Here is a 144179-nt window from a genome sequence, read left to right as displayed (position 1 = left end):
GCACCCATGAGTGCGGCCTCAACCGGGACCTGGGATTCATGTCACATTACATTCATCCCCCACCATCTGGCCTGCAAAATCCTACCAACTGTCCTGGCTTGAGACAATTCACACCTCTTTAACCTGGGGTTACCCCATCTCTGGATCTGTAAAGATTTAATCACCTGCTAATGCTCACATTCCAAGCATTGTCTGGCATCTTTGAATCTGTCTATATATATGTTCCTGGAACATACCTCTTCATTCACCTGAGGAAGGAGCAGCGCTCCGAAAGCTAGTGACATCGAAACAAACCTGTTGGACTTTAACCTGGTGTTGTAAGACTTCTTACTGTGCTCACCCCAGTCCAACGCCGGAATCTCCACATCATGTTGGAGGTAGCTAGGAGTTATGCAGAGGATGGGGACCCAGCGAAGCTGGAAAAGAGGAAGGAACTACAGGCGAGCTTTGACCGACTATCTACCAGGAAGGCGGTGCGCCAACTGAGACGAGCAAGGGGTGCAGTTTACGAACATGGAGATAAATATGTTAGCAGGTCAGTTCTGGAGGGAAGCAGCGGCAAGGGAAATTGTTCAGGTGCGGGATAGGGCAGGAAAGTTGGTGGTGGCTCTGGATCTGATTTACAAGGTTTTTGAGGAATTGTATGAGAGGTTGTACAGGTCAGAGCCACCTGGGCGAGACCGTGAGATGCAGGAATTTCTAGATGGGTTGGAGTACCTGAGGTTAGGGGAGGGTGACAGGGTACATTAGAAGGAGCGATAGTGGAGCAGGAGATAAAGGATGCGATTGGGATGATGCAGTCGGGGAAGGTGGCAGGGCCGGATGGGTTTCCGGTGGAATATTATAAAAAATTCAAGGATAAGCTGATGATGGGGATGTTTGAAGAGGCGATAGGGAAGGGGGTGTTGCCACAAACTTTGGGGCAGGCATCGATTTCCCTGTTGCTAAAAAAAGATAAGGATCCAACGGAGTGTGGGTTGTATAGGCCCATATCACTTCTGAATGTGGACGCAAAAGTATTGGCGAAGATACTGGCAGGTAGGCTGGAGGAGTGCCTCCCGAAGGTGATAGATGAAGATCAGACGGGGTTCGTGAGAGGCAGGCAGTTCTTTTCAAACGTTAGAAGGGTATTGAACGTGGTTATGGCACCGGCAGAGGGGAAGGAAACAGAGGTGGTTGTGGCATTGGACGCTGAGAAGGTGTTTGACCGGGTAGAATGGGGGTACTTGATGGCAGTTCTGGAGCGGTTTGGGATTGGACCAAGATTTGTGAACTGGGTAAAGCTACTATATAAGGAGCCGAGGACGAGTGTCGGCACAAACAACATCAGCTCGAGATACTTTTCTCTCCACCGTGGGGCGAAGCAGGGATGTCCTATGTCCCCCCTGCTGTTTGCACTCGCGATTGAGCCATTGGTCATCGCATTAAGAAGTTCGGGGGTATGGAAAGGAATAGTGCGGAGGGGGGATAGAGCATAGGGTATCCTTATATGCTGATGACTTGCTGTTATATGTGTCGGAACCGAGTGTGTCGAAAGGGGGAATATTGGAGCTGCTTCGAGTGTTTGGGTCTTTCTCGGGGTACAAACTAAATCTAGATAAGAGTGAGTCTCGGCCGGGGGTGGGGGCAGGGGTGGGGGGGGGGCTGCCATTCCGTAGGGCAGGGACTCACATTAGATACCTGGGGTTGCCCAGATGTTGGTGGGGGGGGGGGGGGGGGGGGGCTCCGCAGGTACAACATTTCTAGTTTGGTGGGGAGAGTGAAAGCTGATCTGGCAAGGTGGGATGGTCTCCCTCTGTGCTGCTACAGGGGGGAAGGCAGGCAGGGGGTTTGGGTCTTCCGAACCTGATGTATTACTACTGGGCGGCGAATGTGGAGAAGGTGCGGAGCTGGGTAAGAGGAGTTGATTCCCAGTGGGTCAGAATGGAGGAGAGTTTGTGCAGGGGGTCGGGATTGAAAGCACTAGCAACAGCGCCGCTCCCGATAGCTCCGGGGAAATACTCAGGGAGTCCGATAATAATAGCTTCATTGAGAATTTGGAGGCAGTTTCACCAACACTTCGGGTTGGGGGCAGGGTCAAGGGAAATGCCGATTCGGGGGAACCACAGATTTGAGCCAGGGAGGTGGGATGGAAATTTTCGGAAATGGGAGGAGAAGGGGATTAAGACACTGAAAGATTTGTTTCTTAGGGGTCGGTTTGCAGGATTGAAGGAGCTGGAAGTGAAGTATGGGCTGGAGCAAGGGGAAATGTTTAGATACATGCAGGTTCGAGATTTTGCCAGAAAGGAGATACAGAGCTTCCCGGAGGAGCCGGCCTCCACATTGCTGGAGGAGGTGCTGACAACAGGGGGACTGGAGAAGGGGGTAGTGTCAGCGGTTTACAGAGCTATTTTGGAAGAGGAGAAAGCACCACTGGAAGGGATCAAAGCAAAGTTCAGGTAGGTGGTTTGAAGTGTGTCTACTTCAATGCCAGGAGTATACGAAATAAGGTAGGGGAACTGGCAGCATGGGTTGGTACCTGGGACTTCGATGTTGTGGCCATTTTGGAGACATGGTAGAGCAGGGACAGGAATGGTTGTTGCAGGTTCCGGGGTTTAGGTGTTTTAGTAAGCTCAGAGAAGGAGGCAAAAGAGGGGGAGGTGTGGCGCTGCTGGTCAAGAACAGTATTACGGTGGTGGAGAGGATGCTAGATGGGGACTCTTCTTCTGAGGTAGTATGGGCTGAGGTTAGAAACAGGAAAGGAGAGGTCACCCTGTTGGGAGTTTTCTATAGGCCTCCAAATAGTTCTAGGGATGTAGAGGAAAGGATGGCGAAGATGATTCTGGATAAGAGCGAAAGTAACAGGGTAGTTATTATGGGAGACTTTAACTTTCCAAATATTGACTGGAAAAGATATAGTTCGAGTACATTAGATGGGTCGTTTTTTGTACAATGTGTGCAGGAGGGTTTCCTGACACAATATGTTGACAGGCCAACAAGGGGCGAGGCCACATTGGATTTGGTTTTGGGTAATGAACCAGGCCAGGTGTTAGATTTGGAGGTAGGTAAGCACTTTGAGGACAGTGACCACAATTCGGTGACATTTACGTTAGTGATGGAAAGGGATAAGTATACCCCGCAGGGCAAGAGTTATAGCTGGGGGAAGGGCAATTATGATGCCATTAGACATGACTTGGGAGGGGTAGGTTGGAGAAGTAGGCTGCAAGTGTTGGGCACACTGGATATGTGGAGCTTGTTCAAGGAACTGCTACTGCGTGTTCTTGATAAGTACGTACCGGTCAGGCAGGGAGGAAGGCGTCGAGCGAGGGAACCGTGGTTTACCAAAGAAGTGGAATCTCTTGTTAAGAGGAAGAAGGAGGCCTATGTGAAGATGAGGTGTGAAGTTTCAGTTGGGGCGCTTGATAGTTACAAGGTAGTGAGGAAGGATCTAAAGAGAGAGCTAAGACGAGCAAGGAGGGGACATGAGAAGTATTTGGCAGGTAGGATCAAGGAAAACCCAAAAGCTTTCTATAGGTATGTCAGGAATAAAAGAATGACTAGGGTAAGGGATGGGCATATGACAAGGACAGGGATTGGAAGTTGTGTGTGGAGTCTGAAGAGATAGGCGAGATACTAAATGAATATTTTTCGTCAGTATTCACTCAGGAAAAAGAGAATGTTGTGGAGGAGAATGCTGAGACCCAGGCTATTAGAATAGATGGCATTGAGGTACGGAGGGAAGAGGTGTTGGCAATTCTGGACAGGCTGAAAATAGATAAGTCCCCGGGGCCCGATGGGATTTATCCTAGGATTCTCTGGGAAGCCAGGGAAGAGATTGCTGAGCCTTTGGCTTTGATTTTTATTTCATCATTGGCTACAGGAATAGTGCCAGAGGACTGGAGGACAGCAAATGTGGTCCCTTTGTTCAAGAAGGGGAGTAGAGACAACCCCGGCAGCTATAGACCGGTGAGCCTCACATCTGTTGTGGGTAAAGTCTTGGAGGGGATTATAAGAGACAAGATTTATAATCATCTAGATAGGAATAATATGATTAGGGATAGTCAGCATGGCTTTGTGAAGGGTAGGGCATGCCTCACAAACCTTATCGAGTTCTTTGAGAAGGTGACTGAACAGGTAGACGAGGGTAGAGCAGTTGATGTGGTGTATATGGATTTCAGCAAAGCGTTTGATAAGGTTCCCCATGGTAGGCTATTGCAGAAAATACGGAGGCTGGGGATTGAGGGTGATTTAGAGATATGGATCAGAAATTGGCTAGCTGAAAGAAGACAGAGGGTGGTGGTTGATGGGAAATGTTCAGAATGGAGTTCAGTTACAAGTGGCATACCACAAGGATCTGTTCTGGGGCCGTTGCTGTTTGTCATTTTTATAAATGACCTAGAGGAGGGCGCAGAAGGGTGGGTGAGTAAATTTGCAGACGACACTAAAGTCGGTGGTGTTGTCGACAGTGCGGAAGGATGTTGCAGGTTACAGAGGGACATAGATAAGCTGCAGAGCTGGGCTGAGAGGTGGCAAATGGAGTTTAATGTAGAGAAGTGTGAGGTGATTCACTTTGGAAGGAATAACAGGAATGCGGAATATTTGGCTAATGGTAAAATTCTTGGAAGTGTGGATGAGCAGAGGGATCTCGGTGTCCATGTACATAGATCCCTGAAAGTTGCCACCCAGGTTGATAGGGTTGTGAAGAAGGCGTATGGAGTATTGGCCTTTATTGGTAGAGGGATTGAGTTCCGGAGTCATGAGGTCATGTTGCAGCTGTACAAAACACTGGTACGGCCGCATTTGGAGTATTGCGTACAGTTCTGGTCACCTCATTGTAGGAAGAACGTGGAAGCTTTGGAACGGGTGCAGAGGAGATTTATCAGGATGTTGCCTGGTATGGAGGGAAAATCTTATGAGGAAAGACTGATGGACTTGAGGTTGTTTTCGTTAGAGAGAAGAAGGTTAAGAGGAGACTCAATAGAGGCATACAAAATGATCAGGGGGTTAGATAGGGTGGACAGTAAGAGCCTTCTCCCGCGGATGGAAATGGCGAGCACGAGGGGACATAGCTTTAAACTGAGGGGTAATAGATATAGGACAGAGGTCAGAGGTAGGTTCTTTACGCAAAGAGTGGTGAGGCCGTGGAATGCCCTACCTGCAACAGTAGTGAACTCGCCAACATTGAGGGCATTTAAAAGTTTATTGGATAAGCATATGGATGATAATGGCATAGTGTAGGTTAGATGGCTCTTGTTTTTTGACTTCCCATGTCGGTGCAACATCGTGGGTCGAAGGGCCTGTACTGCACTGTATCGTTCTATGTTCTATGTTCTAAAGTGGGAGGAAGAGTTGGGAGAGGATATGGAGGAGGGGGTTCTGGTGTGAGGTGCTCCGGAGAGTGAATTCCTCCACCTCGTGCGCGAGGTTGGGGCTGATACAGAGCACACCTCACGAGGGCGAGCATGAGCCGATTCTTTGAAGGAGTAGAAGATGTGTGTGAACGTTGCGGAGGGGGCCCCGCTAATCATGTTCATATATTTTGGTCTTGTCCAAAGCTAGAGGATTACTGGAAGGAGGTTTTTAGGGTAATTTCTGAAGTGCTCCACATGAAACTGGACCCGGGCCCTCGGGAGGCCATATTCGGGGTGTCGGACCAGCGAGGGTTGGAAACGGGTGTGGAGGCAGATGTTGCAGCCTTAGCCTCATTGATCGCCCGAAGGTGGATTCTGATGGGTTGGAGAGCAGCCTCTCCACCCTGTGCCCTGGCGTGGCGGGGGGACCTGCTGGAATTCTTAACTCTTGAGAAGGTTAAGTTTTAACTGAGGGGAAGGATGGAGGGGTTCTACAATTCATGGGCATTATTCATTATGCACGTTCAAGAACTGGATAACATCGAACATTAGTTGGGGGGGGGGGCGGGTGGGAGGGTTGGGGGAAGGGGAACTGTGTGTGTTATTGGCGACTATGGGTGATTCCTGATTCCTTTTTGTCATTTGTTTGTGTGAAAATGCGGGCTAATGTTTGGGGTTTGGTGGGACGATGGGATCGTTGTTATTGATATGTGGATCGAAATATTTGTTACTGATTATTGTTTATTGTTGGTGGGTGTAAATTTGGGTGAAAATGTGAAAAAGGAGGAGAATAAAAAAATATATATTTTTTAAAAATACCGCTTTAATACATCAGGGAGGATCCGGGCCGAGCGGGGGGGAGAGGTCCCTGAATTTTTAACCTGGTTGTGGAAACTGGCAGAATGTTGTGAATTTGGCACATCCCTGACCGAGATGTTGCGAGACAGATTGGTGTGCGGAATAAACAATGTCACAACTCCAAAAAAATGACCAGTAGAGCCCAGTCAGGATCTATCTCTGGAGAACACAGAAAATGGGGCCCAGGAGATATAGAGAATACCTGATAGTAATGTCTTCTGGTTAGGTACAGAAGTCTGAAGACCCGCACATCCAGACATAGAAACAGCTTCTTCCCCACAGGTACAAGACCTCTCAACGACCCCCCTCTCGGACTGATCTGTTCCCTGTAAGAACACTATTCGCGACGCCCTATGCTGCTCTTGCTCATGTATTTGCTTTGTTTGGCCCCTTGTTCCGCACTGTAACCAATCACTGTTTGTCGATGTACCATTTGTCAATGTTCTCTGTTGATTATTCTTTTTGTCTACTGTGTACGTACTGTGTACGTTCCCTCTGCCGCAGAAAAATACTTTTCACTGTACTTTGGTACATGTGACAATAAATCAAATCAAATCAGGGGAGGAGCCGATTCCTCAGTTGAAGGTGCCTATGTGAATCGTCCATCACCAAATCGGAGTTGGTGTCCCCATGCAGTCTAGGAAATTTTATGACAATCCGAAGGATGCCAGTAAATCCGCTCTGGAAGATTGCAGATGCCAGATGATTTAAGCACTGTAAAAGGGCACAACTAAGGCAAGGTTATAGAAATCATCAATACTCGTGCTATTCAGGGAAGAAGCCAAGGCCAGACCAGGCTCGCACCATGCAGGTCTGCCCACTCCAAAACAAAGAGACAATGCAATTAAAACTGCATCATCATGACCAAGGTCGCCCCAATAATGATAAAGCTACTAGTAAATGGTCATCAATTGGAGCTGGAAGTGGACATGGGACTGCTGTCTCCGTCATTGGGGAACAGACATTTGATCACCTCCAAACTGGTCTCCAATCCTCGGGTTTGGAACACACCAGAGCCAGATTAGCTACCTACGTGGGGGAACCTTTATGGATTAAAAGGTACTACAATGCCCCCAGTGACTTACAGGCAGCAGTCTTCCCAGTCTCCACTCATCGACGGGAACCAAGTCTTATGGAGAGTGATTAGCTCCAGCGAATCATGCTGGATTGGCTAGAGATTTTCAGACTGGCCGTTGGAGGACTGTATGAAGTTATCAGCAAACACCCTGAAGTCTTCCAAGAGGGCTTGAGCCTAAATATTTCACTGCAACACCGGTTCGTTATTCCCTGTTGAAGAAGGTGGAGGCCAAACGTGGGTACCTGGAAAGTCTAGGTATAATAAGACCTGTGCAATTCCCAGAGTGGGCAGCACCTATTGTCCCCGTCCTTAAACTGGACAAAATTATAAGCTTACGGTCAATTGGGTTTCCAAATCAGATAGGGTATCCCATGCCATGAATAGAAAACCTATATGCCAAACTAGCAGGTCGTCAGATGTTCATTAAGTTAGATATAAGTCACACCTATCTTCACTTTGAATTAGATGAGCCTTCTCGCAAATCGATTACGATCAACATTTATAAGGATCTATATGAGTATACCCGGGGTCTCGTCAGCGTGCGCCATATTCCAACGGGTCATGGAGAATATAATCCAAGGGTTACCCAAAGTGGCGGTGTACTTGGACAACGTTCCGATCACAGGGACTTCAGAACAAGAGCATCTGGAAAACCTGGAGGAGATCATGATTTGCTAAAGCAGGGGTACCTCTCAAAAGGGAAAGGTATGTTTTCCAAGCAAGAAAAGTGACCTATTTGGGCTAACGGGTGGATAAAAAAGGGTTTCATCCATTGGAGGTCAGGTTCAAGGCCATTAAGGAAGCTCCAACTCCAAGAAACACACGGAATTGAAATACTTCCTGGGATAGTTAATTATTGTGGAAAGTTTATCTCGAACTTGACCTGCTTGCTGTCTCCGCTACACATAGCACTGCAAAAGTACCAGAAATGGTCTTGGGAGGAGCCACAGGTGGAGGCCTTTGAAAAAGTAAAACGGCAGCTGCCGTCGTCCAATCTACTGGCCAATTCCGGTCCCAAGAAGGAACACATCCTGACAGGTGATGCTTCTCCTCATGGGATTGGAGGGTTACTCTCACCCCGCTAGAACGATGGAATAGAAAGACCCATTGCCGAGCATCCTGGACTCTCTCGGATACCGAGCAGAGGTATTCTCAAATCGCGAAGGATGACTTGCCGGTTGTGTTTGGCGTAAAAGAAATCCACCTGTACGTCTATGGTAGGAGGTTTGTGATAGTGACCAACCACAAGCCCCTTATTGGGACTGTTTAAGGAGGATAAAGCAATCCCTTCTATTGCTTCTGGCCGGATACAGCGTGGGCCATGTTTCCTGCAGCTGATTAATATCTCAGAGCACTGCCCTGGAACCTGAATAGCTACCGCTGATGCCTCGAGTTGCCTGCCGTTGCCCGGCTAACTTGCCGGCATTGGAAGGGGTCACGATGACCCTGAATGTTTTAGAGACGTTGCCAGTGACCGCAAAGCAAATCAAACCTGGACACACAAGGATCCAACACTGTTTAAATTGAAGCATGATTGCGAGGACAACACTGCGATGACACAAAACCTTAACTGACCAAGAAAGATTAACTTAGTGTTGAGGGCGGTGTCATTCTTTGGAGTCCCATGTAGTAGTACCCCACCCTGGGCGACGCCCAGTCCTGAAAATGCTCACCAGGAGTTACGTCTGGTATCAACTCAGATTGCACGGACATGCCAGGAGAATCAGAAACTCCTTCCTCCAGCTTCCCATGGTAATGGCCAGGGAGGCCGTGGGCATGAGCGCACATGGGCTTTGTCGAGCCTCTTCTGGGTTCTATGTTTTTTGATCCTGGTAGATGCACACTCTAAATGGTTCAAGATACACCACATGGGCTCCACAACCTCCCACGTTACGGTGGAGAAACTACAACAGAGTTTTTGCACACGTGCATACCAAACCCCTGGTTTCTGGCAATGGCACTGCCTTAGTCTGGAGTTCCAGGCCTTTTTTAAAAAAAAAAATTTTGAGTACCCAATTCATTTTTTCCAATAAGGGGCAATTTAGTGTGTTCAGTCTACCTACCCTGTACATCTTTGGGCTGTGGGGGCAAAACCCACGCAAACACGGGGAGAATGTGCTAACTCCACACGGACAGTGACCGAGAGCCGGGATCGAACCTGGGACCTCGGCGCCGTGAGACTGCAGTGCTACTCACTGCACCACCGTGCTGCCCGAGTTCCAGGCCTTCTTGATGTCAAATGACATCAGGCACATTAGAGCAACACCGTATCACCTGTTGTCCAATGGACTATCAGAACGGGCAGTACGGATCTTCAAAACTGTCGCGAAAAAGCAAACGGCAGCGTTCACGAAGACTAAGTTGGCACGGTTTTTATTTGTTTGCAGGACCACTGCTCATACTACAACAGGTATCGCCCCAGCAGGACCGTTAATGGGATGGCATGCTTTGCACAAGATTAAGATTCCCAAACCTGGCAGAGAGGGTGGAATCCCAGCAAAAGAACCAGAAAAGAAACTATGATTCTGTGAGAATGGAAAGAGTATTCAAGACAGACGAGCTAGTTTATATGCAAGGAACATCGGAGATGGGTCCATTGGACCCCCGAAGTCATACTTGAGAAAACAGGAGTCGTATCCTACAAAGTAAAGGTCCAGGATAAGGGCCAGGATTCTCCCCTACCCGGCGGGGCGGGGGGTCCCGGCGGGATGGAGTGGCGGGAACCACTCCGGCGCCGGGCCGCCCCAAAGCTGCGGATTTCACCGCACCTTTAGGGGCCAAGTCCTCACCTTGAGGGGCTAGGCCCGCGTCGGAGCGATTGGCGCGCCGCCAGCCGGCGGGAAAGGCCTTTGGTGCCACCCCAGCCGCGGCCGAAGGGATTCCGCCGGCCGGCGGATGTCTGCGCATGCACGGGAGCGTCAGCGGCTGCTGACGTCATCCCCGCGCATGCGCGGGGGGGGGGGGGTCACTTCCGCATCGGCCATCGCGGAGGCTATGGCCGAGGCGGAAGGAAAAGAGTGCCCCCATGGCACAGGCCCACCTGCGGATTGGTGGGCCCTGATCGCCGGCCAGGCCACCGTGGGGGCACCCCCCGGGGCCAGATCGCCCCGCGCCCCCCCCCCGGAATCCGGAGCCTGCCCGCGCCACCAGTCCCGCCGGTAAGAGAGGTGGTTTGATTCATGCCGGCGGGACTGGCATTCCAGCAGAGGGACTTTGGTCCATTGCGGGAAGTGTGCCTGCTGACCGGCGCGGTTCGATTCCCACCCCGGCCAAATTTTCGGTGCCGGATAATTCGGCGGCCGGCAGGGGGCGGGATTCACGCCGGCCCCCGGCGATTCTCCGACTCGGCGGGGCGTCGGAGAATCCCGCCCAAGATCTTGAGGATACACCTGGACCACCTGAAAAGTAGAGAGTCCGTCCACATATTGGCCTCAATACCGTCCGCCTGTAAAGAACCCTGTGTCCATCTCCCCGATGATGTGGACTGCGATTCCGAGATGGAAGTAGAGATATCAGGTGTTGCGTCGGTAGAAAACACCGAGGGGGGATCTGCACCAATAACCCTTCGGCATTCCCTCCGGAAGCGATCACCAATCCGGTTCACACACCTCCAGATCCCGTTCCACACTCATTGGACTTCAGGCCAACTGCAAAGAGAAAATAATCTGGACTAGCCATAGTAATACTGTGGCTACCAGGGCAGGTCAAAGGCTAGGAATCCTACGACGAGTAACTCACCTCCTGACCCCCCAAAGCCTGTCAACCATCTACAAGGCACAAGTCAGGAGTGTAATGGAGTACTATCCACTTGTCTGGATGAGTGCCATTCCAACAACACTCAAGCAGCTCAACACCATCCAGGACAAATAGCCCACTTGATTGCTCCCCCTTCCACAAACATTCAAACCCTCCATCACTGACGAACAGTGGCAGCCGTGTGTACCATCCACACTGCACTGCACTGCAATAACTCACCAAGGTTCCTCAGGCAGCACCTTCCAAACCCACGACCACTCCCATCTAGAAGGACAAGAGCAGCAGAAACCTGGGAACCCCACCACCTGGAGGTTCCCCTCCAAGTCACTCACCAGGACTTTGAAATATATCGGCGTTCCTTCACTGTCGCTGGGGCAATATACTGGAACTCCCTCCCTAACAGCACAGTGGATGTACCTACACCTCAGGGACTGCAGCGGGTTCAAGAAGGCAACTCACCACCACCTTCTGAAGGGCAACTAGGGATGGGCAATAAATGCTGGGCCCAACCAGCGACGCCCACATCCTATAAATGAATTCTTTAAAAATGATCTCTTTGCCGTGGGAGTACTGAGGGAGAAATTGACTTGAGGGCGGAACAGGCTCGAGCGGCTGAATTGCCTACTCCTGCTCCTAGTTGAGAGGGATTGGAAAGACTCATTGTGACTGTTCTGAATATCAAGTTGCTGCTGAAGTAATTGGTAACTATCAATGTTAAGCATTGAAATCAATGAGTGAGGGTTATCTGACCCAAATCACTGTCAATGTACAGGAAAATGCACACAACAATTATAATGGGCACCATCGATGTCAAGATGGATTATCTTGCTGGAAAATTATTGAAGAATTAAATACTTTACCACAAGGAATGGTTGAGCAGGAGGACATTGCCTCCTTGAAGAGAAAAGTGCTGCAGAGGACGAGGACCATTGGAAAGATGCTGGAGAGTTGGATACGTTTTGCTTGGCTCGAGCTGTCAGAGACATGACTGCCCGAGCAATCCCCTTTTGTAAGGTTCTATGGTCTATAATTGTTTCACGGCTGCTCATTAAGTTACAAGACATTTGACACAGGAATGCAGGTGAAGGTGTACTTTAGATTTCGAGCTGCCATTTGATTCCAGAGGAAAGGAATGTGAATGAAGTAAAAGGAAGTATTTCTTTTTCGCTGCTTCTGGAAACAGACCCAGTACAGGAGAGGCGAAGAGGAGAGAAACTGTGCATAAAAGTTTGTATAAATAGAAAAGAGACCATTTTAAGAAGCTGTCTCTGGTTTCACTCCACAGGGTGCTGATATATCAGTTATTTACAGTGTTAATTTCCCAATCTCAGCCTTACTGCTTCAAAAGGCCCAGGTAGCAAACAAGGAAGAGGAATCGGGAACTTCATTTAAATACATCATCACCTCATTAGCGGGATTCCCTGTGGTATCGTTCTCCCACAGTTGGATTTCCCCACTGGCCGGGTTTGCAACAGTTCTGGAGCAAACCAGGCGAAGAGACCGTGCCTGGAGCACACGATTAAGTAAAGCTCCCAGGTGGGAACGGGACATGGCCGGGGGAAGTGCCAAAGGGCAGTGCCTAGGGGGCGGGGAGATCCTCTGGGAAACTGCTATTGGGAGTGGGGGTGGGGTGTTCCTGTGTACATGGGGGTCATGACCAGTGTACATGAGGGAGTATCCCCATGGTGGTGGTAGTGGTGGGGTTCCCATGTACGTGCGTGCAGGGGGAGGTCTCCATGTCTGAGGGCGAGGCGGATCTTCATTGTCTTACCCAGTGATCGGATCGCCCCGTAAAAACGGTGCCCCGATCTCTGGAAACTCGACGTTGCCGGCCTTTCCAGGCTCTGCCCCGCCAGCGTGGCAGCACAGCGCACGCATCCAGGAATCTTTCTTCTAAATGCTGGACACTATGGTGAGAGAGGCCGGCTGTGCTGCACACCATTTTTCCCAGCTCGTCCGACACTTAAAAGAAAAAAAAGCGTAAAATTCTGTCGAACCTTTCTAATGGGTATTATTCCCAGGGACACAGCAATATTTCTCCTGCGCATCCTCCAGTTGCTGTATCAGAGGTGACATTGACTGATGCCTATGGAGGACTTCTTGCACATGGCCCAAGAAAAGCAGGAATTTAGAGACACCCTAAAGCTCAAATGCAAAATAAATCCAAATGTGTGTTGCCGTGTTGTTGGCTATTAAGTATATATTTCATTAAAGATTGTGGAAAATCAGTTATAATTAGAGAAGGCATGCACTGTATGAAACAAAACATACCACTCTATTTATAGCAACATACAAACACACTTTCATCCATATGGATCAGTGGTATACTGCTGGAACACTGCCCAGAATGTTGTGGGACAGCTGCTGAAGACAAGAGTCTTTTGTGAATTGTGATTTCAAACAGTGGTAATATTGTCTGTGTTATTCTTACACGTCCCACTAGAAGGGATAGCGAGCAGTGAAGTGGAGATGGGACTGCTAATACATGGGAGGGATAAAGGGAAAAGTTGTATTTTTATTGGCAAGGATGTAGACTGCAGATTCAGGAGTGGTTACATCAGAAACATTTGGCTCGTACATCATCCCCTATAACACGTTCCCTTTACAAATATAGGGAGAAAGGGTGACCTCACTGCTGCGCACACCCCCTCACACAGACCTTGGTTCCTCTCATTATCATCACAAGAGGCCGATTGCTACTGCTTGCAAAACTATTAACACATAAGCAACAAAAGCAAAGAATATAAGCCCACAATGTGGATTGTGTCGCATTTGGTTTTTTTTTTTCAAATGCCAGACATTAGCCTTATCCTCCAATGCAGCAAATAAGAAAGTACATGTTTATCACAAGTAATATATTTTTTAAAACCACAAGTACTGCATTGGCTATAGAACCTCTTTGTGTTAGGATGCTGGACAAGGACACCAAGCAATTCTTTTTAATTTGCAACATTGTGAGAAAAGATATTTCACCCCAGGGGCGATGGACTCTGACCAATAGATATCTTTTATGTTAAAACAAACTTTAATTTAAACACAGAATTAACCACATCAACATCAAAGAAAATAGCTTTACAATGGTCAATTAGACAGTTCTTAAACACAAGGAAAAACTTAAACTTACAATCTATACTTGCTACTAATTAAGCAACCAAATATGGTTCAAATGGCACTTATAAATAAAGTTAACAAACAGATTACTGTTACTAGCTTACCTGAACAGGTGCCGGAATGTGGCGACGAGGGGCTTTTCACAGTAACTTCATACTTGTGACAATAAAAGGTTATTATTATTATTACGACATCCTGGGCAAGTGCGCGGTCAATTCCAGCCCCACTGGTCCCGGAGTCACAGCACAAGTGAATTAACCAATAATTCTTATAAAAATGCCTGAAGTCTTTGGCCCTTGGCTGCCCAATAATTATAGTCACCAGGTTTAAACACTATTACTGTTTATTTATAACAATAAAGATAATGAAACATGCAGCAAATATAAATGGTTAACTATTAATTAATACCTAATTCAAACTTTAACTTGCCCCACCTTCTACACACCCTCTACACACACATACACGGCAGACAAATACAGAGGGGTGGAAAGGGGTAAACACCTTAAGTGTAAGGAAAAAGAGTCTTTGTTTCAGATGATGTTTTATCTTCACAGCAAGCTTGCAGGTTAAAGTCTCTGTTTTCAGCCTGTACCGGTCCTCCCTGTAGAATAATTCATTCATTCAGGTTCTCTGTAGTTTAGAAATGCAGTGCTGGTAACTTTTCTGGAGAGACACCTTACTTCTCTTCAAACCTTGCTGTTGGTTCGTGGTTTGTATTCAGGCCTCTGTAGCTTCAGGAATACAGCACTCACAACAGGGTTTCTAGAGAGAGAGATAGCACTCACCGCAGCTTTTCTGGGGAGAGTTCACAGGTTCTTTCCCCTGGGCTGGCAGAATCAAAACTGAAAAGCCTTGAAACTCAGAAAAGCATTCCACTGGGGGATACTCCAATTGCCATCTGTTACCAGGCAGAGTAAGACCTTTTGGGCCAATTCATTGGCCACCAGCCAATCAATCAAACTGAGTCCTAACCCATCTCTCTCACTGATTCCGACAAGTCTGTGGTCTCCTGATCAAACCAGCACAGAAGAACAAAGCGATCTCTCTTGTAACTTCTGGATTCTTCTGCTTGAATTAAAGATACAGGTTGCTTGCCTTAAAGATACATGTCCATTAATCATCCATGGATCAAAATAAGAATAGCAAAATAAAAGAGAGGGGAAATGAGGGAATAAACAGGAAGGACCCTTACAGTACTTGTTTAGTTGTATAGATACTTTGGGAGAGAGAGACCCTTTCAGGAGCAGAATCAGTACACTTCTACTCAACTGAGCAGCATTTGGCAAAACTGCTGTTCACTTAAATTCCTTCTGTCTTGTCAGACTCAAATCCCATAGCAAACTGCAAAACTACAGACCTGATACCTCCCATTAATATATAATCTGTAACCCACTAAGTTCCATGGCCTGCTTAGCTAGGACTAAACACCACCCAAAAATTACCTACTCTCCAGGGAATCTCCAACAATCATAACTATGTTCCATTAGCCCTTTATATGTAAACAAGTAAATGGTTAAAATCAATCATGACCTCACCTTTTACGACTTCTTAATTACAACTTTAATAGAAACACAGTCTGGATACTGCAACAAATATATATCGCAGCCCAAACTTTTAAACCCATTACTGCAACAGATATCAAATGCAATATATACACAGTCTTTACATTCATCACATTTGGAACATTCTGAGATTGCTATATAAATTCAAGTCTCCCTTTCTTTATGAACCAGGAGTATAAGTATGCGACCAGCCTTCTTGATGCCAGGCTGGCATATGTGGACTAAGCAATAGCACTTAAAATCTTTTTCTTATGAGTCTGAATATGAATTCTGTTGCCCGTAATCCTGCTTGCATCATCTAATCCTGTCAACAATGGGCAGGAGTCTGAACTTTAATATTCAAATGAGGTGTGAGAGTCCACATCTCTCAAGGTTGCCGTCCACTTCTCCGGACCTACACCTTCACGCAGCGATTCTGCCTTGAGTTAAAATTGAGGTGAGTGTCAGGAGGCTATTTGATCGGAGGGCATGGTAAATCCAAACCTGCCACAGTCCTAACCTGAAGCCTCTTGCTGTACCCTTTGCCATTGGGTTGAGTAGACTGCAATCGGAAGCAAATTAGCTAAACCCTCCCAATATCCACTGGTAGGGTCGCCAACTCTGGTTGGATGGATTCCTGGTAACCTCCTCAGGAAGATTAAACTGTCATTCCTGGAGACTCCAGAGTAATCCTGGAGGGTTGGTAACACTACAATAATAATCTTTATTGTCACAAGTAGGCTTACATTAACACTGCAATGAAGTTACTGTGAAAATCCCCGCGTCGCCACACTCCGACGCCTGTTCGGGTACACAGAGGGAGAATTCAGAATGTCCAATTCACCTAACAGCACGTCTTTTTGGACTGTGGGAGGAAACCGGAGAGCCCGGAGGAAATCCACGCAGACGCAGGGGGAGAACGTGCAGACTCTGCACAGACAGTGACCCAAGCCGGGATTCGAACCTGGGACCCTGGCGCTGTGAAGCAACAATGCTAACCCCTGTGCTACCGTGTCACTATCCATGGGTGTAGGAGTGTACCTTATTTTTCTTTGTGCTATTTCAGCTAAGATAAGGTTGGTTCAGCATCAGGCGAAGGGGTCAAACCGAACACCTTCCTGACCTAGACTGTTGTCGCTCCAGGTAAAGCTGAGGTCGTTGAGAAGCTATTGTGAATCTTTGCACCAGGAGTGTTCCAGAGAGTTCATTAATTCAGAGCTCGTGCACTCACCACCTTTGGGATGATGAACAAACACTTCATGGAACTCAAAAACCAACATGTGACATCTTCCTCAAAAATGAAGCCAGATAGTGTCCAAACAGAAGATATTTCATGAGAGATGACATACAATCTAAAAGTACCATAATATCCATGCAGCAGTCAAATTTCTGGGACCAAATTTTTAGGCAGAAGGTTAGAGGTCAATCTTGACATGGGCAATATTTTAAATCGGGTTTACTACACCATAGCCAGCTGATACAACTAACATGGATCTCAAAAGAATCCACAAGGTAATTGGGGGACCAACGTACCCACCAGTCATTTATTCTCTCTCTCACTCCCTCTCTGTTTTTTTTTCTTCTTTCTTTTAAAAATATGTAAATTTAGAGTGCCCAATTCATTTTTTCCAATTAAGGGGCAATTTAGCGTGGCCAATCCACCTAGCCTGCACATAGAACATAGAACATAGGACATAGAGCAGTACAGCGCAGTACAGGCCCTTCGGCCCTCGATGTTGCGCCTACCTGCAAAACCAATCTAAAGCCCATCTACACTATTCCCTTATCGTCCATATGTCTATCCAATGACCAATTGAATACCCTTAGTGTTGGCGAGTCCACTACTGTTGCAGGCAGGGCATTCCACGCCCTTACTACTCTCTGAGTAAAAAACCTACCTCTGACATCTGTCTTATATTTATCTCCCCTCAATTTAAAGTTATGTCTCCTCGTGCTAGACATCACCATCCGAGGAAAAAGACTATCACTGTCCACCATATCTAATTCTCTGATCATCTTGTATGCCTCAATTAAGTCACCTCTTAACCTTCTTCTCTCTAACGAAAACAGCCTCAAGTCCCTCAGCCTTCCCTCATAAGATCTTCCCTCCATACCAGGCAACATTCTGGTAAATTTCCTCTGCACCCTTTCCAATGCTTCTACATCCTTCCTATAATGCGGCGACCAGAATTGCACGCAATACTCCAAATGCGGCCGCACCAGAGTTTTGTACAGCTGCAACATGACCTCATTGCTCCGAAACTCAATCCCTCTACCAATAGAAACTAACACACCGTACGCCTTCTTAACAACCCTCTCAACCTGGGTGGCAACTTTCAGGGATCTATGTACATGGACACCGAGATCTTTCTGCTCATCCACACTGCCAAGAATCTTACCATTAGCCCAGTACTCTGTCTTCCTGTTATTCCTTCCAAAATGAATCACCTCACACTTTTCTGCATTAAACTCCATTTGCCACCTCTGAGCCCAGCGCTGCAGCTTATCTATGTCCCTCTGTAACTTGTAACATCCTTCCGCACTGTCCACACTCCACCGACTTTAGTGTCATCTGCAAATTTACTCACCCATCCTTCTACGTGCTCCTCCAGGTCATTCATAAAAATGACAAACAGCACTGGCCCCAAAATAGATCCTTGTGGTACACCACTAGTAACTGGACTCCAGTCTGAACATTTCCCATCAACCACCACCCTTTGTCTTCTTCCAGCTAGCCAATTTCTGATCCAAACTGCTAAATCACCCTGAATCCCATGCCTCCGTATTTTCTGCAGTAGCCTACTGTGGGGAACCTTATCAAACGCTTTACTGAAATCCATATACACCACATCAACTGCTTTACCCTCATCTACCAGTTTGGTCACTTTCTCAAAGAACTCAATAAGGTTTGTGAGGCACGACCTACCCTTCACAAAACCGTGTTGACTATCTCAAATCAAATTATTCCTTTCCAGATGATTATACATCCTATCTCTTATAAACCTTTCCAAGATTTTGCCCACAACAGAAGTAAGCCTCACTGGTCTATAGTTACCGGAGTTGTCTCTACTCCCCTTCTTGAACAAGGGGACAACATTTGCTATCCTCCAGTCTTCTGGCAATATTCCTGTAGACAAAGATGATTTAAAGATCAAAGCCAAAGGCTCAGCAATCTCCTCCCTAGCTTCCCAGAGAATACTAGGATAAATCCCATCCGGCGCAGGGGACTTATCTATTTTCACACTTTCCAGAATTGCTAACACCTCCTCCTTACGAACCTCAAGCCCTTCTAGTCTAGTAGCCTGAATCTCAGTCCTCAACAACATTGTCTTTTTCCTGTGTGAATACTGACGAAAAATATTCATTTAGCACCTCTCGTATCTCCTCGGACTCCACGCACAACTTCTCACTACTGTCCTTGACTGGCCCTACTCTTACCCTAGTCATTCGTTTATTCCTGACATATCTATAGAAAGCTTTAGGGTTATCCTTGATCCTACCTGCCAAAGACTTCTCATGTCCCCTCCTGGCTCTTCTTAGCTCTCTCTTTAGGTCCTTCCTAGCTAACTTGTAACTCTCGAGCACCCTAACTGAACCTTCATGTCTCATATTTACATAAGCCTCCTTCTTCCTCTTGACAAGTGGTTCGACTGCTTTAGTAAACCACGGTTCCCTTGCTTGACCACTTCCTCCCTTCCTTACAGGTACATACTTATCAAGGACACGCAGTAGCTGTTCCTTGAACAAGCTCCACATTTCCATTGTGCCCATCCCCTGCAGTTTTCCTCTCCATCCGATGCATCCTAAGTCTTGCCTCATCGCATCATAATTGCCTTTCCCCTAGATAGAACTCTTGTCCTGCGGTATATACCTATCCCTTTTCATCACTAAAGTAAACGTAATCGAATTGTGGTCACTATCACCAAAGTGCTCACGTACCTCCAAATCTAACACCTGTCCTGGTTCATTACTCAGTACCAAATCCAATATGGCCTCGCCTCTCGTTGGCCTATCTACATGCCATGTCAGGAAACCCTCCTGCAAACATTGGACAAAAACGGACCCATCTAAAGTACTCGAACTATAGCGTTTCCAGTCAATATTTGGAAAGTTAAAGTCCCCCATAACAACTACCCTGTTGCTTTCGCTCCTATCCAGAATCATCTTTGCAATCCTTTCCTCTGGAACTTTTCGGAGGCCTATAGAAAACTCCCAACAGGGTGATCTCTCCTTTCCTGTTTCTAACCTCAGCCCTTACTACCTCAGTAGACGAGTCCTCATCAAACACCAAGTCTTTGGGTTGTGGGGGCGAAACCCACGCAAACACGGGGAGAATGTGCAAACTCCACACGGACAGTGACCCAGAGCCAGGATTGAACCTGGGACCTCAGCGCCGTGAGGCAACAGGGCTAACCTACTGCGCCACCGTGTTGCCCCCTCTTCGTGCCTCCTCCGCTATTCAATGGCATCATGGCTGAACATGGGCATCATAGAATTAGAATTTACAGTGCAGAAGGAGGCCATTCGGCCCATCGAGTCTGCACCTGCTCTTGGAAAGAGCACCCTACACAAGGTCCACATCTCCACCCTATCCCCATAACCCAGTAACCCCACCCAATATTAAGGGCAATTTTGGACACTAAGGGCAATTAATCATGGCCAATACACCTAACCCGCACATCTTTGGACTGTGTGAGGAAACCGGAGCACCCGGAGGAAACCCACGCACACACGGGGAGGACTCCGCACAGACAGTGACCCAAGCTGGAATCGAACCTGGGACCCATGGAGCTGTGAAGCAATTATGCTATCCACAATGCTACCGTGCTGCCCTCTCCATCAACTCCACCTTCCTGCCCACTCCCCACATCTCTTGATTCCCAGAGGGTCCAAATATCTGTCACCCCTGGCCATATGTGCTCAACGATGGGAACATCCACAACCCCCTCGGGTCGAGAATTCCAAAGGTTCACAACCCTTCCACAGAAGTAATTTCTCCTCACCTCACTCCTAAATGATCAGCCCCTTCCCGACCTCTCCACATTTTAGATTGCCCGATCACTGGAAACAACTTCTCAGTGTCTCCCCTATCAAACTCCTTCAGAATTCTGTATGTTTTAATGGGATCGCCACTCATTCTTCTGCACCGCAGAGAATACTGGGCAATTTACCTCAACCCCTCATTCCCGAGGCCGATCTAGTGAACCTTAGCTGTACCACCTCCAAAGCAAGTATGTCCCCTTCCTCCACCGCACCCCAGGAGAGGAAGCAGTGGCGAAAGCCGTCCCTATAAGTTTCAATGTTGCTTGGTGGCGGGGGAAGGGAAGGTTGGTGATGTTATAAAATGTCAGGCTGATGGCTCCTGACCCTTGACCTAGGCCTTATGCAGACGGGATGCATTGAGTCAGCACTAGCAAGGGCCCAGATTGGCAAAGGCCTGGGCATGCCTTCTCCTCCTCAGGAAGACTGAGGTTGATGGTTGAGGGCATCATTTATTTGATGTTCACTCTGGAAGCCAGCCGCTGCATCCTGGTTCCATGTGTACTGTTTATTTCCCTTCTCCGCTCTATCAATGTCTCCCCCTGCAAAACAATCATAATCGACCCACACCCTTAACTGACTTGTAGGAATTGGAGGAAATGCACTAAATGGAACTCTGTCGAAGGAAATTGAATTGAGGTTTTTGGTGGAGTTGGAGAAATTATCTCTGGTTATTTCTTTCCTCAGAGTTACAAAGCCAATGTGAAAAGTGGACTGGGCGAGCCCTTAGTCCATCTCCCGACTTGCTCCGAAAACCAATTCAAATTCAATCCAATTCATGGTCCCCACTGACCATGCCAAGCTGACAAGAACAGGCATTACTTACCTGATCTCAGACTTGATCCTACACTTGATCAGAGCCAAAAGGCCGAGAAGCGATACTTCGGTTCTGACCCTTGTAAAACTGGGGCCAGCTTTTACATGGTTATATGTAGCACTTATATAGCACTTGAGGCGAATGGGAACAAAGGCTATGGGGAGAAAGCAGGATTAGGCTATTGAGTTGGATGATCAGCCATAAACGTGGCTCGAAGGCCTCTGTGGTAGTCACCACTGTTTGTATGTATGACTTATATGAGAAGTAATATGGTAAGGCTCCTATCTTCTATGGATCTATGTATCTATGTGAAAAATTATGTTTTTGAGGCCAAAAACCATGGGGTTGACTTTCACATGAGACTGACTTTTACACAAGCGCGTGCAGGACGTTAAAATAAATGTATCGGCACTCTTACCACTGTCTCTGTGATACCTGCTTCTCTGTATCTGCAAGATCCTAGTCAGGGACAACCTGTGGCAACAGGTATTTTATGTGGAATTATCTGTCTAGTTACCTCGTGAACTATCACCCAGTGACATCATGAATGGAGGCGGAGCATTACTCACAACCCTCTGTCTCCATTCATGATGTCATTGCCAGGGTGGCAGGGGGTGGGAGGAGGGGGAGGTGGGGGGGGGGGGGGGGGGAATGATAAGGTCATTTTGACTCTTGTTTCTCTTTCCACAGATGCTGAGTACATCCAGCATTTCGGTTTATATTTTCCAGACTGCCAACATTCTCAGGATTTTGTCTTTGGAATTATCCAATATCTGTTTGCCGCTGCCTCCGGCTAACAGATAATCATAACGAGGTGAAGCGTTAAGAGTCAATTAAGATTGCAATTTACTCAGTGTTCCCCATTTAATTCACAACCTCCGAGGGATTTTTGGAGATATTTACTGTGATCCTGTTTTTTTCAGATAATGAAATACGTTGCTTGACCTTTGTCATTGTTGTAATAAAGGAAACACAGTATTAGACAAAGCAAGATCCCCTGAACTAGTAATTTGATAAGAACCAGATAATCAGCTTTTAAGTACTGGTTGAAGTAACAATGTTGGTAAGATCTTAAGATGTAGGAACGTAACTCGCCCACTTGGCCCATCGAGTCTGCTCTGACATTCAATGAGATCACGACATCCAGATTTTCACCAGTCTTTGGGTGAAAAAGCTTTTACCTCAAACCCCCTCTAAATATCCAGCCCCTTACCTGAAATCCATGCCCACTGGTTAGTGCCCTCCCTGCTAAAGGGGGAACGTTTCTTCCGACCAACGTCCCTCATAATTTTATACTCCTCAATCAGGTCCCCTCTTAGCCTTCTCTGCTTCAATGAAAACAACCTCAGCCTCTCCAATCTCTCTTGATAGTTGAAACGCTCCAGCCCAGGCAGCAACCTGGTGACTCTCCTCTCACACCCTCCCCAATACAATCACATCCTTCCGATAGTGTTGTCCCCAAAGAGTATTGGAGTTACAGAATGTGGTACTGGTGATGGCCATTGACAAATTAGCTGCAAATAGGCTCAATGAGCATCTCGAGTTGTTTCGGGGGAAACAAGAGGTTAAAGAATTAATAAGTGGAGTTGACCTGTGAAAGAACCATGAGCACATTTGTTAAAATGCATTTTTACAGTGAGCTGTCTAAAATAAACATGACACAGCTCCCATGGCAACGCCAGGCTAACACATCTGACTGACAGAGAATTCGCTAAGACTGCTGATCAATGTGAAACCACAAATTCTCCGAGGGGGAAAAAGCATGATACTGACCACAGACCGAATCTACCGGTGTTTCCGTATCGATGCCAAATCCTCATTAAAATATTTAGTTTGCTCTTCCGCTGGATATCGACTTTCTTTGTTACTCCATGATTGATAAACTCCCCACTGGATCAGCATGGGAGCACTTTACTGTTATTTCTGAATCAACTTGTCTGCAATACTGCACAAACTGTTGGCTACCATTTCATTTTCATAATATAAATACAGTTAGGAACAGGAAAAAAATGCATTTTAACAAACGTGCTCACCCTTTCTCACAGATCAACCCCACTGTTTAATTCCTGGATCTCTAATCTTTGGTTTCCCCACAAACAGCCTCTTTGCACCTAATGGGGGCAGTTCTCCAACATGGAGCCCAAGTGCCCGCGGCGTTGTGAACGCCGTCGCGTTTTACGATGGCGCGAAACAGGCACGGGGATGACCGATTCTGTCCACCACAGGGGGCCAGCACGGCGCTCGAGCGGTTCACACTGCTCCAGCCTCTTTTCCAGGTGCCAAATGGGCGCCGCGCCAACCCGCGCACGCGCAGTTGGGCCGCGCCAACCTGCGAATGAGCGGGGGACTTCTTTAGCGCGCCGGCCCCGACTCAACAAGGTGTCGGTGTTCTGGGGCCAGCCGCACGGGGGGGGGGAGAGGCCGGCCCGCCGCGGGCCAGACCCCATCGGAGGCCCCCCCCCCCCCGGTGAAGGAGCCCCCCCCCCCGACCGTTTGCGCAGGGTTCCCGCCAGCAGGCAGGACTCTGTTGTGACCGCGCGGCCGGTCGGCCGGAGAATCGCGCGCCGGCGTCGGGGAGTCGTGGCGCAGTTGCGGCGATTCTCCGGCCCGGCCCGGGGCTCAGAGAATCGCCCCCAAGATGTCAATGGTGCCACATTCTGTGACTCCCATTGCTCATTGGGTGCAACAGCCCAAACTGGCATAAATAAAGCTGGTGTAGAAAAATAGAAGTAACCTGATAGTGTTTATTAGGTTGAGCTTCAAGTCCCAACCTGTGCTGAGAATGTTCGCCACTGAGAATGGATTGAAAATGTAGATAATTAATTAGATTAATCGCCTCGAAAAACACTTCAAATCTGACATCTGGTTTCCCAATCTCATTGGTTGGAGAGGATGGCACCTACTGTTCGGAAGAGATTTGCTATATTTACATTCCATGAGGGTCAGTCATCCTCCAGTATCAAAACCTCTTGAGTTTAGATATTGTCAACCATGATAAACATTCACAAATCGGAAGCTGCCTTCCGCTGACATCCACAAACCTGCCCCTCCCGAAGGAAAATCTTGGCTGAGATTCTCCTCGCTAAGCTAAGAAAGGTCAGTTGTAATGTTATCACAACTACCTCAGTAAAGACAGCTAAATAAATAATGAGCAAAAAGGTTAGCGGGTGGATGGATATTGCACTCTGTTATGATGATCTGGAATGCTTTGCCTAAAAGGCATGAGGGAAGCATATTTAACTGCAATTTTCAAAAGGAATTAAGATATGCAGAAGTTCTGGGTTTCAATAACTGGTGACCAGGACCAATAAACTGTTTATTGAAAATATTGAGCAGCTCTTTCATGCTGTGTGTCTGTCCACAGCCAGAACAGAACTCACACACTCCCAACACATGGGGCGGGATTCTCCGCGAACCAGCGGGGAAGGCAACTCCGGCGGGAAGGAGAGGCGTGAACCACTCCGGCATCGGGCCGACCTGAAGGTGCGGAGTCCTCCGCACCTGTAGGGACTAGGCTGGCGCCGGAGGGGTTTGCGCCGCCCCGGCCGGCAGGGAAGGGGCTTGGCGCCACGCCAACCAGCGCCGAAGGGGGTTCATACCAGCGCATGCGCGTAATCCCGCCCATGATCCCTTTTTGTATTTTATAAAAAAATTTAGGGTACCCAATTCATTTTTTCCAATTAAGGGCAATTTTAGCGTGGCCAATCCACCTACCCGGCACATCTTTGGGTTGTGGGGGTGAAACCCGCGCAGGCACGGGGAGAATGTGCAAACTCCACACGGACAGTGACCCAGAGCCGGGATCGAACCTGGGACCTCGGCGCCGTGAGGCAGCAGTGCTAACCCACTGCACCACCATGCTGCCCATGATCCCTTTTGTACCTACATCATCCCAGCGTTCACGTGACCGTCCAGTCTGTATCTTCCCCGTTTAATTTTGGACAACGGGCTGTACTGGGGTGTAACAAGTGTAAGGAGACAGACACAAGGTGTGAACTATTTACAGCACACAAAGTTGAACATACATTAACGGCGTTCAAAAGGCATCTTGACAAACACATGGATAGGATGGGTATAGAGGGATACGGCACAAGGAAGTGCTGAGGGTTTTGGCCAAGGTTGGTATCATGACCGGTACAGGCTTGGAGGGCCGAAGGGCCTGTTCCTGTGCTGTGTTGTTCTTTTATCTTTGTTCTTTGAACAGGACTAACAAAGTATAGCTATTTGCATAGTGCAAAACACTGATTGGGCTGCTGCAGCTTGTGCATAGCCCATCATGTCTCGTCCACTCCCCCCTTTTAAAAAGCAAAGTCCATTTGGAGACTAGTTAATCACATAGTCCTTGAACCTTGTATTTGGTTTATTCAGGCACCCTGAGTGTATGACTGTGCCAGTTGGTTGTGCTGGGGAGGGCCTCATGTTGGCCCCCTCAGTGTGGATGGTATCAGGAGTCCTTGCGATGAACCCAGTGGCCACAGAGCTTGCTGCGTTGGCCTCTGGAGGATCTGCCATTTCCATTGGCCTGGATTGCAGGCATGGGGTACTGCGGTGGTCGACGGTTGAGGTTCAGATACCAGAGTAGACGGTTTCATACATAATGAGCACCGTGCGAGGCAACCACATAACTCTTTGGCTGTGAGGTATGTCTGTAGACCACCGCCAGTTTGTCATGGCCATGTGTGGCCTAGATCCTGACCGTTTGACCAGGTTCTGAAGGGCAGTGTGTGCGAGCATTTGGATCGTAACACCTCTTACCCCTTTGTCGCCCCTTCATGAGGACACCACTCTCGTTGGTTTCAACTTTGGGGGGGGGGGGCAAAAGGGCCTCAGTAATGGAGATCGTGGTTTGAGCACCTGGAGAACATTCGCTGTGCTGACCAGCTCAGACCGTGTCTCAGCACCTTTCACAGGCTGAGGTGCGAAGCACAGAAATCTGGGTGATCTCGGGCACATTTCTCAAGTAGGTGTCTGGCTGAGCATGGTGCCCATTGTGCCAGGTTGTTGGACTGCGAGTACTTGCGAGCATTGTCTGTCATTGTCCCCTGAGGGATGCCGTGCGTGGTGAAGTGTCTTTCTAGCTTGTTTATGACCGCGTTACTCTTCATTTCTGGCAGGTGCTCGATTTTGAACCAACCGGAGTACGAGTCAACCAAGTGGTGTCTACTGTTCCGTTTGAAGATATCGGCCATGTTTGGAGATGACACTGAGGCTGTAGCTCTGTAGCTTTAACATCATGTGCTGTAATCGGGTTTTTAAGTTTCAACACTTACGGTATGACCCTATAGACATTCATGAAATTCCTGACACGTGAAGACGAGGGCAAGGAGTTCTTTCTTGATTTGGGTACAGTACGAAGTCTTACAACACCAGGTTACAGTCCAACAGGTTTGTTTCGATGTCACTTGTTGCCTGTTCGGACTTTAACCTGGTGTTGTAAGACTTCGTACTGTGCTCACCCCAGTCCAACGCCGGCATCTCCACTTCTTGATTTGGGGCATAGCGAGTCTCAGGGTCATTGAGGGCCCTTCATGTGAAGGCTCCAGGTCTGATATTCTGGAACCAAAGAAAAAATGCTGGAAAATCTCAGCAAGTCTGGTAGCAAATTAGGGAGACAAATGTGCTAACGTTTCGAGTCCAGGTGACTCTTTGTCCAAGCTTTGACAAAGAGTCATCTGACTCGAAACGTTAGCTCTTTTCTCTCCCTACAGATGCTGCCAGACCTGCTGAGATTTTCCAGCATTTTCTCTTTGGTTTCAGATTCCAGCATCCACAGTAATTTGGTTTTATCTGACATTCTGGATGCAGACTGCGCCAAGCATGTGCTGGGAGGCATTTGCGGATAGGAGCAGAGGCGCTCCAACGACGTAATACTGTAGCACCGGAGGGATTGAGAGTGGCCGCTTGAGTTTGTTGAACGGAGCTGTATGATGCTCCTGCCAACACCATTCGGCACCTTGGTGGAGGAGCTGACAAAGGTAACCTCACTGTAGCAAGGAAGCGCTGCAAAGTGTACTTGTCCTCGGAATGGACATCTGTCATAGAGCCATTGTTTCATCTGGATTTGGCTTCACACTATCAGCTGTGTGCACATTGCATCTAAGATGCCGAAAACCTTGGCATTGGGCATGTCAGCTATAACCTGTTCAGCCGTCTTCAAAGGGCGATGAGGTGTGAGCAGTGCCTGGTTCAGGTGGACTGGATCAATAAAGATCCTGACCGTGCTGCATCCACCATTGCTGAAACCCACTCTGTGGCCAGGCCTATGGGAGCTCTGACACTCAGTATTGTCATCCGGTCAAGCTCATCATATACTCCCTGCCTCACAGCTACGGGGCTTTTGTCAAACCCCAGCGGATCGATACGGCAAACTCCCTGTGTCATTCTGCCGGCTCCTGACACCATGTGGAAATATTGGGCTGCAATAACTGGTGAGCAGGGACGAACAAGAATGAAGGTTTAGTGATAATACTGAGCAGTTCTTACATGCTGTGCGTGTACCCGCGCGCCCCGGGGAAGGAACTCCCACGTTCCCGACCAGTGGCACCTTTTATACCCACTGTCGTGTTGGGTGTTCTGGTCTACACGGTTGGAGATGGTGTGACTCTATTTTATTAACAACTCAACTGTAATAACATATTGTAAACTTGGGTACGTGCATTACCAGCTTATCTGTGGACCCTGTCCTATCACTATCTAGGTGAGGCACTCAGCACATGGTGAATGTCTGTGTTGCAGGCTGTGAGCTCTGTGCTCTGAGCTGGCTGCTGCTAGAATGAGCGGGAACTCTCCTGTCCCCTGTCTTTATAGTGCATGTGCTCTCACTGGTGATTGGCTGCGATGTTGTGTATGCTGGTTGGTCCGACTGTATGTCCATCAGTGTGTCAGTGTGTGTGTGATTGCACCATGATATGCTGATGTATATCATGACATCCCCCCCTTTTCACAAAGAATATGTGCCTACATGAGAATAAATAAAGTGTAGTGAGTGTGTCTAATCATGTGTGTGCATTATTTACATCAATATGTACATGTGGCTATGCTATATACACGGGAAGGTGCCAGGTGCAGAGGAAAACTATGTTACACCAAGAACGAAACAAATACTATTAATAAACGATGAAAAACTCTTAAACAGTGCGGCAGAACAAGTCAGTGAGTCCAATAGTGCAAGGTTTATAAATCAAGTCTTTGGGGTGGGCGACGAATTCGGGTTGACCGCCTCAAGGGTGGTTCAGGATCCACCGGCTGAGGAATGGGCCGGGCCACGGTCGAGTGAGGAGGAGGCAGGGTATCCGGAAGCTCAACAAAGTCCATGTCAGGGACAACAGGAGGGCGTGGCACCGGTGCAGAATTTTGTAGCGAGCGTGGAGCCAGACGAAGGGCGTGCCGATTGCGGCGGCGAATGGAGCCATCAGGCAGACGAACCAGAAACAAGCGGGGAGCCACCTGTCTAAGAACCTCAGCGGTTGCCGACCAGCCATCCTCTGGAAGATGTATGCGGACATGATCTCCAGGCAACAGGGCAGGAAGATCAGTCGCCCGAGCATCATGAGCCGCCTTGTGTTGCTCACGCTCTTGTTGCATCCGCCGAAGTACCGGAGCATGGTCGAGTCTGGGACGTGAATGGACGGCACAGTGGTCCTGAGGGTGCGACCCATAAGCAACTGGGCCGGCGATAGGCCCGTGGACAGTGGGGCCGAGCGATAGGCCAGCAAGGCGAGGCAGAAGTCACATCCTGCATCAGCAGCCTTGCAGAGGAGCCTTTTTACAATGTGGACGCCCTTCTCTGCTTTGCCATTTGACTGAGGGTGCAGAGGACTGGACGTCACGTGTGCAAAGTTGTATGCACTAGCGAAGGAAGACCATTCCTGACTCGCGAAGCAGGGGACATTGTCTGACATCACGGTGAGCGGAATGCCGTGGCGAGGAAAGGTCTCCTTACAGGCCCAGATAACAGCCGATGACATGGTGACGTGCAGGCGTATGACCTCTGGATAGCTGGAAAAGTAGTCTATGATGATGATGTAGTCCCTGCCGAGCGCATGGAACAGGTCCACGCCCACCTTCGACCAACTCATGGGGCTGAAGGGTCTCCCGTGGTTGTGCCGGCTGGAAGCGCTGACAGGTGGGGCAATTGAGCACAGTGTTGGCAATGTCCTCATTTATTCCCGGCCAGTATACAGCCTCTCGGGCTCTCTGTCGGCACTTCTCAACCCCCGAGATGGCCTTTGTGCAGCTGTTCTAAGACAAGCCGGTGCATGCTGTGTGGGATCACGATGCGGTTCAGCTTCAGGAGGACACGATCCACGACTGCCAAGTTGTCCCGAATGTAGTAAAACTGTGGGCATTGTCCCTTGAGCCACCCGTCCGTCATGTGGCGCATCACACATTGCAGAAGGGGGTCAGCCGCAGTCTCACGGCGAATGTGGGCAAGGCATTCGTCAGTGGCCGGCAGATTGGCAGAAGTGAAGGCTACATGTGCGTCGACTTGGCAAACGAACCGCTCCGAGTCGGACGGAGTGTCGACTTCCCTGGGCAGAGCGTCTGCTATGATCAGGTCCTTACCCGGGCTGTACACAAGTTGGAAGTCGTACCTCCGGAGTTTGAGCAGAATGCGCTGGAGGCGAGGGGTCATGTCATTAAGGTCCTTTTGAATGATGCCAGCCAGCAGGCGATGGTCGGTCTCCACGGTGAACTGGGGAAGGCCATACACATAGTCGTGGAACTTGTCAACACCAGTCAACAGGCCTAGGCACTCCTTCTCAATTTGCGCATAGCGCTGCTCTGTGGGGGTCATGGCACGTGACGGCTAGGCGACAGCGGCCCATGATGAGGCGTCATCTCGTTGCAGGAGGACCGCCCCAAAGGCCGGATTGGCTGGCGTCAGTCGAGACCTTTGTCTCCCTTGCAGGATCGAAGAATGCCAGTACCGGGGCGGTGGTGAGCTTGACCTTGAGTTCCTCCCATTCACGCTGGTGGGTGGGAAGCCACTGGAATTCAGTTGTCTTCCTGACAAGGTGCCGGAGAGCTGTGGTGTGGGAAGCGAGGTTCGGGATGAATTTTCCCAGGAAGTTGACCATTCCTAGAAAGCGTAGCACCGCCTTCTTGTCTGTCGGCTTCTGCATGGCCGTGATGGCTGCCACCTTGTCGGCATCCGTCCGCACACCCAACCGGGAGATGTGGTCTCGCAAGAACTTGAGCTCGGTTTGGCCAAAGGAACATTTGGCTCTGTTAAGGCGCAGGCCCTGATCCCGTATCCGTTGAAAGACGCGTTGGAGGCGACTGATGTGCTCCTGCGGTGTGGTAGACCAAATAATGATATCGTCCACATAGACGCGCACGCCCTCGATGCCCTCCATCATCTGTTCCATGATGCGATGGAAAACTTCAGAGGCCGATATGATTCCAAATGGCATCCTATTGTAGCAGTATCTGCCAAATGGAGTGTTGAAAGTGCACAGCTTCCTGCTGGACTGATCCAATTGAATCTGCCAGAAGCCCTTTGAGGCATCCAGCTTGGTGAATATTTTTGCCCGAGCCATCTTGCACGTGATCTCCTCACGTTTGGGTATAGGGTAATGTTCCCTCATTATATTATGATTTCAGTCTTTCGGGTCAATACAGATCCGGAGCTCGCCGGAAGGCTTCTTGACGCACACCATGGAGCTGACCCATGCAGTTGGCTCCGTGACCCGGGAAAGCACTCCTTGGTCCTGAAGGTCCTGCAGCTGCTGCTTGAGGCGATCCTGAGGGGCGCTGGGACTCTGCGAGGTGCATGAACTACCGGGGTGGCATCCTGTTTGAGCAGGATTTTGTATGTGTAGGGCAGTGAACCCATGCCCTCGAAAGCATCCTGGTTGTGAGAGAGGATTGAGTTTAGTTGCGCCCTAAATTCCGCATCTTGGAAATCAGACGTGCCGTCTGGAGAGAGAGAGTGTACTCGCTGAACGAGGTGGAGGAGTTTGCACGCCTGTGCGCCTAGCAGAGAGTCCTTTGAAGAGCCCACGATCTCGAAGGGTAGGATGGCTTTACGCGAGTTGTGCGTCACTTCGAGTTGGCACGACCCCGTGGCGGGGTTGACGTTGCCATTATAGTCGACCAGTTGACAGATGGATGGAAGAATTGCTGGCTTGACCCTCAGGGTTTGAAGTGCTGACCATGCGAGGAGATTGGCGGAAGCACCAGTGTCCAGGCGGAATGTGATCTGGGATCGGTTGACCGTCAGGGTGGCACACCACTCGTCGTCCGGATCAATGCTGTCCACCAACAGCGGCTGGTGCGTTTGACTCGGGGACAGCTTGTTATTGTTGATGACAGCAATGCGGAAAGGCTCCCTGTCCTCAGTGTCACTGGTCTGTATGATGTCAGGATCGGACTCGGTGAACGTGGGTAGAATTGCCCGAACATTTCTGCGAGGCTGGTTAAACTGTTGCGAGTTGGCAGACTGAGGTGCTCGACAGCAGGCAGCATAGTGGCCAAGCCTGCCACAGCGTAGGCATTGTCGCGCTTTGGCCGGACATTGCCGCTTAAAATGGGCGGAGCCACAGTTGCCGCATGTCATGACGTTAGTGCGTTTGTTGCGCCACCGCGTATGCGCGATGCGGTCTTGCGTAGTGCGTGCCTGCGTATCGTGTTCCTCCGCGTCAACGTCCCCTCTTTTGGCGTGTGCAAGCGCGGGAGGCCTCAGAAAGCGCGCGAAATGGCTGCCCTCCTCCGGGCCGCGGACCGGGAGGTACTCGATCGTCTGGACCCGCTCCGCCTCGTGGGGCCACTGCATCCATTTTAGCCGCCTGGATGTGTGAGTACCGGCTGGTGGAGTTCTCATGCAGGACGCAGGTCTCGATGGCCGTCGCTAGGGTGAGTTGCCTGATTTTAAGGAGCTACTGGCGCAGGGTGTCCGACGTGACCCCAAAAACTATCTGGTCGCGTATCATGGAGTCAGAGGTGGGCCCATAGCCGCAGGACTGCGCGAGGATGCGGAGGTGCGTTAAACAAGACTGGAAGGGCTCGTCCTTGCCCTGCAGGCGCTGCTGAAACAGGTTGTTCTCCATGCTGCAGGATGGCGGATTGCTGATAAGTTGCAGGTGGGTCTCACAGGGGCTGGTAGGCTTCCACTCCTGGAACCATGTCGTGTTGGGTGTTCTGGTCCACAAAGAGGTCAACACGGCTGGAGATGGTGTAACTCTATTTTATTAACAACTCAACTGTAATAACATATTGTAAACTTGGGTACGTGCATTACCAGCTTATCTGTGGACCCTGTCCTATCACTATCTAGGTGAGGCACTCAGCACATGGTGAATGTCTGTGATGCAGGCTGTGAGCTCTGTGCTCTGAGCTGGCTGCTGCTAGAATGAGCGGGAACTCTCCAGTCCCCTGTCTTGAGTGTGCGTGTGCTCTCACTGGTGATTGGCTGCGATGTTGTGTATGCTGGTTGGTCCCACTGCATGTCCATCAGTGTGTCAGTGTGTGTGTGATTGCACCATGATATGCTGATGTATAGCATGACACCCGCGTCACCCCAGCTTCCAAGTGGCCACCCGGTCTACAGGACGGATACCTGAGGATGGAAAGACTTGTAGTTCCTGGGGAAACAGTAGATCACGTCACTTCTGATTGGATATCTCTTTCAGGAAGTGAGCACAGGCACGATGGTCCAAAGCTGTGACTGGTCAGTGATTCCATGCTCTGTCTGATTCCGTTAACCGTGACCTTCCTAATCGGTATGGCTCAGCTCTACATTAGGCAGCACCTTTAATACAACGCCAATTATGAGTGGAAGGAGCGATGGTGGGGAGGGGATGGTGGACAAATAATTAAATGAAAAATAATATAGGTCCATAACTTCCTGTCTCCCAGCGTTGGATTTGGGGGGTACCCCATGTGCTGGGGAATCCCTCTCAGAAGTTCCCAGGTAAGGGTCACCCGGCAATTGCCTCAAAGTGCTAAATTCCTCTGGACAATTGTGCTGGGCTGGGAACCCTCCAAGAGAAACAATTTAAATCACGAACTTCAGATGGTTCTAACTCTCTGGAAGAGTTAGAAGGAAAAAAAAGCACCTCTTACTTCAGAGTAACTATTTTAAACACCCAGACCGAGCCACCCTGTGGGATACCCCCCCCCCCCCCCACACACACACAACCCCCAAGAGAATCCCCCAAATGCCACCTCCACCCCACCCATCACGGAACCAACATGGACCCCCCCCCCCCCCCCCCCCCAGGTCCAACCTTCCTGCCCGATCCGACCCAGGCTGCTGACCTGACACCAGACACCAACCCCCACCCTCGCCGGACACTCCTGGTTGGACACCCCCCCCCCCCCACCCCCCCACCCCCCCCCCCCACACACACATTGTTCAACCCCCCAACCTCCAGTTCGACCCCGCCCCCCCGCATCCGATTCCCCACGCACCGTCCTAGTCAGTGTCTGCCACCCCCAGTCCGATTCTACCCCTGTCTGACTCTGTTCTCCCCTCCCCCCTCCCCAGTTCGATGTCTGAACCCCCCCCCATGTACCTTCGAAACTTACCTTCTCCCTTTGAATAGTTCCTTTAAACGCCTGTTTAGGGCAGTTTGTGTTGCCCTCCATCCTTCCCTGCGCTCCATTTACGCCTTGCTGCTGTATCGGGGGGCGACTCTGTTGTTCCTGTTTCACCCAGCCTGAGTGAGGAATGTCGGGTGAGACGGGGCTTTGCAACTCCTGCGAAGGTAAATCCCTCCGGAGCTGCAATCCGCCGGTGATATCCTGAGGATATTACGGGATAATTTCCCTGGGCTGTTATTTTTCAAGAATGGCAGAGGACTAGGCGAAGGGGACTTTAAAAATGGTTGGTGTCTTTGTTGTTGCAATTTCCTGGCAATTTTATACCTTTGTAAACTTTGTAATACATTTGGCAGACCCCCCCAACACCGGCAGCACAGACACCGGGAGATTTGATGGCTAAATGTAAAATGGGGGTCGCAGGGACTAAATGCAGCGTTTACACTTAATGACTTGTCTAATTAAAAATGGAGCCATTTGACTGCAGAATTCTCTGAAAGTGATACTGAATTTTGAGAAAACAGGATGTGTGTATCACACGCACGAGCCAAAATCTGCTTCTAATTCCAATGTAATGTTTGTGGTTGGACAAATTGCTGACGAACTACATCAGTTTCCAAATCTGCTTTCCTCACAGAGAAACACCTCAGATCACGAGGGCGAATTATTCGCTCTCAGTTCACAACCTCGGCTTCGCTGTATCTTCTTTTAAAATAAATTTAGAATATCCAATTCTTTTTTCCAATTAAGGGGCAATTTAGTGTGGCCAACCCACCTACCCTGCACATTTGGAGACCCACGCAGACACGGGAAGAGCGTGCAAACTCCACACGGACTGTGACCCAGGGCCGGGATCTGAACCCGGGTCCTCGGCGCAGTGAGGCAGCAGTGCTAACCACTGCGCCACCGTGCTGCCCAACTTTGCTGCGTCTTGAATGATTCCAGGCCCATCCAACTCCAAGCCCACAGCAAGTTGGTTCTATCCCTCAATTTGTATTAAATCCATTGAATGAAATCATGCAACTCATACCAGTGAATCTTCAGCAAAGGGTCATGGTGGATATTATAAATTGTGCCGCTCATGTTGAGGGGTGTTCTGGCTCACTGCATGAAGTGCCAAATTAGTTTCAAGAATCGTAGAACCATGTCAGAGAAGGAACACCTTCACATTTGTTAGCTCTTTGAAAAATTTATTCCACTCCCCTCTTTCTCCGTGGTCCTGCAATTTCCTCTTTTCAAGTGAATATCTAATACCCTTTTCAAAAGTTACAATTGAGTCGGCTTCCACCATTGTGATGAACGGTTAATGTATTACTGTACCCTTATCATCATGTAAGGTGATGTCCCCTTTAAGACCGGGCTTGGAACCCTGGGGACTCCGCCTCCGGCTCCGCCCACCTGGGAGTCGTATATAAGGGTCCGCCTTGCAGGCAGCACCCAATAAGCACCCATCTCGGCACCAGGCTAGTTCTTAGCTTATTAAAGCCTTCTTTACCGTTTTACTCTCTAACGTCGTTATTGACGGTACTACAACCATCTTACTGGTACCGCATTCCAGATCGTAACAACTCACCATGTTAAAGAAATATTGCATTTCCCCTCTGGTTCTTCTGCCAATTATCATCAATCTGTGTCCTCTGGTTACTGATCCTCTTGCCAGTAAATTCAGTTTACTCCATCAAAATCCGTCCTCATTTCAAACACTTCTATTTAATCTCCCCTTAACAGCCTGTGCTCCACGAGAACAATCCCAGCTTCTCCCATTTCCGCTTACCCAAGTTCCTAACCCTAATCCGGGTCTGACCATCTTCCTCTATGGCCTCTCTAAGAAGCTGCTGATGTTGGAATTGGTCCCCTAAAGCAGGGTAGAAGATCTCGTACGCAGTGGGGTTAGCCCCCCTGCCTCTGAGACAGACTCTCCCGGGGCGAGCCCCACCCCAGGACTTGATGGCCAAGGAAGGGGCATTCCTAACGCGACCAGGCAGGTTGGGCGTATCAACCCGGAAAATGTTCCAACATGCTAATAGCTGGCGGTAAGAGTGGCAGAGATCGCTGGTCAGCCACGCTTGATGTGGAGCGGCTCCCCTCAAGCTATAAGCCCCTGGCAACAGACTAGCGACCTGTTCCAGGAATTATTTGCTATGAAAACAGACAGAAGGCGGCCTTAGCACATCACTGAAGAGAATTGGAATTGGAAAAGCAGGGATCTGAATCTCAGGTGGGACCCATGCAACACCGTCCAAGATGAATGTGGCTTGGAATGTCTCTCATAGATCATAGAATTTACCGTGCGGAAGGAGGCCATTCGGCTCACCGGGTCTGCACCAACACTTGGAAAGAGCACCCTACTTAAGACACCCTATCCCCGTAACCCCACCTAACCTTTTTGGACACTAAGGGCAATTTAGCATGGCCAATCCACCTAACCTGCACACCTTTGGACTGTGGGAGGAAACCGGAGGAAACCCACGCAGACACGGGGAGAACTTGCAGACTCTACACAGACAGTCACCCAAGCCAGGAATCTCCTTCAATCTCCCACCAGCAGCATGGTCAACCCATGCAGTGTGGTAGCAGAGTCACACATAATCTAGAGGTGGCAGGTTCCATTCCCTGAAAGATGCTAGTGAACCAGTTGGGTTTTTACAACACTTCAGCAGTGTTTTGTTTCTGGCTATTTCATCCAGGGATAGTTCACCAATGTACTGTTTCTTGAATTCAATTTCCCACTTTGTAATGGTGGGATTTGAACCCACAGCTTCAGGATTACTATTTCAGAACCATTGTGGATAGTTTACTGCACCCGTATTCATATCTGGTCACTTTGGTGATGAAACAGAGGACCAGTGGCAAACATCACCAACTTCAGGGAGAAGAGAGTTGAAAATCAAGAAGAAACCTTCTGATTTTGAAGTTTCTTGTGTGTTTGCTGAACATGCGTCAAGCAGACAATCAGCATCTCTTCATGAAAACATGGCCTTACTTTTCAGTCAAAGGATTGAATTGATTGAGCTGATGGAATTCGGCAAAGGAGCCACTTTTCAGAAGTTATACCAGAGTTGCGTCTTCCTTTTCAGGCAGATGGAGAAGTCCGGTGAAGCAGGACAAACACGATGGCCCATATTTATCCTTCACTAAAATGGACAATCAAATATCTTATTGCTGATTGTGGAATCTTGCTTTGTGCAAATTTACTGGAGTACAAATGGTGATGATACGCAGCACGTAATTGGCTGAGATGCACTTTCATACTTTCAGACATTCTGAGGTCGAAATGCACCATTCAAATTCAAGCTTGTTCAATGTGAGCCTTTCACTGTAACATTCCTCAGGGGTGGAAACCTGAGATCTCTGGGGGCCTTCCGCAATTTCTTGCAGAGTTGCAAAGCACCAAGTTTCGACATTAAAATCTGACACCTATAAATAGCACGGCTCTGCCCCGAAATAAGGTGGTGAGGTCGGGGTGACTTCATGGAAAACAAGCGAAATGTTCTGTAACTGAGACAATTCAGAATATTCTCCCTGTCAATGGCTAATACCCCTCCTTCAATTCTGTGGTACAAAAGCCATGAGCAAAATTCTGCTTTGCACTGCAGGCCTTAAACATGGCAGATGCTAAGTGACAGAGTCGAACTGTTAACAGAACCCAGGACAGTTGGGTGAAGTCAAAACCAAGACACAGAACTTTTCTTCACCAAGAGAGTTTATTGACTTTGTTGCGTTTCATATCTTTCCTCTTCCCCAGTGTATCAGCTCTCATATGAACACGTGAAATAGGAGAAGTAGTCCATTCGGCCCCTCGAGCCTGCTCTGCCATTCAATAAGATCACCCTCATAGATCATTATCATAGAATTTACAGTGCAGAAGGAGGCCATTCGGCCCATCAAGTCTGCACCGGCTCTTGGAAAGAGCACCCTGCCCAAGGTCAACACCGCCACCCTATCCCCATAACCCAGTAACCCCACCCAACACTAAGGGCAATTTTGGACACTAAGGGCAATTTATCATGGCCAATCCACCTAACCTGCACATCTTTGGACTGTGGGAGGAAACCGGAGCACCCGGAGGAAACCCACGCAGACACGTGGAGGATGTGCAGACTCTGCACAGACAGTGACCCAAGCCGGAATCGAACCTGGGACCCTGGAGCTGTGAAGCAATTGTGCTATCCACAATGCTACCGTGCTGCCCTGATCTGTGTGTGTTTAGCATCATCATTCCCTTCTACCCCAGATAACCCTGGATTCCCTTGCCGAATAAAAATCTATCTATCTCTCTCAAAAATATCCAATGACCCCCGTCTCTACCCATTCATTCCAGGTATTAGTCTAGTAAACCGCATCTGAACCTCCTCCAGTGCATTTCCGTCTTTCATTAAATAAGGAGACCAGAACTGCACACAGTCCCCTATTTATACCCTTCTGAGCACCGACTTAGCAAATCAACAAATTAACCAATTTAAAATATTGATGAATTTACATAATTTATAAAATGAAAGTGTCATTTTGGAGAGGCTGATGATTCACCCCCGGTCCCTGTGTTGCCCCGTGGTCAGGCAAGGCCTGAGCGTGTCGGTGGACACTGCGTTCTCCCTCTCCACGGGAACCCAGCCACAAACACGATCTCCCGTTTATACGTAATCAAAGTACTTCCTTAAACAATGTCCTCCACCTGCGTATCTTTGCAATATAATTAAGGTATGATTAACATGTGCAACCCACATAAAAATTCCTCAAGAACGGAAATATTGAAACAAGTTGATCTCAGGATATGTTAATTCTTATATCAGGGTTAGACTCTTCAGGCCACTAGATAAGGTCCATCAGATGTAATTCTACATCACTTCTTCCCTTTATATGGCATTACACCGCCTGCTGAAATGTGCACCAACAGTTGCCGGGACTCCTCAGTGTAGCGCGAGAGATCAGGGCGCCATTTTTAAATGTCATCCCAATCTCTGGAGCCCCTGAAATTACCCCCGATCCCCGTCCCAGCCCCAACTCACTATGGGAGGATCCCGTGCACCTCCCCCCACCCCCCCCACCCTCACGCAGGGCACCGCAGACCAGAACGCCACCGCGCAAAACAAATGCCAGCTTGGCACTGCCAACCTGGGCACCTTGGCAGTGCCAGGGTACCACCATGCCCAAATGGCATGCACCTGAGGGTCTCTGATCCCCTGGGAGACCTCCAAGAGTGCCGTTCAATCTGGTCCCCATTTTTGGAGACCAACACTGAAGGGCACTCGACCGGGATTTCTGAGGCCAAGGAGATAGATCCCAATGCCTGGGGTGCCTCGTGAATCTGCATATTAGAGTGAGACTAACTGTCTCGCTTTAATATGCAGGTTTGCTAAACCGTGATCCCGCCCCAAATAGGCGGGTTTTACATCGCACCGTCTCGCGAGATCGCGTTAGACCTCACGAGGTGTCGTAAGCCGGGTAGATCCTGGGAGCAAAGTCTCCCAGCTTCTATCGCCCATGCCGTGCCATGGCAAGCTGCTTTTCGGGCACCGCGAGGAAGCAAAACCGCACACTAGGTGTCGTTCGATAGCGGTGGGGAACTCGCCGGCAGGGCTGGTAGGAAACTCCCTGTAAAGCCTGCCACAAATGAAAAATGTTTCTGCTAAATTCCGCCCTGAATAGCACAATTCCAATGCATGTGCAAGGATCTTCGGAGTTCATGTGCATAGATCTTTGAAGGTGGCAGGACACAGAGAGAGTGGTTAGCAAAACATGGAATCTTGAGCTTCATAAATAGAAATATTGAAAACAAAAGCAGGGAGGTGACATTGAACCATTATAAAGCCGCAATCAGGTTATTGCACCCAGTTCTGGCCACCACACTTTACGCAGGCTGAGATTTACCAAAATTGTTCCAGGAGTGTGGAAATATAGATACAAGGTTAAGTTGCAGAACTTGGGGGAGTTCGCCTTGGAGGAGAGGAGGTTGAGGGGAGATGTGATGTGGTGTACAAGAATACAGGTGTACTGAGGTCTACAAGAATACAGATATATAGATAAGGTAGCTTAAGCCTCCCTTCCACCCATATTGAGGATAAATGGAGGCAAGGTAGGTTATCCCAGACAATCTACATTGAGGATAAATGGAGTTTACAGATCTTTAAAAAAGATTAAAGATCAAGTAGCAAAGTGATACGCAAATGATGCAAACTGTAATCATTTTGCTGATTCATTAAGTTGACAACTATCACAGCAGTACAGATGAGACCTAGTTTAGGTTTAATGCCAGAAGCATGTCTTTCTCGATTAATGAAAACATTTTTTTTAGAGCACCCAATTCTTTTTTTCCCAATTAAGGAGTAATTTAGCATCGCCAATCCGCCTACCCTGCACATCCTTGGGTTGTGGGTGTGAGACTTGCGCAGACACGGGGAGAGTGTGCAAACTCCACACGGACAGTGACTCGGGGCCGGGATCGAACCTGGGACCTCGGTGTCGTGAGGCAGCAGTGCCAACCACTGCGCCACCGTGCCGCCCATGATTGTAATGGTTTGAGCAGGGTAGTCAAGGCAGCAGTGTTAAACCAAAGTGAAAATACTGGAAAATCTCAGCAGGTCTGGCAGCATCAGTAGGGAGAGAAAAGAGCTAACGTTTCGAGTCCAGATGACCTTTTGTCAAAGCTGGATTTATGTAAATTCAAGAGGCAGTTAGATGTTCTGGGAGGAGTTGTCCAGGAGACTGCATTAGTCGCTGAGGTATCGGGTGTTCCTCAGTTCGAGGATGATGTCTAACCGAGGTCGCGTTTCTCTCACTGGGTCTGCATATTGGTCCATGGACACTGGCAGTCACTTCAGCAGGATATTTGTTATTTACCAAATCTCACTCGCTGAAAGATTTCGAAACTCGCTGACTTGAAACAGTCCGCAGGGTTTAAGATACTGGGAGCAGTGGATTTGAAAATTCCACTGCAGCGTAACCTTTCCAAACTGTGAGAAGGGGGGAGATTGAGAGTTTTTTTTTTTTAAATTTAGAGTACCCAATTATTGTTTTTCCATTCAAGGGGCAATTTAGCGCGGCCAATCCACCTACCCAGAACATGTTTGTGTTGTGGGGGCGAGACCCACGCAGACACGGGGAGAATGTGCAAACTGCACGCGGACAGTGACCCGGGGTCAGGATTGAATGCGGGTCCTCGGTGCCGTGAGGCAGCTGTGCTAACCACTGCGCCACCGGGCCGCCCCTAAATTTAAAGAGTTAAGCAGATTTTTAAAAAAAAACAAAAATCACATTGCTCAATTTGCTCAGAAATACAGATGTTACCACTGCTCCGCGAGCTGATTTTGGAGACGGAGAGGGGTGATCCTCATATTTCCCAGCTTGGTTTCTAAGCAATGGGCAATATGGGTTTCTTTGGGATAACCATATGATCTTTAAAAATCTACAATACAATCAATTTAAACCAGAAACGTATCCCTTACAGCTCCTTAAATACCTTAAATATTTTGTGGTTATGTGTAGGACGAAAGCGTTTTCCCTCACCCTTCATGACCATTGAGTTGTAAGAATGACTCTGTGCAGCAGACAAGGGTTGTTGTACATCACAGGTTTTACCAGATACAGCATTCTTTCTAGCAATAGTCCCTCCTGAACAACTATAATGTATTTTTACACACACAAGTGATGCTGTTGGACAGCTAACCTGTTTGTGGCCTGAGGTTTGGTTGATCGGAAACCTTTTTGGGTTCGAGATGATTGCAAGTGGGCATATGTGTTTCTATGGAATCATTGTGGCTGGCGTTTCTTTAGCAGAAGGTCAAATCTGATCTTGTCACCTCTTGAAAAGGAACCTCCTCCCCCGCGTATAGAAGCAGCCACGTAAAAATTGCTCTCACTGAACTTTTCACGTTTCCTGTCCATTTACCCAATGTGAGTTTCCATTGATAAAAATTAGAAGCAACTTGCATTTTCAAAAATTCTTTTGTGAGAGATGGGCAATGCTGACTGGCAGCATTTACTGCCAATCCCCAGTTGCCCTTGAAGGGGCGTTTTAAGAGTCAACCAAGAGTGTGTATCTGGAGTCACAAGTAGGTCAGACCAGGTCAGGACATAAGACCATAAGACACAGGAGCAGAATTAGGCCACTCGGCCCATCGGGTCTGCTCCGCCATTCAATCATGGCTGATATTTTCTCACCCCCATTCTCTTGCCTTCTCCCCTTAACCCCTGATTGATCAAAAACCTATCTATCTCTGTCTTAAAGACACTCAGTGATTTGGCCTCCATAGTCTTCTCAGCAAAGAGTTCCACAGATAACAGATTTCCTTCCCGAAAGACATAGGGAACCAGATGGGTTTTTACCACAATCATTTCATGGTCATCATTAGATTTTTCATTGAGTCATGGCATTGGAGTTGAAACTGCCTTTGAGGCTCTAAGAGAGGTCATTCTCTTAGAGGAATTTAAGAATTCCCTACCTCGAATAATAAGAACACATCCTCATCGTGTGCCAAGCTTAGCCTGATACAATTCAAGGTGGTCCACAGGGCGCATATGACTGTGGCCCGAATGAGCAGGTTCTTTGAAGGGGTGGAGGATAGGTGTGGGCGGTGTGCGGGAGGGCCCGTAAATCATGTCCAAATGTTTTGGGCATGTCCAATGCTTAGGGGATCCTGGCAAGGATTTGTTATGTCCACGGTATTGAAGGTACAGGTGGTGCTGAGTCCAGAGGTGGCGGTTTTGGTTTGTCGGAAGACCTGGGAGACCAGGGGGCGAGAGAGGCTGATGTTTTGGCCTTTGCCTTCCTCGGAGCCCAGAGACGGATCTTATTGGCGTGGAGGGACTCGGAGCCCCTGAAATCAGGGCTAGGGTTAGTGACATGGCCGGGTTTCTCAGGCTTGAGAAGATCAAGTTCGTCCTGAGAGGATCGATGTTAGGGTTCGCCCGGAGTTGGCAGCCGTTTATCAACTCCTTTGGGGAAAATTAAGCTGACAGCAGATACAAAAGGGTGGGGGTAAGGGAGGGAGGGAGGTAAGGGGGGTTTGGTTGAAGCGGGATTAGTTAGTGGGGGAAGAGGACTAGGGAATTGTGGCTGTAAGCCATGTTAGTTGGGTGTGGTTGTTGGTTTGGTGGGTGTTATTTGCTTTGTTGTTAAAAATTTAGAAATGCCTTAATAAAATATATATTTTTTAAATAATGAAAACACGTTGAAATGTTTTTATTGAAGATTTTACATTTTATACACTGGACATTTGGTAAGGATATATGCATCGGTTACAACATACAAGTCATTTTCCTCAGTACCAACCCCCCCCCCCCCCCACCCCCCACCCCGCCCTGGCCTCCACCCCCTCCATTTGTTGGTTCAGGGTCTTTTCCTGGGTTACTTCCTGTACATAGGTATCTGCTATTTACATGTGTGTGGTATCTTTCCCTTCCAACCCCCGTCCCATTTTCAGCATTTTTGGGGGGGTTCCATTTCTTGTGGCCTTGTTCTAGGCCCCCTGATCTCTGTATCGGCCACTTTCCAGCCTCCCCCTCCTTTTCTCTGCCCCCCCCTCGCCCCCCCCCCTCCCCCCCCCCCCCCCCCGCTCCTCCCCTCCCTTCCCTGTCCTCTCCGGTCCCATTGACTCCCGTGAGCACCCTCCCCCCTCTCTATTGGCTGTTGGCCTCGAACAGGTACTGGAACAAGTTGGTGAATGGCCTCCACACTCTGTGGAAACCCTCCTCCCACTCTCGGATAGCAAATTTGATCTCCTCCAGGTGGAGAAATTCCGACAGGTCTGCCAGCCAGTCTACAGCTCTGGGTGGTGCTGCTGATCGCCAGCCGAGCAGGATTCTCCGGCGTGCAATTAGAGAAGCAAAGGCAAGGGTGTCAGCCCCCTTCTCCATGAATAGTTCTGGCTGGCACAATACCCCAAAGACTGCCACTCTCGGGCACGGCTCCACCCTTACCCCTACCACCTTGGACATTGCCTCGACATGCGGTTTACTTGCAGGAGATCTTCAAACTTTGGTTGAATATTCATTGGACAGTCAGAAAAGACTGACTGCATTACACGAGAGACAGAAAGAGTATAGACAGACTTGTAGGGAAACACCAGGGGACACTCTGTTGGCTAGTCATGGTGTGGACGTTAGAAACTCTGAACTGATCAAGCCAAATCCATCTCAGCTAAAATCATGGAAACTAACTCAGCTAAAGACTGAAATACAATGCATGTTGGAATATTGCAGAAACAGGCGAAAACCCGTGGTCCCCAGAATGCCAAGTTGAGTTTGGGAGATTGTGATTTGATGTTTGGGTGTTTGTGATTAATGTCTTGCATACCTCATAATGAAAGGTCTGTGCACTAAAGTTCATTTCTTTTGGTTTGGGGAGTGGGGTGGGGGGGGGGGGGGGGGGGGGGGGGGGGGAGGGGGGGGGGTTATTTAATGGTCCTTCCTGTTTGTTCCTGTGTATTCTTGCATTTTCCATTTCTTTTATTCTTGCTGTTGCATTTTTCATCCATTGATGTTTAATGGACCTGTGACTTTAAGGCATAGCAGCCTGTAAGCAGTCTGTATCTTTGATTCAAACAGAAGGAACCAGAAGGCTGCGCTGTTTTAGGCTGATGATTGCAGACAGGCCAACATCAGTGATGACTTGGTTTGATTGATTTAGCTGGTGGCCAATGAATTGGCCCAAAGGGCTGTGCTCTGCCCAGTATCAAGTGGTGAAGACATCGGATCCCACTGGAACGGTTTTAGAGTCTCGTGGTTCCAGTTTGGTTCAATTTTGATTCTGCAGCCTGGATGGAGGGCTCCAGCAAACTCTCCCCCAAAATGATCCAGCTAAACTCTCTTCAGAAGGCCATCTTGAGGGCTGACTCTCTCGAGCAAGACCGGATGTCATTCTCTTGAGATTGCAAAGGCTTGAAGTCAAACCACGAGTTGGAAGCAAGGTTTGATGTTGAATAAAGTGTCTATACCGAAAGATATAGGCCCGAATGTGAACCTCAAGCTGAAGGTCAAGTTTGATAAGAAAGAAAGCATCTCGCCAGAATGCCTGCTGCAGGTAAGTACTAGATTTTCTAACCGGAATGAATTACTCTGCAAAGAAGACCATTACCAGCTGCAGACCAGAGACTTTAATCAGCGAGTAACTGCGAGAACAATGTGCTAAAGAACCTCCATTGGAAGCAAAGATCTTTTGATCTTCATCCTTATTATTTTCACTCTTTCCCCCCCTTTGTGTTTGTCTGTCTTGTGTGTGTGGGTAGACGGTGCAACAGTTAAAGGGGTCAGTGGGTTAGCTTGTTGTTATTCAGTTGTGTTTACTGCATATTTCATCATTATTCTCGTTATAAATAAATTGTGTTTCAACTTACAAACCTGGTGAATGTACCTAGAGGGCAGCCAAGGGCCAAAGACTTTGGGAATTTTCATATCCAATGACTTTCTTCCTGCCAATGAAGCGAATAGCGTCCAAAATATCTAGACCCTGGAAATGGGCAACAAGGAAACTCCAGGAATAATATGGGAGCCCGTCCATTTCTGAAAATGACCCCAGCCCTGTGATGGCAGCAGGCTCAGATGAAGGAACGGTTGACTCCAGGGACTTTGGGCCCAAAACCTCTTGTGCACCAGCTCCGTTCAGAACAGAACAGAGAGGTCTCGTCAAACATTTGAGGATAGACAAAAGTGCTAACATCACTGTGTTCCATGAAATAATATCGTAAAAACAATAATTAAGCCGTAGATGGTGGCACCTGGCCACAGACACCCCTCAGCGAAGGTTTTTACACCTACAGTAATCACCAAGATTATTTATCATACTTGTGAAGATATATTTAATGTCATTTGAGACCAACCACAATATAAATGCTGAGATAGGTCTGCATTGGTATGGACTGTGCATCAGAACAGAGCAAGTTTACGTGAATCTAGGTTCTCCCACGAACCATATCCGATCAAGGACATTTGAAGTTGCGGAGGTGACATAAGGGAGTGCAAAACTGGGCAGCAACGGATTGGCTGTACATCGATCTTGGGAAACGTCCTGTGGCTACTTTGAACACAGCAAGATCCCACAATGAGATAATGAAAGATCATTGGTTCCAGCGGTCTTCATTGAACAAATAAATCTTGGGCAGGACCCCGGGGAGCCTTTCTCTGCTCTTCTTCAAAGTAACGGCATGAGATCTCCTGTATCCACCCGGGAGGGGGTGGGGGGGGGGGGGTTGCATGCGGGGGGCCTCGGTTTAATGTCTCATCAGTCGCTCCCTCTAGAATGGGAGTTGAATTCGGCAGCCCTGTGATTTAGAGAAGGTAGAACGCTTTCACTCAGCTGAATATGAGGCAGCTGATCCATTGTCAACCATTTCACACCCCCCACAAAGTTAAAATTTAGCCATCGCATCCAAAATGCTTCCTTTCGAAGAGACCCGTATTTTCTGTATTTGGCGGTCCACTACATTCCATTCCAATAACCAAATCGCCAAACTTAATCAACTGCTGTTCAGCAGCTCCACTGTGTGGTGTTAAGTTGAATCACGAAGCTGTAAGAAATATCCCTGGACTCTATTACTGCACAAAACAGCAACATGTTCATTAGTTACCCATTTGGAATCATGTAGATGCTCCAATCGGAAGCTCTACTTTCAAGGAACTCCAATTAAAAATAAAACTTGATATCAAGTTAACTAAAGCACTCTTGAATATTGCTGGAAAGAGACATGTTGCCAAAGCTTTTTTACTTTGAACTTATCAGGACAAATTCAAGAATGTCAAATTTCAAACAATCACAACCATTTATACGACAGGACGAAAAGAAGGTCTTAAAAAATGCAGGGAAAGAGAGATGATTGGTTAATTTTGACAGGGAACTAACGGCTTTTAATGTTTCTTGGCAATTCAAAACAGGCACAAGGTTTGATCATATTCCTTTAATTTGCAGAGACCACCTGCGTACAAATGAATGTATGTTGCTTCCAGCAAACGCAAATTAACATTACAAGCTCAACTGTTGATTGTCACAGCACCGTGGGCTAATGTGCGTTCAGCTCCAGCCCCACTTGACCCGGAGTCATAACACAAGTGAAATTAGATTTTACTTAAAATACCCGAGGTCAGTGGTTGAACCCAATAATCTAGTCACCAGGTTTGTAACTTTAACGCAAGTAACCTTTTATTATGTATCGTACTATAATTAAACAGAGTGTAACTGACTATCTACTGCCTCTTTCCCAACACTCCCTTCTTAACCCGCCGCGAGAGGTTGAGAGCGAGAGAGATCCTTTCAGACTGATCCACAGGGCGGCAAAATGTATACAGGGTCAATTAAATGAAAGACAAAATAACCTTCTCTGTACAACAAAGTAAATTAATGCGGGTAAGAAAAATGTGATGTGTCTATACACAATTGTATATAAATATGAGAAATGGCAATTTAAAGAAAAAAAAAGAGAGATCCTTTCACTTTCAAGATCTGAACTTCTACCAGGTTCTTTCATAAAGCATCACACTGCAGCCAATCACTAACTGTCGTCAGGTAGAACATTGTCCCATGCCAACTCATCAATTGCCAGAAAACCATTCAAACTAACTTCCTCTAAACTGGTTCCTTAGATCCACTTGGTGCAGAGGAGTCTGGTTTCATAGCATCCCTACAGTGCAGGAGACCATTCGACCCATCAAGTATGCATCGACCCCGGGGCGGCACGTGCCTACGGCGTTGAGGACCCGGGTTCGAATCCCGGCCCTGGGTCACTGTCCGTGTGGAGTTTGCACATTCTCCCCGTGTCTGCGTGGATTTCACCCCCACAACCCAAAGATGCGCAGGTTAGGTGGATTGGCCACGCTAAATTGCCTCTTAATTGGAAAAAAAAATAATAATTGGGTACTCTAAATTTGTAAAAAAATAAAAATAAATATAAAAATAAGCATCGATCCTCTGAAAGAGCATCCTACCTAGGCCCACTCCCCTAACCTTGTAACCCCACTTAACCTGCACATCCATGGACAAGGGGCAATTTTAGCATGGCAAGATTCAAGTTCTAGATTTTTACAATATACCTGCTGCAAAATACAATTTATCTGCCATTTATAAAGCATCTTTAACATAATAAATTGTCCCAAAGGATTTTCCCAAGGATGTAATCAAACAAAATTTTGATACGAATGATCTCTGTGGTCAGTAAAAAGTGTCTGATGATTTACTGGGACAAACTAACTCATGAGTCAGCCCATACCTCATGCTTGCTTGTGTGTTGTTCATGAGCAGTTAGGCCACAAATCATTCGCCGTTGCTGGTTTAAAATGCAATTTTCTCGTGCTCAGCAATAACTCGGCAGGACATACGCTAACTGACCTAGAGGACTGTTTGTTCAAGTCTCCATCACCCTGGGAAATCTGACATTCACATATGAAACATTACTACGTGCAGACAAGAGTCAACGAAACCAATGGGTCAAAGAAAGAAGAGTGTCAAGGAGTGAGAAACATCAGTTATGTGGATCGGTTGGAGAAGTTGGGCTTGATTTCCTTGGAGAACACATGAGCAAGAGAAAATTTAATAAAGATGTTCAAACTAATGAGGCAGAGAATCATCACAAAATCCCTGCAGTGCAGGAGGCCACCATTCAGTCCATCAAAGTATGCACCGATCCTCGAAAGGAGCATCCCACCTAGGCTAACTCCGCTGCCTTATCCCCGCAACCCCACCTAACCTTTGGAGACTGAGGGGCAATTTAATCATGCCCAATCCACCTAATCTGTACATCTTTGGACTGTGGGAGGAAACCGGAGCACCCGGAGGAAACCCACATGGACACGGGGAGAATGTGCAAACTCCATTCAGGGCTATGGGCATCAGGGTAGAGTAGATGGGGGAAAAACCCATCTATTGGCAGAAGGATCAAAGACCACCAATTTAAGGTGAACAGCCAAAGAGGAAATGGCGACACGAGAAAGAAATATTCTCCCCCTCGACAATCTGGAATGCACTGCCTGAGTGCATGATGGAGACAGATTCAACTGCGGCTGTTAAATGGAAATTAGACAATTATCTGAAGAAAAAAAAACTGCAAGGCTACGGGGAAAAAGGCAAGTGAGACTAGCCAGGTGGCGCTTTGACAGCCAACAAGGATCTAATGGCCCAAATGGTCTCCTTCGGTGCTGTAAAGATTCTATAAATCTGAGGCTAGAACCTTTTAAACCACCCTGACAACAGAGACGTCGCTGCAGTCTCAAAACACAACTGACCTAACTAATATATAACTGGTGGCTTGCCACTATCTTTGCAAGGGCAATTAGGAATGGACAATAAATGCTGGCCTGGCCTGCGATGCCCATAGCCCAGGAATCACTGCAAGTTTGGTTACTGTTATCGGGCAGCACGGTAGCATAGTGGTTAGCACAATTGCTTCACAGCTCCAGGGTCACAGGTTCGATTCCGGCTTGGGTCACTGTCTGTGCGGAGTCTGCACATCCTCCCCGTGTGTGCGTGGGTTTCTTCCGGGTGCTGAGTTTCCTCCCACAGTCCAAAGATGTGCAGGTTAGGTGAATTGGCAATGATAAATTGCCCTTAGTGTCCAAAATTGCCCTTAGTGTTGGGTGGGGTTACTGGGTTATGGGGATAGGGTGGAGGTGTTGATCTTGGGTAGGGTGCTCTTTCCAAGAGCCGGTGCAGACTCGATGGGCCGAATGGCCTCCTTCTGCACTGTAAATTCTATGATAATCTATGATAATCATGGGAATGAGTTAAAGGCAAAAGCTGGATAAGGTTTGGGTGCTTCAGCCTTCAATGAAAGAAAAACTGACAGTCCCCTTTGAGATGTACCTCTGAGTAGAGTTTAGGAAAGTAAAGGAATACTGCTTCAAATAACATCACTGCAGCAGCGCCATGAGAATAACCAAGTCAGACAACGGCAACTGAAAATTATGTGATCAAATTCTGAGTACACAACGATCAATACTCTTAATAAACTTCCAGGCAATGAAGTGAACATTGCTGGAATAGTAACAAGCATCTGGGGCTCTCACGAGGTAGGATTGTGGAATTTGTCCTCGATAGATCTGTACCTGTTATGCAAACCGGAGATTTATCTTTGACTTCAACAATACCAAGTATGAAGGTGACTCTTTCCATATTCCCACATCTAGAACAGTTGGTCTGGGCTCAGTGGTTGCATTCTCGTTTCGCAGTCAAAAGGTCAGAAGATTGAGCCCTCTTCCAGAGTCTTCTGTACTTGACCCAAGCTGACACACCGCAGCAGAGGGAGTGCTGCACTGTCACGAGGTACCATCCTTTGACGAGACCCTAATCCAAGGCATTACCTACCCTCTCAGGTGAACGTTAGATTCGTAAAACATAGAACAGTACAGGCCCTTCGGCCCACGATGTTGTGCCGACCAATTCCATGGCACTATTTTGATAATGGAGCTCCTGCCATTCTTTTCTTTCTCAAGTTTGCAAGATAAATTAGTTTTTGAAAATAAATTTAGAGTACCCAATTCATTTTTTTCCAAGTAAGGGGCAATTTAGCGTGGCCAATCCACCTACCCTGCACATCTTTGTGTTGTGGAGGTGAAACCCACGCAAACACAGGAAGAATGTGCAAACTCCACACGGACAGTGACCCAGAGCCGGGATCGAACCTGGGACCTCGGCGCCGTGAGGCAGCAGTGCAAACCCCACCGTGCTTAAAACTTGCTGATTTGTCTCAGTTATTCACAGAACCTTACTGTGCACAAAATGGCTACTGCATTTCCCTCCGCTACATTGAAGATACAGCATTCAAGAGCTGTAACAAAGTGAAATTTTAACATAGTCGGGCAGTCCATCTGGAAACTTTTAATCTGCATTTTTCTATTGAAGAAGTCTACATTCCACAAACCCATTGCTGCTTTTAAAATTTAATTGACATGGAGGAATTGTAAGCAGCTCAACCTCACCAACTATAGATTGAGGCAGAACTGGTAGTTGAAGTTGCTTGTTGCTGTAAAGCAGGCACTGTTCTCACACTGGTACCTGCGCTATAATTAGATTGTTAAGTAGGTGTTTCATCAGTGATGGAGCACAAGTGAAGTTTTAAAAAAATAAAAATTTAGAGTACCCAATTCATTTTTTTCCAATTAAGGGGCAATTTAGCGTGGCCAATTCACCTATCCTGCACATCTTTGGGTTGTGGGGGCAAACACGGGGAGAATGTGCAAACTCCACACGGACAGTGACCCAGAGCCGGGATCGAACCTGGGTTTCGGCGCCGTCAGGCAGCAATGATCACCACTGCGCCACCGTGCTGCCCTCAAGTGAAGTTTGAGGTGAGAAAAAAATACATTTAAAAAAAAAATTAATTCAGAGTACCCAATTCTTTTTTTCTCCAAATAAGGCGCAATTTAGAATCATAGAATTTACAGTGCAGAAGGAGGCCATTCGGCCCATCGAGTCTGCACCGGCTCTTTGAAAGAGCACGCTACCCAAGCCCAACCTCCACCCTATCCCCATAACCCAGTAACCCCACCCAACACTAAGGGTAATTTTAGACACTAAGGGCAATTTAGCGCAGCCAATCCACCTAACCTGCGCATCTTTGGACTGTGGGAGGAAACTGGTGCACCCGGAGGAAACCCACGCACACACGGGGAGAATGTGCAGACTCCGCACAGACAGTGGCCCAAGCCGGGAATCGAACCTGGGACCCTGGAGCTGTGAAGCAATTGTGCTAATCACTGTGCTGCCCATTCAGTTTAGCGTGGTCAATCCTCCAACGCTGCACATCTTTGGGTTGTGGGGGCGAGACGGGGACGGAGGGAGGGGGTGGAAACGTGCAAACTCTACATGGACAGCGGGGCTGGAATCAAACCTGGGTCCTCGGTGCCGTGAGGCAGCAGTGCTAGCCACTGTGCTGCCCAAAATGCACACTACTTTTTTCTTTCCTTGTTTGAATTAAGAGAACCCAACTCCCTCTTTTTCTCCTAAAATTCAATAATTAACAGCTTGTGTTAAAATTCAATATCATTCTTGTAATATCTCCAAACCCAGCAGAACTTCATGTTTAATTTAATCTCCGCAGTAAAGTTTTACATCACTTTAGAGAAACCTTGGACAGGTTTTTATCTTTGAGCAATGTTTTTGATTCTTCTTGAACTGAAACCCTGACCGTCAGGGGTTGGGGTGTGATTTGGACTTTCGCTGGTAGCGTTAAATGGCCAATATCGAATTGGTTTTGCTCTTAGTTGCTGCTTCTTTTTCCCTTTCGCTGACTAGTATCCAGGACAATCAGTCAAGGTGCACAGTTGGGCTTGGGTAGGGTGCTCTTTCAAAGAGCCGGTGCAGACTCGATGGGCCGAATGGCCTCCTTCTGCACTGTAAATTCTATGATTCTAAATTACACCTTAATTGGAGAAAAAAAGAATTGGGTACTCTGAATTAATTATTATTTTTTAAAAATGTACTTTTTCTCACCTCAAACTTCACTTGAGGGCAGCACGGTGGCGCAGTGGTGATCATTGCTGCCTCACGGCGCCCATATGGCACAATCATTCCATATTGCACGTTTTACACAATTGTCCAACGATAAAACCATTGCTTTTCTCTGTGTCATTAAGAATGCCGAGAGCGCCGAGGACCAGGTTCGATCCCAGCTCTGGGTCACTGTCCGTGTGGCGTTTGCACATTTTCTCTCCCCCCCCCCCCCCCCCGTGTTTGCGTGGGTCTCACCCCGACAACCCGAAAAAACATTTTAAAAGACCAGCACCCCCCCCCCCCCCGAAACATACTTTTAACAGTTGGCCATTAACCAGATGCCAGTTTGTTTGGCCATATTTACATTTGATTTAACATTACAGACAGGATGCAGGATCTTGTACTGTTGATCATGGCATGTTACTACCATTGTTCTTTCAGCAGACTTCATGACCACAAGGGTCACACAGGTATTTTAGATAAGTGACAATCCACTACTGGCTTGGTTATCCAGTGAGACATTCGGGAGCCGTGGAAATGTTTACAACACTCAATATTTTACAAATGCAGCTTCATACAAAGAACCAACCACAAAATAAAAGGTGTTCACTCATACTGTTGCATTTAATAAGTCTTGCAGTATTGGTCACTGTTCTCACCGGCAGCGTTAAAAACACTTCTAATAAGGGCCGCGCAGTGGTTAGCACTGCTGTCTCTAAATTTATGTTAAAAAAATATAAACGCTAACAAATGACCAAAGAAGATACATTGTAATCATTCCTCAAGTTAATTGATTTTTCCAAATAAACCGGTTCATCACTGTATTTTCACACCACACAGCTCATTGGCAATTGAGGGTTTAAAAAGAGCAGATATTTAAAAAGAGCAGAGATTTAAAAAGTGCGGGAGCCGAGAGACAGCGCAGAGATTTAAAAGGAGCGGAGCAGAGTCAGAGTGGAGATTTAAAACGAGCGGAGATTTAAAAAGAGCGGGAGCCGAGTCAGAACGGAGATTTAAAAAGAGTGGGTGCAGAGAGTCAGAGCCGCAAAAGGCGGTGGAGGCCAAGTCACTTGAGTGCCTTTGACAGAGATAGATAGGTTCTTGGTTAATAAGGGGATCAGGGGAGAAGGCAGGTGAATGGGGATGAGAAATGTATCAGCCATGAGCGAATGGGGGAGGGGGGGGGGGAAGGGGCAACAACCTAATTCTGCTCCTATGTCTTATGGAATCAGCCATTACGTACAACCGGTCAATGCAGATGCTCATTCTCCACATAAGCCTGCAGTCTGCTACAGATTGTTGCAAAATGTAATTACCAGCATCTGCCTTAGACTGCCAATTAGAGATGCAGGTATTTGAACTGTTCTCGTAAAAGCCAGGGTCGAGGCTTACTTCAGCAATGAATGTTCTGATGAATTATAGCTCGGAGGTTTGTTATTTAATAGGTCACCTGGACAAACTCATGGGATTATAGGATGAAGTTTAATGGCCGTGATTATAATTAAGACCAACAATTCCTATGCTGGTCCAAGAAGACCTACTGTAACCAATTCATTGAGGCAAGTACAGTACCAGTTACAGAAACTTTTGAAAACTATATTTATGGCAGTGCGGAACCAGATTTAACTCTTTTGCCCCATTTGCATTAGGCATCTTGTTTGTCTTCCTCTTTACAATATTACAAACTCACCAGTAGGGAGCAGTAATTGCTTATCCTTACAATCTTGAGCGTAGCATGCACTACATAAATGTTGAATCTCTTTACTAATCTTTTCATAAATGTGTGCATTTGAGTAACATAGTTAGTCTTAATAAATCTGCAGATAAACAACCAGTAAGATCACACAATCCCACAATGAGTATTGACTGTGCTTCCTCAGTTGTCACGACCCGAGTAGAGTTCACTCAATCCATCTTCAACTTGCCAGGGTCCACTTCCAATCCTGATGCAAGTTAGTATTTCAGAACAAATTTTAACTTGGCCTCATTACTTAGGATGCTATACTTTTGTGCCCAAGGGCACAGCACAGGTAGAGTGGGCAATTCAGAGTGCTGGGGTTTAAATGAAAGGGAATTATACTTATTTCATCAATAGTTGAGCCACACGAGGCAGAAAGCATCAAAGGAATATACAAGGAATTGCTACAGCAGTGACAAAATCATCATTAGTTCTGAAAAATTCAAAGGATGCGTGCCGCAGTGGGTTAGCACTGCTGCCTCACGGCGCCGAGGTCCCTGCACACCTTTTTGGACTGTAGATCGGAGCACCTGGAGGACCCCACGCAGACACGGGGAGAAAGTGCAAACTCCAGTCGCCCAAGGCGAGAATCGAACCAGCGTCCTTGGCGTCGAGGCAACAGTGCTAACCACTGTGCCGCCCCTTCTGGCCTCTTGAGTGATGAGAAGCATGCTTCTCCTGACATTCACTTACTTGGCTAATTTAAAACAGAAGTAGTCTTCAAAATGCAGCTGAATGGAGTAAAAATGTACACAAATGTTGAATCCAAGTGGCAATAAAAGAGAATGTTGCAACAATTAACCACTCATTTCACATTACGTGAGGGCAGCACGGTGGCACAGTTGTTAGCACTGCAACCTCACGGCGCCGAGGTCCCAGGTTCGATACCGGCTCTGGGTCACTGTCCGTGTGGAGTTTGCATTCTTCCCGGGTTTCACCCCCACAAGATGTGCTGGATAGGTAGATTGGCCACACTAAATTGGAAAAAATGAATTTTAAAAAGAGACCTCTCGAATGCATCCAAAGAAAATCAATTAAACACCAAAACAGGTTACTTTGAAACAACGCTGGCCATTACAGGACTGCTGGTTGTAATTTTAGGCACTTTTATTAAAAATCCTGAAAAAAAAGGATACCAGTGCACAAGACAAAACATAGCGAAAGTAATTGTGGAACTCAAAACAATTTATATTCAGATAGTGCCTTGAATGTAACGAACAGCCCAAGGTGCCTCAGGAGCATTATATAACAGAGCGTGCCCCCACACCACATCAGGTGATAGTCAGATGATCAAAAACTTTGGCAAAGTAGTTTTTGAGGAGTGTCTTAAAAGGAATAGAGATAAAGGAGCTGAGAACGTAAAAATTAGGAGGTGGTCATCGAACCCCAGGATGAGCATATTCAACGATCCCACCCCCACTTCTCCCTGGGAAAGAGAATTCCACAAACACCCCTCAGAAAAAATTTCTTCACATTTGTCTTAAATGAGAGACCACCTCATTTTTTATTTTTTTCCCCCTATAAATTACGAGTACCCAATTCATTTTTTCCAATTAAGGGGCAATTTAGTATTTCCAATCCATCTACCTTGCACATCTATGGTGTTGTGGGGGCGAAACCCACACAAACATGGGGAGAATGTGCAAATTCCACACAGACCGTGATCCAGAGCCGGGATCGAACCTGGGACCTTGGCGTCGTGAGACAGCAGGGTTAACCACTGCGTCACCATGCCACCCTGACCACCTCATTCTTAAGCTGTGTCCCCTAATTCACCCCAAGAGAGCTGGTGGGAGGAAACAATTGGATGTTTTAAGTGATCCATGTCTTTATGCATGGATATTAATCTAACTTTATCCTAAACACATGTATAAAAACAAATAAATTTGATTTCTCTATCATCAAGCACTTGAACTCCAGAAAGGATTCCTATTAAATAATTCTGTGGATTAAAACGTGTAGGGCAAATGCTTGGCACTGAAAATTCTTAATTGCTGCGCATTTACAATGCCAAATCAAATGAATTGTGGTACAAGCAGCTGCCCCACAGCTATTTCTTCAGCCTCACTCCAACACCCAAGTATCTGGGCCAGCTGGTTGCGCAAGTTTATTTCACACCAAGTCACAATATTAAATTGCTACTTCGCTGGTGGGTGCAAAGTTTTAAAAGCTGAAATTTCCTTTCCAGTCTGAGGTGTTTTCATTGTGTTAGGTCTGTAGAAACTACAATGGGGCAGATTGATAAAGGAGAGGATGTTAGGACTAGAATTAAATAGATCCAGTTCTTGCATTCACTTTTCTCTAATCGTACGGTTTCTTTCACATCTTTCCCGATGAACGTTGAATTTGTTGCATTTCATTCTTTTGCTAATTTCTCAATGTTTCTTGATTTTGATCTCTACTTATCATAGAATTTACAGTACAGGAGACCATATGGCGCATCGCGGCAGCACCCGCCCTTGGAAAGAGCACTCTACTTCAGCCCACACCCCCATCCTATCCCTGTAACCCCACCTAACCTTTTGGAAACTACGGGCAATTTAGTATGCCAATCCACCTAACCTACACTTCTTTGGACAGTGGGAGGAAACTGGAGCATACAGAGGAAACCCACGCAGACACGGGGAGAATGCTCAAACACACAGACAGTAACCCGAGGCCAGAATTGAACCTGGGACCCTGGAGCTGAGGCAGCAGTGCTAACCACTGTGCCACCCCTTTATGTGCAGCATAAACACGTCTTCAGTAGTGCCGACAATTAACACAGAAGTTGTTACTCAGCTTTGGCAAGTGAAATGAACAGCTCCTATTTTTATAGCATTTTCACTAATCCATGGCCCTTCATAGAGCATTACCAAACATGATTTGACACCAAGTCACATATGGAGACATTTGGACAGATGATCAAAATTGAGGAGCCTCTAAAAGGATAGAAAGATGGAATGGTTTTGGCAGAGAATTTCAAAGACTTGGGCCGTGGCAGTAGAAGGAATGGTTGTTGGCTGTGATGTGATTAAAACTGGAAACACAAGAGGCCAGAATTGGCGTGCGGCAATCACGGAGGGCGCAGGGCAGCAGAAGATAAAGGCAAGAGCATGGAGGGATTTGAAAACAAGTCAAATGCATTCTGGACCATAGCCCATTTGTTATGTAACGCGTGCTTTTAAGTGACAGGTGTTAATTAGGAAGTTCTAACCTCGCAATTCAGCACCAAGCATAAACAAAAGTATGTACTAATGAAATGGAATTAACAAAATGTAATTCAAACCGCAGGGAGAAAAAAAAATCTTTTAACTAATAAGGTAAATGGGACGATTGCACAAAGTAAACCCCAGCACAAGTTCAATGTACTGAGTAAATTCAGATTGTAAAGTACAAAAATAAAAACAAAACGTCACGTATCTGTTTCAACTTAAGCCTTTAAGTGAAAACAACCTGCTTTAACCCAATGAAGAACACCTGGGTGTGCAAACCCCAAGGACACGCACCTTTTCCTCAACTGCTGAAAATAAAATGCGGCCATGTTTAATAGGCGATTATATTCAGGGGTAGTTAGCAAAATGTCCACATTTCTATATAGTGATATTCCCTCGTATCATCCACTTCTATGAAAAATCAGGGCAAATAGGCTGCTTAGGGTTTCATGTTAATTTAAGGCAATAAAAAGAGTACACAATTCCTTCCTCCGTAAGGCTGCGTCATAAACATTACTCAGCAGACAGCAAATGGATGACCGCGGCGTTGTAGGCTGTATACGCACTCCATCATTCCTGGGTACACTGCCCATTAAAACATAGTTATTTCAATAAATCACTTTTTCAGCTTTAAGTAATGGCTCTACACACCGATATGCATAGCACAAGTGTTAAAATTATATTTGAACCATCCTTTGTGAAAATAGGCTCACAGGAGTACCTACATTTAAACTTACCCGATACTCCCAACAAATGCTTTCATTCACCTAGTGCCAATTAAATGGCATCAGCTACCTTTCAGTCAGCAATTGTCACTCATATGTCCAGTAGCGAAGCCTATATACAATTGAATCACTTTAATTTTGTCCTGGTGCATACATTTTCCTTTCCCTTTTAGCAGGTCACATCCCATTTGTAAGAGGGTTTGCTCTCCTGCAGCCCTGCACGCCAGCAGCCGATGGTAACTAACTGGTACAACACAAAAATTAAGTTGTGCATGGCTGTCACTGACGATCCAGTTCTGTGGAGTGGTTTTCTTAAAGCTACAGCATCCACAATGACAAGATTTTTAATAGGAGCATCCCCTTCATCCAAATGTTCCACTCAGGAAACAGCAGCAACGTACATGTGGAGCACCTTAGAAATAACTGGTTTTCAGGGCAGCACGGTGGCGCAGTGGTTAGCACTGCTGCCTCATGGCACCGAGGCCCCAGGTTTGATCCCGGCTCTGGGTCACTGTTTGTGTGGAGTTTGCACATTCGCCCGGTGTTTGCATGGGTTTCGTCCCCATAATCCAAAAGATGTGCAGAGTAGTTGGATAGGCCACGCTAAATTGCCCCTTAATTGGATAAAATGAATTGGGTACTCTTAAAGTGTGTTACGTTTCTGCCAGACCATGTAGAGTTCTCGATATCCTTTTTTTAAAAAGTTACTTTTCATCCATTTATTTACTTAGGAAAAACAATCATCCCTCCGAACAAGGGATCACACTAATTACTTTTGTTAGAAAGCCTAACTGTTTATATTTCAATTACATAAGGTACCCAAGTCAATAATGGATTGACCCGTGTTGCAGGCTCAAGAACCATTTCTTCCATTATTTCACCCAAAAAACAAGTTGACATTCATCTACAGACACAATGTTTCAATTCTAATGCACATGGGGGACATTACGGTTCTATAATACTCAGTGAAATTAGACCCAATAGTGCATTGTACAAGAGCATTTCAGTTGAAAGCATGCATAAACGGAATCTAGCCACTTTTCACGAACGCCACAAAAGATCATGAAAATGGAATGAAACCATCCTCCTACATTTTGTGTGTTTAGCAAAGTACATGTTGGGACTGTATCCACTTCATAATAGGCAAGTTCATTATCTGAAACTGTGCCAATGCATTCACACACATGAATTATCCGACATAAACTGTGTGGGGTACTAAAGGTTCGTTGCAAATGGGAGAGATTTTGTGGCCACGGGCTCCAAGGAAGCAATGGCTGCCATGGAGCTCAGACTGAATACCAAGAGCGGTGGAGCCCCATTAAATCATTTTCTCCTGTTGGTTGGGGTGGCCAAATTGTGAGGCCTGATCGTTGCTGCAAAACAAAAAAGCCTGTGAAAAGGTAGGCGTTTGTACATTTTATACAATTCCCATCACACTGAACTTCTCCCCTAGTTGCCCCCTCACCCATGCTCAGCAGTTGAAGCTTGCACCCCTCTCCCCATGGGGCCACATAAAGTCGGAGGCAGTGAAATGGAGGTTTGCATGGGGGGGGGGGGGGGGGGGAAGGTTTGGGAAGAACTGTGCAAATCAACATGGGTTGCTGACAGATGCAAAACCTGCTCCACAAGGGTCTCAGAAAGTCCAAGTTCCCTGGCACCTGTATCTTTCTGCAATTGGCATCAGGGGAAAATAGTCCAGATGTTTTTCCAACTAGGTAGACCCGAGGCTTTTTTCTTTTAATTCAAAGGCTTGAGCCAGTAACATTTAGATTACAGAAGGTTGAAATTACATATACTGTTCATTTTCTCTTTCAAAACGTACAGCCAATTATTTCCACTGTGCTTGAAAACCATCGAATTATAGTGAACCATACACAAACTTTAACTTGGGTTGATTTTGTCTCCATTGTTCTACAAGGGCAAAGATAAGAGTCACTCAAATGCCTACTGTTTCAACAAACACAACTTGCATTGTATTTGACTTAATTTTGATATTTAATAGTTTCTGGCAGTGCCACAGGCAGGAGACTATAATGAAATACAGTTGAATTCAACCGTAGGCGTTTGCTATTTCCGGTTTATCTTTCTGGTGCTAGGGAATTTGCATGTCTCAAAATTTCCAAGGGATTAAGTTTTGGGTATTTTCTTGATAATAGTACAGTTCTTCTGGCTTGTTGTCACATGCAAGTAAACGGTTAATTTAAACTTGCACAATAAAAATCAAGGGAGAAAAGGGAATTACCCAAATCATGGAACCCACCTGAAGTTCACCTGTACAGAAGCTCCCTGGAGTGCACTATTACAGCAATTGCATGGTTTCACTTAAACTATAGGAATGAGAAGCATGTCCTTCATCCAGGTCACTATTAAAGGAGTACATTTGGTCTCCTCCAAATCAACATATAATGCCCTTGCTAAAATTCTCACCTCCATGAGAATGTTTCAAAAGTACATTCCCCAATAAGATGGGCAATGATACATTTCTCCAATTGCACTACTTTTTAAGCATGATGCAACTGTTTAGCTGCTCACAATCAATAATATTTCACAACATCCAAGAGCAGAGATTTATTACTGTATTCATCTAAACTGCAAAAGTTCTCTTTAAAAATCTAGTCAACCAAACAGAATATAACGTTGAGTTAACACTAGCACGAGGTTAGAATGAATTTTTTATATTAAAAAAAGTGATAACTGCAACAGCCTCCCCCGTCAGTATGTGTTTTAATTTGCAGAAACGTAGCCCTTGCTGAAAAAAATCATTTCAGAGATCATATGAGGGTGATATTTTGTAATCTGTACCCATGTTAAACACCAAACAGCTCAAAACAGTATTACAGGGATGATATGTATTTAAACTTGGTGATCATCAGACATTCAAACGCAGTGGTTCTCAAACCGGGATCTGTCAACCTTTGGGATCCACACAAAAATGCGGAAGTGCTCACTGGGAGGGCTGACCTCATAGGCGGACACAGTGGCCAGGAGGGTGCAATGGTCAAGAGTAGGTGAACGGGCATCACGGTGGCGCAGTGGGTTAGCCCTGCAGCCTCACGGCGCTGAGGTCCCAGGTTCGATCCTGGCTCTGGGTCTGTGTGGAGTTTGCACATTCTCCCCGTGTTTGCGTGGGTTTCACCCCCACAACCCAAAGATGTGCAGGTTAGGTAGATTGGCCACACTAAATTGCCCCTTAATTGGAAAAAATGAATTGGGTACTCTAAATTTATACTTTAACTTTAAAAAAAAAAAAGAGTAGGTGAACAAGTGGCAGTCAGAGGCCGGTTTTTGTGCAAGCTGGGAGTAGAATCCGGCTGCCACACGTATTACGCAGAACCCCTACCATGGGAACCCCAAAGATAAATTCACAGTTTATTTATTTTGCAAATGCAAACTCCTAAGCCAAGTAATTTATTCCGGTCCTGCTGTGCGGAGAGGCCTCTGCTGAGCCTATGAATTCACAGTAAGAAATAGGCACATCAATCTCACAAATATCTGCAATAAACACCTGTTTGCTCAAAAGCATTGCTGAATTATTCTTTGTGTGTGGCACTTTCGTATTATTTGTTATAATTTAGACTGGGCCCGTGATTACTAATTCACTCAAAAAGATACCCTGCAAACATAAAAAGTTTGAGAACCATTGTTATAGCAAATAGATTTTGAGCATGCATAAAGATTTCTATAAGCTGATGCAAAATACAATTACATTTAGATACACTGCTTGAAGCAAACGAATGTTTCAAAAAAGCTCCCGTTTCCCCAACTCCTCTAGCTAATCCTTTTCGCAACCTCCAAAATAATTGCTCGAAGAAACCATTTTACACCAGCAGACATTTAATGTTCTGTAGCGAAAATAAAAACCAAAGAAATTGAAAGCCCATGTGAATTAGATGTTAACATCATAAGAATTGGCTGTACAAGTTCTTTTCTTTTGTAACTTACAAAGATATGGCTGCTTTAACAAAATGCTGATACAGACAAACAACTGCGCAGTTTTTCAGGATTCAATCACATTCATTTTTAAACATTTCAATCTGCAAAAAAAAAAAAAAAAAAAAAAATACAATTTAGTTCACAAGATCAGACCTGTCGACTCGGGTGATTTTTGGTGGTGGTGGTGTGCAGCTTTTTTTTTTCTGGCTTCTTACAGGGAAGGTCAACTGGCATTGACATATTTGTGATAGCTTCTCAGGATTACATTCATTGCTTACAATGCAATATTGCCCACGTTATGAACTGGTTAGATTTGAACTATAAAAGATGGTGTCCTTTTAGATCCAAAAACGTGTATTTTTATATAAAAAAAATCTAGGCAGACCCATAAAGCTTAAGACACCTTCAAAATACAATATTCAGGTTTCTTAAAAATAATCTTATGACACTAGCTTAGTTGAAAAAGTACCCAAATAAATTGTACAGTTGGGACTAAATAGACAAGGAACTATTCATTTGTGACACTTTGATACTTAGTTATGCTGGAGAGATACAACAGGGGTTCACATTTTCAATTAAAATGGATGGAATAGTCTTAAGACAACTTAAGTTTGATTAACTTGACTGACTCATGATTTGCACGTGAAAAACAATGCTATTGAGACAGATTTTTAGAAAGTTAGATAATGAACTGGGAGAGGTGATAATCAGTTAACATTGTTGGCAGACACTTTTCTTTCAGTCACCAGAAACACTTATTTACTCTGTTAAGGTAAAATGGCCGTAAGCAAAATCTACACCTATTTTTAAAATGAAGCTACATCAAAACTTTTTTGTCGTTTGGCTACATGTATGTACAACACCTACATTTTACAAGGTTGAGATAATTAAGCTGATGTTATATTTACAGGAGTCTTTGATCTTGTTCTCGGTTTCAAAAAAAACTTTGCCGTGAAACATTTCAGATAAAGAAATCCCCAGGAAGGACAGATAATACATTGGAGACAAAGAAAATGATGCGCAGCGTTTTTTTTTGCTAGCGTTCAAAAAAATGAACTATCTGCTTGTTGTATAAATGTACTTGTACATTACAAGTTTGCAACTGGTTTGCCCTTTTGTACACAAGAATTAGATACTGTAAACTTAGGTTTCTTAAATGAAAAGATCAAAAGAGTTTACCTTCATCTGAGTTTTGTGGCAAAACTTTTATGGTGCGGTCAGATTCACAACTTTACTTGATATTGCCATTACAAAAAAAAGAGTTGATTTGACAAAAATACGAGACATCGTGCTGGGCTTACAGTTCCTAATTTTGAAAAGATCAAAGCAACTCCCATAAAATGCCAAGCCAAATTTAAATGATTTGATTCTATTAGTGGTCTGCAGGACACACAAAGGGACAGTCTCTTGAAAAAACATAACAAGTCTTGTGTCTAAACCTTGTGAACCAAGCTGTCAGTGAAGTCATTTTCTATCCCTACTTATATAAAAAAATATCCCCTTGCATTTTTCAGTCATCGCCAGAATTAACTTCTTCCTCTTCCTCCTCTTCCTCATCTTCTTCCTCCTCATCTTCTTCCTCCTCATCTTCTGGCTCTTCCTCATTTGTTTCAGGTGGAGGACTCTTCTCCTTCTTTGACTCTTTCGCAGGGTTTTCAGGTGGCTGCCCCTTTGAAGGTGGTGATGCCTTTGTGGTCGCAACCCGCCCCTTTCCTTTGCCTTTTACCGGACTAGGAGTTGCAGGGGTGACTTGTAAGGAAAAGCACACAAAATAGATAATTATATTTCAATCTACTTCAGAATTGCACCATGCCATTGAAACTAGTAAATTCAGATTCAAACCGTACAAGTAAAAAAGCATGAAATATTTTAAGTACAGCTGTAAAAGGATTACACCACTTAAACATTGCATAATGACAGCATTGGAAATCATGTGGTTTTTTTTTTTTTAAAGAAAATTTTTCAGAAAGCGTGCGACAGGTGAGACACCCCATTAGATATAGTAAGCAGCATACTGAACACAAGTTCATAAATTCAACACCCACATTTGATTGAATAAGCAGTCAAATGGGAGAGAATGAAATTTGAGATTAAATTGCTGATGAATGCAGAGCTCGTTGCAGCAGAGATCATTTACAAAACAGGATGCTTCACTTGTGCTAGGGACAGAGAGAAACATAAGTAGGGACTGAGGTTTATACTTCTACAGTTGAACTACATTCATCGAGGAAGCATAATCAGAATTGCAGTAAATGATTTATTAGAAAACCAACCCCATTTATTAAACCACCAATATGACAACATGTTAAAACGAAGTATGAAGCTCAGCGATACAACGTCAGTTTAGAGCTGGGCAATATAAAATCACTGGTTTGATCCATCAAGAGACTCTGGTCATAGCTCTATAGAACTGCAACACAGAACAAAATGGCACTTCCTTTCTGGGAGGAAGCACATAGTTGAAATAACTATTGCAGCAGGTTCCCCAAGACAGTAAGCTCAAACGTTTAGTATAAACTTTGTAGACAGACTGATTTTAAGCCCAACCCAAACAATGGGTTGGGCTTAAACCCAAATCAATGGCTGCCTGCAACCTACAAATCAGCTGTGATGATCACTTGGCATGAAGATGAATTTTTCCCCTGTGCTAACAGTAACGTGCCTCCAGAATAAGACCAAAATCAGGAATGAAAGAAGACCACATATTTTGCGATAACCCAAAGAAAGTGTCCCCAGGGTTTTCCATTCATCTAGATTGACAGTGCCAATTATTTATATTTAGAAGTTGAAAAAAGAAAAAGCCAACAGCACACAATTATTATTTCATAAAAACATAGCTTTGCTAAAATTTGATGCTTACTAATTTCTTTAAAATGTATAAATATGCACAGCTGAGTAACTTACTCAATGTTGAAAAGAACCAAAAATAGTTCAAGGGAACTTTGTTCAATGTTTTCATAAGCTCATTAAATGTAGTTCAAAAATCATAAGTGATAATTTTTCAAAAATAAGTGTAATAATAGTGTCCCAAATACCAAGGAGCCCTGATAATTCCTGGCCATGCATCAGCACAGTTGCACATTATTGCGTGCAACTATTTTTCCAAGGATTAAATTCTGGAGAAACAGTACCAAGAAAGATTTTAGTATTACCCCTATACTGGTTCGACATATTACTGCAAATCCACCCAAATTTCAATCTAGCAGAATCGAGGAAACGGAAACTTTATAACTGTAAGCTTTTGGACACAAATCAATATATTTCACAAAAGCTTAAAACTATTAAACACACTTGAGCATGCATGGAGTCACATGAGAAATCATCCCAGAATTGATTTTCCTTTCCCAAGTTTAGGTTTTGTAGCTTAACTACCTATTAGTCAAGATATTCTAAAGCTTGGCAGCAGTGCAAACTGCTGAAAATTAATAGGAAGAAATAGAATCAGGAGTAGGTGCACCCCTGGAGTCTGCTTTGCCATTCAACAAGATAATGGCAGATTTTTAAAAAAAAATCTCAACTCTACTTTCCAACTTAACCCAACATTCTTTGATTTCCTGAGTGCCCAGAACTACAGGAATGTAAAAATAACAGAAAATGGAAGCAAAACCAGCAAATCATTTTTGCAACAAGCAGCAAGCTGGCAAATCATGGGAATTCTTCCCCAGCACATCTGAATTAACTTCCAAACAATTCTTGTTCGAACCATACCTTTCCAACTAATCCATGTCGCAAACTATGGCAGTCGGTGCGCTTCACGTCTGGCTCTAAATACACCATCGTATGCATGTAGATTCTACTTCAGCTCAGTTTTCCCCATGAACCTGGAAACAGTGGAATTTCATGCCCCTCCTTTCTTTAACCGTCATTTTTTAAAAAGCTAAGTACTTCATTTCCCGTGTCCCAGTGCTCTCTTCCACACCAATGATTGCAAACAACCCTATGGTCCTTTGCCTTTATAAGCTTGATTTATGAAAAACGAACTTGAGATAATCCCCTGCACAGTAACCTTTCCGTTAACGGAAGTACACAGCTTACCTGTTGCGCTAAGTCTGGGTTTGGGCGTCTTCTTTTCTTTTTTCTCAGGTACTGTTTTAGTCTTCCTTCCCTTTTTGCTTTTCTTCAAAGAGCTCTCGTAGTCACTGTCATCATCATCTTCCACATAAAAGTCTGCATCACTTCCAGAATCCCTTTCTATAATAATATTGAATAATTGTGAAATTCAGCCACACAAGCATCATTTCTTTTCATGTTGGTCCCACTAAACATTATTCAGGATTTAAATAAACCATTTAAATTAAGGATTTTGAAAATATTTTGTCCATCATAAACACCAATATGAAATCGGTGCTGATGCTTATTAAGCAAGCACATACACAGAGGCACAATATATTACATGGTGATGGAGAAGTGAGAGTTCTGGACTGGAAACCACAAATTGTGAATTCAAGGCCCACCATGACAAGTTGCAAAACTGAATTCCAGTAAAATTCTGATCGGGAGAATAATTAACGGGAACCTGCCACAGCTACCTGCTCCAACTACCCACCCGACTGCTGTCAAGGCAAGGAGCAACAGCAACAAATGCCAGCATCACCCACATGACGAGAACAAATAAAGAAGGTGCCTCAGCTGAGAAGCTTCCACTGATTAATACTCCTGGCAAAATCTGGACAAAAATAGAGCGAAAGGTTCCCTATCATTTGTCAATAAACCTGAAAGCCAATTGTCCATGGCATTTAAAATCAAACAGATCCATTGTACAGCTTCCAACTTGAGACATAACAGAACACCCTGGAACCCCTTTACACAAGTCAAATCTCTCAAGAAACATCATCCAAATAAACTTAATTAATCTTAGCCCTGACTTTAAAAGATTTTCCTTCTCAAGTGGCACTTCAAAATTAAAGCTCCTCATTTCTGGTAACATTCCAGTAAATGGATGGTGCAGTCTTCTGTACCGTTTAGAGCTTTCCTGTTAAGGAGTGCTCAAAATGAATGTAATTAAAATAAATGTTTTGCTACTCATCCTTGCATCTTCCATGCAGTCAAGAAGGGATAAACAGGAGAGTGATCACATTCCAAAACAGGACATGCGCTTTCAGCCAGAGGCATTACTTTCAAACTGGAACCTCAGCTGCCAGTGAGCAAATTGAAGATTAAGGCAATCTATGCAAGAGGTTACAAGTCAACGTTTGTTTACAAGCATTTATGGAAAGTAATGTTAGCCATTTTTCTTTTTAAAAAAATTATAAAATCATCATTGTGAAATTTCCTGAATGTTTGCCTTCAAAAGCCAATGGAGTCCAGGTCAAGCCTATTTGGCCAATGCATATGATTCTCAAATGAGAACCAGCTAGATTCATAAAGAAAAAATAATCCACATTTATCTTAGCCACCTCCAAATGCACCATCAGGACTACTTAAATTTACAATAAATGAAGCTGTTTGGACTGCAGATAAAAGGAGGTCCCAAATGTTACCTTTAATATCTTGCAACAAATGTGTACCCTTCTTACAATCAAGTCACAACGGGCCCTCATGTCTTTTAACCATTTCCCGACAGAGAAATAAATGCATACTTGAAACTATCGTGTCTGTCATCCATCAAGTTAAAAACAAAAATCAAGTCACTTTACCACGACAAACGAGATAGAATAAAACACATGTTTTGAAGAACATCTTAAGACTGAAAAACAATACCAATGTAAGGATGTATGCTCACAGGAAAGCGATAATTTTAAACTCAAGCCCTAAATAAGCACATATTAAAACTATCAACTGAACCAGCAACAGTACTTACTTCACCAGCAGCAAACTGCTTTAAAAGGCTCAGCCACCAACGATAGTAGGTCTAGCGTGCAGTTTTCCCCTGGCTGGTTTGCGATAACTTGCCCAGTCATAATGTACAATATTTTTATTCTCCAGGCACCATGGAAACCACTCCTTAAGCAGGACTGGCACTACATGGGAACTCTGGCAGTATCTCAGAACTATTTATTGATATTATTATGCAACCACACAGCATTACTTCCAACCAGAATGATTTTCTGAGAGTTTCTAATGCAGAATATAGGATTACATATGAATAAAACCACAAGGTACGAGTAAAATGCCTCTACCTTAATTACACATAAAGCAATTTTGACTCTTCAACACATTTCATTTAATAGACTTGAGTTTATGTACTGTTCAGGATTTTCATCCCATCTCAAAGCAATGTCCAATTACTGCACATATGCATTTCACTTCATTATATTTACCATGTATATGCTGTACAATTCATTAAATGCAACTTTACCTTTAAAAGAAATGGCTCCAAATTGAACCAAATATATGATCGTGAGATCTATTCATTTCAAATAGGAGTTAATAGAAAACAAAGTAAGCCAGAAGGTCAGGTAATTTAATGGAACTTTTCTCCCCCCTCACGGATCCCAGTTATCGTCCCTTCTGCGTATGTAATAATCCCACTCCTCAGCCAAATGCCCACTCCATGTGAGACACATTTTGCAGCCTATGGATGGAACCAAGGCTAAGCTCAGTCCTACTGTCACTAACACACCAGCTAATCTTTCCACCAAGCACCCAACTGCCATGGTCAGCTAACGGAGACTCTGGACTTCCTGGTCTGAGACAACATCCTCTTCGGATATTATACAGTTGAATATCCTTTTATCCATACATCTGAAAACTGAACCATTTTCATTTTTTTTTTTTTTGAACGGACCCCAATGTGAGCTGACACGAACATTGCCAACCATACCCAACTTAGCAGGGAAAGTCAGTTGCTTTCCTGCAGTTTAGTCATGCACTCATGATTTTTGTGGCAATTTAGTGCTTTCAATCCACTAAGAACAGGTCAAAAAGACACTTCAGATGTCCTTCTAGGTAACAGTGAGAAAAAGAAACGGAAATATCAATTTGTAACTAAAAGCGGAGTTGTTGCAGAAGTTTGACTGTGCTGCGTCTATGAGGTAATTAAGTGAAGAGTACGGATTGATTAATAAAACAATGTAATATTATATCGCAGGTGCAATAATATTAACAAGTGAGAAGTAGAATGAGAATGTTGGCAAATGGAGAAACAATCTATTATTTGTAGACTGTAGATAGGCTTAAGCTAGTGCAATGCAAGTAGGCCTACGACATGAACAATAACTATATCTCATCAGAAAACGGTAAAATCTGATTATCAATACGCAATTGGATACAGGTTTTGGATAAAGAATATTTAATTAGCGGACCTTTCAATTAACCTTTCAAGACCACTAAGATATAGCAGAATTTAAATTTATTTTTTAGAGTACCTAATTCATTTCCCCCCGGCAATTAAGCAGCAATTTAGCATGGCCAATTCATCTACCCTGCACATCTTTTTGGGTTGTGGGAGTGAGACCCATGCAGACACGGGGTGAATGTTGGAGCAGAATTAGGCCACTCAGCCCTTTGAGTCTGCTTCGCCATTCAATTATAATAATCTTTGTCACAAGTAGGCTTACATTAACACGGCAATGAAGTGACTGTGAAAAGCCCCTGGTAGCCACATTCTGATGCCTGCTCGAGCACACGGAGGGAGAATTCAGAATGTCCAAATTACCTAACAGCACGTCTTTCAGGTATCAAACCTGGGACCCTGGTGCTGTGAAGCAACAGTGCTAACCACTGTGCTAGCTGATAGGTACTCATCCCCATTCTCCTGCCCTCTCCCCTTATTAAATCAAGAACCTATCTGTCTTAAAGACACTCCGTGCCTTGCCCTCCACAGCCTTCTACAGCAATGAGTTCCACAGATTCACCACCTTCTGCCTGAAGAAATTCCTCATCTCAGTTTTACAGGACCGTCCCTTCAGTTTGAGGCTGAACGCTTCGGTTCTAGTTTCTCCTACCAGTGGAAACATCTCCACGCCCACTCTTATCTAGGCCACTCAGTATTAAGTTTCAATGAGACCCCCCCATATCCTTATGAACTCCATAGAGTACGTACCCAGAGTCCTCAACCACTCCTATGACAAGCCCTTCATTCCTGGGATCAATCTTGTGAACCTCCTCTGAACTGCCTCCAAGGCCAGCAGACCGTTCCTTAGTTACGGGGCCCAAAACTGCTCACAATACTCCAAATGGGGTCTGACCAGAGCCTTAAACAGCCTCAGCTGTACAGCCCTTTCAAAATGAACACTAACAAAGCATTAGCCTTCCTACCTGCCAATGGAACCTGCTTGTTAACCTTAAAAATCAAGTCCCTTTGCTTTTCAGATTTTCAAAGCCGTTCACTATTTAGAAATTAGTCTATGCCTCTATTTGTCCTTCCAAAATGCATAACCTCACACTTTTCCACATTGTATTCCATCTGCCATTTCTTTGTATTCCATCTGCCACTTCTTTGCCAACTTTCCTAGCCTGTCCAAGTCCTTCTGCAGCCTCCCTGCTTCCTCAACACTACGTGTCCCTCTACATATCTTTGTATCATCTGCAAACTTAGCAACAATGCCCTCAGTTCAGTCCTTCAAGTTGCTAATGTATATAGTGAATAGTTGTTGTCCCAACACGGACCCCCTGCGGAGCACCACTAATCACCGCTGCCACCCTGAAAAAGACCCCTTTATCCCCACTCTCTGCCTTCTGCCAGTCAGCCAATCCTCTACCCATGCCAGTACCTTTTCCCCAACACCATGGGTGTTAGCAGCCTGCTGTACAGCACCATGTCAAAGGTCTTCTGGAACACCAAATAGATCAGGTCCACAGGCTCTCCTTAGTCTAACTCATTACTTCTGCAAAGAATTCAACAGATTTGTCATGCATGATCACCCCTTGATCAAAGCCGTGCTGTCACAGCCCTATTTTACTATGCACTTCCAAGTACTCCACAATTTCATCCTTACTAACGGACTCCAAAATCTTACCAACGACCAACATCAGGCTAACCAGCCTATAATTTTCCGTCTCCTACCTCCCTCCCTTCTTAAACAGGGGTGTTACATTAGCCATTTTTCAGTCCTCTGGGATCCTCACCGACTCGTGATTCCTGAAAGACCACCACCAATGCCTCCACAATCTCCTCAGGTATCTTCCTCAGAGCTCTGGGTGTAGTCCATCCAGTCTGGGTGATTTCTCTACCTTCAGACCTTTCAGCTTCCCCAGCATTTTCTCCTTCATGATGGCAACTACACTCACCTCTGCTCCAACTCTCTTGAAGTTCTGGCCTTTGAAAGGGTCCAGAAGAGGTTCACAAGAATGATCCCTGGGACGAAGAGCTTGTCATATGTGGAGCGGTCGAGGACTCTGTGTCTGTACTCGTTGGAGTTTAGAAGGAAGGATGAGGGGATCTTATTGAAACTTACAGGATATGGAGAAGCCTGGATAGAGTGGACGTGGAGAGGATGTTTCCACTTGTAGGAAAAACTAGAATCGGAGGACACAGCCTCATACTGAAGGGATGATCCTTTAAAACAGAGACGAGGAATTTTGTCAATCAGATGGTGGTGAATCTGTGGAACTCTTTGCCGTAGAAGGCTGTGGAGGCAAAAATCACTTGAGTGTCTTTAAGACAGAGATAGATCGGTTCTTGATTAATATGGGGATCAGGAGTTATGGGGAGAAGGCAGAAGAATGGGGATGAGAGATATATCAGCCATGATTGAGTGACGGAGCAGACTCGATGGACGAATGGCCTAATTCTGCTCTTATGTCTTATGGACACACATCCTTGGATATTTAGATCGCAGCCCTGATCCCCCACGTCTCGGTGGTGCCCACATTGTACCCACCAATTTCAATTTTACTGTGCACAGAATTACTATTGAAGCCGTTGGCACAAATAAAACCACTCACTTTCTTGAACAGCCTCTTCATCATCTTCATGCTCCTCCTCACTTCCTCCATCATCCAGCAGAATCTCTCTCTGTTTGCTTGCAGCTTTAGACGCAGCTTGCCTTTTCTGGCGACCATCTTTTTGGCCTTTTTCGTCTTCACTCTCTTCATCGCCTGCTAATTGATGCAAACAGAAACTGGATTTAATTTTAAAATCACTTAAATCCAGTGCTTGCACATGCACATTATGGACACCTGCGAAGCTTAGCGTGTTTACAGCTTCCAAAATCATGACGGTAATCTCACTCAGATGCTGTGGGGATGGTTGGTGGACGGGATGGGGGGAAAAATTCCACAAATTCAACTGCGAGTGCTACTCTGCCCTATGTATGTGACCCAACTGCAGAATAAAAGGACTGTTCTAGTAGCTACGTTCTACATGACCTGATGTTCACATGGTTGACAAACCTTTACTCGGCAAATGGTGGTGTTGTTTGCATCATGTGATGATTTACACAAGATTATGACACAGCAACAGGCTATTTGGCTGAACCAGTCCAGTCTGGCATTTATGCTTTAAGTTATCAGGGTTTTCAGGTCAGCAAATCTACCACAGTGAGCTCAGAAGCACCAGTTTCCAGTTTGCATTTTCTTTTTCCATAAGGTACCCAACAGCCTCATCACCACAATCCCTTTTGGTGGCAGTGGCCATTAGAATCCTTACATTTTAAACATCACTGGCTACAATAGAGAAAAGCCGTTGGCAGTGAAGTTATTGAGAAATGAAACTGGTCAAAGTGCAAACAATAAATTCACAAATCAGTTTCTCAAGTGGCCGTATCCATCAAATAGCACTGGCGCCCATGATATGCTGACACTCAAGGGGCAAGTGCAAACAAAAATTGATTTTATGAGTGTACTGTTTCTGCGGCCAAAATAAATTTAAGAAATTGATCAGAACAGATTATTTATTTTCAGGATTGTTAAAATTAGCAATATTGATAGACCTTCATCCCGTTTGTTAATCGTGATAATGTTCTAAATTTGACAATCACAAAAAAAGCAGGCAATGAAAACAGGTTCGGTATGATATTGGGCAAAATGTTATTTATTTAATACCCAGAGTAATGATATTTTTTAAAAGTACTTCATATCATTCACTCAAAGGTTCTTTTGTACAGCTTTTTCATGCAACTTAAACAAGAACTGCTAAAGTAAACCAATGCATTGAGTTGTTAGAGGCTGCAGAAAGACTTCATTCCTGATCATCTCTCAATATATTCTCATTTCATTGTTTAATCATGTGTTCCACCATTTAACATTAAACATCAACGGTGTACTACTGTTTTCAGGAAGTGTGGCATATTTTTCGCAGAGGTAAATAGGTTTGGATAACAACCTTAACTTTACAGAGCACTCCTCAAAAGGTAGTACCCAGGTCTTAGCACCAATTTACTCATCTTTTGTATATTGCCCAGTTACAATTTGGTATTTTTCTTCTCAAAAAGACACACAAATCATTTTTCAGAGATAAACAAGCGTTTTGTCGCTAGGTAGTATCACGTTGATCAGTCACGGGAAGGGAAACTATGTTGAATTAAACCAATTTAGATCTTAAATTCTACAAAAGCTGTGTGGCTAAGAGTTCAGTAAAGGCAACCTCACACCTTGTTCGAGCTTCCCAAATGACTTAGAAATGCGTGGCAAACAACACAGGAAATCACTAGGTAACAAAATATTTTGCTGGAAACCAGATAAAACAAAATTTCAAGATTAAGGACATCCAAACCAGATAACGAAAATCAAGAAGTAAAAATATAAGAGGGAGCCAAATTTCTGCAAAGAAGCAATGTTTCAAAAATCAACTGCAGAAAAATCATAAAGGTGAAGAGAGCAAGCCATTAGTGAAGGTTTAAAAAAAATCTTTATTCCTTGAAACAATAATTTACCCATGTCATTGCGATCATACTCTGTACCTCAACCTACCTATGAGCCATGTTTACTTGAAGTGGAGTGGTCTCTAATTTGACATATCCCTTTAATGTCGGCACACAAAGGAGTTTGAAATAAGCAAATAATGTGGTAGATTACAGGCTAATTGCTCAATCGGTTTCTAAAAAGAGGCAGTTCTTTTCAATGCACATCCTCCTTCCTCCCCAGAGTGGAAGCCAAGTAATGGATCTGTTGCGATTCTATCGCAACTCTTAGAAACAGACAACAGAAAATAAATAACGGACATCCTCTAATTTGTGAGGAGATGGCAGCATAGCGGCAATGTAACTGGGTGAGTAACACAGTGGCCTGGGCTAATGCGCTGGGGATGGGGCCTCAAATCCCACCACAGCAACTGATGGAATTTCAGCGCAGTAATAATTGTGCACAAAACAGCACAAATAATTCTGTTTCACTCTGAAAATGAAACCTATCAAGGTCTATCGATACACAGGTCATTATAAAAAGGTATCAGCGCAAGTAAACAAGGCCAATAAAAGTCAAACACATGGACTTCCGGGTGCGGCGATGACCAGCTGAGTCGCACGTTTCGGCAGCTCCCTGTGAAACGGACTTTTGGGCTCTTGATAGGAGCCCCAACGGCAATTTTAACGGCTGAAAACACCGTGCGGTAAACCAGAAGGGTGTTCCCCCTGGACACGGATGGAAAAAGGAGAGGAAAGTGGCCGGATTGCAGCGGATCCTTTGGAACAACGGCAAGGAAGGCAAGCAGAAACCAAGATGGCGTCGGAAGGTGGCAGTTTCATATGGGGCCCTGAACAACAAGAGTTCTTGAAACGCTGCGTGGAGGAGATAAAAAAGGAAATGAAGAAAGAGTTGTTGGCCCCGATATTACAGGCGATTGAAGGGCTGAAAGAGGAACAAAAGACCCAGGAGCAGGAGCTTCGGGTCGTGAAGGCGAAAGCAGCAGAGAATGAAAACGACATACAGGGCCTGGTGGTGAAGTCGGAGATACAGGAGGCACACCAGAAACGATCTGTGGAGAGGTTGGAGGCACTGGAAAATAACGCAAGGAGGAACAACTTGAGGATTCTTGGCCTTCCTGAAGGTGTGGAGGGGGCGGACGTCGGGGCATATGTGAGCACGATGCTGCACTCGTTAATGGGAGTGGAGACCCCGACGGGTCCGTTGGAGGTGGAGGGAGCATACCGAGTTATGGTGCGAGGACCGAGAGCAGGAGAAGCTCCCAGAGCCATAGTGGTGAGATTTCTCCGTTTTAAGGGTAGAGAAATGGTCCTTAGATGGGCGAAGAAAACTCGGTGTAGTAAATGGGAGAACGCGGTGATCCGCGTCTATCAAGATTGGAGTGCGGAGGTGGCGAGAAGGAGGGCGAGCTTTAATCGGGCCAAAGCGGTACTTCACAAAAAAAAGATAAAGTTTGGAATGCTGCAACCGGCAAGACTGTGGGTCACATATCAAGGGAGGCACCACTACTTTGAGACGGCGGATGAAGCGTGGACTTTTATTGTAGAAGAAAAATTGGAATGATTGGACTACGAAAATGAACGTTTGGACAAAGTGGTGGGACGAGTGGGGGGGGGGGGCGAAGAGGGATTGTATGATTAATCCTGCGGTATGGTAACTTTTCTTTCTCCCACAGGTGGTGATGGGGGGAGGTGGGGAGGGAGAGGAGATGGGGCGTTGGCCATGGGAGGCGGGGCCGAGGGAGAGGCGCGGGCTTGGTTCCCGCGCTATGATAATTATGGCGGGAATAGAGAAGCAGGAAGGAGGGGGCGCCGCACGGGGCGAGCCGTGATCACGGGGGGAAGCCGAGGTCAGCCAGAGTTTGCTGACTTCTGGGAGCAACATGGGGGGAGTAATTACGCTAGCGGGGGGTCTAGCGGGGGGAGGGGGGAATTACTGGGTTGCTGCTGCTGGGGAAAGGGGGGAGTGGGTGCGGGAAAGGATGGGCGGGGGGGCACCGTCTGGGAGAAATACAGCCGCGTGGGAACGGGGCGAGAAGCTGGAAAAAGATGATGGCTAACCGGCAAGGGGGGGGGGGGGTGGGAAGCCCCCCAACTCGGCTGATCACGTGGAACGTGAGGGGGCTTAACGGGCCGATAAAGAGGGCACGAGTACTCGCACACCTTAAGAAACTTAAAGCAGATGTGGTCATGTTACAGGAAACGCACCTGAAACTGATAGATCAGGTTGGGTTGCGCAAAGGATGGGTAGGGCAGGTGTTCCATTCGGGGCTGGATGCGAAAAACAGGGGGGTGGCTATATTAGTGGGGAAGCGGGTAATGTTCGAGGCAAAGACTATAGTGGCGGATAACGGGGGCAGATACGTGATGGTGAGTGGCAAATTACAGGGAGAGATGGTGGTGTTGGTAAACGTGTATGCCCCGAATTGGGACGATGCCAATTTTATGAGGCGAATGCTAGGACGCATCCCAGACCTAGAGACCGGAAAGCTGATAATGGGGGGAAACTTTAACACGGTGTTGGAACCAAGGCTGGATAGGTCAAAGTCCAGGACTGGTAGGAGGCCGGCAGCAGCCAAGGTGCTTAAGGATTTTATGGAGCAGATGGGAGGGGTGGACCCGTGGAGATTCAGTAGACCTAGGAGTAAGGAGTTCTCGTTTTTCTCCTATGTCCATAAAGTCTATTCACGCATAGACTTTTTTGTGTTGGGTAGGGCATTGATCCCGAGGGTGAGGGGAACGGAATATACGGCTATAGCCATTTCGGATCATGCCCCACACTGGGTAGACTTGGAGATAGGGGAGGAAACAAGAGGGCGTCCACCCTGGAGAATGGATATGGGACTAATGGCGGATGAGGGGGTGTGCTTAAGGGTGAGGGGATGCATTGAAAAGTACTTGGAACTCAATGACAATGGGGAGGTTCAGGTGGGAGTGGTCTGGGAGGCGTTGAAGGCGGTGGTTAGGGGGGAGCTGATATCAATAAGGACACATAAAGGGAAGCAGGAGAGTAAGGAACGGGAGCGGTTGTTGCAAGAACTTTTGAGGGTGGACAGACAGTATGCGGAAGCACCGGAGGAGGGACTGTATAGGGAAAGGCAAAGGCTGCATGTGGAATTTGACTTGCTGACCACAGGCACTGCAGAGGCACAATGGAGGAAGGCGCAGGGTGTACAGTATGAATATGGAGAGAAGGCGAGCAGGTTGCTGGCACACCAATTGAGGAAAAGGGGAGCAGCGAGGGAAATAGGGGGGGTGAGAGACGAAGATGGAGAGACGGAGCGGGGAGCGGAGAGAGTGAATGAAGTGTTTAAGACATTTTATAAAAAATTGTATGAAGCTCAACCCCCGGATGGGAGGGAGAGAATGATGGAGTTTTTGGATCGGCTGGAAATTCCCAAGGTGGAAGAGCAGGAAAGGATGGGATTGGGAGCACAGATCACGGTAGAAGAAGTGGTGAAAGGAATTAGGAACATGCAGACGGGAAAGGCCCCGGGACCGGACGGATTCCCAGTTGAATTTTACAGAAAATATTTGGACTTGCTCGCCCCGCTACTGACGAGGACCTTCAACGAGGCAAAGGAAAGGGGACAACTGCCCCCGACTATGTCAGAAGCAACGATATCGCTTCTTTTAAAGAAGGAAAAGGATCCGCTACAATGCGGGTCCTACAGACCAATCTCCCTCCTCAATGTAGATGCCAAGGTCTTGGCCAAGGTAATGGCAATGAGAATAGAGGAATGTGTCCCGGGGGTGGTTCATGAGGACCAAACTGGGTTTGTGAAGGGGAGACAGCTGAACACGAACATACGGAGGTTGTTAGGGGTAATGATGATGGCCCCACCAGAGGGTGAAACGGAGATAGTAGTGGCGATGGATGCCGAGAAAGCATTTGATAGAGTGGAGTGGGATTATCTGTGGGAGGTGTTGAGGAGATTTGGGTTCGGAGAGGGGTATGTTAGATGGGTGCAGCTGTTGTATAGGGCCCCAGTGGCGAGTGTGGTCACGAATGGACGGGGATCGGCATATTTTCGGCTCCATAGAGGGACAAGACAGGGATGTCCTCTGTCCCCATTACTGTTTGCACTGGCGATTGAGCCCCTGGCGATAGCGCTGAGAGGTTCCAAGGGATGGAGGGGAATACTTAGGGGAGGAGAAGAACACCGGGTATCTTTATATGCGGATGATCTGCTACTATATGTGGCGGATCCAGCGGAGGGGATGCCAGAAATAATGCGGATACTTGGGGAGTTTGGGGATTTTTCAGGGTATAAATTGAACATGGGAAAGAGTGAGCTGTTTGTGGTGCATCCAGGGGAGCAGAGTAGAGAAATAGAAGACCTACCGTTGAGGAAGGTAACAAGAGACTTTCGTTACCTGGGGATCCAGATAGCTAAGAATTGGGGCACATTGCACAGGCTAAATTTGACGCGGTTGGTGGAACAGATGGAGGAAGATTTCAAGAGATGGGACATGGTAGCATTGTCAATGGCAGGGAGGGTGCAGGCAGTTAAGATGGTGGTCCTCCCGAGATTCCTTTTTGTGTTTCAGTGTCTCCCGGTGGTGATCGCGAAGGCTTTTTTCAAAAGGATAGAAAAGAGTATTATGGGTTTTGTTTGGGCCGGGAAGACTCCGAGAGTGAGGAAGGGATTCTTACAGCGTAGTAGGGATAGGGGGGGGCTGGCACTACCGAGCCTAAGTGAGTATTATTGGGCCGCTAATATTTCAATGGTGAGTAAGTGGATGGGAGTGGAGGAAGGAGCGGCGTGGAAGAGATTAGAGAGGGCGTCCTGTAGGGGGACCAGCCTGCAGGCTATGGTGACAGCCCCATTGCCGTTCTCACCAAGGAACTATACCACGAGTCCGGTGGTGGTAGCTACACTGAAGATTTGGGGACAGTGGAGATGACATAGGGGAAAGACCGGAGCACTGGGGGGGTCCCCGATAAGAAACAACCATAGGTTTGCCCCGGGGGGAATGGATGGGGGATATGGAATGTGGCAAAGAGCAGGTATAACGCAATTGAAAGATCTATTTGTGGATGGGAAGTTTGCAAGTCTGGGAGCGCTGACCGAGAAATATGGGTTGCCCCAAGGGAATGCATTCAGGTACATGCAATTGAGGGCTTTTGCGAGGCAGCAGGCGAGGGAATTCCCGCAGCTCCCGACACAAGAGGTGCAGGACAGAGTCATCTCAAAGAAATGGGTGGGGGACGGTAAGGTGTCGGATATATATAGGGAAATGAGAGACGAAGGGGAGACTATGATGGACGAACTAAAAGGGAAATGGGAAGAAGAGCTAGGGGAGGAGATTGAGGAGGGGATGTGGGCAGATGCCCTAAACAGGGTAAACTCGTCGTCCTCGTGCGCCAGGCTAAGCCTGATTCAGTTTAAGGTATTACACAGGGCACATATGACTGGAACACGGCTCAGTAAATTTTTTGGGGTGGAGGATAGGTGTGCGAGGTGCTCGAGAAGCCCAGCGAATCATACCCATATGTTTTGGTCATGCCCGGCACTACAGGGGTTTTGGATGGGGGTGACAAAGGTGCTTTCGAAAGTAGTAGGAGTCCGGGTCGAACCAAGCTGGGGGTTGGCTATATTTGGGGTTGCACAAGAGCCGGGAGTGCAGGAGGCGAAAGAGGCCGATGTTTTGGCCTTTGCGTCCCTAGTAGCCCGGCGCAGAATATTGCTAATGTGGAAAGAAGCCAAGCCCCCGGGGGTGGAGACCTGGATAAATGATATGGCGGGGTTCATAAAGTTAGAGCGGATTAAGTTCGTCCTAAGGGGGTCGGCTCAAGGGTTTACTAGGCGGTGGCAACCGTTCGTCGAATATCTTGCGGAAAGATAGATAGGGGAGAACAAAGAAGGCAGCAGCAGCAGCCCAGGACTTGGGGTGTGGGGTGGGGGGGGGGGGGGTGGCCTGAGACAAGGCAGTTGCCAATTAGGGCTAGTTTTTATTTTTTGTTATTTAATATTTATTTATTTGTTGTTGTTTTCTTTTGTTCTTGTTTAAATAAAAAAGGTCATTATTATCTGTATTGTTATAATGTTGTGTAAAGGATGCACAATGTACTGTGTTGGTTGACCAAAAATTTTCAATAAAATATTATTTAAAAAAAAAAGTCAAACACATCATGGCAAGACAGTAAATAGAAGGCACATATTCAAAATCACAAAAATACTGAGTTAGAACTTTTGCGATACAGAGGATGGTTTGAATTCTCCAGCTTAACTCAGAACCGAAACAAAGTACTCAAGTTGCCGATAAAGAAAAGCGAAATATTTCTTGAACAATAGAAATTATTAAAATTTCCAGAGACCAAGCAAACAGGGCGATTGGAATAGCATGCTCACATGCTAGTAACAGAAATATCCAAACAAAGGTTTATGTGAAGAAAACATTTGAATAAAAAGCCAAATGAAAACATTCCCCACACAGGCAAGTTTACCAGCCAACAGAAGAAGCTGAGACGAGCGTAGAAAAAAAAAACAGATTTGGGGCCAGATTCACCGTTTCTGAGGTTAGGTGTGGAAGATCTGTGGCTTTTTACATGGGAAAAAAATCAGCGACGTCCCCTCACCGATCCTGCGACTGGTGATGGGCTAGCAGCCGTGCCATGTACAACTTCCTGCCTCCACAAAATAAACGGCCAGAGAATGGCCGGGTCCATGGCGTCGGCCGTGCGCAAACCCGAGCTGCCAAAGTGCCCCTTTGCCCCCCCCCCCCCCCCCCCCCACACCACACCGGCAGCACAGCTCCTGCCCGACTGTGACGGTGCTGGACACAGTCCACAGCCGCCACGCCGGGTTCCCGCACGGCTGAGACCATAAGTGAACCGCGACGTCGGGAACTCAGCCCACTGGGGGAGGGACTTCGGGTGACGCGCTCAGGCCGTCCCAACGGGGTGCGCCGTGATGATGCCGTTTTGGAGGGGGCGGAGCATATGAAACCTGCGGCAAACAGGCGGCGCCCCCAATTTCACCGTCAAACTGGATTCTCCACCCAATCAACGATTACAAAATCGGTGTCAGGGAAGGGAGAATCCTGCCCGCTATTTCATTCTGAATTATGATTGTAAACAGTCTGGTTTAATCTCAGTTTCCAGGGCGAAGGAGGGAGTTATCACTAAGGAACAAAGTTTGGAGCAGGAGACGAAAACAATGGCTTCAGTCTTCCTAACAGTTCATTGAAAAACGTTACTGCTCATGCCAGTGCGGAGTTTATAGAGTTGGGTTTTGCCATTGCATATTTGAAAACAAACAGCTTTCAGATGATGTTGCCAAGGGGCTGCATGTAGGTATGAAAAAGTTGGTGAGCTCCCAGGGACATGTTTCTGCTAACTGCCTATTTTCACTTCTGTAACATTGCACATCTGAAACCCACACTCATACCTTTGTTACCTCTGGACTCCTTGCTGGCCTCAGATTCTAACCCCCCCCCATACTTTTGCTGACCACATCCTAACTAATACCAAGACCCTGTTACAATCCCAGAGGATAGATTCTTATGTGAGGCCAGAGGTACGAGAAGTCGTGCAAATGATCCTTGGCTATAATTAGGCAAGAAAGAGCAGTCTGGACAACAGCAGGAAACTTTGGAAGATGGTGTGATTAAGATTGCAGACAAGTCGAGGAGAGGTAGTTTACCTTCATTGAAATCGCACAGGGTGCCATTTGCACTGTCAAGAACCATTTCAGCACTGTGGCAAAGACAGAAAACAGTGGAGGATTTAAAATAAAATTTCCAGGAAAAATTGACATGGATTTGGAAGGTGGAAACACGTTCAAGGACTTTGGATGGGAAAGGGGGATGGCAGTTTGCAAAGACCCCTCCAGCTGGTCCCGCCATTTAATGAGATCATGGCTGATCTGTGACCTAACTCCACATACCTGCCTTTGATCCATATCCCTTAATATCTTTGCTCAACAAAAATCTCTCTCTCGGGAGCAAGAGGGAAAGTTGTCATCAGCAGTTTAGTGGGATTAGGGTCAAGGGGCCCGAGGTGGGTCTCATAGGCAAGATGATTTCAGAATGGACATATGAGGAGATAGGAGAGAAATTAAGACAGAGATGCAAGTTTAGTCCTAGATAGAGGACTGATCTTCCCACTCATATTAGAAACATTTCAGCCATCGGTCTTTCAAATAAGCAGCATCTGAAGGGTCAGATGACAACAAACTGTATTTTTTATGCTCAATTGATGGGATCCCAAAAATTAATTTACATGTTAATACCCTGTACCCTCTTTGTGCTGAGCAAATATCACCATCAGTGCAGACTCAAAAGGCTTCAACAGCATGTAAACATTTTTAGCAAAAACTAGTTGAACAATAAGGTGCATGATACAGCAAAAGCTATTCTGAAGAAAACTGTTCTGTGAACAAAATTGTCAAAAGGCTAAACAGGGTGGACAGGCAAAACACTTTTAATAGAAGGGTTACATTAAAACATCCATGTGGAGGATATCTGGTTTCCTTTTCTTTCATTATAAGCTAATCGTTTCTAATCTCCATCCTCTAAATCCATCCAACCATAAAGTATGGAATCATCAGTGATTACTTCTTCCCAAGGAAATACAAAGGGAATCTCACTTGCCCTTAAATGTTGAGCAGGAATCATCTGAACCCTAAAAATAACAGTGCACACCACCAAACTTAAATATGCCCCATAAACCAAGCACGTAAAGCCCCTCGCCAACATTATATCTATGTACTTTATATGACTACTTCCAGATTGGTGAGGTGATAAAGTTTCAACACTCACTGATACCAGAGATTTAATTCTCCATATTGGAAGTTTCAGACATCAACCATGTTGAGATTGTTCCGAACATTGATCTTTCAAGACAGTTATGTCTCTTCTAACTTAAGGAAACATTATTCTAAATGAGAGGTGGTGACCATACTAACTGGCATGAGACCATAAGACATAGGAGCGGAAGGCCATTCGGCCCATCGAGTCCACTCCACCATTCAATCATGGCTGATTTCAACTCCATTTACCCGCTCTCTCTCCATAGCCCTTAATTCCTCGAGAAATCAAGAATTTATCAACTTCTGTCTTAAAGACACTCAACGTCCCGGCCTCCACCGACCTCTGAGGCAATGAATTCCACAGACCCACCACTCTCTGGCTGAAGAAATTTCTCCTCATCTCTGTTCTAAAGTGACTTCCTTTTATTCTAAGGCTGTGCCCCCGGGTCCTAGTCTCTCCTGCTAATGGAAACAAATTCCCTACGTCCACCCTATCTAAGCCATTCATTATCTTGTAATTTTCTATTAGATCTTCCCTCAACCTCCTAAACTCCAATGAATATAATCCCAGGATCCTCAGACTTTCATCGTATGTTAGGCCTACCATTCCTGGGATCATCCGTGTGAATCTCCGCTGGACCCGCTCCAGTGCCAGTGTGTCCTTCCCGAGGTGTGGGGCCCAAAATTGCTCACAATATTCTAAATGGGGCCTAACTAATGCTTTATAAAGCTTCAGAAGTACATCCCTGCTTTTATATTCCAAGCCTCTTGAGATAAATGACAACATTGCATTTGCTTTCTTAATTACGGACTCAACCTGCAAGTTTACCGTTAGAGAATCCTGGACTAAGAATCCCATGAGACAGGTTCGTGTGATTTAGTTGTCATGGGGTAAGAAATGCAAACCAAAATTTATCAAGTGACAGTTTTTATACCTTAACACAAAAAGAGACGGATGTTTATTTTAGACACAATAAAGATGAGACAGAAATAAATAACTGCTGCATGGGGAAACAGCAGCTACTTTGAAAAGCAGGGAGAACTGTTTATTTATTTTTTTAAATTTAGAGTTCCTAATTTTCTTCAATTAAGGGGCAATTTAGCGTGGCCAATCCACCTCCCCTGCATATCTTTGGGTTGTGGGGTAAGACCCTCACAAACACGGGGAGAATGTGCAAACTCCACAGTGACCTGGGGCCAGGATTGAACCCGGGTCCTCAGCGCCATGAGGCAGCAGTGCTAACCACTACAACAAGAGGATCACCACAACTTGGGCGAGGGAAAAGGTTGCGCAGACGGGCCTTCATGAACAACCTCGGCCGGTACAGGGACTGAACTCACGCTGTTGGCCTTGCTTCATATCACAAACCAGCTGTCCAACCACCTGAGCTAAATCGGCCCCAAGACCAAGGCCCTATTCAGCTGCAGCAAAACCTCCCCACTTTTACATTCCATTCTTCTTGCAATAAAGGCCAACATTCCATTTGCCTTCCGATCATTTGCTGTACCTGCACACTAACATTTTGCGATACATATACTAGGACACCCAATATATTCCAGAGTTCTGCAATCTTTCTCCATTTAAATGGAATACTGCTTTTCTATTCTTCCTGCCAAAGTGAAGAATTTAATTTACTCACGTTATACTCCATCTCACTTACCCTGTCTATATCCCTTTGCAGACACTGCCTCCGCTTGATAACTTACTTTCCTGTACCATTTTGTTACTTTGATGTGTTGGTTAACTATGTTCATTTTAGCATGTGGAATATTGTCCTCATTCTTTTTCAGTCACTGGGAAATTCATCATTTAAAAAAGTTATTGGCATCAACAGGATCATAACTGGATGCATATGTACACCTCCTAGCTCCTGTTTTACATCACATTCATGGGAGCCCAGGAATGGGTCACCCAGCTACTACTCAGTCACAGCAAACCATAAAGATCAGTAACTAATCTTTTTTTTCTATACAGAGCTTTCACAGCAGCAAAGGCATGGCAGTAAGATGCATATCCCCTGGATTAGGAAAGGGAAAATGTGCCACGTCTCTGCTCCTTAATGTTCTATGTCAATTCTTCCTGGAAGAAACCAAGCCAAGGCAAGTGAGGACAGCATCAGGCACAGTAGCATATCCTCAAGAGTCAGTACCCTGACACCACTCATTAAGACTGACGCACAAATAAAAGATTATTTGAATGCGATTGGCACTTGTGGAGTGGCATCCGTAGAATTTAACCCAGCTAGAAAGCTAATTTAGCAAGAGAAATAAAATTGGAGGAAAATAGTTGAACAACAGACCAGAAAACTCAGGTTCTATTCCCAGCCGGTGCTGAATTAGCTCATCACATCGAATGTAAAAAGTAGCATCTGGGATGAGGAGCAAAGATGGGGGTCATACCAATTATGAAACAGCGACCCCTGTTGGCAGAGGACTGAAGAAAAGGCTTGAACAAACGGAGTTTTTAAAAAAATTAGAGTACCCAATTCATTTTTTCCCAATTAAGGGGCAATTTAGCATGGCCAATCCACCTAGCTTGCATATTTTTGGGTTGTGGGGGCGAAACTCACGCAAACACGGGGAGAATGTGCAAACTCCACATGGACAGTGACCCAGAGCCGGGATCGAACCTGGGACCTCAACGCCTTGAAGCTGCAGTGCTAACCCACTGCGCCACCCTCAAACGGAGTAAATACCTGGTAAAGTGTTAATGCTTCAAAAGGGGAGAGGTGAAAAGGTGATTAGCAGAAAGTGGGAACAGGAGGAAAGAGATACAAGTGTCTGAAGTGAAAACACAACTTTTGTTAAAACTGCGATTTCTAAAGAAAGTGTTAACAATATATCCAGAATGAAAAGTATGTATATAAAAATCGCTCAATACAAGTACATTCCAGCTCATCTGTCCCAAAAACAGCAGCCTCCCTCCTCAAACAGTGTTTCTTAAATATATGTCTGTTTTTTTCTATCTCCACACCTGCCCAGAAGTCCATTCTAAGTGTTGCCCACTGTGTGCTAGGAATTTCCTGATGTTAGTTTTAAATCCCTAAATTAAAAAGCAAGAGCGGAGGTTAAATTTAATTTGAAACAATATCCCAGGTTTACCTGTTCCACATCTTACACTGTCATATAAAGTCCCGAGTCCCTTTCTGTCCGTTCCTTTGAAAATAAAACACAGGTTTTTCCTGGTCTTTCCTCAAAACACAATTCCCCGATGCCAAGAATCAGTCTAAGTAGATGTCCTCCACTACACCAGTACCTAAATGACTCGCCCGTGCTTTGGTGAAGAGATCTAGACATAGCATTGGAAGTCTTGCCAGAGATCTGTACAGTTTGAACAAGCTAATCTCCTGAAACACTGCTCAGACACACAGAAAATCAGAAAGAAGTGTATTTTCTATATTTTATGCATTGCACAACTTTCCTGTTGATTATGTGCCTATTCTTAAATTCCGTAAATATTGAAAAATTCTCCAATTCAAATTGATAGTAGTGAATGTTGTAGGTTTAAAAAAATAGTCGCCGACAAGTGGAGATGGCCTAGTGTTCACTTGAACCAGTCAGTTTGGAAGATTACCACAGGAATCACATTAAACTTCCTTAGGTCCAATGACAAGAGTGTCATAGTGTCAGAGGGCAGCATGTTGGCACAGTGGGTGACACTGCTGCCTCAGTGCCAGAGACCCAGGTTCAATTGCAGCCTTGGGTGACTGTGTGCAGTTTACTCCCCGTGTATGAGTGAGTTTCCTCCAGGTGCTCCGGTTTCCTACAAGTCCAAAGTGCAGGTTAGGTGGATTGCCCATGCTAAATTGCCCCTTAAGAGTCCAAAATGTGTACATTAGGTGGGCTTACGGGGAAGTGGGCCTAGGTAGGGTGCTCTGTCAGAGGGTCGGTGCAGACTCAATAGGCCAAATGGCCTCCTTCTGCACTGTAGGAATTCTATGGAAATGTTCAAAGTGGTATGCTCAGACTAGTCACAATTAATTACTGATCAATGCTAGTTGGCATAATTAACATTTGAAACAGCCATTAGCCAAATCAAATTAACAAAACACAACTCATTGAAAAGAAAATTAACAAAGACTTCTGAATTTGATCCATCAACAACCCAAATCATGTGTCCTACAGATTAATGCCCATTTCTAGCCAAGTGAAATACTCAAATTGAATCTTTTAGAAAAAGCTATGCATATGTACATATAGATATAAAAATGGAATTAATGCTAGGATCTAGTTACTGGATAATAAATACTACCCTGATGATGTCCCAGGTATACAATTTTTGAAAACACTATGGAAATAAAAACACAATTAAAACTCAATTCTGAAGAGCTCCTTCACATGTGGGGTGAAAAGCTGAACCACCACTGCTTCCTGGGGCTGGTTTAGCACGGGGCTAAATCACTGGCTTTTAAAGCAGACCAAGGCAGGCCAGCAGCGCAAGTTCAATTCCCGTACCGGCCTCCCCGAACAGGTGCCGGAATGTGGCGACTAGGGGCTTTTCACTGTAACTTCATTTGAAGCCTACTTGTGACAAGAAGCAATTTTCATTCATTTCTAGCACTGGGTATATTTTCACATGCAGTCAACCAAAAGGAGTGTTTCTACAGTTTTTAAACAGCGTTTCATCATAACGGCTTACAAGTTCCAAAAATAACTTGTAAAATGGAGCCGAGTGCTAGGATGTGAGCGAAAAAGATTCCAGATTTGATCCTTTGTTTGTGGGGAGTTAATTCTCAACCAATAGTAGCACAACAATAAGCTTGGGTTCCAATGGACTTGGAAGTTAATGGAGTCATGGGGGAAAAAATGAAGTCAGAGAGAAACTCCTGTTTGAATCACTATCCAGTAACTATTACAAGAGAGTGCACACATGGACACTGTAGTGAAGCCTGATGCTTAATCAGCCATGTCCTTAATCAACCTGCAATGCTCAGTAACTGAGCAAATGATTTCTCAGCTAACGTATCGGTACCAGCGGAACCGTACCCAGCACAAGCCACCACCTGCAGAACAGGAGAGCAAAAAAGGAGATAAAGTTGAGGGCATTGAGGGACAGTGGGGTAAAATGGAGAGGAGAGAGAACACTGTATAATTGGAAGATACATACCTGGGACACATCTACAGGTAAGTACTTACCATTCAGGAGTACTTACTATAATTACCTTCTTTAAAATAGAAGTTGTTTGGAGACTGGAGTTATCCTTTAAGCAGCAATTCCAGGAACCCAGAAAGAAGAAAAAAATGCCGCATTGCCAAAAATTATTATACACACACAAAGTTGAGTATGAATGATTTTTGTCATTTGTCTAACTTCTTTGAAAATATTATATTTAAATACAATTATACCTGGATACCTGTCCTGAAGGAAACCCCTTATGGTCAGTTTCTAATCGCCACCTTTGGAAAATTGTTTATACCGCCGCTCAACGGTTACAAAACATAGTCTGAACTAGTAATGTAAAGCAAGATGACGATTCAATATAACTCTGGGAAGGATGAACAGTAAGCTGAAATGACAAACTGGGATCCGTCCCAATTACAGCCAACTGTTCCCTGCACGTCTTCATTATTGTTCAATTATTGTGGACTATTAGGAGTTTTGAATAGGTCGCTCTGTGCAGTGGTGCAAACCACAGTAACACTAGTGTGCATAATTTCCAGAGTACACACAGGAACCCTGGTGCATTATCAAATGTAGAACGCAAAGTGTGTGCACGGGTAAGCAATAAAAAGTGTCATCACCAGGCTGTTCTCAAACAGCCCCATCTACCAGTTAAAAGCAGCACTGAGAAAGACAGTCAGAGTACCACTCCAACGGTTATACGTATGTAGCCAAGAAATGAAACAAAAAAGAATTGGACAACGCATCAAATTACAGTCAACAAAAATGTGTGTCCTTTAACAAATCACCTATCCATTTGATAGTCCTTATGACAGCTTAATATAAATGACCGTATATTCATACTACCTTGCATAGTGGAACTCTCCACCATGCTCCCCACCACCTGATAGCTCTAGATTTATCTTAAAGTGTTAGTGAGTCAGAGGTCAGAAAGTTCCAGATGTGGGGTGCGCTGAGGGGCAGCTGACAAAAGTTTGCTGCTCCTAATGATTGTCCAGCGACTCCTGTTAGAACTGCTCGAGTATGGATACAAAGAATGTTAAAACTTTGCTGTGGTGGATCCGCGCAGGCTTTTGACTCCTGCACATAGAAGGGAATGGGTAATTGAGCAAAGGTGAAGAGGAAGAACATAAAATTAATCAGTTTAAAAAAAAATGTAGTTCTTTATTTTCAGGGTTAAATGTACTGCCTCACTGAGCCTTACAGACCATGTAGATCCCAGCTCGGATCCCTTAATCTGCATGGAGTTTAATGACTTTGGCTGGTATCCTAGGACTAGGTATAGAATTTTTTTTAAAAAAAATCAGTGAGAGTTCTGCTCTTGATAACTACACAGTAAGCACTTACTAAAATGTTCATGTCAGGTAAGGGCAGGATTAAGGTTAACAGTCAGGGCAGAGCTTTTACAACAAACAAATCTGAGCCAAGCTTTCAACTAACTTAGCTCTGTATACAAAGTTGGTTGTTTTGTATAGTAGGCCGTTGCCGGTGCAGTATAAAATAAATGCACTATAAATCCAAACATCATGCAAATGCCTCATCTTTCACCAAATGCCTTGCACTCCTTCTTATTCCAGTCTGCACTTCACAATAACCACAACGGATGGACATTCCATAACACAACCCACCTGCTGCCCTTTGAGACGTCCTTTACTCTTTTTGGCTTTAGCTCCCTCCTCATGTTAAGAGTTCTCAGGTACCTTCGCCAATTTCAATCTTATTAGCACTACCTATTTCCACAGCTTAAAACACAAGATGCAACTTACCTTCAGCTGTTTTTCTGGGTTTTTTGGGTGTCCTTTTCTCCTTCTTCTCTGCTTTAGTCTTTTTTCCTTTTTTGCCCTTTTTCTTTGAAGCCTCATAATCGCTGTCACCATGGTCCAAATCTTCCTCACTCCCCATGTCCTCGTCTGAAGGCAAATTACAAAACACTTCTTACGAAAAGGAAACTGGACTGCTGATAATTTCATGAACTGCATTGGCAGATGTCCTATGCTAGTCAGGCAGAGAACACTAAATCAGGTATTCCCAGCACTGAAACTGGGACAATGCTTCAGCCTTTGTTGCTAAATGAGTATGGATCATTTATAATTTTTTGTTGTTTCAGTGGTAGGGAGAGGTGAGGAAGAAGGAACAGCAAAGATTGACAGAACAATCAATCAACAGATGATTTCCAATGGCAGGAGTTAATCATTTCTAAACTAATCAAACTAGAACTGACAATCTGGGCAAGTGGCCTGCATCTATGCGCCAACCTGTTTCTTCTTGGACACAAGGAGGTGAAATACCATTCCCCAGCGATGCTGTCATTCCAACCCAAGCATGGCTGCAGCCTCTGCCCCGAGCTGCCGATTTGGAACCAAGCAGGAAGGGAAATTAAAACCCTGCACATGTTTACTGAGCATTTGTTCATTCCAAGATGTCCTGCTGCCATTTGTTATATCATAATCAAGTTAACCACTCAGGAGTGTGTGCACAACCACAAATTCCACCTCCAGGAGGTTTGAGAAATAGTATGAAAACACACAAAATAATAACAGAGCAAGCATGCAAATATACAATCAATTATCCACAAAGAAAAACCAAGCCACATGCGTATATACGTAAAAGGGGGAAAAATAATCAAGACCGAAAGAGAAATGCAACCACCAGCACAGAAAACTACATGTACCCTATTTGGAGATCTTGGACATGAACATTTATAGTTAATGTCAGCAATTTGCCATTGGTCTTATAACAAACAAATTGCAACAGAACACTTTTAAGCTTTACTTTGTTTAAATTTGAAGTACAGAGAGGGATACGAGTTCAGACATTGCTATAGGCACAAGAAAGCAGTCATCTTAACTTACTATATTTTGGGGTAAAACTTGTTTTTGCTCTCAAGATTTCCAGTGAAAATGCTTCTCTATTGCTAATCTTCTACAAACTAGGTATTACTACCCACTAGACTTCTGTTCTGGTATGATGTAGAGATCAGGAAATTGCGTTGAACAATTGTTTAAAAATGTGGTGCCTCATTTTCTCTCTATTGCCAGCTTTTTAGTAATGTTAATTACTTTGCTTCAAATTCCTTCAGTTTTTCTATTGTAAACCATCAACTAAGGGTGCCAGACTACTCTAGTTGAAAATGTTGTTCCATTGATTGAATACGCGAGTGTCCCATCAGCCAAAGACTTTACCCTACAAAGTCTCATCAGCAGCTAATTAAATTCCTATGTAGGCATGCCACCTCCAGGAATAATGAAAACCTAGAAATGCAGAGCTATGAGACGTACAACTACACTTACATTAGGTTGCTTGCTTCGGTCTGACCTTTAACCTGTACCATACAGTTTAATGTAAACCCACCAGCTGAATGGGGTGCCTCCTTCTTTGACAGGGCAATGGCAGCCTTCAGGTCTTTCTCATACAGCTTGTCGTCTGATTCCTCGCTGCCAAACAAATGAGAACAGATGTCAACACAAGAGATTTATGTACAAATTGCCCTGATAAATGTTAATAGCTGCAATGATTTCCCCCAATTTTGACAACGATGCATTCAGTCAACTAAACAAATGCTTGGTTCTGGTAATGAACCCTTGAAGTTTCAAAAGCCAAAAACTATTACTTGTTTATGACATCTGTCCATTCAACTTGAATATAATCTCTTTTGTGGCCATTAAGGTCAAGAGTGACCAGCTGACATGGCAATCAAGATACTGATTCCTTCATCTGGCTTGCTGGAGGTGAACATAAACTCATGCCTCAGAGCATAAACAATTGCTTACCAACAGCACGACTGCCCCACAACAAGAAACCACAACTCTGGTATAGCGGTAAACCACTTTCTACACCAGAAAATAAATTAAAGTCCGTCTTTTATACCGAACTACTTATGCCCACATAATACAAACCCCCCCACAAACATAACCGAAAAGATAATCCTATGAAACCAAAGTGACAGACACTGAAGGAGTTCTCATAAATGTTACCTTTCATCTCGTGCATTTTTTGCAGACTTTCGTTTGTTTTTTCCTTCCCTGGGAGATGCTCGTGCTCGCTTAGCAGGAGGGGGTGAATCTCGTCCATAAGCTTCATCTGCAAATAGAGATTCTGGTTAATTTTGCTATTTTACCAATTCCCTATAGCCAATATGACAAATAGAACGAAATTTTGGTTGGGAAAGGAGAAAAGCCTGATTCAAAAACATGAGATAACCCCCAACGACAGGTAAGCCTTCACCAAAATTGAGGTTCACATCCAATCAGATGCAACCCAAAAATATTTTATAATTATGCCACAGAAGTAAGCAAATATGGCAAGACAATATATGCATAGAAACGTAGTAATCAGAAAGCGAACTTATCACCACCTCTGGAGATCTTCTCTCCAGTCTCAACCTCAACCTCAACCTCTCTTCAACCTCAGTCGACCAACCCCATACAGCCTATTTCTACCTACTTCCCAAAATCCACAAACAGGGCTGTTGCGGTAGACCCATTGCACCAGCCCGTTACTGCCTCACGGAACTAGTTTCTTCCGATCCTGACTCCATCCTCTTCCCTTGTCCAGTCTCTTTCCACATACATTTGTGACTCTTCTGATTCCCTACGTCACATCAACAATTTTCAATTCCCTGGCCCCAACCACCTCTTCACAATGGATGTCCAATCCCTCTACACCTCCAACCCCACCAGGTTTAGCAGAGGCCAGAAAAATCCCCATCCACCACCACTCCTCCCGCCTGGCTGAACTTATTCTGTCACCAAGTAATTTCTTGGTTAACTTTTCTCACTCCCTGTAAAAAAAGGTGCGTCTATGGGTATCCACATGGGTTCCCGTTATAAAACAAAGAAAATTACAGCACAGGAACAGCCCCTTCGGCCCTCTCAGCCTGCGCCGATCCAGGTCCTTGATCTAAACCTGTCCGTCTTTCTGTGGGTTATGTGGAATACTCTTGTTCAAGTCCTACTCAGGCCTGCTCCCACAACTTCTTTTCCGCTACATTGATGACTGCATTGGTGCTGCTTCACGCTCTCATCTGGATCTGCAAATATTTGATCAATTTAGCTTCCAATTTCCACCCCTCTCTCACCTTCACATACATGGCCCGATCTGACAGTACCCTTCACTCGCTTGACCGTCTCCATTCTCGGTGATAGGCTGACTAACATTCATTACAAACCCACCGACTCCACAGCTGCCTAGACTTCAGCTTCTCATACCCTGCTTCATGGACGAACTCCATCCCATTCTCCCAGTTTTTCCGTTGCATCTGTTCCACTGGTGCCACCTTCGAAAATAGCGCTTTCAATCTGTCAGCCTCTCTTCCCCCCCTCCTCCCTTAACCAAAGGTGTCCACTGCCGCTGCCACCACTTCCCCGTGGTTGACAGGGTACTCAACCAGGTTCGACCAATTTCCCACACCTCTGTCCTCATTCCCAGAACCATATTACCCCCTCGTCTTCAATTTTCACCCCACCAGCGTCCGCATTCAAAGGACCACCCTCCGCCATTTCCTCCAACTCCAACATAGTGCTACCACAAAACACATCTTCCTTCATTCCCATCAACATTTCACAGGAATCGCTCCTTCTGTGATACCCTGGTTCACTCCTCCATCATGCCCAACTCCCCAACCCCTTCCCATGTCACCTTCCCTTGCAATCGCAGAGGTGCAGCACCTTCCCCCATTCAATGTCCCAAACACTCATTTTCAGGTTAAGCAGTGTTTCACTTGGGACTTCAATTTCGTCTAGTCAATTTGCTGCTCGCAACATGATCTCCTCTACATTGTGGAGACTAAACACAGAACGGGTGAACGTTTGATCAGTCCGCAAACAGTACCCAAAACTTCCTGTTGCTTGTCATTTCAACTCAGCACCTTGCTCGTATGTCCGCCATTGGTTTGCTGCATTGCTGCAACGCTCTAGTGAAGCCCAACGTAAGCTGGAGAAACCACATCTCATCTTCCGTTTAGACACATTATAGCCCTCAGGACTCAACATTTTGAGCTCAGCAACTTTACACGTGACCTTTTGAACCCATATTAAACGACCACCTGCTATTTTCTAATATAAATATCCCATACATTTATTGTCTCAATGCAATTACCACCCCGCAGTCATCTGTCTCAAGTGTTCTCAAAGTTGCTATATCTTGTTCAATCTCTCACAGCTAGTTTAATATCATAGAATCAGCAGTGCAAGAGGCCATTTGGCCCATCGAGTCTGCACCGACACTTAGAAAGTACACCCTACTTAAGTCCATGCCTCCACCTATCCCCGTAACCCCACCTAACCTTTTGGACACTAATTTTACAACGTCAATTCACCTACCCTGCACATCTTTGAACTCCAACATATCCAACATCTTCTCTCTCTTTATTTCTGATGAAGAGTCAAACGGACTCATTTTCTCTCCCTAGAGATAATGCCAGACCTGCTGAGTTGTTCCAGCATTCTGTGTTTTTGGTTCAGACTCCAGCACCCATAGTATTTTATTTATTATAGAAAGCAAACATAATCAGGCTGCAGTAATAAGTGGCTATCGTGAGATCGCATGTCACATTGCTTGTTTTCTTTTTCAGTCATTCACTAAAGCGACAGCATCCTGGTGTCTTTAAATTTTAAAGGTGTCTAATGGAGCGTAGAGGTGTTAGCTATTACAAGTCATGGCTCAGTTTTGGAGAAACTGCTGGCTAGAGTTCCATAAAACACTCAGACAAAAAAAAACAAAAGGGGCTGGATTCCGCACCTCAGCGGCGAAATCACATCCGGCGTCAGGACGGAGGATCTAGTTTCACGCAAGTAATCGAGACCGGCGCACCCAACATGTACGCTTCAAAAAGCGCCGTTCGCGGGGAGTACGCCGTGCGCTCCCCACCTGCGGCCATTGTTTGAGGCCCGCCCCACTATTCACCACCCCCGACCGGCCTAAGTCCCGACGGGATATTTCTAATATGGTCCCAGCCGATCAGGAAACTCACGACGCGGCTGCTGATTCAGTCTGTGGCCGCCATGGTCGGGGGCGGGCCGATCGGAGGGCAGGGGGGCCGCATACGGGACTGGGCCTTTATTGTGCGGGCGGTCCGGGTCGGGCGAGCGGCCGCTCGGGGGCACTATTTCAGGGTTCCAGATCCAGTCAGAGCCCGCCATGGAGCACCGTGCGCATGCGCGGCCTCTGACCCGGACGTGCTGGGTCCGTATTGGCAGCTAGAGCCAAGAGCTGCACGACAGCTGCCTGCTAGCCCCCTGCAAGACGGTGAATCTGTGGCCTTTTGACGCCAGTTTTACTGGCGTAAAAGACCACAGTTTAGTCCCTGAAACGGAGAATCCAGCCCAAGGACTATGAATAAGAGGGGATAAAAGCAAATTACTGTGGATGCTGGAATCTGAAGCAAACACTGAAAATGCTGGACAATCCCAGCTGGTCTGACAGCATCCATGGATAGAAGGGAGTTAACCTCGAGTCTGGATGGTCACCTAGACTCGAAACGTTAGCTCCGTTCTCTCTCCACACATACTGTCAGACCGGCTGAGATTGCTTAGTATAAATGTGCGAATAAGAGGGGGGTCAGATATGAAGATAAATTCAGGAGACAGCAGTTGGGACCAGACTGAAATCAGGTCAACAATGATAGGTTGAATCAAACATATCACTGGATTAGTAGAAGCATACATGGGAGTACATTAAACCACAATAAATAGAACTTCAAGGACCGTTTAATCTTTGTGGCCACTTTGCCATTTAATAAAACGATGCTCGAATCTGTACATTGTCCAACCCCCTGGTCAATTAAAAAAAAAAATTCTTCCTTGATAGCAGATTCCTGATCAGGTATGGTTCCATTGCAGAAAGTCCCCTTATAACCTCACCAAGTGACTGTTACTTGATGCAAGAGTCAGGTGGGAGACTATTCAATCACTATATGATACTAAAACCATACATGATCCTGTTCTTACACAACCCACATATACACACTCCCAACAAGGTCAGGATAGCAATCAGAAGCATGGGCCCTGGTCAATTTTACCCTCCTCGCCCATAGACTGGCAGGTAACTGTTGCCCATCAGTACAAATCAAGTAGAGATCAGCTAACATGGCAAAAGAAAAAGCAGGAAACCAAGCAGAGAACTACTTGGCCTATGTCAGCCAATGAGTCATCACTCGCACAAATTTTGCAATGTAAATAATGGTGAGGTGAATGCAGTCACCGTTATTATGGGGTAAATCAAACAGCAACTTCTAGCATTAAATTTTTTAATATATTTTTTTAAATACAGTACCCAATTCATTTTCCCCCCTCAATTAAGGGGCAATTTAGTGTGGCCAATCCACCTACCCTGCACATCTTTGGGTTATGGGGGCGAAACCCTACATGGATAGTGACCCAGAGCCAGGATCGAATCTGGGACCTCGGCTCCGTGAGGCAGCATTGCTAACTACTGCGCCACCGTGCTGTCCATACAACTTCTAGTGTTAACAGAAACTACTGGTAGTACATTCGGAGAGAGAGGCAGTTAACATTTCAGGCTAATGACCCTTCACCAGAAGCAGTTGCAATGAAGGATCATCGATATGAAACATTGACTCCACAGATGCTGCCTGACCTGCTGAGCGTTTTCAACATTTTGCCTCGATTTCAAATTTCCAGCACCTGCAATATTGTGCTTTTGTAACAACTGCTAGAGCCTGCACATATATGGTAAAACTTTAAACTCTGGAAGTTGCTGCCTGGTTTTGCTTCAGAGATTTGGCGCTAAAAACATTCTTAGGGCAGCAGTGGTGCAACGGGCTAGCGCTGTGGCCTCATGACACGAGGTCCCAGGTTCGATCCCGGCTCTGGGTCACTGTCCGTGTGGAGTTTGTACCTTCTCCCAGTGTTTGAGTGGGTTTCAACCACAACCCAAAGATGTGCAGCGTAGGTAGATTGGCCACGCTAAATTGCCCCTTCATTGGGGAGGGGGAAAAAATGAATTGGGTACTAAATTTATTCTTAAAATATTATTTCAGGAGATGAGTGTATCACTGGCAAGTCAGCATTTGTTACCTACCCCTTATTGCCCTTGAACTCAGTAGCATGTCAAGCTATTTCAGAGGGCAGTTAAGTGCCAACCACATTGCAGTGGGTCTGACAGCACATGGGTGGTCAGACTGGATAAGGATGGTAAATGTCCTTCCCCAAAGGACATTAGTGAACCAGGTGAGTTTGTACGACAATCGGCGATAGTGGTCATCGGCCACTTAATTTCCAGGAAGCGTCTGATAAGATGTCACATCGAAGGTTATTGCAGAAAATAAATGCCCATGGTTTAGGGAGTAACATATTACGATGATCGAAGATGGGCAGCACAGTGGTTAGCACTGTTGCTTCACAGCGCCAGGGGGCAAGATCAAATTGCAGCCTTGAGTGAGTCTTGAACTCCACTGTGTGGAGTTTACACATTCTCCCAGTGTCTGCCTGGGCTTCCTCTTGGTGCTCCGGTTTCCTCCCACAATCCAAAGATGTGGATTGACCATGCTAAACTGCTACCTTAGTATCCAAAGATATGTAAGTTAGGTTAAGGAGTAATTGGGATAGGGGTAGTGGGTTTGGAGTGCTCCATCAGGAGGGTTGGTGCACTTGATGGGCCAAATGGCCTCCTTCTGCACTCTAGCGATTTGAAGATTTGCTCGCACCGAGTATAAATGCATAAATGGGCCATTTTCTGAATGGCAGTATGTAACAAGTGAAATGAAATGAAAATCGCTTATTGTCACGAGTAGACTTCAATTAAGTTACTGTGAAAAGCACCTAGTCGCCACATTCCGGCGCCTGTTCGGGGAGGCTGGTACGGGAATTGAACCGTGCTGCTGGCCTGCTTTAAAAGCCAGCGATTTAGCCCAGTGTGCTAAACCAGCCCCAAGTGTAGTCCAACAGGAGTCTCTGAGGGGGCCTCAACTTTTTGCAATTTATATCAATAACTTAGATGTGGAGAGTGAAGGCATGGTATTTACATTTTCAATGGCACAAAGATGGGTCGTTAAATATATTGTAAAGAGGATATAGTTGGGTTGAGTGGACAAAAATCTAGCAGACGCAGGATAACATGGGAAAATATGAGTTGTGCACTTTTGTCAGAAGTACATAGCAGATGGGGGATTGCAGAATTCAGAGGGGCAGAGGGATCTAGATGCTCTACTGCAAAGGTCACAAAAGGTTAGTATGTCGATACAACAATTAAGGCGGCTAATGGTATGTTATCCTCCATTATAAGAGGAATTGAACAGAAAAGTAAGGATGTTATGCTTCAGTTTATAGGGCATTGGTGAGACCATATCTCGAACACTATAGCTTTGGTCTCCTTAATGAAGGCTATAAATGCATTGGAGACAGTTCAGAAGATGTTTACTAGATGGATAATCTGGAATAACTGGGTTGTCTTACAAGGAAGGGTTGGACATACTGGGCTTGTTTACATTGGAGTTCAGAAGAGTGAGGGGTTACTTTATTGAAGTATACAAGGTCCTGAATGGTATCGATAAGGAAGGTGTAGAAATGTGTGGGCGAGTCCAAAATGAGGGGGCACTGTTTTCAAATTAGCGGTCACTCTTTTAGGGCAGACGACAATGAGAATTGTTTTCTCTTAGAGGGTGCTCCGACTTTGGAATTCTGCCTTGGAAGGCAGGGCCATTGAATATTTTTAAGGCGGACGTAAATAGATTCTTGTACGGCAAGGGAATTGAAGATTACACGGTGTAGAATTGGGAACACAAACAAATCAAGCAGAGCAGGCTTGAGGGACAGAATGGTCTACTTCTGCTCCTACGTTGGATGTTCATATTAGGGTGCAAGGCTTTTGGGCATACCCACTACCTACATCAGAAAAGTTAGGGCTGGTACTTTGTGCAAATTATCTTTTAAACAATGCAATTACTGCCAAACAATCTCTGACACTGAAAATTTAAACTTTACAAGTATGCAGTCTCATTCTTCCAGGAGATTTTTTAAAATTTAAATGTGCCACTTAAAAAAAAATACATCTCTATTCTATCTCCACCAATCCACCTTTCTTTCCTTTACATTGTTTTCTGTACATGGCCTGAGTGAAATAAATATTCTCCTGGTCTGTAGGGGGTCGGTGAAGACTCTTCAATTTGATTGGCTGAAGGGACATGCTGTTACTTGCCCTGCTCAAATACTCCACGGATCCCCTGTAGAGAATTGCTGCTCTGGAAAGGAATCTTCAGTAATTTTAAGTCACAACTCAAAAGCCCAACGACAAGTCAGAGGACGGCTGCAAGCGTAATGAATGCCGTTTATTCACCAGATGGCAAAATCTGGGTAGTAATATACTACTGTCGCAAACTACTGGTGCAGCTCAAATTAGAAATTCACACATAATATAAGACAATAGAAATGGTTTAGATGTCAAACCCATCCAATTCCCATGATGTACCACTGTCTTCTATTCAACACTCAATATCACATGAAACTTATAAGAAATTTAGACGCGTGAGCAACACTCAAGCTGTAGTAATAAAAGCAGATCTAAATAAACATGCATGTTTTAAAACAAAAGTTACAACCCAAGACAGCAATATGGATCAATATGACAATTCATTTGACATATGGGTGGCACAGTGGTTAGCACTGCTGCCTCACAGCTCCAGGGTCCCAGGTTCAATTCCAGCCTCGGGTTACCGTCTGTGTGGAGTTTGCACTTCCTTCCCGGGTCTGCATGGGTTTCCTCCGGGTGCTCCTGTTTCCTTCTACAGTCCAAAATGTGCAGGTTAGGTGGATTGGCTATGCTAAATTGCCCCTTAGTTTCCAAAAAGGTTAGGTGGGGTTACTGGTATATGGTCGAGGGGTAGAGTGCTCCTTCCAAGGGCCAGTGCAGACACGGTGGGCCGAATAGCCTCCTTCTGCACTGTAAACTCTAGGCTTCTATGATCCCATAAATACACAACCTCAGCTCAGCTAGCATTAAATTGTTTGAACTCATGACAAATAGGTTCTGCCAATTCTGTTTTGCCAGTACCATTTTGAAACCAGGTTTGCCATTCATTTCCATTCTACTTAGCCTGCTTGTGTTCCCCTGATGTAAACCTCAGTCAAGCAGCATATCTATTATGCAGAGATTGCTTTAGAAACACACATTTGGCAAGATCATGATTGCTATTCATTAACAGGAGGCTCAAAAAATAAGTCATATGATTACCACCAGCCAACGTAGTTCTTAATTTTTTTGATCAGTATATAGTTACTCAGATCCATGGGCGCAGTCTCACCACTATTTTTGTGGAATAAAACCCAGTGACCCGAGCATATAACCTAGCCTGACACTTCAGTACAGTAATGAGGGAGTGCTGCATTGCCACAAATGCTATTTTTCAGTGGAAATGGTAAGCTACCTGTTCGGGCAGTATGTAAATAAAAGCCCATGCCACCCTTAAAAGAGCTGTGGAACTCTTTAGGTATCTGACCAGCATCTATTCCTCAAGAAAGAACACTAAAAACAAGCACTCCTGGCTCTTTGTGGGACCTTGTTGTGCGTTACCAGAGGTTTTGTCAAGTATTTTGAGATATCCAGAGAAGCATTATACAAATTTACAATTGGTTATATGGGAATTGAATGCTGCAGAATTTTAGTCTGTTCTTCACAATGTCACAAGTGAGCGCTTGACAAATATGGACAGATAAACATCTTACCACATCACAAAGATTGTGGGTACATAATTGCTTATTAAAAACTCCAGGGATTCGCAGATTCAAAATCAACCTATCCCTGTATGCCTTTTGTGTTCTTTAACACTCAATTTCTCAACTGAACTGGACCGATCAGCCACGTAAATTATTATTTTTTTAAAAAATATGTTTAAAGAATTTTTAAACAAAATTTTCAACCATACAAACAAACCCCACCCCGCCCGTAACAAAAAGAAAAGAAAGCTTGCATAGTAAAACATACACATGGCAAGTCAATATGATACAGAGCTTTGTACATTGGATTCCTCCCGTACATATCAGTTTTCCGGATCATACATATATTTTCTTGCTCAGATGCCCCCCAGAAAAAAAACCTTCCCCATCCCTCCCTCTCCTCCCCCCCCGCCCCCAAAGATAGACCCCCCCCCCCCCCGGGTTGCTGCTGCTGCTGACCGAACTTCATCTAACGCTCCGCGAGATAGTCTAGGAACGGTTGCCACCGCCTGTAGAACCCCTGCGCAGACCCTCTCAAGGCAAACTTTATCCTCTCCAACTTGACAAACCCTGCCATGTTATTTATCCAGGCTTCCACACTGGGGGGCTTCGCATCCTTCCACACTAACAAGATCCTCCGCCGGGCTACCAGGGACTCAAAGGCCAGAATGCCGGCCTCTTTCGCCTCCTGCACTCCCGGCTCGTCCACTACTCCAAATAGGGCTAGCCCCCAACTTGGCTTGACCTGGACTTTCACCACCTTAGATATAGTTCTCGCAACTCCCCTCCAGAACCCATCCAGTGCCGGGCACGACCAAAACATATGGGCATGGTTCACCAGGCTTCCTGAGCACCTCCCACATCTGTCCTCCACCCCAAAGAACCTACTCAGCCTCGCCCCCGTCATGTGCGCTGTGAACAACCTTAAATTGTATCAGGCTAAGCCTGGCACACGAGGAAAAGGAATTAACCCTACTTAGGGCATCAGCCCACAGACCCTCCTCAATCTCCTCCCCCAGCTCCTCTTCCCATTTACCCTTCAGCTCCTCTACCAAAGCCTCCCCCTCTTCTTTCATCTCCTGGTGTATCGCCGACACCTTGCCCTCTCCGACCCATACGCCCAAAAAAAGCCCGTCTTGAATCCCCTGTGCCGGGAGCAGCGGGAATTCCCTGACCTGCCGCCTCACAAATGCCCTCACTTGCATGTACCTGAAAGCGTTTCCCGGGGGTAGTCCAAACTTCTCCTCCAGCGCCCCTATGCTCGCAAACGTCCCATCGATAAACAGGTCCCCCATTCTTCTAACCCCTGCCCGATGCCAGCTCTGAAACTCCCCGTCCATCCTTCCTGGGACAAACCGATGGTTAGCTCTGATCGGGGACCACACCGAGGCTCCCATCACATCCCTGTGCCGTCTCCACTGCCCCCAGATCTTTAGCGTTGCCGCCACCACCGGACTCGTGGTGTACCTAGTCAGCGAGAGCGGCAGCGGTGCCGTCACCAGCGCCCCCAGGCTCGTTCCTTTGCAGGACGCCATCTCCAACCTCTTCCATGCAGCCCCCTCTCCCTCCATCATCCACTTACGGATCATCGCCACGTTGGCTGCCCAGTAGTAGCCACCCAGATTCGGCAACGCCAGCCCTCCTCTATCTCTACTACGCTCCAGGAACCCCCCCTCCTTACCCTCGGGGTCTTACTCGCCCACACAAAACCCATAATGCTCCTGCCTACCCTCTTAAAAAAGGCCTTGGTGATCACAATTGGAAGGCACTGGAATACAAAAAGAAACCTTGGGAGGACCACCATTTTAATAGCCACGTAAATTATTATGGCTACAGGAACAAGTCAGAGACTGGGAATTGTGTGGTGACGAACTCCTCCCCAACATCTGTCCACCATCTACAAGGCGCAAGTTAGAAGTGTGATGGAATACTCTTCACTTGCCTAAATAGTAGTCTCAATAATATAAGAAGCTCAACACTATCCAGGAAAAAGTAGAGCACTTGACAAGCACCCCTATCTACCTTAAACATTCACCCCCTCCACCACTGGCACACAGTGGCAACTCAGCAAGGCTCCCTCAACAGCATCTTTGAAACCTGTGACCTACATCACCTAGATGCAAGGGCAAGGGTGGGCAGCACGGTGGCACAGTGGGTTAGCCCTTCTGCCTCACGCCACTGAGGTCCCATGTTCAATCCCGGCTCTGGGTCACTGTCCGTGTGGAGTTTGCAGATTCTCCCCACGTTTGCGTGGGTTTCGTCCCCACAACCCAAAAGATGTGCAGGTTAGGTGGATTGACCATGCTAGATTGCCCCTTCATTGGAAAAAATGAATTGGGTACACTAAATTTATATTTTTAAAAAAGGGCAAGGGCAGCATGTGCGGGGGAACATCAACACCTCAAACATCTCCTCCAAGCCACACACGATCATGGTTTGGAACTATATTGTTACTTTGTTGTTATTGGGTCAAAATCCCAGAATTCCCTTCTTAACAGCATTGTGGGCGTACCTACGCTGCATGGACTGCAGTAGTTAGGTCGATTGGACATTCTGAATTCTCCCTCTGTGTACCCGAACAGGCGCCGGAATGTGCGACTCGAGGCTTTTCACAGTAACTTCATAGAAACAGCGCAGTACAGGCCCTCGATGTTGTGCCGACCTGTGAAACCACTCGAAAGCCCATCTACACTATTCCCTTATCATCCATGTCTATCCAATGACCATTTGAATGCCCTTAGTATTGGCGAGTCCACTACTGTTGCAGGCAGGGCATTCCACGCCCTTACTACTCTCTGAGTAAAGAACCTACCTCTGACATCTGTCCTATATCTATCTCCCCTCAATTTAAAGCTATGTCCCCGCGTGCTAGACATCACCATCAGAGGAAAAAGGCTCTCACTGTCCACCTAATCTAATCCTCTGATCATCTTGTATGCCTCAATTAAGTCACCTCTTATCCTTCTTCTCTCTAACAAAAACAGCCTCAAGTCCCTCAGCCTTCCCTCATAAGATCAACCCTCCATACCAGGCAACATTCTGGTAAATCTCCTCTGCACCCTTCCCAATTTAATTGCAGTGTTAACGTAAGCCTACTTGAATAATAAAGATTATTATTAATAGTTCAGGAAGGCAGCTCATCACCACCTTCCCCAGAGCAATTAGTGGTGGGTAATAAGTGTTTGCCAAGCCAGCAAAGGCCAGGTCCCATGAAGAATTTGAAAAACCCAAGAATCCTGCCCTGAAGAGCAGCTAAGCGGACCTAAAGTTTCTGTGCTCAGCTGTAAGACTTCCCATCAAGCTTACTTCGTCCACTAAGCCTTATTCACACTAAAATGCCGACAGCGCAACTTTCCTTTCAGATCCCCCACTTATCATCTATTCCCCCTTCATAGGCACAGTCCTACTGACCTTCAAAAGCTGCCTGCATCACCACTCTCCTCATGAAGCACTCTCAGCTCGTCATTGCAAGTTACCAGCCCATCTTCAAGCTCTTTAAACTTACAAGTCTTTGAGCCTGTTGTTGGTTCCAAAATTCACAATCATCCTTACTGAATCTTCCCAAATCCATTCTTATCCCTCCAGTTGTAGCCAGAGAATCACCTTCTCACTCCTTACCATTGCACCCGGAGTGCTCCCAGAATCTATCCTAGGCCCGATCCCATTGATCACGGATCAGGTTCCACACATAGAATTTACAGTGCAGGAGGAGGCCATTGGGCCCATCAAGTCTGCACTTGGCCATATGCTGACAACATCTACCTCTACCACATGACTACCCTTCTCAACCCTTGCATTACATAGTGTGTCGGACTTCAAGCACTGGATGAGCAGAAATCCAGTGCTTGAAGTCCCAACCAAATATCAGAAAAACCAAAGCTAGTCTTTTGTCCTCACCATAAACCCCATCCCATTCCCACCAATTCTAACCCTGGCCACTTCTTAAAAATTGAGTACCCAATTCTTTTTTTTGTCAACTGAGCAATTTAGCATGGCCAATTCACCATCCTTGCACATCTTTTTGAGTTGTGGGGGCGAGACCCACGCAGGCACAGGGAGAATGTGCAAACTCTAGCCCTGGCCACCTTTGAGGCTGAACCTTGCAACCTTGATGTCATCTTTACCGTGAGATAAGCATCCACTTCAATGCCACCTACTTCCTTCTCCTGTCTCAACACCTGCCTCCACTCATCTGTTGCAAACCACATCCATGCCTTGGGTAACCTCTAGACTATAGCAATGCTATTCTGCCCTGCCTCCCATCTTACATCCTCCATAAACTTCTCACCCAAAACTCTAGAGAACATCACAGAGGTATACAATACAAATTAGCGCCCTCAACCAGTTCTGTTCATCCATTTCCCCTGTGCTCAACGACTTAAGTTGGCTTCCAGTCTAGAAATGGCTCAAGTAAAAAAATGTTCATCCTTGCTTTAAAAGCCCTCCATAGGCTGATCCTTCCCCATCTTCCTCCAAGAATTCTGTGCTCTAATTCAGACCTCATTTACATCCCTGTTTATTCTTTTTTTAATATAAATTTAGAATACCCAATTCATTTTTTCCAATTAAGGGGCAATTTAGCGTGGCCAATTCACCTACCCTGCACATTTTTGGGTTGGGGATAAAAACCCACGCAAATACGGGGAAAATGCGCAAACTCCACATGGACAGCGACCTAGAGCCAGGATTGAATCTGGGACCGTGGCGCCTTGAAGCTGGAGTGCTAACCACCACGCCACCGTGCTGCCCTACATCCCTGCTTATTCGCTCCATCATTGGCAACAGCACCTTCAGAAACTCAGGCCCAAAGCTCTGCAATTATCTGTCGCGCTCTCTCGTCCATGAATACATTCTTTGAATCTACCTCTTTGACCAAGCTTCTGGTCACTTGTCCTAATATCATGTGGCTGTGTGTCAAAATTTGATTGATAACACTCGTGAAGCTTGTGGGCAGCACGGTAGCATTGTGGATAGCACAATTGCTTCACAGCTCCAGGGTCCCCGGTTCGATTCTGGCTTGGGTCACTGTCTGTGCGGAGTCTGCACGTTCTCCCTGTGTGTGCGTGGGTTTCCTCTGGGTGCTCCGGTTTCCTCCCACAGTCCAAAGATGTGCAGGTTAGGTGGATTGGCCATGATAAATTGCCCTGAGTGTCCAAAATTGCCCTTAGTGTTGGGTGGGGTTACCGGGTTATGGGAATAGGGTGGCGGTGTTGACCTGGGTAGGGTGCTCTTTCCAAGAGCCGGTGCAGACTTGATGGGCCGAATGGCCTCCTTCTGCACTGTAAATTCTATGAAGCTTGTTTTTTTTAAACCACATTCAAACATGTGCTAAATAAATGCAAGTTGTTTTTGATAGATGGTGCCCATGGGTCCATAAAAACATACAATATGAATAAGCAGCCTCAAGAAAGATTTTTTTCTTAAATTCACAAGACAAGCTACTTAAAAATTACCTGATGTCATGCATAGTACATACCATCAGAGTCTTCAAACTGTGAGTAGTCAATGACCTTCCTATTCCTGAGAAAAATAATAGAAAATAGTTAATTTTGCTTTATAATGCTGTGAATCACCATGGGATGTTTTACTACATTGAAGGATGTTATATAAATACAAGTTGCAGTAGTTACTGAAAGTTCAACCAGTACTAAATTGTGGAGAAATTTGAAAATTAATTGCCCAAAATGCCACCACTTCAATAAAAAACAAAAACTACCAGTCTGGTGCCCTTATATATCCTGTTTGAATCAAAAATCACGTAGCCAGGAATTAATATCGTGCAGAACATTAAATAAACTACTGTCAGTGTAACTTTAAAAGTCCTTTCATCAACCTCTCTATTCGCATGCAACATCCAAAAACGGGACCTCAAAAAGGTAAAATACTGTGGATGCTACAAATTGTAAAATTCCAATTATTAATCAGAAGAATTAATTTTGTTCTCATCTCCACAGATGCTGCCAGAGCGAGTATTTCCAGCATTTTCTTTAAATCTGAAAAAATTAAAATGATACGGTCAGATTTCAGATTATACTGGTAGCTCATTTTGAGGGGGGGGGGGGGGGAGAATTAATTTCCATTTACATTCTAAACCACTTTGAAGCTGAATGCTGCTGGAATTATAGCTGTGCATCCTATCTTTCCAACACAAACACACCCTTGCACTCATTTCCAGTCACAGAACTCACGCTTAAAGGGACAGGTACAAATTTAATTTATTTCGAATTAAAAACGGAAGGTCTGCCACGATGGCTCCTTGGGGTGCACAAGGAAGTGTGACCACTGGACTCAAAAAAGACTCGCGCCTCCTTCATGTACTCCTCCAGGAATTCAGAACAGCAGTATCTGCGCACAGCATGAGCCCATTTGTTCCTCCCAACTTCCCAGAAACCACATGTCTTTTTTTTTTCGCAGGGCACAACTCAAAATGGAGACCCAGATGCTGCTGACTTTGCCTGATAAACCTGAAGAGGAAATAAAACGAGCGCTAAGAGAAAATAAAATCCCCCTACCCTCCACAAACGTTGCCCAAAGCAAAGACCATCTGACAACCCCCCCCCCCCAGTCGAATGCATCTCACACTACACATATATATATATATATATACATATAATCCAGGTTGGGATTTTAAAAAAACATGAAACGAAACATTGGAATCAGTTAAATGAAGCTAAACGATTGAATTCAAAAACGATAAAAAGGTGAATTGGATCTCACTACATTTTAAGCAGTGGTGGTCAACCCAGAGCACAAATTGCACAATAAAGAATTGGGGGAGAGGGAGGGGAGGGGGGGGGGGGGGACGGGACTTAATAAGAAGTATAATCCACGGGTGAAAATGAAGGCTGTTTAAGAGGAAAATAATAATAATTTTTGACCAAAGGGGAAAAGACAGACATTTTGTGGGGACTATTCCCCGCCATTAAAAGGGGGATTGAGGGAGATGAAATGGGGGGGGGGGGGGGGGGGGGGTGGGGGGAGGGACCCTCAGAAGCGCAGACCCACTTTCGGAAACAAACTCCGGTTGAAAATTTTCAAACAGGAATAAAATAAATATATATTTTTTGCGTTGCTGCTGCCCCCCCCCCCCAAAATAAATAAATAATCGGTTTAAATGCTCCACATACGAACCTGACAGGTCTCGACATCTCTTCGGCGGGAACGCGAGAGGGCTTTCCAAGAATTAAACCAAGTAATGGTGTTTCCCTTCCCCAACCCCCCCTCCCCTCCCCTCCTTCTTCTTTTTCAAATAAAATTTATAATAAAAATCCGCAGGCCTCAGGCTTCACCCCCCTCCTCCCCCCCGCCCCCCCTCTTTTTAAACCTGTATTTTCCAATAAAATAATAATAAAGACGACGGGGAAGGGGAAATAAATTCCGCCTTTGGCGCCAAGCCGCCCTCCCCAGCCAGTTGTTTTTTAAAAAAAATATATATTATAGATAGATTACATGTCTTTTAAAGGAGCGGGAGTGGAGGTGACTGAATCCCCTCAGTCAATGGACAACTCGGGAGATCAGAAAAAGAGGGAAATACTTCCAGGGCCGCCTCACCCGCCTAGGCCCCGGTCCCGCCCTCCCGCGACCCATTGGCGCGTTTGAAAAACAACCCGCCTCCCGGTTGGCCGGCCCGCCTGTCCGTCAGGGTCTGAGGGGGGGGCGGGGCCGGGGCCCTGGTGGAGGGAGCAGCACGTTGGGGTTGCGCCTTGCGCGCGCGTCGCGCCAACGAATCCACCCACCTCCCCAACACGGAGTCAGCCCACGTTCCACATCTGCCGATTCGGCACAAAACCCCGGGAACACCTGAACGAAAAGGACGCCGGTCCCGGCGCGGTTTCCCTCAGGTTCTACGAGGATTTTTATATATATATATGTGTGTATATTTTTTGATAGATTAAAAAGTGAACGTTCTCGATTTTCCAAGCGGAAACCTGCGAGTTCCCGATGGCAGATTCGCCACGTGCCCCGACCCAAACGCTCGTTCCCGCCGAGCCCTGCCCGCCTCCGGCCGCTCACAGACCGGGCTCCGGACGGCGGCAATGTTCGTTTTTCCATCTTTTCCCCCTCCTCCATAGCAGCTCCTTCCAGAGCGGCCTCGTTCATTTTTATTTTTGGCGGCAAAACCCTCCCGCCGTTAGCGAGACGGTTTTCCGGCCCCGGAATTTAACCACCAGCCCCGCCGCCCCCCTCCCTCAGACTGCAGCCCCCCCCTCCCTCAGACTGCAGCCCCCCCCCCCTCAGACTGCAGCCCCCCCCCCCCTCAGACTGCAGCCCCCCCCCCTCAGACTGCAGCCCCCCCCCCCTCAGACTGCAGCCCCCCCCCCCTCAGACTGCAGCCCCCCCCCTCAGACTGCAGCCCCCCCCCCCTCAGACTGCAGCCCCCCCCTCAGACTGCAGCCCCCCCCCTCAGACTGCAGCCCCCCCCCCTCAGACTGCAGCCCCCCCCCCTCAGACTGCAGCCCCCCCCCCCCTCCTCAGACTACAGCCCCCCCCTCCCTCAGACTGCAGCCCCCCCCCCTCAGACTACAGCCCACCCCCCCTCAGACTACAGCCCCCCCTCCCTCAGACTGCAGCCCCCCCTCCCTCAGACTGCAGCCCCCCCCCTCCCTCAGACTGCAGCCCCCCCCTCCCTCAGACTGCAGCCCCCCCCCTCCTCAGGACTGCAGCCCCCCCCCCTCCCTCAGACTGCAGCCCCCCCCTCCCTCAGACTGCAGCCCCCCCCTCCCTCAGACTGCAGCCCCCCCCTCCCTCAGACTGCAGCCCCCCCCCCTCCCTCAGACTGCAGCCCCCCCCCCTCAGACTGCAGCCCCCCCCTCCCTCAGACTGCAGCCCCCCCTCCCTCAGACTGCAGCCCCCCCCTCCCTCAGACTGCAGCCCCCCCCCCCTCCCTCAGACTGCAGCCCCCCCCCCCCTCCCTCAGACTGCAGCCCCCCCCTCCCTCAGACTGCAGCCCCCCCCCCCTCCCTCAGACTGCAGCCCCCCCCCCTCCCTCAGACTGCAGCCCCCCCCTCCCTCAGACTGCAGCCCCCCCCCCTCCCTCAGACTGCAGCCCCCCCCTCCCTCAGACTGCAGCCCTCCCCCCTCCCTCAGACTGCAGCCCCCCCCCCTCCCTCAGACTGCAGCCCCCCCCCCTCCCTCAGACTGCAGCCCCCCCCCCTCCTCAGACTGCAGCCCCCCCCCTCCCTCAGACTGCAGCCCCCCCTCCCTCAGACTGCAGCCCCCCCCCTCCCTCAGACTGCAGCCCCCCCTCCCTCAGACTGCAGCCCCCCCCCCCTCCCTCAGACTGCAGCCCCCCCCCTCCCTCAGACTGCAGCCCCCCCCTCCCTCAGACTGCAGCCCCCCCCCCTCAGACTGCAGCCCCCCCCCTCAGACTGCAGCCCCCCCCCTCCCTCAGACTGCAGCCCCCCCCCTCCCTCAGACTGCAGCCCCCCCCCTCCCTCAGACTGCAGCCCCCCCCCTCCCTCAGACTGCAGCCCCCCCCCCTCCCTCAGACTGCAGCCCCCCCCTCCCTCAGACTGCAGCCCCCCCCCCTCAGACTGCAGCCCCCCCTCCCTCAGACTGCAGCCCCCCCCTCACCTCAGACTGCAGCCCCCCCTCCCTCAGACTGCAAGCCCCCCCTCCCTCAGACTGCAGCCCCCCCTCCCTCAGACTGCAGCCCCCCCCTCCCTCAGACTGCAGCCCCCCCCTCCCTCAGACTGCAGCCCCCCTCCCTCAGACTGCAGCCCCCCCTCCCTCAGACTGCAGCCCCCCCCTCCCTCAGACTGCAGCCCCCCCTCCTCAGACTGCAGCCCCCCCCTCCCTCAGACTGCAGCCCCCCCCTCCCTCAGACTGCAGCCCCCCCCTCAGACTGCAGCCCCCCCCTCCCTCAGACTGCAGCCCCCCCCTCCCTCAGACTGCAGCCCCCCCCTCCCTCAGACTGCAGCCCCCCCTCCCTCAGACTGCAGCCCCCCTCCCTCAGACTGCAGCCCCCCCCTCCCTCAGACTGCAGCCCCCCCTCCCTCAGACTGCAGCCCCCCCCTCCCTCAGACTGCAGCCCCCCCCCTCCCTCAGACTGCAGCCCCCCCCTCCCTCAGACTGCAGCCCCCCCTCCCTCAGACTGCAGCCCCCCCTCCCTCAGACTGCAGCCCCCCCTCCCTCAGACTGCAGCCCCCCCTCCCTCAGACTGCAGCCCCCCCCTCCCTCAGACTGCAGCCCCCCCCTCCCTCAGACTGCAGCCACCCCCCTCCCTCAGACTGCAGCCCCCCCCTCCCTCAGACTGCAGCCCCCCCCTCCCTCAGACTGCAGCCCCCCCTCCCTCAGTCTGCAGCCCCCCTCCCTCAGACTGCAGCCCCCCCCTCCCTCAGACTGCAGCCCCCCCCTCCCTCAGACTGCAGCCCCCCCCTCCCTCAGACTGCAGCCCCCCCCCTCCCTCAGACTGCAGCCCCCCCCTCCTCAGACTGCAGCCCCCCCCTCCTCAGACTGCAGCCCCCCCTCCCTCAGACTGCAGCCCCCCCTCCCTCAGACTGCAGCCCCCCCCCCTCCCTCAGACTGCAGCCCCCCCCCTCCCTCAGACTGCAGCCCCCCCTCCCTCAGACTGCAGCCCCCCCTCCCTCAGACTGCAGCCCCCCCTCCCTCAGACTGCAGCCCCCCCTCCCTCAGACTGCAGCCCCCCCTCCCTCAGACTGCAGCCCCCCCCTCCCTCAGACTGCAGCCCCCCCCCTCCCTCAGACTGCAGCCCCCCCCCTCCCTCAGACTGCAGCCCCCCCCTCCCTCAGACTGCAGCCCCCCCCCTCCCTCCCTCAGACTGCAGCCCCCCCTCCCTCAGTCTGCAGCCCCCCTCCCTCAGACTGCAGCCCCCCCCTCCCTCAGACTGCAGCCCCCCCCCCTCCCTCAGACTGCAGCCCCCCCCCTCCCTCAGACTGCAGCCCCCCCCCTCCCTCAGACTGCAGCCCCCCCCCTCCCTCAGACTGCAGCCCCCCCCCTCCCTCAGACTGCAGCCCCCCCCTCCCTCAGACTGCAGCCCCCCCCTCCTCAGACTGCAGCCCCCCCTCCCTCAGACTGCAGCCCCCCCCTCCCTCAGACTGCAGCCCCCCCCTCCCTCAGACTGCAGCCCCCCTCCTCAGACTGCAGCCCCCCCTCCCTCAGACTGCAGCCCCCCCTCCCTCAGACTGCAGCCCCCCCCTCCCTCAGACTGCAGCCCCCCTCCCTCAGACTGCAGCCCCCCCCTCCTCAGACTGCAGCCCCCCCCTCCCTCAGACTGCAGCCCCCCCCCCTCCCTCAGACTGCAGCCCCCCCTCCCTCAGACTGCAGCCCCCCTCCCTCAGACTGCAGCCCCCCCTCCTCAGACTGCAGCCCCCCCCTCCCTCCCTCAGACTGCAGCCCCCCCCCCCTCCCTCAGACTGCAGCCCCCCCCCTCCTCAGACTGCAGCCCCCCCCTCCCTCAGACTGCAGCCCCCCCCCTCCCTCAGACTGCAGCCCCCCCCCTCAGACTGCAGCCCCCCCCTCCCTCAGACTGCAGCCCCCCCTCCCTCAGACTGCAGCCCCCTCCTCAGACTGCAGCCCCCCCCTCCCTCAGACTGCAGCCCCCCCCTCCTCAGACTGCAGCCCCCCCCTCCCTCAGACTGCAGCCCCCCCCTCCCTCAGACTGCAGCCCCCCCCTCCCTCAGACTGCAGCCCCCCCCTCCCTCAGACTGCAGCCCCCCCCTCCTCAGACTGCAGCCCCCCCCTCCCTCAGACTGCAGCCCCCCCCTCCCTCAGACTGCAGCCCCCCCCTCCCTCAGACTGCAGCCCCCTCCTCCCTCAGACTGCAGCCCCCCCTCCCTCAGACTGCAGCCCCCCTCCCTCAGACTGCAGCCCCCCCCCCTCAGACTGCAGCCCCCCTCCCTCAGACTGCAGCCCCCCCTCCCTCAGACTGCAGCCCCCCTCCCTCAGACTGGCAGCCCCCCCTCCCTCAGACTGCAGCCCCCCCTCCCTCAGACTGCAGCCCCCCCTCCCTCAGACTGCAGCCCCCCCTCCCTCAGACTGCAGCCCCCCCTCCCTCAGACTGCAGCCCCCCCCTCCCTCAGACTGCAGCCCCCCCCCCCACCCCCCTCCTCAGACTGCAGCCCCCACCCCCTCCTCAGACTGCAGCCCCCACCCCCTCCTCAGACTGCAGCCCCCCCACCCCCTCCTCAGACTGCAGCACCCCCTCCCATTCAGTTTAAGGCAGTGGGAGTCTCCCCCCCTCCTCCTCGTTCTGCAGTTGGCTGTGGGATGCCAACCTGGTCAAGCACGTTGGGTTTGTCATCTTACTGGAAATGGCAGAGGGCCAATATTGTCTGGGCTGATCAGGGCAATCCTGGTTACCCCTCAGGTTTTGAGGAGGGAAGGGGTGTGTGGTCATGGCGGCTGTTGTGGCTCAGTCCGTAGCACCCTCACCCTGGCATCATGTTGTGGATTCAGGTCCCACCTCAAAAAGAATTGAGCGCAAGGATTCAGCTGGCACTGACCCCAAAAGCTTGTCGGAGGGGCAATCTTCTGTCCCATCTTAAGCCGAGGCCCTTAGAAAGCTGTAATGATCCTGTGGCGTTATTGGTGGCACGGTAGCGCAGTGGTTAGTATTGTTACCTGGAATAGCCAGGTTCTATTCCCGGCTTGGGTCACTATGTGCGGAGTCTGCACATTCTCCCTGTGTCTGCGTGGGTTTCCTCCGGGGGCTCCAGTTTCCCCCCACAAGTCCCGAAAGACGTGTGGTGAATTGGACATTCTAAATTCTCCCTCTGTACCCGAACAGGTGGCGGAATGTGGTGACTACGGGCTTTTCACAGTAACTTCATTGCAGTGTTAATGTAAGCCTACTTGTGACAATAAAGATTATATAAAGTAGTCAGGTCAATATTTATTCCACTGTCAACATAACAAATAAAAAGGGCAGCACGGTGGCGCAGTGGTAGCACTGCAGTCTCACGGCGCCGAGGTCCCAGGTTCGATCCCGGCTCTGGGTCACTGACCGTGTGGAGTTTGCTCATTCTCCCCGTGTGTGCGTGCGTTTCGCCCCCCACAACCCAAAGGTGTGCAGGGTAGGTAGATTGGCCACACTAAATTGCCCCTTAATTGGAAAAAATGAATTGGGTACTCTAAATTTTAAAAGAAACATAACAAATAAAACATTATCTGTGGAGTTTCTTCCCGGTGCGCCGGTTTCCTCCCACAGTCCAAAGATGTGCAGGTTTGGTGGATTGGTCATGTTAAATTGCCTGTGGTGTCCAAAAGGTTAGGTGGGGTTACAGGGCTGGGGTGGGGGAGTGAGCCTCAGTGCGGGAGTGAGCCTCAGTGCGGTGCTCGTTCAGAGGGTCAGTGCAGACTTGGTGGGCCGAATGGCCTCCTGCACTTTAGAGATTCTATGGCCATCATCCCATCGCTGTTTATGGGAATTTGCTCAGCACAAGTTGGCTACTATGTCTCCAAAATTACAACAGTGATTATATGCTTCCAAAATACGTTGTTAGCTTATAGCCCTGCAGTTGTGAAAGGTGCCATGGAAATGCAAGCCTTACTCTACATTAGTGACTGGATTATGGGAGGTTTTATTAATGCCTGACCAATCCATGTTAGTTATTAATTTAGGGTTACCTTCTTTTGACAAGTCAAAAACCTGTTCAGTGTATACATGTGTAAAAAAAAGTTTCTGCAAAGTCCAGAGTGATGCATTAAAAAACGTTTTAATGCACTGTTAAGCAGTTGGATAAGATTTGGTTTCCAGATCCGATGGTCTAAGTGAGAAAATCTCATCAGAAATCACTGATTTTCCCCATAAACATTAACATTTCTATGTGGATATGCCAACATATTTGGTGTAGCAACACACAGATGCAACATGATTCCCATGCTGTCACACATTAACCCATTCCTCTTGTACTTAACTCGGGTGTGATTTAAATAGGTGTTGCAAACTATAAAATTGCAGGTTGATCTTAGACCAAAGATTTTTAAGAAAACAAATCCGCTGTAATACAATCACATTTTCAAATTAAATTTGGGTTCTAAAATGTATACATATACACTCATCTGATCTAGTTATAGAGAGTTGGCATCAGTCTGTAACCTGACAAATCTGCTATATTAATATGTTTTTAAAAAACAAAATTTGTAGCTTTTTCCTTTCGGCCAGAAGCTCCACGATCGGGGTATCTGTCGACCTCCAGGTCGGAATCGATCAGTTGTTGCCTGGACGCTCTCTCTTCCCTATCGCTGTGTGTCTATTAGGCTATAGTCTCTCCCCTAATCACCGACTTCAGTGCCTCTAGAACATCGCAGGTGAGACTTCCCAATTCTGGTTGTTAGTGATGTTTTCTGGCAGGCAAGAAGTCTGTGTCCAATCTCCATGCAGGGGGTTGTGCACGGCCCGTCTCCATCTGCACATCCATGTAAATTGCCCTTGGTTTCCAAGGTTGTGAGATTACGAGGATAGGGTGGAGGCGTGGTCTTGAGTAGGGTGCTCTTTCCTAGGGCCTGTGCTGACTCAATGGGCCGAGTGGCCTCCCTTGTGCTCTGTAAATTCGCTTTCACTCTGGATTTGACGGAAGGGCTCGAGGGCTAGCGGTAATGGTCAGCAAAAGAGTACGCTTCCAGATGGAGAAGGTGGTGGCAGATCAGGGGGGTAGATATGTGATTGTGACAGGGGTGCTGGAGGGGAGGTTAGTGGCGCTGTTAAGCGTATACGGTCCCAATTGGAACGATGTGGGATTTGCAAAGAAGGTGTTTGGGGCCATACTCGACTTGGGGACACACAAACTGATAGTGGCAGGGGGACTGGAACTTGGTGCAGGAGCCAAGGTTGGACAGGTCAGGGCAGCACAGTGGGTTAGCCCTGCTGCCTCACAGCGCCGAGGTCCCAGGTTCGATCCAGGCTCTGGGTCACTGTCCGTGTGGAGTTTGCACATTCTCCCCGTGTTTGCGTGGGTTTCGCCCCCACAACCCAAAAAGATGTGCAGGCTAGGTGGATTGGCCACGTGAAATTGCCCCTTAATTGGAAAAAATGAATTGGGTACTAAATTTATTAAAAAAGGTTGGACAGGTCACGGCGCAAAGGCGTTGGCTGGGCTAATGGTGGAAATGGGCAGAGAGCTCAATGTGATTGGCGAATGGGGAGGTGGTGCAAGTTAGGATTCAGGTGGCAGACGAGAAGCTGGCCAAGAGAGTCCTGCAATAATCAAGTCTCAAGGTCACAATGGATGAAGGTTTCAACAGCATAAGGACTGAGGCAAATGAGGAGAAAGGCAACATTATGAAGGTGATGGCGACAGACCCGACGCAACATAGCTGTTGATATAAATATCAATGTTTCTAAATGTAAATGATTCCATAAAGTGAGTTTAAAGGGCCCTTGAATTTCATTGCTGAATGTTTCAGAAAATCATTATTCTATCCATAATTCTTACATTTTATCAATCTGCTTTTAACATTCCGAAGAGCCTGTCTCTGTGCTGTAGATTGTGATTCTAACCAATTATTGCCCCTCTGTTGAAAATCAGGATAGTACACTGTGGTAACCTGACAGGGCAGGGCCTACTTTTGAGCCCGATTAAATTGGATATTTTAAACGAAAGAATTGGACGCTTTAAAATCAAACCTCAGGCATGCTGTAGGGAATTCAGACTTGGCCAAAGTCAAATACACAACCCACATATCACCTGCCAGAAATATATCTGGAACACACCCGTCAATCACGCATCAGATCATCGCACCCTATTGATTTATGCTGGTCTATTGTCAGTAGCCCAGATTGAGCCAGACTCACGGGCACCCAGAGTTTCTGCTGTTACCTTGTATGCGAACAGGTTATGGGCAGACCACACCACCAGAGATGGGACACCTGGGGTGGGCTCAGGTGTCCTGTCAAACGGTTATCAACCAGACCATATGGGTGCTGAGACCCTCTCCCGAGGCGTCATTGGCAGAAAGGCAGAGGAAATGGCAAAAGGGCGCAAGGGAGGGATGGGGGCGGGAGGAATAAAAACACATACCCAAGGCACATCAGCAGCAAAGACGCTATGTGGGAGGTGACCGTGACCAGCAAAGAACTGACCAGGAAGGAAGGAAGAAGTTGCCAGTAAGAACCACCCCTTCACCCGAACCATCTTTGCAGGTAGTATAACCGAATCCTGGGTGTTCTAGTATATATATTTTGGGTTAATTTAGTGTCTAATAAAAATTGTTGGAATTCATATGTGTGTTCGTCCTTTTGTTCTCCCCACTATTAAAGACACCCAGGTCGTTGATGGGTTTAAATTTGGATGAAAATGTGAAGGAGGAGGAGAATAAAAGTATATTTTTAAAAAAAGACACCAAGGTAAAACCTCCAGGTGATCTGGTCGAAAATGCCCGAATTGGACAGATACACCAATACTCACCACATTTTCATTGACGGCGTTTACCACAGCGTCAATACAGAAAATTCTGCCCAGGCAGTATGGATTCAGCAGCTTTTCCACATTTCTGGTAGGAGGCTTATGCCTTCTCTTTTGATAAACAATAAAACCTTAAAAAGTTAATGTACAAGGAATTGTGTTGCAATGTAGAGGAAGTTTACTTATTCCCAATTTTCTGGTTTCCTGATTTTATGGTAGATATATGAAGTTAAGGGGCAGTTGGATAGTTTTGATCCCAGTGAAGCATCAAGGGAACTAACTGTCCCTTTATAGAATTCCTACAGTGCAAGAGGCTATGCAGCCCATACCGTCAACTCAGAAAGATCACCCCATCCAGGCCCACTCCCCTATCCCCTTAACCCAACTCAACCTGTACATCTTTGGTCACTAAGGGGCAATTTAACATGCCTAATCCACCTAACCTGCACATCTTTCAGGATTTGTGGGAGGAAACCAGAGCACCTGGAGGAAACCCACACAAAGGGAGAAAGTGCAAAATTCACAGCCACCCAAGGCTGGAATTGAACCTGGATCCCTGGTGGTGAGGCTACAGTGCTAACCACTGTGCCACTATTTATGATTTTTGATAACCAACCTACCCAAATATAGGTTTACTAAACTTTGCTTATATTTGGCACAAACTGCTGCCTATATTGATCAGAAAGGCACCACTTCCAAAACAAGTTGAGAAAAAGATGCTACATAAATAAGACTAAGCTTCAATAGGTGCTCCCTACAATAATCACAAGGATTCGTTGACACTGATATTGTACATGAAGCTCATACCAAGTCCAATTGCACATGTTTGATGCTTGCGCCAAATGGACTGGAGATGGTCTTTAGTGTAAAAACATTGCAAAAACCTCATTTAGCAGTGTTTTATGGATACAAGTACAGGGCGAATGGTCTGCATGAGACGACTTGATCACTGATCTGCTCTGTATCTGCAAACAGGGTACCTACGCGTTCATTGGGTAGTGCAATTACACAACTCTATTTTGAGATGCAGGATCTGCATCAGTGTAGTCAAATAAAAAGATCATTGAGTGGATGATTAGGTGCTACTACAAAATATGAACACCAAATGACAGATTCCAAGTTAAGAATTGACTTATGTTGAGCTAGGTAATTTACCAGTGAGAAAAGGGGAGTGGAGACAAATTGAAAATAAATATCAATTCATTGAATATCCTTTTAAATTGCAATTGAAATCCAGATCCAATGGCCAAGTAGAACTAGCCTACTATTATGATCCCAGACCACACCAACAATGACTTGGATACTGGATCGACAGTGCGGAAAAAATGATTTGTCGCTCCAGGAGTGATTGTATGGAAAAACAAAAATAGGGCTCTCTTATTTGTAAAACAAAACTTTATGGATACAATATTAAAACTTTTAACCTCACCTGATTTACCCCTTACATTCATCCATTAAACAAGAAAAAAAACTCTTAATCTAGTTTACAATGAGCAAGGCATAGAGTAATGCTTGCTCTATAAAACAGATTTGGCTCTGGTTGGAACCCCTTCAGACAGTGGCGGAATATCTTCAAATAGCTGCTTCAACTTGGTTTTGGCCTCTTCCTGGTCTTCAGACAAGATTGCTCTGCTTTAAAATACTCATTTTTCCAGACTATCCAACTTGAAAAGAATTGTGGACTCTAGTGTCAGGCAGACCAGAGCTCTTGCTCCTCTCACTCTCAAAGCTTCTCCAAATTCAATGTTCTTTGCCTTTTCTGAGCTCCACCCTGCCATAGCCTCATCTTACCAAGCTGAAAACACATTGGGGTGAATCCCCGGTCACGTGTTCCTCGACAGGGGACCGTCGCTGGCAGCAGGATTCTTTGTTCCCGCCACCAGCCAAAGTGATTTCCCATTAGGGCTACCCCACACCACCAGGAAACCCACAGGCAAGTGTGCGCTGCCAGTGGAACAGAGAATTCCCCCGGCAGAGAATGCACCCCATTATCCCTGCAGGCTTCAAAAGTACGAACTCCCCACAGACCTTGCCAGGCAAACCACTATGCATTACCCAGACTAATAAACACATTCCTCGTCAACTTCACCAGCTGTTTTGTAGAAGCAAAACAAAATTCTTTTTTTTTTTTTTAAACCCCATAACCACTGAACAATTAAAAAAAAAAATAAGCCTTCTAACCGCAGAATGTAATTGGATTACATTTATAATCTAATTTTCCCCCAACATCTTCCAATCGTCACACCTTCCCTTTTTAAAAAAAAAAAAAAAATCACTGCCTATGGTGCTGAGGACTCAGGTTCGATCCAACTGCCCTCGGCCAGTAAGGCAGCAATGCTAATCACGGATGGTATATTTTCTTAGTGTGGGTTCTTACATCCCACACGTTACCCGAATTGGATATCCGAAGTGGCGCTAGAGTGTGGTGAGGCTAGGGGATTTTCACATTAACTTCATTGCAGTGTTAATGTAAGCCTACTTGTGCCAATGATAAAGATTATAATTTAAAAAAAATAATTTAAAAAAAAATCTACATTCATGCAGGTCTCAGGAGAACCTCAAAACATAGTCTTGCACTGACTAACCTACTAATACTGCAATTGTGACAGTGATAGTTGTCATTGCATAGCTCCCACCCTACCTCACTGCCAGTCGCCAGATTAATAAGTGGAGAGATTAGTTAACTTCGGACAGATCCAATGGCAGTATTCTCTGGCCTGCATGGGGCATTCACATATTGATTTGACATAGTAAAAAAGGGGGCAAGAAGGGTAGAGTTGGGACTTCCTGCTAAATATTTGCAAAGTTAGCTGGGGCTGCAAGTAAAACCATTGTAACCAAGTACAGATTCTGGCACACGCTGTCTTTAGTTTCCATCTCTCCATTCACGAGTCCACAAACGTTAGGAGCCTCAAAACTGCAGAAATGAAGCAAAACACACACTGCTAGTATTAAATACACTAAGACAAGAAACATGCAAATTAAAGCCAGCTACTCCAGTCAGTAATGTCAGACATTTAGAACATACAGTGCAGAAGGAGGCCATTCGGCCCATCAACTCTGCACCGACCCACTTAAGCCCTCACTCCCACCCTATCCCCATAACCCAATAATCCCTCCTAACCTTTTTGGTATCCCTCCCAACCTTTTTGGTCACTTAAGGGCAATTTATCATGGCCAATCCACCTAACATGCACATCTTTGGACTGTGGGAGGAAACCAGAGCACCCAGAGGAAACCTACGCAGACTCAGGGAGAATGTGCAGACCCCGCACAGACAGTGACCCAGCGGGAAATCGCACCTGGGACCCTGGCACTGTGAAGCCACAGTGCTATCCACTTGTGCTACCTCACTGCCCCAACAGCCTTCTATTGCAAGCATTGCATAATTGGCCTAATTTAATTTTTGAACCAGAGCAGAGCTACTTCCAATATAAAATTTATTGCAAAATTAAATTGGGAACATTCTACAGGTGCAGTCATAAAAAGGTACACAATTAATAGCGTGCATCTCAGATCACAATTGGTTGTCACTGTTCCTAGAAATTTTTCACGTTTCTTTTAGCAAACATGGTCCAATCATAGAATTTACATTGCAGGAGGCCATTCGGCCCATCGAGTCTGCACCAGCCCTTGGAAAGAGAATTTACAGAGAAGGGAGCCCATTCGGTCCATCAAGTCAGCACAGGCCCTTGGAAAGAGCACCCTACTCAAGCCCACGCCTCCACCCTATCCTCATAATCCCACAACCTTGGACACCAAGGGCAATTTAGCATGGCCAATCCACATAACCCGCACATATTTGGACTGTGTAAGCCATAAATTAATGTCAAGAAAAAACATTGAACTAAATTTATGTCCTGATCCAACAGAAAGTTGGGGTTCCCCTCGCCGTCATGAAATCAATTAATAAAATTTGTCCTCAATGCATTTAAGCACCTCACAGTAAATGTACATAGCACAATCCATAAAAAATTGACAGCAGTATTGGCAGGGGAGAAATTATACTCAAATATGCTCCTCTTCAAATGGCAACAGGGGTGCATCTACATCACCCCTATCCAGAGTAGGCATAATTTGATCTACCCGTCAAGTGAGCATTTCACTGTTGATTGCAGTGTTCAGTACCTTTCACAGCTCCTCGGGTCTGATGCAGTCCATATCCACATGCAGCAAAATCTGAACATTCAAGTTTAGGTTGATGCGTGGCAATAACATTCACACCACACAAGTGGCACACATTGATTTCTCTCACAAGAGAAAGTGCAACTTCTCTTGACAGACACAATGAGTAACTCACCTTCCTGACATCCCAAAGCCTCTCCATAAGGCACAAGTGTGGAGAGTATTGCATCATGCCTGGATGAGTGCTGCTTGAACAGCACTCGAAACTCAACACCATTCAAAGCAATGCAGCCAGTTTGCTTGGCACTCAATTCACCACCACCTCGAGCAATAACTCCCTCCATCACAGGCACACTGTGCCAGCGGTTCCCATCTACAACCTGGCAAGGCTTCAACAGCAACTTCCAGACAAGAACAGGCACATCTCCCCCATCCATTGACTCTGGTCTACACCTCCTGCTGCCTTGGGAAAGAGGGCAGCACAATCAAAGACCGCTTCCACCCGGCTTACTCCCTCTTTCAACTTCTTCCATTGGGCAGGAGATACAAAAGCCTGAGAACATGCAAATGTCTGAGAGCATGCACTAACAGATTCAAAAACAGTTTCTTTCCCGCTGTTACCAGATTCCCTCTTATGGACTGATCTGATCTCGTCACACTTCTTCTCTACTGAACAGTACTACACTCCTGTATGCTTCACCCGATGCCCGTGTCGATGTATTACGTCTATGTATTATGTTTGCCTATGTATTTTCTTTTCATGTACGGAATGATCTGAGCTGTATGCAGAACAATACTTTTCACTGCATCCCAATACATGCGACAATAAACAAATCCAAATCCAGGCAAAAAGGGAACACCTCACCTGCAGGAATCCCCAAGGCACCCACCACCCTAGCTTGTTTAAATAAAAGCAAACAAATTCTGCAGATGCTGGAAATCAGAAATGCATTGAATCTTTCAGCACAGGACACGTCACAGCACATGGGAAACACAGCAGCCAATTTACATACAGCAAGCCCCCAGTGTTAATGGCCAGATTTCTTTGTCGTCCTGTCAATTGCTTGAGGGATAGGCCAGGGAGTGCCACAGGATCCTTTCCATCCACCCAAGCATGCAGACAGGCCTCAATTTAACAGCTCAACTAAAAGAATGATAGAAAAAGTAGGATCCTCACAACAATTCAGGGAAGGCTGCTTGCCTCCCGAGGGTAATTATGGGCAATAAATACTGCCCTTGCCAGAAACACCCACATCTTTGAATTTTTAAAACTAACAATAACGTACTCCTTTAGTACTGCACCGTACTCCTTTAGTACTGCACTGAAGCAGAAGATTAAATAGAGCTTAAATCAGCAAACTTGCAAAAATCGGTGGCAAATTTTAACCAACTGAGCCAAGCTTTTGTTTTCTACATTCAACAACTGTTGGTTTAGCACAATAGGCTAAACAGCTGGCTTGTAATGCAGAAGGCCAGCAGCGTGGGTTCAATTCCGGTACCTGCCTCCCCAAACAGGCGCCGGAATGTGGCAATTATTATTATTATTTTCCACTGGAGTGGCGGTTAGCATTGCCACCGGGGGTAGCAGTTTGGTTGGGTGACCTGTACAACTTCCTGCAGTTAAGAAAAGATAAAGTCTGAGTTAAGGGGCTCTGCAGGTGGGTTTGAGAAAAAAAGTGGGGGATGTTTGTGACCATGATTGAGGAGCTGCTCGTCGGAGGAAAAAGGGGAAAAATCTGTATAGTGGATTGCTGGGAAGTATGCTTCCCGGAGTGTTTATTTGCTGTAACCTGTTTTGACAAGTTTGTAATAAAATACATTGTTTTAAAAAATGAATTACATTTTCCAAGCAATGACAACAGATAAGGCGCATGCTATTTATTCATCATGCAGCAACATAAAATATCATGCAGAGTTTATTCCAAATTTGCTTTGCACTCATATTAAATTTTGCTTTTCCTGTTTAAATCATGGAAGGTTTGGGAATTGGTTTTATTTTATTACCTAAATTTAGAGTACCCAATTAAGAGACAATTTAGCGTATCCAATCCACCTACCCTGTACATCTTTTGAGTTGTGGGGGCGAGACCCATGCAGACACGGGGAGAATGTGCAAACTCCACATGGATAGTGACCCAGGGCCAGGATTGAACCCGGGTCCTCAGCACAGTGATGCAGCAATGCTAACCACTATGCCGCCTGGAATAAGGTAGACCACTGCAAAATCCAAATAATTTCCCAGAAAGTTCACATAGTAGAACAAGTTTTAAAAAACAATAAATTCTTTATTATACATATATATATATATATAACATAAAAAAGATGCAAAAACTACTATACAAGTGCTCGACAAGTTCACAATGGTATCAAAATACAGTCTTCAGTTTATAAATGGTATCAAAATATAAGAGGAAGCCAACAGGATTGCATTCTTAGTCACAAATACAAGCATGCGATTTGGGGTGGAGATGGCATGAACTGCAAGGTTGGAGCATTTCATAAAGCTCACCAGTCAGAATTATAGTCCTGGGCTGAGCCATTATTTTAGAACCTTAACCTGCAATTTATCCACACATTGAGCAGGAACAGGAAACTCAATTCAAATTTTATTCAGATGTTGCTAGGTCTGGAGGAAGGGGTCTTTCTTCACCTAATGGTCAATTCAGGAGGTGAAAAGCAGCAATTCTGGGATTTTACTATAAAAAGGAGTAACACGAGGGAAGTACTACGCTGGGCACTATGTAAATACAATAACAATTATTATACAAGATTAGTTCTTCCCTTGTCTTCTACAGATTGTACATGTAGATTAACTAATTTACATTTTCAAAAAAACTTCCAATACTGGAATTCACTATTTCAATATGAATTAGTGCCCAAAGTCAACCCATAATTCATAACCTGGGGATATCCAAATCACTTCCAAAGCTACCATAAATGTTGATTATTTAAACTATTGCAGAAGGCTCTTTTTGCAGCATTGCCTACGAGCAGTGACAATCCTACAAGTGATCAAATGTTCATGTGATTATCATAAATCTGCCCCAAAGTCACCATTTATATAAATTAAAAAAGTGTAGAGATTTCTGGATAGGGGGGGGGGAAAAGCATAATATAGAATCCCAATTTATCTTAAGAACTTGGCTCCAAAAGGCAATCCTATTTCCATCTTGGCTGAGATACTGTGTAAGGAAAGGTGGATTTTAACATCAGAAACCAATTAAAATGCACATTTAATTCTTTCTGTACTGCCAATTGCAGTTTCACAAAAATACTCAGAAGAAAAAAATATTTCAAGGCACCAAGTTAGTGAATAAAAGGCAACAGTTACAAAATTCAGCAGTAATGGAAAATCCAAATTCTTTCAAATTAATTTTTTTTAAATGAAGAGTCAAACTCTAATTTGTAGATCTGAAATTCCCAAAAATGTTATCTACTCAAGAATTATATCGTGCACAATAATTTCAGTATGGCTTATATAGATGATAGATATAAATGGTCACAAATTCTCAGTGCGCATATACCATTAGTTAGTTAATCATTCTTGCAAAAGCTGCATTTAGGTTAGCAGGGCTAATTAAATATAGACAATATCATCACTGCACGGGGAGCTACTTGGTTGAAGCAATATTGGTCTTCGAAATTCTGCAGCAAACACAAATATAGTTAATTTTATTTAAAAAACTAATGGATTTGCAAGAAACTCCCATTGTATTGTGCCTCATGTTGTCATATTCACCCATTAAAGACCATTGCTAATTTAAAGCTTCCCAAAAATGAGCTCAATAATATGATTTACTGTCTCATTAAATTGCAGTAAAGATACCAATAATTAGCACGCTTTAATCAAATGGCTTAGCAGCTCCCTTGGATTTGCCAAATTTCTACCTGTGGAGGCATGTCTGCAATGTTAACAGTTATTACTTAAATGTAAAAGTTATTACAGAACACAATTATGTGCAATAGCATTAGTACAGAACGTCCATCATCTTGTTTGTACAGTATTCTGGCACCATTGGCATGCAGAGATGTGAAGAGTTCATCACCATCGATCAAAAATCCTGTGAGCAGTTTATTTTTTCTCTCTGACCCTAGATCAAATTCTAAAGCTAGGACAGGAGTTCAGCAATTTTAAAAAAAAAACTACCAACATGGAACAGTTCACAAATGTATAACACTGAAGGCCTTGCTTGGTTTTAAGGCAAGTCTGCCTGAGTAATTATTACTGGTAGCGAAGTTACAAAGTTCCACTTCTAGCCAGCAGTCTAGAGCTAAACCTCTGGTCAAATTAGCTCACCAACCATTTTAAAAACTTTGATCAGATCTCATCAATTTAATATTTGAAAAATTGGCAGCAACTTACATGACTGCGAAGCATACAATATTTCATTTCATTATTCCCGGAACTAGTCTGGTGAAAACTAGTCATTTTAATGCACTAGAAGACACGGAGGTCATGAAGTCCCTCAACACATGGTGTTTATGATTTTAACAGCATGCTGAATTCCGATGACTTTTTGGCATGTCACTTAGCTGAATGTAATCCCCTTGGTTTTGGGCTGGAGATCCCAAACTAGGCTTCGACATCAAACACTCTACTAATACTCTGAAAAGCAAAGTAAATGGGACTTAATGTTATCTACAAAACAAGATGTCCAGAATTCTGAAAACATTTGAATTACACAGCTTTTGCTTACCTGCATACACAAGAATATTGAAAAATCCCTGCAAATTATTACAGCAATGAATGCAAATTATTACAGCAACAAATTCAAAAACTTTGGAATAGTTCCACCCACAACATACCTCATGGCTTGAGCAACATTCTGGTTTTCTTTCACAGAAGTTTCAATCCAACCAACAAAATGGTTCTCTTTACTGAACAGATCAATCTCACTTCTGCTAATTGCCCATTCTGACAAGTCACACTATTTGCAAGGGGTGGGAAGGCAGGAGGGTGAACATGAAAAAAAAAAAATTCTGTTAAAATACAAAGCATTATCTAAATAAAATTCCAGTTTAGGCAGTTAACCCTCTGCTAAACACTTACTGCGTATGAACCATTTGGAAAGACAAAGCTCAATCCATCATTGTCAGCATGGTTTTTGTGGGGTAAGTCATGCTTGACAAACTTACCAGAGTTCTTTTGAGGACGTAACCAGCAAGGTGTATAATGGGGAACCTGTGGATGTGGTATATCTAGACTTCCAGAAGACGTTTGAGAAGGTGCCACATAAAAGACGGATCCAGAAGGCAATATCGCAGGGGGTTGGGGGTAGAGTACTAGATTGGATTGCAGATTGGCTGACTGACAGAAAGCAGGGGGTTGGGTCCTTCTCTGGCTGGCGAACTCTAACTAGCGGAGTGCTGCAGGGGTCAGTCCTCAGACCTCAACGGTTTACAATTTATACAAATGATCTGCAAGCAGGGACAGAGTGTAATATAGCAAAATTTGCAGATGATACTAAAAATAGGTGGGAAAGCAGATAGTGAAGTGGAGATAAAAATATAGATAAAACATAGAAAGGCAAATTATCTAAATGGAAAGCAGATTCAAAATGTGTCTGGGCAGAGGGATCTGGGTGTCTTTGATCTGAAAGTCAGTATGCAGGTACAGCAAAGGCAAATGGTATGTTAGTGTTTATTGCAAAAGGACTGAAGTATAAAAATATAAATGTCTGCGTGGGTCTCACCCCCAGGGTAGGTGGATTGGCCATGCTAAATTGCCCCTTATTGGAAAATAAATTACGTACAAAAGGATGAGGGGGCGATCTGATAGAGGTGTATAAAATACTAAATGGGATTGATAACATAAGCGTAGACCAAATTCTCCCCTTGCAGGGGAACCTAGAGAGGTCACAGATATAGTTGAGAGACAGTAGATTTAGAACAGAGGTGAGAAGGAACTACTTTTCACAGTGTGGTGAATGTGGAACTTGCTTCCCCTGGAATCAGAGTCATAATGGTTTCAGAGATACATATATTTTTGATAGAAAATCTGTTAAGGGATATGGGCAACAGGTGGGGAGGTGATTTGAGACCAAGAAGAGATCAGCCTTGATCTGATTGAATGGCAGAGCAGACTCGAAGGGCTGAATTGCCTACTTCTACTCCCAATTCCTATGCTCCCACTAAACATCTCCAGCAATAGAAGACGACCTCCAACTGTGAAGATTTATCAATTCCCAATGGTGGCTGGATAATTGAAGTCTTTGCAGTTGGTTATGATGGCCCCAAAATAAGTTATAAAACCAAGATCTCATTAAATTATCAGAATCTCAATTATCTCTTCCAACTCATGTGCCGTTATGTTCATTAGTGTACGACATCTGTTAAGCAACTCAATAACAACTTCGAAACTAATAATTAAAAATAGGCAACAACAAGTTACCCAACTGCACCAAAAATTGGTGGGGGTAAAAGGAGGGATCAAATTTGCATGTTGGTACTGTTCAGGGTCTTTTGCTGTTTTATAATACTCACAAAAGGGCCATGTGAAAGCAACTTACCAAAAACAAAACCCCCCAGAAAATGCTACAAACTATACAAGCAAATTCATTGCAATCAAAATTATCGGAACAAATTATAACAGCTGGGTTAAGGAATGGCAGATGAAATTTAATGTGTAGCAATGCAAATTATGTACATCAGAAACAATTTGTTTGCGTACATTGAAAAAGATGAAAATTAAAGATTTGAACACTAATCTGGGAATAGTCAGTCAACAAAAGATTGCTAAAATCGAAGAACTGGAAAATTAAGTAGTCGGGGGCAGCATGGTGGTTAGCCTCACAGCGCCAAGGACCCGGGTTCGATCCTGGCCCCGGTTCACTGTTCCGTGTGGAGTTTGCACATTCTCCCCATATCTGTGGGGGTCTCACCCCCACAACCCAGAAGATGTGCAGGTAGGTGGATTGGCCACGCTAAATTGTCCCTTAATTGGAAAAAAATATAATTGGGTACTCTAAATTTATTTTTAAAATGGAAAACTAAGTAGTCAAGGCAGTTAAAAGCTATTGCTGCATTAGAGAGTTCAAAGAAAGGTGGCGTGATCAAGTTATAACGTTAACAGTTTAATTCTCATTTGAGGAAAGGATATGGAGGGTGAATGGATTTAAAATATACACAAGGTGCTTATTCATAATTAACCTCAACTAAAATACTGTAGTTCAAGCGGATACATCAGCAAGCTTCAAGGAGCAAGAAGGACCAGATGTTCTTCTTCCAAAGATAACATTTTCACCAAGGGTGGTACGTTAAATCACATTTTAAACCTGATGTAAAAATATCTGGCTTAGAACAGGATTAAAAAGTTGTAAAGGGTCAGGGCAACACAGCAGTTAGCACTGCTGCCTAACATGAACAGTACAGCACGCCAGGTGCGGCTTTGCAGAGCTAGGTCGCATATTCGGTAGTTCCCGCTTGGAACGGGCTTTTGGGCTCTTTTACAGGGCCCCCACGGCATTTGTTTGACATTTCCCAGTGTGGGAAGATGACTGCAGCATTCCCCTGACAGTGTCCCCCAGGAATGTTATGTCTTTTGGCTACCAGACCCGGCAGAAACAGTAAAAGATTTGGCTTGTGCTGCAGGAATAGACAAAGGCCTCTTCCAGCATGCAGGCGGGGGAAGAGCAAGCTTAAAGCTGCAATCTGACTTGACTCTATCAAAGGTGAATTCTAGCAGCAGAGGGAACAACTGTGAAAATATCTACCAAGGCCATTGAAGAAGCAGGGACGAGGCTTCCGGTGGCAGCCATGGGTCCCCCTCCAACTTCTATGAAACAGACCAGAAGTGTAACGGCCAAAGGAGCGGCACTGGAGCAACGAGGGAAAGAAAACAAAATGGCGGCAGCCAGGGACAAAGGGGAGCTGCAGGAGTTCATCAAGCGCTGCTTCGAGGAGCAGCGCGAGGAGATGCGCAAGGAGATGTTGGCGCCTATGCTTTTGGCAATTGAAGGACTCAGGATCACCAGAAGGCCCACGAAGCTAAGATCCAGGAGGTACAGAAAAGAGTCAGTCAGAACGAGGACGAGCTCGTGGGCCTGGCGGTGAGAGTGGAGCGGCACCAGGCGCTACACAAGACGTGGGCGGGAAGACTCGAAGACCTGGAGAACAGGTCGAGGAGAAAGAATCTGCGAATCCTGGGTCTCCCTGAGGGAGTGGAGGGGGCTGATGCCGGGGCATACGCGAACACGATGCTCGAAGCGGTGATGGGCATGAAGGCCCCTTCGAGGCCGCTGGAGTTGGACGGGGCACATCGGGTGCTGGCGAAGAAGCCCCAGACAAATGAGCCGCCAAGGGCAATGGTGGTGAGATTTCACCGGTTTACGGACAGAGAGGGTCCTGAAATGGGCCAAGAAGGAGCGGAGCAGCAAGTGGGACAACGCAGAGATCCGAATATACCCGGACTGGAGCACGGAGGTTGCAAAGCGGAGAGCGGGTTTCAACCGGGCCAAAGCAGCGTTGTACCGGAAAGAAGTGAAATTCGGAATGCTGCAGCCAGCGCGACTGTGGGTCACATACAAGGGCCAACACTATTACTTCGAAACGCCTGAAGAGGCGTGGACCTTTGTACAAGCCGGAAAGTTGGACTCTAACTGAGGGTTTGTGAGGGTGGGGGAAAAGAGATGTTTTGGGGTTTGATATGTGATGGTTGTTGTATATAGGGAGTCAATCACGCGCAGGAAATGTTACATGGGCTGGGGAAGAGAGACAAGGCCGCGACAGGAGCTGCGCCAGAGGGGGCGCAGCGGGCTTTGGAAAGCGCGGGGTGTTTTCCCGCGCGCAGGAAGAAAGGCGGGAAGGGGAACGAAGGAATGCATATGGATTGGGAGACTCCCACGCGGGGAGGTCAATGGGACGGCGGGGGAAGCCGGGGTCAGCAGACTTACGGGAGTGACATGGGGGGAGCAAAAAAGCTAGACAGGGGTCTAGTGGGGGAAAAAGGGTTGCTGCTGCACTGGCCGAAAGGGAATGGGACACAGAAGAGGTGGTCGGGACGGGGGACCCCCTTTGGGGGACTAGAGGGTGAGGGAGGCGTGGACACGGGACTGGCCCAGAAAAGGAGATGGCTAGTCAGCGGGGCGTGGGGGGGGGGGGGGGTGGGGGCGGTGAGAGCCCCCCCAATCCGGCTGATAACGTGGAATGGGAGGGGCCTGAATGGGCCAGTGAAGAGGGCTCGCGTGTTCACGCACTTAAAGGGACTGAAGGCGGACGTGGCCATGCTCCAAGAGACACACCTGAAGGTGGCGGACCAGGTCAGGCTAAGAAAGGGATGGGTAGGACAGGTATTCCACTCTGGACTGGACGCGAAGAATTGAGGGGTGGCAATATTGGTGGGCAAGCGGGTGTCATTTGAGGCCAAGACTATTGCAGCAGACAATGGAGGGCGATATGTAATGGTGAGCGGTAGGCTGCAAGGGACGTGGCTGGTGTTGGTAAATGTATTCGCCCCGAACTGGGATGATGCAGGAGTCATGAAGTGCATGTTGGGGCGCATTCCGGACCTGGAGATAGGAGGCCTGATAATGGGAGGGGACTTCAATGCAGTGTTGGATCCAGCACTGGACTGCTCCAAATCAAGGACTGGAAAGAGGCTGGCGGCGGCCAAGGTACTTAGGGGGTTTATGGATCAGATGGGGGGAGTGGACCCATGGCGGTTTGCAAGGCCACAGGCCAGGGAATTTTCTTTCTTCTCCCACGTGCACAAAGCCTACTCCCGGATAGATTTTTTGTTCTGGGTAGGGCGCTCATCCAGAGGGTGGAGGGGACGGAGTATTCGGCTATAGCCGTTTCGGACCATGCCCCGCACTGGGTGGAACTGGAGCTGGGAGAGGAGAGGGACCAACACCTGTTGTGGCGGCTGGACGAGGTGGTGTGGGGGAAGGGGAGGGGGTGTATCGAAAGGTACTTGGAGGCCAACGACAACGGGGAGGTGCAGGTGGGGGTGGTATGGGAGGCGTTGAAGGCGGTGATCAGGGGAGAGCTAATTTCCATTAGGGCTCATAGGGAGAAGGCAGAGGGGATGGAAAGGGAGAGGTTAGTGGGGGAGACTGAGAGTTGACAGTAGATACGCAGAGGCCCCGGAGGAAAGATTACTTGGGGAAAGACGACAGCTCCAGACGGAGTTTGACCTGTTGACCACAGGGAAGGTGGAGGCACAGTGGAGGAAAGAGCAGGGTGCGACCTACAAGTATGGGGAAAAGGCTAGTCGGATGCTGGCACACCAGCTCCGTTAGAGGATGGCAGCGAGGGAAATAGGGGGTGTCAACGATGCAAGGGGAGCCACGGTTCGGAGTGCGACGAAAATAAACGAGGTATTCAAGGCCTTTTATGAAGAGCTGTACAGATCCCAGCACCCAGCGGGGGAAGAGGGGATGAGACGATTCCTAGATCAACTGAGATTCCAGAGGGTGGAGGAGCAAGAGGTGGCTGGTTTGGGGGCACCAATTGGGTTGGAGGAGCTGAGCAAGGGTTTGGGGAGCATGCAGGCAGGGAAGGCCCCAGGACCGGGCGGATTCCCGGTGGAGTTCTACAGGAAGCACGTAGACCTGTTGGCCCCGCTACTAGTGAGGACCTTTAATGAGGCAAGAGAGGAGGGGACCCTGCCCCCGACAATGTCGGAAGCGACAATTTCTTTGATCCTAAAGCGGGACAAGGACCCACTGCAATGTGGATCGTACAGGCCGATCTCGCTCCTCAATGTGGATGCTAAGCTGTTGGCAAACGTGCTGGCCACGAGGATCGAGGACTGTGTCCCGGGGGTGATCCACGAAGACCAGACGGTATTCGTAAAGGGCAGGCAATTAAACACTAATGTGCGGCGGCTCTTAAACGTGATAATGATGCCATCGGAGGAGGGAGAGGCGGAGATAGTGGCAGCTTTGGACGTGGAGAAGGCCTTTGACAGAGTAGAGTGGGAGTACCTCTGGGAGGTGCTGCGTAGGTTTGGGGTAGGGATTATCAATTGGGTTAAGCTCCTTTACAGAGCCCCGATGGCGAGTGTAGTGACGAACCGGCGGAGGTCGGAGTACTTTCGACTGTACCGAGGGACGAGGCAAGGGTGCCCCCTGTCCCCCCTGTTGTTCGCATTGGCGATCGAACCATTGGCCATGTCACTGAGGGAGTCTAATAAATGGAGGGGGGTGGTCCGAGGGGGAGAAGAGGATTGGGTATCGCTATATGCAGATGACCTGTTGCTGTACGTGGCGGATCCAATGGAGGGGATGGTGGAGGTCATGCAGACTCAGGGAGTTTGGGGAGTTTTCGGGCTACAAGCTCAATGTATTACAGGCGGGGGACCAAGAAAGAGGGATAGTGGACCTACCGCTGAGGAGGGCGGAGGGGAGCTTTCGGTATCTGGGGATCCAGATAGCCAGGAGTTGGGGGACCCTACATAAACTGAATCTGACGGAGGTTGGTGGAGCAAATGGAGGAGGATTTCAAAAGATGGGACATGTTACCGCTCTCGCTGGCGGGTAGAGTGCAGTCGGTCAAAATGGTGGTCCTTCCGAGGTTTCTGTTTGTGTTTCAGTGCCTTCCCATCGTGATCACCAAGGCCTTTTTAAAATTATAATATAAAGAGAGTAGGCAGGAGTATTATGGGGTTTGTGTGGGCGAATAAGACCCCGAGAGTAAGGAGAGGGTTCCTTGAACGCAGTAGGGACCGAGGAGGATTGGCGCTGCCAAACCTGGGGAGCTACTACTGGGCAGCAAATGTGGCGATGATCCGCAAGTGGGTTATGAAGGGAGAGGGGGCGGCATGGAAGAGGATTGAGATGGCGTCCTGTAAAGGAACGAGCCTGGCGGCATTGGTGACGGCACCGCTGCCGCTCTCACCGACAAAGTATACTACGAGCCCGGTGGTGGTGGCAACGCTAAGGATCTGGGGCCAGTGGAGACGGCACCGGGGTGCAATGGGAGCATCAGTGTGGTCCCCGATCAGGGGTAACCACCGGTTTGTCCCAGGGAAGATGGACGGGGGGTTCCAGAGCTGGCATCGGGCGGGGATTGGAAGAATGGGGGACCTGTTCATCGACGGGACGTTTGAGAGTCGAGGGGCACTGGAGGAGAAGTTCGAGTTACCCCGGGAAATGCCTTTAAATATATGCAGGTGAGGGCTTTTGTGAGGCGACAGGTGAGGGAATTCCCGTTGCTCCCGGCACAAGAAGTTCAAGACAGGGTGATCTCGGGTGTATGGGTCGGGGAGGGCAAGGTGTCAGAAATACACCAGGAGTTGAAAGAAGAGGGGGAAGCGCTGGTAGAAGAGTTGAAGGGTAAATGGGAGGGAGAGCTGGGGGAGGAGATCGAGGAAGGTCTGTGGGCTGATGCCCTAGGTAGGGTTAATTCCTCCTCCTCGTGTGCCAGGCTCAGCCTGATACAATTTAAGGTGGCCCACAGAGCGCACTTGACAGGGGCGAGGTTGAGTAGGTTCTTTGGGGTAGAGGACAGATGTGGAAGGTGCTCAGGGAGCCCGGCGAACCATGTCCATATGTTTTGGTCATGCCCGGCACTGGAGGGGTTCTGGAGAGGAGTGGCGGGAGCAATATCTCAGGTGGTGAAAGTCCGGGTCAAATCAAGCTGGGGGCTAGCAATATTTGGAGTAGTGGACGAACCGGGAGTGCAGGAGGTGAAAGAGGCCGGCATTCTGGCCTTTCCGTCCCTCGTAGCCCGGCGAAGGATCTTGCTAATGTGGAAGGAGGCGAAGCCCCCCAGCCTGGATAAATGATATGGCTGGGTTCATAAAGTTGGAGAGGATTAAGTTCGCCTTGAGGGTCTGCACAGGGGTTCTACAGGCGGTGGCAACCGTTCCTAGACTATCTCGCGGAGCGTTAGAGGAAGGTCAGTCAGCAGCAACCTTGGGGGGGGTGGGGGGGGGAGAAAAGAGACTGCCTGGGAGGGTGGGTAAGCAAGAGATAACATGAAGGGCTGAGGGCCAGTGCACAAAGCTGTGTAAATATATAATTTTGCCATGTATATATCTTGCTCTGCGTGATTTCTCGTGTTTTTTTTTGTTACGGGGGGGGGGGGGGTTATTGTTTCTAAGGGAGAAAAAGTGTGTTAAAAAACTTTAATAATAATATATTTTTTTAAAAAAAGAACAGTACAGCACAGAACAGGCCCTTCGGCCCTCGATGTTGTGCTAACGGTGCCAAAGACCCAAATTCGATCCCAGCCCAGGTCACTGTAAGTGTGGCGTTTGCACGTTCTCCCAGTGTGTGGGGGGTCTCACCCCACAACCCAAAAGATCTGCTGGGTAAGTGGATTGGCCACACTAAATTGCCCCGTAATAAAAAAGAAAGTTGTAACAATCATTGGACAGGATTTCAGAACATCTAATCTGACCTTGCTCATTTACTTAACATTTTATTTTCCCCCAAAAGGGGCAATTTAGCATGGCCAATCTACCTACCCCTGCACATCTTTGGGTTGTGGCACAAGACCCACACAGATACAGGTAGAATGTGCAAACTCCACATGGACAGTGACCCAGGGCTAGGACGTTTCATAATACCCAAATGGAAGAAAAGTGATAAAAGTTTTAATTTTTGTTAGGCAACATTATTTTCATTTACCACAGATTTCATTACTAATTTCTGTTTGACAAGTGTGCCCTGGTTACTTCAGTGTTGAGAAACAAATGGTTAAAATGTATGTTCCAAAGTGCTGCATCAAATTTACCTTGTTTGCTAAGAGGATACATGGCACAGGGCTTCCATCCATCAAAGCTACTTTGCTATCCAAATCTAGCTTCCACTTAAGGCAATTCCGGAAGGTTGCTGTATTTGCCACATCAAACATGACAATGCACGCTCCGGCATCTCTGTAGTATAGTCTGGTCATAGAGGTGAAGCGCTCTTGGCCTAAGAATGCAAGTTAATCATTTATTCATGAGCCGGGTGCTGACTTACAAGAATCTTTTTACTACCCAAGAGATGATGGAAGTCTTTTTCTGGCAGAATCAAGTGACAAAAGAATTGTAGGGACTGGGAAGAAAGAAAAGCAATTATGCAGCAAATACCACATAAATATTTCAGACAGATTTGCTATCTCATTTGTTACTTTATCTAACATTATCTTTGGCAACTTGCTGAGGCATGTTTTTAAAAACATGATATCGTTGAAGCCGAGCGACAAACCTGCTGCAACTAGTCACTTGAGCGCATTAGGTACAAAGTGGAACATTATGTTGTCAAGGCCAATTTATTACCCACGTATACAAAGTGAAGTTCCTTCACTCAGGGTAGAAATTTAACTTGTGAAGAGCAATGTTGAAATTATTGCTCCATTCTACAATTAATGTTTTGCAAACAGTGAGGGAGAGGCAGGATTTGATAATCCTTTTCCGTCAAGGCCATCAATAGAAAATCAAGCAACTGCACCACACTAATTGCAGCAATTCAAGAAGGCAGCTCACCACTATCATCTAAAAGGGCAATTAGGGATGGGCAGTAAATGGTGGCTTTGCTCGCAAAGTCCATATCTTCTGAAAAAAATGTTTAAAACTGCAGTGCACAATATTAGGATGACTAATTAGGGACCTCATTTTGAATCAGAACAGTTTGGAAAATCATAAAATCATGATCCACACTACAACAAAAATTGGACTAACATGGAGAAAACAGAGGTTGCCCAGTTATCTGCCAGCAATGCCAGTATGTGGTTATACTGTTCCTCCCACTTATTTCTAGAATTACATCTTTATTTTCAGAATCTCTCAGCTACAAGGCTCTTAATGGTTTACATTATATTTTCTATCAAAACAGATGGCCAGTCAACAAGGGCATTTTTGTGATTAAAACAATCCTTTCTTCTCCACCAAACCCACTATTTGCCTCAAGCCAAAAACATAAAAAACTCTCGGGCCAAGTGTAAGGCTGGGATGAGAAGCAGCTCTCACTTCAAACATTTTAATCACTAGAGCTAGCAATCCACCTGAAAATGGTTCAATCATTGAGAATTTTGTGAAATGAGGCTCTACCATTGCTTTACCTGTTGGAATAGTGGAAAATATACTTGTGTGTAATTTAATCTGACAAGAATTTCAAACAAATTGCGATACAAGTAAATTTCACACAAAATAAGGTCAATGTAGAACATTATGCTGCATTACACCCTAAAAAGTATATTTTTTAAATGTAGTATATTGTAAAAAATAAACTAAGATAAGAACCGCACAAAAAGGTCCTACTTTAATAAGGGGATCAGAGGTTATGGGAAGAGAACGGAGATGAGAAAAATGTCAGCCATGATTGAATGGCGGAGCAGACTCGATGGGTCGAGTGGCCTAATTCGGCTCCTATGTCTTATGGTCTAATATATAAAAGGTATTCCCATTCTATTTGGTTACTTATGAAGTAATGTGTTTTTTTAAGTTTCCCCAACACAATTTTCAAGATAGAAAAACTTGCCTCGCGGCTGTCAAATAGTTAGTTTTTCAAACTCAAACTTGTTTTTGAACAATATTGGGCGGCATGGTGGCACAGTGGTTAGCACTGCTGCCTTACGGAGCAGAGGACCTGGGTTTGATCCCGGCACTATCTGTGTGGGATTTGCACATTCTCCCGTATTTGCATGGGTCTCACCCCACAACCCAAGGATGTGCAGGCTAGCTGCCCCATGGAGAAAAAAAAAATTGGGTACTTAATATTGTTTAAAAAAAAAAATTTCGACCAAGCTTATGTTTCTTTCCCAAGTAGCTCATCTTTGGGGACTGTTGCTGTCATTTAAAAACAATTCAGAATGATGCTAGCATGTTGGGCGTTGTTCCATTTTTTCCAATGCAGCCCAATTTTGTTTACTGGTGAACCATCAGTATCTTTTGGTCAAGCGCAAACAAAAACAAGCACTTACCTGCTATGTCCCAAAGCTGGAGTCGAATTGTTTCAGTGTCAGACCACTGTATAATTTTCAATGCGAAGTCCACTGAAAGTAATGAGACAAAGATATAATAGTAAAATTAAAAATAGGAAGAGACAAGATTCATCAGAGATTCAATTAAAAGTCAGATGATAGGATGTAGGCCTGGATTTTACTGTGGTAATGATAGCAAAACTGTCACTGTTCATGGTCATAATCAATTAAAAAAAACACAGACAGCATCTAGCTTGGAGGGACTCAAAGCCCCCGAAGTCGGAAGCCTGGCTGTCAGACATGGCGGGTTTCCTGGGCTTAGAGAAAATCAAGTTTGCCTTGAAAGGGAGGGTCATTGTTTAGGGTTTGCCCAGAGGTGGCAACCATTCATTGGCTTCTTTGTGGGGGGAGGGGGTTATGGGAATCTAGTATAGGGGGTCAATTAGGCAGATCTGGGTGGGACGGGCTACGGCAATTGCACTATCTACTTTGTTTACTGTACAGTACTTTTGTTTTCACGTTCTGTAATTCTACTGTTTACAATGCCAAAAAATAACTCATTAAAATGGTTTATTAAAAAAAGACAGCAGCTTCAGACTCCTGTTCATGTGCAGAAATTGACATTAGTGATTCTATATTCAAGTATTTACAATCGCACATTCCTAGGAGCATAATCCCCAAGAATATTGAAGAAAACTTCCCCTTGTATGCCATTACTCTTACCAGGAAAAAAAAAGACACTTGGAGAAAGTTACACCGTTGTAATGTATAAAGTTCATTGCGTTACGATCCCCTGGGCTCGTGTGCGGTCAATTCCAGCCCCACTTAACCCAGAGTTGCAACACAATTGAAATGAATAAATAATTCTGAGAAGAAAATACCAAAGTCTTTGGCTCTTGACTGCCCAATAACTAGTCACAGGTAAATTAATTTTAACTGTAACTAATTAAGTATGCAGCAAACACAACAGGTTAACCATCATCCAATTCCTAACCCCCCCCCCCCCCCCTCAGTTCATCCCACCCTCTACACGCACGAAAGACAGGCAAGCACAGAAGGGAGAAGACAGGGTAAAAAAGTAAAAGGGATAAAGTCTTGATTCAGATAATTGTCTTAGTTCCTTTCAATTAATTTAGGTTTTCAGTTAGACACTTCCATTGTAGATTAATGCAGATTCTGTGTACATCAATGCAGCTTTTCTGGAGAAAATGCAAGGGGGGGGGGGGGGGGGGGGGAGCAGAGAGCAGCTTCTTTCCTCCGACCATCCAGGACCCCAACTGCTCTTCCCCACGCTCTCTGAAAATCAACCCACTCAGACAGGATCCCCTATGCGGGCAGAATACACCCTTTTGGCCAATTCATTGACCACCAAAGTCCCACCGGATCGCTCAGGTGCCAAAACAGAGGAGTTTTGCTGTTCAAAAGTTAGCGCAACATTCTCTTTGTAACTTGCTCGACTTAAAAGGTATATGCTCCATTAAGCATCCATGGATCAAAAATGACAGGGAATCTACAGGAAGGGCCCTTCAAAAAAAGGTTTATCCCATTTTCAAAAAGTTTTACATATTATCTTCCACTTACCCCATATACACACACACCCATTATCTGCAAAAATATATAAAAGTGAAGGGATTCATTGGCTATTTTCTGATTTGCTGCCTGATGCGATTGGTGACAGGATTTCATTGCTACTGGAAGCCAGATTCAAACCGCTATCAGAAAAAGAGGGAAATCTGCACAAGAGATCGCTGATCATTGCAAGCATCTTTCTTCACAATCAGCAGCAACAACCATTGCTTTGCCACTGGTCTCAGGTTACCCCACTGTTCTCCAAAAATAATGACCCTGAACCCTGCTTCAGGTCCACCAGAGTTAAAACATTTGACAGTAAAACAACATTACAATTTCCTACTCTTGATGGGGAAAAAAAAATCATTTTCTGGATATGTAGGCCCACAGTAAATTAGGCTTGTATTACTCTTGGCAGAATGGGTTAGCACCCATCTTGAAACAGCCCTTGTAGAATTGCATGAAATTATAAAACCATTCCATTGTAATGTCCATAAGGGAGCCAACTGATGCCAGCAGTATTTGTACACTAATTAAAGAGGGGAATTGTGGGATGCAGGTGCAGGAATAGCAGCTGTGCCGTGGGCTCCTGCGCCACTCGTTTTCTAATTGGTAGTTGCCCAGTACCGGTTTACCTAATCTGCAAACTAACATTCAAGGTTATGTTGCTAGAAGACTTCAGAAAAATTAGTATTGGTGATATGCCAAAAACAGGAAGTCCAGCGATAAAAGGGCACAGTCAGATTCAACGGGGGATGGAGGGGAGGGGTGGAACCATCTTTTCAATATGGTGCTCTTCAGTCTCTGGACCCATTGATGAGGTACTCCGGAGGAGATTTCCAGGACGCCGGCAACGGCTCAGCTGAAGTGTTCAGGCTTCAATGAAGTATGAAGGCAACTTAAGGCAGCTGGAGTGAATGTTATACATTAGCCTGCGACCCTAAAAGTGATATCCGACGACTCCGTTAAGTCACTCGATAATCCATTTACTGCCTTGACCTTTTTTTAAGTACATCTGTGAAAGGACCATTTTGTGGACATTTGGTGCCTCTATAAATTGCGATGGAGGATCAGAACTGGAGGCATTAGTTCCTCAAGTACGCTGTTTCAAAATTATCCTATCTGGTTTATTCCTACACTTGTACTAATTCTTGCTCTGTACTGTACCCATTTTGCATTGGTAATTACTTTATTTGTTGTAAAAGAGGAATTATGTAGTACTGAAATGAACAAGAGGAAAGTCCCAGTGTATTATCGTACTTTGACTTATTTCATTGCGCCACTGCCAATTTTCATCACACGACATAGATGATGCCCATGGTCAGAATTCATTTTTGAAAAGAGGAAGAGCCCTATTTTATATTTACTATGTTGGCCTCTTTGTCTTTTACATTTGATGTCAATTGATATTGTTTTTATTGATCAGGAAAAGTCAGGTTTCAAACTTCCAATCTTTGGCTACATGTTCATGGAAATCCTGTTCCATGGGTTCATTATTAGTGTTAAAACTTCCAAGAGCAATAACTGATCAAAGCCCAGTGACCATTTTCAATGCAGACATCTTTTTAAAAAACACCTGTTAGTTACTATCAATTATTATGGAACCTGGAGGAAAGGGGAAGAGCCTCAGCTATAGCAGTTTTCAAATCTCAGGACATTCCAAAACATTAATGAATTACTTTTCAAGTGAAGTCCATCCTGTATGGGCAAGTAAGGCATCCACAGTTTGCACACAGCAAAGCCCCTCATGAACAAGAAGAAAATGAAGGTCCATCTGTTGTGGGACAGACTTTGGTCACCAAGAAAATGCCTTATTCTGGAAAATAGTAGCATGGGATCCTTTACACTTTTGGCAGGTCCTTGGTTCTGAAAGGCATCAATGTTTCCAACTGCTGCACTAAAGAAATTTCAGTCAAGATTATTTGTTCAATTCACAGAAGTTTCATCTCAGATCCAAAAGAGGTATCAGATTGCTAAACTGATCATTGGAATAACTGAAGCAGGTTGGAATTCCCATTGTACTTTTGACTAACATCTCCAATTTCCCCCAAAGTGAAACTGCTCGTGACTTAATATATTTTAACTTTCAGCATCTGGACACAATGACCAGGATTGGACAGGGCACATGCACTTTAGAAGACTGTCTAGTTCTCTTTCCATTCAGGTGACAAAAGCCTACCCATCTAATTGTGGTTCTGTGCAATGCCCATGCTTTACACATGAACAATGAACATTCACAGGGTACAAAATGGAGATAAGTGTCTTCCTTGGGTGGAAATGTCAAATATAGAGATGGAATGGTTTTAAAATACTGTCCATATGCACAAAAAATTCCAACAAATTAAGCAGTATTACTTACTGTAGTATTTTCTCTATATACCACACAATAACTTAATATGTAGCAGCATAAAGGATAACCTAAAAATAGTGATTGTTCAGTTTTAAAAATTGACTTGAAGATGCTGTTTTGCTGCTGGTGCAACTAGAACCCCTTTGGTTTCTGGGTGCAAAAAAGGAAGTGTGCCTCAAAATGTAATGTTCTTTGGATCTACAGTCTAGATCATAGGTCTGCCTACAGAACAAAAACTTGGACTGTGCGCATACAGTGGTGTTTGAGGCAGAACAAAGATTATAAAACCAGCGTGCGCCACATGTTATGAAATTACTAGCAACTTTTGCTGTGCTTATCGTATGCAGTGTCAAATTAACTGGAACGAAGGAGGTTGACTCACTGGAACGAAGGAGGTTGAGGGGTGACCTGATAGAGGTATACAAAATTATGAGGGGCATAGACAGAGTGGATAGTCAGAGGCTTTTCCCCAGGGTAGAGGGGTCAATTACTAGGGGGCATAGGTTTAAGGTGAGAGGGGCAAGGTTTAGAGTAGATGTACGAGGCAAGTTTTTTACGCAGAGGGTAGTGGGTGCCTGGAACTCACTACCGGAGGAGGTAGTGGAAGCAGGGACGATAGGGACATTGACAAATATATGAATAGGATGGGAATAGAAGGATACGGACCCAGGAAGTGTAGAAGATTGTAGTTCAGTCGGGCAGTATGGTCGGCACGGGCTTGGAGGGCCGAAGGGCCTGTTCCTGTGCTGTACATTTCTTTGTTCTTTGTTCTAACCCCCTGGTTTTCAATCCATTTGACTACTTCGCCAAATCTTACTCTTAATTATCAGACAGCTGCGTGATACTTTGTGAAACTGATTGTCAACCACATCCTCAAAAGCAATTCAACTTCTGGTATGGTTTCACTGTACCAACTATACCATCAACCACCAGCCCCCACCACCATACTCAGAGGTCTCGTGGCATAGTGGTAGTTTCCCTACTCTACCTCTGGACCAGAAGCTCTAGGTTCGAGTCCAACAGTAGGGCATCTGGGCCATAATGCAGTTCAACAGGCTGATAATCAGCTTGGCAATTCTTCCATCACTTCCCCACTATTCCCAAAAGGGAAAGAAGGGAGCCTGTGCGAAGAACGCTAAACATAGCCATCTTATTTGCGGTAAACAGATTAATATACCGGTTGCAGAATGTTGTCCCTTAAAAGCTAGAAAGAGTCAAAACAATTACAAATCTCTTGGGCTTTTGCAATACTTCCTATATGCCTGCCCTTCTCCCAGCTTGGTGAAAATTGGGAAGGCCTAACTGAATTTTCAAAACATTTCCGCATGCATAGTTCAGCCTACACATTGTGCAAAAGTGTAATACCAGTCATTAGCAACTTCAAACACACCCAGCTGTTACATAGCACAAGTTCCTCTCAAGCTCCCAAAAAGCTTTCAAATTTGACAATTCACGATAAACACTCATCTCAACATGGGTATACAAATTGCACTACATGCAGCAAGAAAATTAACTGATAATTCCAAGCTTCATTGTGCGATTCGCCCTTCAATCCAGAATGATGATTAAACAGGTTTAATACTTTGATGATGGTTAAAATTGTAAAGTTAAGAATATTTTACATATAGGGGCAGCAAAAATTGGGAACTCAAATTTAAAAAAAATACATTATTATAAAGACAAGTCCGTTTTCACAGCGGAAATCTATATTAGATGCTCTGATTCCACACTCATGATACACGTTTGATGAAAATCACAAGTAACAGGTTAACAAACAGAACAAACTAAGCATTGTAAAATTTGGAATTTCTCTAGAATTAAAAACACAAAGCAGGAGAGGAAATATTCACCGAGTGGAGACTTGTGTGCAATATTTTGTTTAAAATAAGGCCATTTTTCATATTTATAAGATTTTGTACCAGATCTCTTGACGAAGCAGAGAACCAGCAATAAAGAGGGAAATCATCATAGTAAATGGGGCCAATCATTCTAAGTCACAAGACAAAGTAAAAGATAATTGGGATATACCTTGAATTCTTAACTTCATTGCTAAAAAGTCATGTTTTTTCTGCTAATATGGAGGCATTAATTGTTAAAGATTTAAAATAAAAAAGAACAGCAGCTTTATAATACAACATTGGCGAATCCAAGGTTAAGAAAGTGATGACCAGTTTTGACAAGAGTAGCAGTTGGTCAGAGGGCCAAGCCAGTAATCGGAGGACAGGTTTAAACTTACTAGCAAAAAGAACCAGGAGAGAGATTTAAGACATTTATCTTTTTAAAGAGTTAGAATGATCTGGAATACTCTACCTAAATGGGTCATGAAAACGATTTAGTGGTAACATTTAAAGGGGCATTAAATAAATGTGTAAAGGAAACATTTGCAGGGCTATGAGGAAAAGTAGATGGGTGTGGGACTAGTTAGATAGCTCAAAGAGCAAACACTGACTCAATGGACTGAATGGCCTCCGTCTAGGTTTTAGAATTTTACCTCACTTGAAAAATAAACAAAGGTTTCAGAAATAAAAGCTATAAATCCCGCCCGCCGGCAGCCGCTCTCTGCTCACCTCCCACGGTGGACTTGTAGTTCTTGCTGAAGCTGTCGTGGGCATAGCGCTGCACCAGAGAGGTTTTGCCCACCGTGCAGTCCCCGATGACCAGCACCTTGAACAGGTAGTCGTTCGCCATGGTGGGAGGTGGAGTGAGTGACTGAGGGAGGTGGAGTGCCGCATCCGGACCTCCTCATAAACATCCCCCCCTCAGGCCCGGTGCATCATCCAGCCCCTCCCCCCACACAGCAGCCGCCAATCTTCACCTCAACAACCTTGCCCACCGACAACAACAACCCCTTAAACAAATAAACAATCAATGGACGCGGCTGGTTTTCCACATGAGGGGGTAATAATCCCCCCCCCGCCCCGCCCCGCCCTCCTACTCCGTTGCTGTCAACTCGTCGCCGCGCTCGCTGCACGTGACGCCCGCCGCGCCGTGCATCCTGGGGGCCGTAGTTCGCCAGCCGGCGGACGGCAGGCACCGCGCCCCGGCTGGGAACTACAACCCCCGGCAGGCGCCGCGCCCCGGCTGGGACCTACAACCCCCGGCAGGCGCCGCGCCCCGGCTGGGACCTACAACCCCCGGCAGGCGCCGCGCCCCGGCTGGGACCTACAACCCCCGGCAGGCGCCGCGCCCCGGCTGGGAACTACAACCCCCGGCAGGCGCCGCGCCCCGGCTGGGAACTACAACCCCCGGCAGGCGCCGCGCCCCGGCTGGGAACTACAACCCCCGGCAGGCACCGCGCCCCGGGTGAGAGGGGGCGGCTACTGCCCCGCCGCAGGCCGCCGCGGGTACTGCAGCATATTCCTGCTCTGGCCCAGCCAACTGGGTGTCCACAAACTGGGCTCTCTGCTTCACTTTGCATTTGCTTCTCTTTCCTCCTCCCCTTGAGTTGATTGGATGCATGTACCGTCAGACGCAAGAACTAAATAAACCCTTTAATACATCCTAGTCATTTTCCCAATCACTGGACTGTTAGGAAAGAAGAATGATACACCCCCTT

At 46.4% G+C, this 144179-nt stretch overlaps 2 protein-coding genes and 1 pseudogene across 3 annotated transcripts; all 3 read right to left on the bottom strand.

Annotated features, from left to right (window-relative positions):
• Window positions 1–21372: 21372 nt before the first annotated feature.
• On the bottom strand, window positions 21373–21594 carry LOC140394644 (U2 spliceosomal RNA; annotated as a pseudogene).
• Window positions 21595–61956: 40362 nt separating this feature from the next.
• nucks1a (nuclear casein kinase and cyclin-dependent kinase substrate 1a) lies at window positions 61957–107906 on the bottom strand. Of its 2 annotated transcripts, none has more exons than XM_072480007.1 (8): window positions 107495–107906; window positions 105840–105883; window positions 91670–91775; window positions 91047–91129; window positions 89462–89605; window positions 71902–72057; window positions 66109–66264; window positions 61957–63822 (listed from the first exon to the last, which is right to left on the bottom strand). In XM_072480007.1, exons 1-8 carry the CDS (start codon window positions 107509–107511, stop codon window positions 63584–63586), a joined length of 945 nt encoding a protein of 314 aa, XP_072336108.1. In that variant the 5' UTR covers window positions 107512–107906; the 3' UTR covers window positions 61957–63583. The 2 variants fall into 2 exon arrangements, with proteins under 2 accessions (XP_072336108.1, XP_072336109.1); XM_072480008.1 differs by having other exon boundaries at window positions 107813–107837.
• A 15210-nt stretch (window positions 107907–123116) lies between these two features.
• Window positions 123117–143514, bottom strand: LOC140393705 (ras-related protein Rab-7L1-like). Its single transcript, XM_072480006.1, has 5 exons — window positions 143191–143514; window positions 136705–136776; window positions 134533–134714; window positions 125659–125780; window positions 123117–125458 (listed from the first exon to the last, which is right to left on the bottom strand). The coding sequence occupies exons 1-5, from the start codon at window positions 143309–143311 to the stop codon at window positions 125341–125343; spliced, it is 615 nt and encodes a 204-aa protein (XP_072336107.1). The 5' UTR covers window positions 143312–143514; the 3' UTR covers window positions 123117–125340.
• Window positions 143515–144179: the final 665 nt, after the last annotated feature.

This window comes from Scyliorhinus torazame, chromosome 17 (assembly GCF_047496885.1).
Source record: "Scyliorhinus torazame isolate Kashiwa2021f chromosome 17, sScyTor2.1, whole genome shotgun sequence".
Classification (NCBI taxonomy): domain Eukaryota; kingdom Metazoa; phylum Chordata; class Chondrichthyes; order Carcharhiniformes; family Scyliorhinidae; genus Scyliorhinus; species Scyliorhinus torazame.
This window is presented reverse-complemented; position numbering and strand designations above follow the sequence as displayed.

Coding starts and splice junctions, on each gene's coding strand:
- nucks1a (XM_072480007.1), bottom strand. Junction 66,265..71,901: donor TGAAGAGGCTGTTCAAGAAA/GTGAGTGGTTTT, acceptor ATATTATTATAG/AAAGGGATTCTGGAAGTGAT. Junction 63,823..66,108: donor ACCCAGACTTAGCGCAACAG/GTAAGCTGTGTA, acceptor TTTCCTTACAAG/TCACCCCTGCAACTCCTAGT.
- LOC140393705 (XM_072480006.1), bottom strand. CDS start 143,311: ATGGCGAACGACTACCTGTTCAAGGTGCTGGTCATCGGGGACTGCACG. Junction 136,777..143,190: donor CTACAAGTCCACCGTGGGAG/GTGAGCAGAGAG, acceptor CATTACTTTCAG/TGGACTTCGCATTGAAAATT. Junction 125,781..134,532: donor GTATCCTCTTAGCAAACAAG/GTAAATTTGATG, acceptor CCTTGCAAATAG/TGTGACTTGTCAGAATGGGC.